Source organism: Oreochromis aureus, linkage group 20, assembly GCF_013358895.1.
Source record: "Oreochromis aureus strain Israel breed Guangdong linkage group 20, ZZ_aureus, whole genome shotgun sequence".
Classification (NCBI taxonomy): Eukaryota; Metazoa; Chordata; class Actinopteri; order Cichliformes; family Cichlidae; genus Oreochromis; species Oreochromis aureus.
In genome coordinates, this window is record NC_052961.1 from 19,836,071 (window position 1) to 19,978,515 (window position 142,445).

Below are 142,445 nucleotides of genomic sequence, written 5' to 3' on the forward strand. Positions count from 1 at the left end.
GCCTTGCTGGATTTTCTTTTTCCTGTTTTTTTGTGGACATGGCTTTCAGATGCTGTTCATCTACTTTAGGCTTCCCACTTCCAGTTTCCAAATTTTTTAATTTATTTTTTTGAGATATACAGAGATAAGTTTTTGGTTAATAGCTCTTTGTGAATCACCTTGTTGGTGAAAATACTATTCTGTGTCTGTCAAACTCTGTTATCATTGGCATTTTTGTAAATTCAGATAAAGAAACGGGAACAGATTACGTGTTTCTGTGACACGCTTCTGGTAACAACGTGCTGAAAGACTAATGGCTCTGTGCTAAGTTGTTAGCTGAATAAACACAATTCTGTTTCATCCCTTGTGTTAAGTGCTTTTTTATGCTTGCTTAAACCAATATTAAGTGGATTAACAAACAAACAAACAAACAAAACAGAACCGTTCCTCCGGTTAGGTAAGAGGACTGGACTGAAATCGAGACAAGAAAGTCTGGTTCCTTGGGAGGAAAATATATAGAAATGAGGGATGACTCAAGTCTCCGGCACACTACTGCACAATGTAAATGAATTTTGGGGATGGAATTAGCAGAAGGTATAGCATCATGTTTGACCTTTGACCTGCTTGTCAGCAGCCAGGAAGTTCCACCCTTCGCAGTCTATTGTCCACTTTCACACAGCATCGCCTCAACTTCACTGGTACTCTGTTTATTTTTATTTTGTATTTTTTATGAGCTGCATCCCAGCCACGTCAGGCATGCTTAATCTTAGCCATAACATGCTAAGGTACACGTCTCACATCCCTATATGTGGCACACCTGAATTAAACATGAAAACATGACACGAACTGATGTATTAAATACAAAACCAGAGTTACAATACAGTGTGTGCAGCTGCACTAGAATGCACCACCCTGCGCTTCCTGCACTGATAACACAGTGACAGACAGTGGTGGGCAGTGAAAACGGGTGTGTGAGAGAAGGGGGAGTCGGTTAGGTGTCAGTTCCTTGACTTTCCTTGCCCTCACCCCCCTCGGAAACCCTTCTAATGGCCTCCATCTGAGGAAGTGGATCCTGCAGAATGTCTAATCAGCTCTATGAGACAAAACTAACACTTGAAAAGTCAAAGCTGGCGTTGTTTAAAAAATGCTACTTCTGTTTTACTGAATCTTAATTTCAAACCCTTGCTGCATTCTGAGATGTCGGCTATTCGTCGAGTATGACCCAAATTCACAGTGCACCTGTAAGTGCAAAGGCACTCAGTGTGACCACCAGCTCAGGTGCAAGCGCAGCCGTCTGTTTGGAAGAAACAAAGCAGGGTAGCCTAACCCAAGCAGGAAAGATCTCGTTTTCTGTGCTGTGGCTTTGCAGGAAACTGAACCATTCACCCAGTCATGTACTCCCATCCTGAAATGGGGGAGTAAAATGCTAAGAGCCAGAAGGAGGCAGGGGGAGGCTGGAGGATGGGGGCACCAAAATAAAAACTAATAATAATGACCTTTTTTTTTCTCTTCCATCTCCAGCCCACAGATGTTTGCTTCCTTCCTTTCCCTTTCATGTCAGATGGAAATCTTTTTTTCTTGTATAGCTTTGAAGAGAAACACTGATGTGAGTAATTGTAGATATGAAAGTGTTTGTTACTTTTTTTGATTGAGTTATTCCCTGCATTTGTTACAAAGGCTGATATCTCTCATCTGTGTTGCCTAAGCCAGACTTGAACCTTTCTCCATGTTTATCATAAGGATAGGAACATGCAGCTTCGCCTTACCACCCCTCCCTACAACATCCTGGGATCATCTAGAAACTTCCCCCAGCGAGAGTGCATTTCCATGGTCAGTGTGGAGCTCAGTGACCTGAGCTCCATCACTGTGCAAAATGAAATGTTTAGAGTACAATAAGCCACTTTATAAATAAGTCTTTTTTTCCTTCTTCTTCTTTTTTAAAAATTATTACCTTCAGTTACAACAAACCATCAAGACATATACTATTTGAAACATTCAGTAAGGACAGGCCACCACTCCTCTGTTTCCCTGAAACAGCCACAGTGCAGAAACAGGCCTGATGTATTAGGTTCAGGAAGCCAGAGATAGGACAGTGACATGCACTTTGACCTTTAATCTGCCATTAATTTAAGCTTCCCTCTGCGATTACAGATGTCCCACCCTTGAGACACGGTGATTACTTTCTTTTCTGCTCCCACTTTGGGCATTATCAGACACATTTTTATAATTCTCCCCGCTATTGTTCTAGGGTGGATAAAAATAATAAATTGATGATAGGGCCAGCGGGTGTTTCCACCAAAGAGGTCTTGGGTGCGCTTGGTTCAGGAGGGTCAGGCTAGTTCCCCAAACACAGGAAGGCAGCACTGTAAGTCATAGTCTGTGGGTGTCAAGGCTGGACACTTGTGCTCCATCTTTAGGTCCTCACCTTCAACTCTTGTCTATTTATAACAGAAGCATGAGTGTGCTGTGGGAGGGATGAGCAAACAGAGGCAAGGACATGTTGGCTCAAAGCAACTCAACTGACAAGAAACTTTGGAAATTTAAGCTACTGTAAAAGCTCCATATGAATCCTAAATTTTGTGTTTTTAAAGGGTATTTATAATGAACAATTTGTCTTAAACAAAACAAAACAAACAAACAAAAAACTGAAATAGATCTGTGTATTATCTTTGTTGCAACTTTTTAGTTTTTTATGTCTAAACTTTCAGTATTTTGATAAGGGGGTGGGGTTCACGGTGTTAACATAAGTGGCCAAATGATGTGTCCTTTATATGGATGGATGGATGGAGGCGTGTGCTGTCGCGGTGGGAGCGAGCAGAGGAAGGGAGGGCAATCTTGTCCGGACGCTAATAAGAACCAATGGCTGGCGCAAGGTGGCCAGGAGCGCTGAAACGCGACAAAAGACGGTGGACGAAGGAGAGAAGGAAGAAAAAAAAAAGTGTCGGTAGAGGCATTATTGGATGGACAGCAGGGATGAGAGATTCATTGGAGCGTCCAGAAAAACCCCAGAGTCAGGCGGCTATCGGGCTTTAGGTGTGCGTCAGTTTGTGTGTCCAGTCCAGGAGACGGTGTGGGGGAGAGAGAGAGAGACACAGAGGGGGAGAGAGAGAAGCGGTAAGTGAGCAGAAATCCACCAAAACACCTGCGTCAAGACAGGCACCTCTGGAGGATATCTAAAGATGACTCTCAGATCACAGGAGACGTAGTTCCCGCTGATACGCACTGAAATCTTCAAAGAGCCTTTGTATTTCCACATTTTCAGTGACCTAACACATGCCAGACTTCAGCCAATCAGATCGCGCCGTCACCAAAACAGTGAAGCACTTGCTTTGTATTTTAAAACTTTTTTTAAATTAAGGAGAAACACCGGGATATGAAGTAACCTACGTGCCCCGGAACTTTATTAGTCTCTGGGCTAAAATAAATAAATAAAAATAAATAAATATCACCTCTAATGATCAATGATTTGGAATGGACCAAGATCTGACTCTCATTCACTTGCTGTCACACACCTGGAGCTATCACACCTGGGCTATTGCCGCACACATTGCGAGCCACTGACTTCTGGGAGACCCAACCCTCCTCAATGAAGCAGTTCTGGTGGGCCCACCTGGCACAGCTCACCCTGGTTGCTGTGTGGACTTTTATATGGCTGGTCCAGGGATGCGGACCGGGCCCGCGGTACGGCACCCGTCCCAGGCCCAGAAAGCTCACAGCCATGCGCCTCAAGCAGTTTTTCCCCAACTTATCAGAGAACAACCTGGGGGCCAGTGGAAGAGCAGAGGGCAAGATCGCACGCAATTCTGAGCGTTTCAACGAACTTGTGTCCAATTACAACCCAGACATTGTCTTCAAGGACGAGGAGAACACGGGCGCTGACCGCTTCATGACTAAGGTGAGACTAGTGTCGAGCTGGGTTGCATTTTTTTTACAGTGTGATACAGTGATAACAGTCGTTTTCATTGCTTTCCGTGATCGCTGGTGACTGTTGTGCAGTAAGTCCAATAAATGCCCAAAGATGCAGCACCAGATTGACTCAGTGAGGTGATGCACGGACTGACTTCCCTTTTCTGGATAGTCTCGTGTTTGGATGGTTGATCAGCTACATTTCCCTAAACGGACAAACTGCTGTTTGCACCTTCAAAACAAATCATATAATCCCAGTCATTATCTACCTGCACTTGCCAGTCTGTTAATAGATAAAAATGCTCAGCACGGCCTGTGTAAGCTTTAACCAAACCTTACCTCACTTTTTTTTTTAAAGATAAGAAGATAAGGATGTAATTTAACACTACCCTTAAGTGGCTGAGTTTTTCTACAGGAACATTTCCTTTTAATCTTTAACCAAAGTCTTTGTTATTTGAAATAACACACTTCCCATGACAGGTTCTCAGTGTGCCCAGCAGAAGAAAAATCCAGGCAGGGCACTTAAATTCCTGATTGATTTCTAAGGATAGGTAGCCAAATTTACAGTGTCTTGAGAAGACAGTCCACGTCCTCAAAGATTTAAGATCTGGGCCGCTTTAAAGAACTTTCAAACTACCCATTTGGAATGCCACACTTCTGAACGTGAACACAAGCTCCATTCACACTCAGATACTCCACGGTTTTGGATACTATCGTCTTGTGTGATTGTTTAGGATATTAATCTGTGTTCCTTCTCCTCCCGTAGGGTTTGTATGTGAGGGAAATCTGTGGTTGTATACGTGTGCCCTCCTGATACCAGTTTGAATGTGTGTGTATGTGTGCATGTGCCCCCTTTTTTTGCCCAGATGTGAAAGACGTTCTTTGTGCGTCATTTGGAGACTCAGAGGGGTCGCCTATACAAAATTCCCTCCTACTGAAGTAATGGCACCGTCGGAAAAGCGACTATTGTAGTTGTGACAATGAAATGCCTCTCTTCAATGGCATTGCGAGATAAATGTACCCAGTTTGTTTTCTGTCCTTCTCTCTTTTTCTCACTCTTGCTGTCACATTCCCAAGTCCGTGCCCATACATTCTTCCCCTCTGCCCTCTCTTTTTAGTCCCAACCTCAGGCCTCTGCTACGGCGCTTTCTTCTTTCCCAACTTCAGCTCCCATCGTTTGCTGTCACTTCCTCCTTCGCTGTTGATCCATTATGTATTCGAAATGAGCTTTACTGCCATAATTATAGGTTTCAAAACCTGCCACAGCAAAAGTCACAAGCCAGCGCCGTTCAGTAGCTGCATGAGTGTATCACCTCGGATGCTGACGTCATTATTTTTCAGCCTGCTATTTTGCGACAATGCTGACACAGTCTGTAACATTATGGCCCACGGGGGTGTTAGGAGTCACTGTGCACATATTTGATCACATGTCTCAGGGGTGAAACTGAGAAACTCAAGTCTGGAACAATCTGGAAAGGCAGAGAATGGCCTTGATTATTCTGTCACCCTGTTGAAAAGGCCAAGGAATGTGCCAAACTGGCTACAGTAGGGTTTGTTCTTGTACTCTGATTGTTTGAGCAAGGTTGAAATGGCCTTTAGCAGAGGAGAGGAGGAACTGTGTGATGATGCCAACTGACAAACAATCATAACCTGGGAGCTGGAGACAGAGCTGAAATACTGGAATCGTTTTCTGCTGAGGCGCACTGAAATCAGTCTACGCACTTAGGTGTAAAAACCACATTTTTCTTTTTCTGCCTACTGTTAGAGAGTGGTAATATTCATAAGTTTCTGTCTCTTGAACATCTCTTGTGTGCTGATGAGACTGAGTGACTTGTTTTTGGAAAATTAGGAAAAACAACACTGAGTCAAGTCAAGGTTTTTCTTCTGTGTTGCAATTTGTTGTAGGCTGAGATGGGTGCTCATGCTGATAAATTTGTGAATATATTTGCAAGTTTACTGAAGTGCTCCAAAATCAATATCTGCCCTCTTTCTTATTCTGCCCCGTAGCGATGTAAGGAGTGCTTGAACAGGCTGGCTATTGCAGTGATGAACCAGTGGCCAGGGATACGCTTGCGTGTGACAGAGGCCTGGGATGAAGATGGTAACCATCCTCCTGGCTCTCTGCACTATGAAGGCCGGGCTGTGGATATAACCACGTCTGACAGAAGACCTGAAAAGTACGGTCTCCTGGCCCAGCTCGCTGTGGAAGCAGGCTTCGACTGGGTCCACTATGAGTCCAAACATCGTGTCCACTGCTCAGTAAAAGCTGGTAAGTTTAAGAAGGTAGCTGCCATTAAAAGCCGTGCTTGTATTGTTAAATTACTTTACTTCAGTGTGAAATGTATCAGGATATTTAAGTTTATTAAAAAAAAGGGAACACAATTTGTGTTTACTCATTTTGGCTTTGTCTGCTGATCCTTCTGCAGATCATTCTCTTGCTGTGGAAAAAGGTGGCTGTTTCCCAGGCTGGGCCCAGGTAACTGTGGCTGGAGGGATGCAGAAGAGCCTGTCGTCACTCACTCCTGGGGACAGAGTCATGGCCCTATCTGGGACAGGCCAAGTCGTGTATAGCCAAGTCCTCTTGTTTCTCCATCGGGATCAACAAAGCTGGTCTGCTTTTCTGTCTCTGGAGACAGAACATGGACATAGATTGGCCCTTACTCCGAATCACTTGGTCTTTTTAGACCCGCACTGCAGACAAGAAAACAGTAAGTACCAGCCTCAGTTTGCAAGCAGGGTCAGACAAGGAGACTGTGTTCTCATACATACAGCAGAGCAGCAAGTGCATGCATCCCAAATCATCTCAGTTTCACTAACGGAAAGCGTGGGAGTGTATGCACCCTTGACAGACGCTGGAACTTTGTTTGTTGATGGCGTGCTGGCATCCAGCTATGCGCTGGTGGAGGACCACAGGCTCGCGCACTGGGCTTTTGGACCCCTGCGACTTCTCTTCTCATTCAAGCAGCTACTTTGGGGAGAAACAGCAGAAGAGCAGCAGGATACTGACATTCAAAAAAGTTGCACTAAGACTCCAATGCATGTTAGCACTTTGCCTACAAAGGACAAGGCAGGTGTGTATGTGAACAAACAAGTCAACGTGAGTGATGCCCTGAGGATAGAAAGTAGAGAGAAGCACTCCTTGCAGCAGGAGACATCAGAGGTGCACTGGTATGCTAGACTACTCTACAGTTTTGGGTGCGTTCTTTTAGACTCCGAGTCATTTCATCCTTAAGAACCAAAATCTTTGCACACCTAATAAGTGCCATAGCCTACTGCTACGTTTATACAATATGCTAACACTTCCCATTTATTCCTTAAAGGATTGAAAAACACTGGAAATGCTTGCTAGCTTTTACCCCCTATTTTTGTATAATAATCTGCCATAATGTTATACATGCTAACAAATGTATAAGAAACTGAACATAATGAGACACTTTGAGCAAGTTAATATAAAAATGGTAATACCAAAACTGTATCATATTTTTGGTTTGGTTTGGTTTTTTGTATGTATTTTATTTCAGCTATATATGTTAAAAAATACAATAAATAAAAAAAAATGAAATATATATATATATATATATATATATATGTATATATATATATATATTCTAATGAGACAGGAATGAAATCCCTGAAGAATAGAATCTTTATTTTTGTACTTTCTGAATCATAATATATATATAAATATAAATGTTTCATTTTATTATAATATCTACTACATGTGCTGTATGCCCTTGCTTGTTTTCATGTCATAAATCAAATTAAAATTGTACTTTTATGAAACGGCAGGCTACCTTTTCTTTTTAGCTGTGGTGTAGATTGTTTTTGCATGTTAGGTTAATTGAAATTTTTACTTATTAAACAAAAATTAGTTGCTCAGTGTGGAGGGGGAAAAGGGATATGACAAGGAAATGATAGATTCCAGCACTTACAGTCGAGTTAATGTATGTTGTGTAACCCTGTGTGGAAACCCAGGTTAATGAAAAGCCCAGAGTACTTAATATTCCGCCACAGTGTGCAAACACTCTGACTTTATCTCAGTCACAGATCTCTGCTTTTCGAAGCCCACTTTAGGGTTTTGTTTTGTTTTTTATCATCAGGTTTTTTAAAAAATCGTATCGGCATTGCATCATTTTGTTTCACCCTTATCTGCTAATTGTTGCACATTACTTATGCCACTTTCTATTCTGTTACATCCCGCTTGCGCATCCCACCCAAAAATCTAGTCTAGCCTATAAAGTACAATGTGACTTCCTACAAAGACAATAAACATTACTAGTAAACATCTAATTTTTACTGGTTTCAAGTAAACAAATGTTTTAAAGGTTCATAAAAAAGTGTAAGGCTCTGTTGAGGACTAGTCTGAGGTTATACACCCCCCTTGTGGAGGAACTGATATCATCCCACTGAGTTGTATTTGGTACCATCTAAATTAATAAATAGCAAACACTCCTGATCCTCTCTTTAATTTAGCAGGCCTCAATTTGATTCAGAACATTTATTGTAGAGTATTATGAGTTAAAATGTTCATAATAACCTATCAAATAGGAGGACTTTATGCTGTTTTTCCAGCAGACAATATGACAAGGAGAGAGCTCCATACCAGAGTAACAGGAATCTGAAATCAAAACCAGCTCAATATTAATAAGTCAAACCACAAAACAGGTGAAACTCTATGCGATAAAAGTAACTTGAGCTGTTTATTTGAACCATCATCATTACTGTTATATCAGAATATATTCTCATTTTCCAGTTCTGTTGTAAACATCTGTGAAGGTATTCCAGGGGATTATCCTTGAGATACAGGAGGCAGATGGTGGAGAGCATCCGCTTCACCTACCGCCCAATAGGAGAGTCCCGGTGCCCTAATACCACCCTCCCTGTGCATCTATCAGCCAATCAGCAACTATCTTCCAGCCAGTCTCAGCCGCCCCAAAATCTAATCCAATTTTACTAAAGCTGAATGGGGAGTTAACTAATCCTGTCAGGGGGACCAGTAATAACCTATTTTCAAAATGGAAACATGCACTCCCCACAGTCGTGCACTGAAAGAGTCAAACAGAAGTTGAATGAATATTACCATTTGTAAAAGAAACAAGTGTCAGTGAGGACTTTTCATGGCTACAAAATCTAGCGAAGGACATTTTTTGCCAACATTCCTTCCATTTTTTTAATTAGCAAAAGTATTTTTATTTTCGTCAATGCAAATAGCTCTTGTCGACCATGGTAAAAATGGCTTTATTATAGCATACCACAATAATTAGGTGTGTTATGATGACTCCTAAAGAACAATGATAAACTGTAATGTTTTTACAAAGAAACAAAAAAACCCACCAACTCTTATTGGAGTAAAAGGTCACACTCAGAAGACCATTCCTTATTTATATGTGTTCACTCAGCGTAAAATAATTTCAGCAGCCTAATCTAAACCCCGAGGTGTATATATGCCTCTCCACATATGAAATTAATGCATAAATTTACCAGTGCAGGGTCAACTGTGCATCCACCCCCTGCACCAGGTGCATAATGCAATATGTATGATTGTCTTTATTTGTAGATAAGGACCATTAAGAACTCAGATCACTCACATTCACTTCACAATTGTGGAATTATTTTTATTCTTTTTAAAAAAGTTACTTTCAGATGCTTCCTTATTTACAAGGGGTCACCACAGCACATACCTCTAGGTATGATTCCATCACCCCTGTTCTAGCCAACTTACATTGGCTTCCTATCAAATATCGAATCGATTTTAAAATCTTATTGTTTACTTATAGAATCCTAAATAATATGGCAGCTGATTACTTAGCGGATCTCCTCTGTCTGTATAGCCCTAAGACATCACTAAGATCATCGGGTCGACTGCTCTTAGTGCAACCTAGGTCTCGGCTGAAGACCAGAGAAGACCGTGCCTTTGCCATTTCCGCACCCAAATTATGGAATAATCTTCCTCTTGACATTCGTGCATCAGATTCTATTCAGTCTTTTAAATTACGTCTAAAAGCGTACTTGTTTAACCTGGCATTTAAGGCTAATTAGTGTGATTTTCATCTGGCTCTGCATTTATATTATGTAATTATTTTATATCTGTAATTTATATTTTATATTGGGATTTTATCTGTATCATGGTTTTACTTAAAAGCACTTTGGTGTACTTTGGTCTTTAAATGTGCAATACAAATAAATTTGATATGATATGATGATATGATGTGGCAGAGTTTTTACTCCAAATGCCCTTCCCGATGCAGGGATTTCTGTCCTCGGCTACTTAAAAATGTAGAGGTACAAGCAAGGTTCCTACTGTACCTGTAACAGTTGGGCGTTCTGCTCTAAGGCAGAATAAGAGTTAAACAGTAGATGATTAAACCTATGACCTTCTAGTAATCGGACCCACTGCTACCCAACCTAATTTTCTGTAGGTTCGCTGGATCATCTCAATGACTCTCGACCTTTACTTTGTGTTTATACAGCCTCAGGCCCCTGGTGTTTCAGCATGGGCTCAAGAAAGTGTGACACAAGTAGGTCAATGTCTTGATTTAATTAGAGCTACACATATATAATCTTCACAGTTAAAAAATCCCCCAAAATGACAACTTTTTGACAACTTTATAAATAAAAGCTTCCTGCAAACAACGCTTTACTGTCATGCAAGGTTTATCAGATTTTCTTGTAACTTGCCATCAGTCAGTCAGTGTCACAGCAGTTCTCAGGACAGCTTTCTTGAACCTATATTTTCCCGGGTTATCTATACCACTAGTTTTCTCACAGTGATAAGGCAAAGATAAAGAAAGAAAACCACTTTACCCACTGACAGGAACTGGGGTTTGGTCACCTTCCCTGACATTACCATTGCACTTTTTAATCCTATCTGCAAATCAAATTTAAAGTTGCATTACAATGGTAAATATTTTAATGGAAAGGTCATACACTCAATGTGAATGATCAGATAAGAGATTTAAAATGTCTGCTTAAAGGCTGGGCATTTTAACACAATAAATGATTGTTATTCATCCTGGGTTTTTTTGTTTGTTTTTTCTTCTTCCTTGTTTGATTCATCCTTCCTTGAAAGACATTTATCTTGCAGGCACATTGCAAAACAAAACAATGGTGCAACAAATTGCACGATTACACGATTTCAAAACGCGCAACATTACATGACCCGCTAAAAATTTATTTATTTATTTTTTAGATAATCGATTACGACCCATCGGTTTCAGAAGCACCGGGCAATGGCCATCAGAAAAACAGAGGCGGAAAAAATTAATCGTTAAACATAATGAACACATTTGTTAAACCAATTACAAAAATAAATTTGCACCACGACAAATTTAACCTAATTGAACCCACACAGATCGCGGCCCATCATTTAAACAAGCAAACCATTCATCAGCAGGCATATGCACAGCAGCTGTATTCTTACAATCATAACAGTCTAATGAAAAATGGCCTCCCTGGATCCGAAAATCAAAATGACCTAATATCTAATATCCACCATATTTCACTGGTCAGCGCTCACCAGATTAAAATCTTATGTGGTAAAAACTATTAGCCTCGCACAAGGATGTTCGCCGATTTACTCAAGGTTTAAAAAGTTTAGTAGAAACTAGTAGCAAATATAATTTCTGCCTCTTGGTTTGCATGAATTAATTTTTTGACGTAGTTGTTATTAGCTGGCACGGCTAGCAGCAGTTAGCCACTTGGCAGAACAGCCGTTTGAGGACGCGAAGTGAAGAAGAGATGCTAGTGACCCACACAAGGGTACCCATGCAAAGTTGACTCGCAAATTTAGGTAGATGAAAAGTCTGCGGTCGACTGACACCAGACACCAAAAAATGTACTTTTGGTTGCTTGTCAACAAAGTTCGGCGCTGTAATTTTCGCATACACTGTTGTGGTGGAAACTTGCAATAGCTTTTCACGACCTCGCGAGCGAGATTCCAGAGCAGAGCAAAAGCTAGCTGATGTTAGCCGTCCCAGCTAAAACCCAGAAGCAAGGAAAAGTAGTTAGTTTCGATTCGCTGTATGAAGCCGGGGAATCTTTACTAGACTTGTCTCTGTGGCTAACAGTTCCCCGGTAGCGTACGACCACATTCGACACAAAAGCTCAAGTTGCCTGTTAGCTAATGGCATTATCCATCTAGCTAGCAGCATCGCTCAGCCTGCCTTCCGCCGACGTGCACTTCCCCCCACTCTGACTCCAGCCGGCTAGCCGTAGCGTTAGTCCGGTACATAAAATGAAGCGACCATCAGCATTTTGGGACGCTGCGTGGCTCTGTGGATTTTGCTGATACATGAGGAGACGATATTGTTTTTGTGAGGTGAGCTGCTTTGATTATGGCTCCTTTAAACCTGTTACCTAAAGACACGCCAACCCTGACCTTAGACCGGGTGTTAGCTCTACAGTCGGTAGTGTTTAGCTGTTAGCTTCGAGTGGATGGGGGCTGTGTAGTTGCTGGAAAACTAGCAATGTTACCTGGGAGCTAACTTTAGGTTGAAATATGTTGCACATCGACTGTTTCCGCGCCATTATACGCAGTGTAGCAGTTGAACATTTTTAAAGGTATGTCCATGTTTGAAGGATTTTGTGTATTTTATGTAGTTTTGTCTCTTTCCAAGACTTTGCAGCTACGTCACTGTTGGTAGTTTTTAGCTTTTCCGTTTCAGCCTGCCGCCAGTGACATGGACATGGCAATTTTCTGGACAGAACCAACCCTTTGAAGTCGATGTTTACATTGAGAAATAGTGCTTAGCGCTGCAGTTGTTCAATTGTAAAATATCAGTAGCTTTTCTGTTATTATTTACAGTGACTGCAACAAATCGTTGTCGCTATTTGTAAAGAGTATAAACTGAAAGCAAACAGCTCTACCCTTAAAGTTAATTTGTAACGTTAACACTTTTAACGTCAACTTCGCTAGCCAGGATGTTAAGACGTTAAAGCACTCGTCGTGTTATTACTTTTGCTTTGCGTGTTATTAACTGTATTATTGAGATAAAACATATATGGTATCCACATGAACTGAGATATGAGGCCAGTTAGATTTGGAAGATCTAGTTTGTTGTCAAGAAGAGAGCGCGTTTCTGGTGCCATCGAGTGTGTTTAATACGGACATGCAACGTTAACGTTTCATTTCGTGCAGTAGCTCAGTTGCATTTTCCAGCTAGCAGCGTCTGTGTAATCTGCTAATGATGCACCACCAGGCAATATGATAGTACTTTTAATCGCGTTGAAATTGTTTGGGAGTCTTTCGTTTTTTGTTCCCACTAATAGGAAAGACATGCAAAACAACCCTGGGTAATTTTGACAAGGATTGAAATACTTTTGATACTTTGTGCTGTATTAAATGCGTTAAATTCGGCTTGTAATAACTGATGCTTTTGTGCATGAACCACCAGAAAAGCCCAATCGTCCTCGGGCTGGGATCCGCTTCCAGCTGCCCCAGTGAAAACGAAAAGGAAACATTACGAAATGTGTATGACAGCGTTAAGCCACAGGAAGGCTTTTTCCTCAAGTATGATGGCACAATTTTGATTTTGTAACTCCTGAAAAAACGCTCTTCTGTGTTTGATTTGTACTTTAAAGCCATCGTCCCGTTATTTACCAGCATCGCACTGATGTCGATTGTGCGGGTGTCTTTTTCGGTTTCGCGATCATACTTATAAATCCTAGCGAAGCTGTAATATAGCAAAAACATAAGGGCTGTAATGCGAATTGAAGTTGTCCGACCTCGTTTAAAATGCCTGTTAAGAGCTTTAAACGTTACACTCATGTGAATGCGTCCTTTGATTAGCTATGTGGGTAAAATATGGTGAGGCCCTCGTTGTTTGTTTTACAGTATTTTTGTTAATGGCGTGAACCTCGCAGCGGAACTATGATGCTAGCGACGAGGTTCTGCACGAAAGGAGCCCCGCTGCAACAGGAAGCTCCACACACGGAAGTTGTATGTTCTTTGTGTATCCCGATTTATGGTTGTTTTATTTAGCAAAACACCATTTTAGTTTTAACATTTCGCGCTTTTCCACCAAAACTGCTTGACCGATTTGGATTATGAATTGCTGGGTAATAACTTGAGTTGTTAAAACGTTGTGGGATTGATCGTGCTCTTATAACCTTAACGCTGTTTTCACGAGTTTGCGAAAAAAGCTCGATTGTACTGGGATAAATACAAGGAAATTATCTTAAAAAAAAGAGGGGGGGAAAGAAACAGCAGGCATTATTTATTAGTTGTGTTGTTGGCTTTTATGTAAAAGTGGGTTTGGATGCGTAGAGTGTGCATTTTGTGGTTAAGATGGCTTTTTATGTTTAATATGTTGGATTATGAACATTTGGGGTTTTCTGTCTCAGCAATTGAGAAACTGGAGATCACTTTACTGTTCAGTTTTGTATAGGAGAAAATAAGGAAAATCTTTCAGGTTTTGTTTCATTTTTATTTTCTCTACATTATGTGATGATGATGACATTAGCATTTTAAAATACTATGCCCATTTTAATATTTTTCTTTTTTTAAATTTACAGTATTGTGGAATTACCATAATAATTAGTATGACAATGATTTGCAAACTGGTGCTAGTTTACATTTTTAAATTGCAGATCTCTGTCAGGGAGGTCAAAATCAGTACGGGGGATGGACGAGCAGAAATCAAACTGCGAAGAGAATGACTCTGAACCAACAGGTAATGTTTTCTTTGCTTCCCGTACTCTCTTCTGCACCTTTATAAAGATAATGGTGTGCTTTTGCCTTGTAAGCTGTGGCTACCATTGTGAATAAGGGAGCAGGTGAAAGTAGCTATTTGTGTGTTTCATGCAATTATTCCTAAGATTTAAAAAAAAAAAAAATGCGTTAAACATGTTTTTTCCTTTTGTCTAGCTGATGACAATGCCACTGCAAAGCAGCTTGTCTCTTCTGACGGGGAGTCTAAGGCCATTCCTGCTGCGGAGGAGTCGAGTGCTAATGCAGCCTCTTCTAGCACATCTGTGTAAGCCCTTTGTTATATAATAAAACCTACTGTGCTTCTTGCTTTATCCAAAGAAGGTGCTTTCAACAATTTCTCACCTGTGTACAGAGAGAGCGTTCGAGCCTGTGCGCTTTGTAACTGTGTGGAGCGGAGTCTGCATGGACAGCGGGAACTGAGGCACTTTGGACCATTTTCTGAGCGGCCAACCCTCCAGCCATCAGCTTCCCCACTGCCACAGCCTGGAAATGATGACCTGTCTTCCATTGGATTTCCTGATTCGCCTTGTCTGACAGCACTCCTTGATGACTCAGGTTAAAGTCAAAACAAATATATATGTGTGTGTGTGTGTACATATATGTAAATACTATATTTAATTTGTGTTAGAGCTATTTGAAACATATTAGGTTCTATCTACTAGAGCACACTGATGTAGAACAGAGGTTTGGTTAGATATTTTACTAATGTTGGGCTTTATTATAAACAGGAGGATGTTGGGTTCATCACTGGTGTGCAGTGTGGTCAGAGGGAGTAAAGCAGACAGAGGATGAAGAGTTGGAGAACGTGGATAAAGCTGTTATCTCAGGGACACAGCGGGTAAGTGTAGTTTGATTAACCTGGATTATATGTACTCGATGAAAATATAAAAACAAACTTGATACCCGTGGTTTGCTTCAGAATTGCGAATACTGCAAAAGGCTGGGTGCAACCATTCGATGCCATGCTGAGGGCTGTTTGCGGTTCTACCACTTTCCCTGCTCAGCAGCCAGTGGATCTTTCCAGTCTATGAAACAGCTGGTCCTCCTCTGTCCAGAGCACATAGATAAGGCAGAGGAGTTGGGTAAGTGAAACAGAAACCTTTGTCAGAATTGTAATGACTTTCTTACACAGTGTCAGACTAGGACTTTACACACATATGATGTCCTGCTGCCAATCAAACAGCAAAAAAGTAGAAAAGCAACATATTGTTTGGCTTGGATATCTGTTATGCTCCATGTATATCTGGCTCATCATCTGTGGATTGGGAGTTTAACAAGACTTAAAGAGCTCTTTATTGTTTAAAATGTCAGCTATCTGTATAACTTAAAAGTAGACAAAAAGAAATTAACTTGTCTTTCTTAAAAAGCTGAAACCTTGCTAAAATTTAAACAAAATATGAGAGTTAAGTGCTCGTTTCCTACCTTGTTGAGTCTCATGATAATTTAAGGTGAACTGAAAATATTTTTATTAAACCTATTCATATGGGGTGTTTGTTTGTTTGTTTTATGCAGCTGGTGAAGAGTCTTGGTGTGCAGTATGTGACTCAGCAGGCGAGCTCACAGATTTGCTCTTCTGCACGGGTTGTGGTCTCCACTACCATGCAGCCTGTCTGGAGATCGGAGCCACACCTATCCAGAGGGCAGGATGGCAGTGTCCAGAGTGTAAAGTGTGCCAGACTTGCAGGTGAGTCTAACAGTCTCGCATCGTTCCTTTTTTTCTCAGATGTGTGTCCTGTTTTACTTTGGTTTTTTTGTGACTGATTATTTAATGATTCTATTTGCATTGATTAAATCTCCCTTTTCCACCTATTATTACTTTTTCTTAGACAACCAGGGGAAGACTCCAAAATGTTGGTATGTGATGCTTGTGATAAGGGATACCACACCTTCTGTCTCCAGCCAGCCATGGATTCTCTTCCATCTGACCCATGGAAATGCAGAGTAAATCTTTTTTTGTTTTTGTTTTTGTTTTTGTTTTTGTTTTTTTGAACCTCTATCCAAAAAGATTTCCGTATATTGAAACTGGACATTTAAAAGGGACATTCACTTATTTAATAAAACATATTCGTACCTTATTTTATCCAAATTGTTTCTGTTTAAAAAGACATTGGTAGAAGTTTTTTTTTTGTTGTATATTGTTTTTTTTGTTTTTTTTTTCCCTGTCTGCTTTTTTTTTTTTTTGGTAATTTTGCTCTATAATCTTTATTCTATTAGAGGTGTCGTGTATGTATGGTGTGTGGAGTCCGTGGACTAGTGCTGCCAGGCTCAGCCCAGTGGTTTGATAACTACGCCGTGTGTGAGGGATGCCAGCATCACCGCAGTTCTATATGTTGTGTGTGCAGCAAAGCTGCCAACCCGTCTGTTGCTTTGCGGTGTTGCAGCATGTGCCACAGGTTAGTTTAAAATACTACACAGTTTGTGTGGATGTGTGACCATGTCAGTGTTACGATCATATAAAAAAAAAAAAAAATCTTAATAATCTTTTGTCTCAGATGGGTTCACAGCGAGTGTAGTTCAGCGGGGGAACCCCCAAAAGCTGAGATCATTTGCCTGCTTTGTAAGGAGGGTCAGCAGCAGCCAGTTGCTGAACCATACACAGCAGACACTCAGACCATAACGTCCCTTAAGGAAACTGAAGGAGACATTAAATTGGTGGAAATGCCAGTCCAAATGGATACAGTCTTATCAGAAGTGACACCAGGACAGAAACGCACATTAGAAATGGGACAGGCAAAAGATGAGGCTGATAAAGAGACAACTATGGACTTTGGTAAGTCATTCATTACTGTACACTACATTAGACCAAACTTAAAAGAAATGCCTGTGATTTGCATATGGCTGTCAGAGCATTTTTTTTTTTTTTTTTTTTTTTTTTTTTTGGTGTGTGTGTCAGCAATGTTTTTATTTAGTTTAATTATTTTTCATCTTAGGGATGGAGTTTGCAGCTGTTCAGGCAACAAACACTGTGGAGAGAACAATGAAGGGAGAGCCACCCTTACCAACAGAAGCTTTTGGTTCTGAGGGACCAGCTCCTCTGCTTGAGTCTACAGGTAAACCAAGGTCACATGATAGATGTACTATATATGAAAATAAACACCAAGCAGAACTTGATTTTTTTTTCCAATGTGCTTTGTATCTTATAATGGATGTAAAAATGACAGTGCTGATAATCACACATTCCTTCATTTCAAATAGGCTGTGCAACAACAGAGCAGAGGGGCTCTTGTCCACCCGCTGCTGAAGACGGAGCCAAAGAGGCACAGAGTCAAGTGGCAGCTTCCCAGGGTCCCACAGCAGAGACACAGTTTAACAACAGCTGTAAAGTAGAACCAACACCAGTGTCACAGCAAGGCCCTGAAAGCATGGAGGTGGATGAGGAGAAGCAAGAGGCTCCTCCCTCAGTTAAACAAGAACTATCACAAGAGTTATTGAAGAGTGCATCTGGTGACATCTGTATAGAACCGTTCTGTAACGATCCCCAGAAGTTACCAGCTTCCACAGTCTCTGTGGTTAAAACGGAGCCTTTGTCTATGGATGAAAAGCAGGAACGAAGTCCATGCCATGACTTCCAGTTGCTTTCTAATCGTTCTTTATCAATAGACACACAAGAGTCCCTCTCTGCAGCTGACATAGAGGGGAGGTTATTACCTCACTCTGAGGAGGAGGAGGACGAGGAGGATGAGGATGATGACCAAATGAAAGGACACAGTGAGGACATCAAGAGAAAACTACAAGAGGTTAAGCCGGAGTTGTTGCTGGATGAAATGTCAAATATGAGCCATGGTGATGAGAGCAGCAGTGGCTTTCTAGGCTCTCCAGGAGAACCCGACCCTCAGCTTTCCATGGAGCTTGGCCTTGTACCTTCCAGCCGCTCGCACACTGACAACTTGCTCACTGAGACCGATGACTCTCTTCCCTTTGAACCTCTCAGAAGTGACAGAGAAAAGGCCAAACGCAGAGGGTCCCCAGGCCGCTCAAGGGTCAAACAGGTGAGGTCACAATGTACTAGTTGATATATATTTTTTGATAGCTGGCACTAATTTAAGTCTTTGTTTTTATTATGTCATTGTTATAACGTGACTTGACATTGAAAAGGCTGTTTCTATGAATTGCAGGGACGAAGCAGTAGTTTCCCTGGAAAGCGTAGACCTCGAGGTGGTGGTGGTGGTGGTGGTGGTGGAGGAGGGAGAGGGCGTGGTGGGAGGTCACGCCTTAAAGCTATGGCCTCCTGCATCGACGCCTTTTTGGTGAGTTGCACTTTTTGAGCATGTTTTTGTTTTTTTAAATGTTGTTTAACTTTTTAATATTTTAGTAATATGTAGTTCTTATAATTTTCATAAATTTGCTTGAAATAAAATACTTCTGCAAAATTACTACACTGTTACAGCTAAGCATGACCTCAGACACTGGACTGAGTAAGGAGGAAGACGAAGAAGAAGATGACACCATGCAGAACACAGTTGTTCTTTTTTCAAACACCGATAAATTTGTTCTGTTACAGGTAAAGCTGCTTTGACGTTTTCACTTACCCTGTGTGGATTTGCTGTGCTAAGCACTGCAGTTGACATTTCTGTATGACTGCAAATTTACTTATTGTTCTTAATTTTTCTCTTTTGTTTTCTCTCTTGTATTTTTAGGACATGTGTGTCGTCTGTGGCAGTTTTGGAAAGGGTGTAGAGGGGCAGTTGCTGGCTTGCGCTCAGTGTGCTCAGTGTTACCATCCTTATTGTGTTAACAGCAAAGTAAGAACAATGCTAAACTTATGATGGATTATGTTTTCATTGTTTTGTTTTGAAAATCCAGATTAAATTTGATGTCTTCTGCAGATCACCAAGACGATGCTTCGTAAGGGCTGGCGTTGTTTGGAATGTATTGTGTGTGAAGTGTGTGGAAAGGCTTCAGACCCGTCTCGTCTGCTGCTGTGTGACGACTGTGATGTCAGCTATCACACCTACTGCTTGGATCCTCCCCTGCACACTGTACCCAAGGGTGGTTGGAAGTGCAAATGGTAAAAAGAGAGAGAAATAATAAAAAAAACAAGAAACTTAAGTGCACAAAGCTTTGTTCATCCATGTAGCTTTGAATTGGGTCAAATGGAAATGAATATATCCAAATTTGCATATTATGTAAAACACTGGTGGCTCAGCCTTCATTTGCAATTCAGAGGCCCATCCCTCCGGCTCTTGCTTCTGTAGCAACAGAAAATTTGTTACACCAATCACATTGGTATCAGTAGTTTTATTTTTTTAATCTTGCATATTAGCTGGAAAAATGTTATAAAGCACTACACTACATCTGTATCTCTGTCCAGGTGTGTGTGCTGTGTGCAGTGTGGTTCCAACTCACCAGGTTTCCACTGCGAGTGGCAGAACAACTACACACACTGCGGGCCTTGCGCCAGCCTCGTCACCTGCCCGGTATGCCGGGAGAATTTCATGGAGGAGGAGCTCTTGCTGCAGTGTCAGTACTGCGATCGGTGGGTGCTGATTATTGGAACTACACACAAACGCACAAAATAACCAGAAAATGAAAGCGAGGAAGGCATTACTTATGTATTTTTCATATCATAAATTATTCCATATCATCTTTGATTTGTTGAAAAGTGCACATAGCTAGGTTTTTATGTGTGCCTATGCAGATGGGTCCATGCCGTCTGTGAGAGTCTGTACACAGAGGATGAGGTGGAACAGGCTTCTGATGAGGGCTTTGCTTGCACATCTTGCACCCCATATGTTCCAAAACCTGTGGGTAAGTCTCAGATTGACAGTGTCTAGGTCTTCAGAAATATAATTAAGATATTGTGGGGGGGTTTTTGTTTCTTTTGTTTTTGTTTTTCCTTTTTTTGACTCGTTGTTTCATTGGTGACACAGTTTTCTTTTTCTCCCTACTTTTTGCCCTTTGGTCACAGTAGTAGAGTCAGCCATTATGGCTTCAATAAAGATAAAAGAGCCAGGTAAGAAGATGTAGTTCCTTATGTTAGTTAATTATTCCAAGTACATTTTCTGAGTCTGTGCCCTTTATTTTTACTTAAATTTGTAATTGTCACTTTTTAGAGCCCCAGTTCTACCGTTTGGAGGGTGTTTGGCTTACAGAGTCAGGCATGTCCCTGCTTCGTAGCATCTCCATGTCTCCTCTGCACAAGAGACGGCAGCGTCGCTCCCGTCTTGGCACTATGTGCTCTGAAGGAGGTCCTGATGGAATGGATCTAAGAGAGGTTGAAGGAGAAGGGGATGAGGGAAAAGGTTTGGACAATTTCCACTCATTCATTTGTCTCTAAAGAGTTTTCAGGATTATTTTGTGCCTTTTACAATAAATAAATGTTCCTCTATATAACCAGGCTGTGGGGAACCCATGGACTGTGAATCAAAAATGGACCAACCTGGGAGCCCTGAGAGAGATGGTGGTACTGAGCGGGATGCAGGTGCTGACGGTGACTGTGAGGGTCTTAAAGGGGGAGCAGAGGAGACAGATGACAGCAAGAAAAGAAAGCGAAAACCTTACAGGCCTGGTATGCAATCATGAATGTGGCTGTATAAAGGCATTTACAGTATCTACATAGACATATCATCATATCCAAAATAATTAAAACATATGTTTCCTTTAATTATGTTAGGAATTGGAGGTTTTATGGTGCGACAAAGGAAGTGTCACACACGGATGAAGAAAGAATTTTTTGCCCAGTTGGCTGGAGAGACCATGTTGGATGGACAGCCAATTGAGCGAACTATTGAAGAAGGTTTGTGACAACAATAGCTTGCTATGGAACATAGGAGCTTGTTCACCTTCTTACTGATCTAAGGCTGCATTTAGACAGATATAAACCACTGACATCAAACCAAGTCCTTGTTTACTTAATTAAAGCCACAATGCTGAAGTGAATGAGGTGGTAAAGTAGAGGAATCAAGCAAAAAAATAATCAGGGTGATTCAATAGAAAATCGTGATCAGGACTTAATTTGTGACAAAATGCTTTAAAATCTGACATGATGCAGAAACTACATGCCCCCACCTTCACACACTTAGACATTTTTAATGTTCAACTCCCTTGGAACATCCTCATCTCTGCTTAACTTGTAGAGGTGTGATTCAATGTATTTTATGCAAATAACTTAAACCTAAGAAAACTGAATGTTATTATTATATTTTTAGGGCCCCACCCTGACACAGACAACATTATGGATCCTAAACCAGTGGAGGGAGAGGAACAGGCCAAGAAACGTCGGGGTCGGAAGAGGAGCAAACTCGAGGATATGTTTCCAGCTTATCTCCAGGTTTCTTGTCTCTCTATGTGCCATGTTTTAAAAGTGAAAATAAAGATATGCACTGATTTGATGTATATATTGTAAACATCTGTAATTCCCGGCAGGAGGCATTCTTTGGAAAGACACTGATAGACTTGAGTAAGAAGGCAGTGATGATACCTCCAGGGCAGAGGGCAGGTTCATGCCCCATCAGACCTACTTTACCAGCACCAACCAAGAGTACTACCCCAGACAGTAAGAACATTAACTTGATATTATGGGTTATTTGGTATAGAATGTGGGATGCTGGTTAGGAAAAAAAGTCACTGCAGGATATGTAACTTTTTGTTTCTTTCATTAGCTGATGCCGGGGATCGTGTGGTGGACATTAATTGTCCTCTCAAGCAAGAGGGGGGTGAAGCCCCCCAGGCTCAGGGAGACGGTGCAGGTAAGTATCTATATGGGAAGTGAAGTTAATAGACCTTTTTAACATGCAGTTCCAGGTTGTTTTAAAGTTTTACACCTTTTAGGGATTCCTACACCATCCTCATCGCAGACAAACCAGGTGTCAACTGATCCTCATGATTCTGATGCAGAAAAAAGTGAAGGTAATTTCCTGAGGAGGGCACAATGCTATATAGCATTTAAGAATGACTTGTAATATCATTTATTCCTTCCTTCCATGCTGTTGTACTTGTGTGATAGGTCTTCCACAGGGGGTGGAGAGTCAGGACTCTGAGCAGTTCTTCAGGAAGGTTCTGGGAGTGTCGGATGGTTCCTCCTTGGGAGGCATGAAGCCCATCTTGGAGGGCAATAAGGGAGAACTCAGTCGTAGTGCTTTGCCACAGAGAGCTCTCCCCTCAGGTGAGAACAAGGGTTTCCTACAGATGTTCATATAATTCAAACCGCAGCTATTATTACCTGTTGTATGATTCCTGAATTATTAAAAGCATGATTGAAATACTGTTGTATTTTAATTCAATTACCGGAATTGCAGGGTCCCTGCCCTCAGCTGGAATGATGGATGCCTTTCCTGGAATTTCTCAGTCACCGTTCTTCGACATGCGGTAGGCTCATTAGTGCATTTTATTTCACAGCATCTCAGTTATGTAGTTAATACTCATATAAAAGCAGAAGCTTAATTCCCAATGATTTATAATTTTTTTCCCTGCATGTGGCCTTTTCATTTGACCAAAAAACAAACCCTCTAACTTATTATATGGTGTACAGGGACAGAGGAGGGCTGTTCAGTCCAGATGGCAGTGAGGAGAGCCCTTGGGCAACTCCCTCTACCCCAGCAACTCCTTCCTCCCCACCAACCCCCACAGAGGGAGAGGGTGATGGTCTGTCCTATAACCAGCGTAGTCTGCAGCGCTGGGAGAAGGATGAGGAGCTTGGAGAGCTCTCAACTATTTCCCCTGTTCTTTATGCCAATACAAACTTCCCAACTCTCAAACAGGACTACCCAGGTTAGTGTAGAAGAAACCTATTTTATCAAAGTCATGATTTTTAAGTTTATGTCACAGTTGTAACGTAAGTGTTAAATATTTCTCTCATCACAGATTGGGCTAGTCGCTGCAAGCAGATCATGAAAATCTGGAGGAAGGTCCCAGCTGCTGACAAGGTTCCATATCTGGTAGGTTCTCTGTTTTCTGTTTTTGCTTTGTTTAATACATTATTCTTTCACATTATCATTTGTTTGGTGTAATTCTCTTTTTAACACATTTCTAAATTTGCAGTTGGTCATATACTAGGTCCTCCTTTTAAAAAAAAAAAAAAAAAAGAAAAAAAAAAAAGAAAAAAAAAATTATTCATTGTGTTTTTTAGTCTCTTTTTATAAGAGTTCATGCTTGGACTTGTGTGCGCCTATATGTATGTGCAGAAAATGACTTTTTCTCTCTCTCCCTCTCTCTCTCTTTCTTTGCAGCAAAAGGCCAAAGATAACCGAGCAGCTCAGAGGATAAACAAGGCACAGAAGGTGAGTTAAAAGTAGATTTCTTTTCTTTTAAGTTTAGCAAGTGACTTCATTAGATTTATGGTGTGTGTGGTTAATGTTCCTTTGGTGCTCTTTTTACCTTTTCACAGCAGGCAGAGAGTCAAGTCTGCAGGCCAGTAAAAACGGAGCAACCACGTGCAAAGGGAGAACGGCCAAGTTTACACCTCCAGATTCCACCACCTTCAGGCTCAACATCAATCTCTTCTCAACCCAGCTCTGCAGACAGCTCATTTCCCTTGCCTCCCGATTCAGGATCATCTTCTGTCTTTTTCTCAGATGGACCTGTCAAAACTCCATTATCAGCTGAAATCCGGACCGATCCTTTGGCTAAGCTTCCACCTCAGTCACCCCATTCTCACTCACACCCAAACACACCTTTCTCTAATGCTGGGGCCAGCCCCTTACAGGCCCCTTCCTCAGGTTATTCTGCTTCCGGCCCGCAGGGCCCTCCTCAGGGACGGCCAGCCAGTCTTGGCCCTTTTGACATGCAACCAGGAACTCCTGGAACCCCCAGACGGGCTCAGCAGGTTGACCCCTACTTCAGATCACAGCTGCAGCAGCAACAGGGTCTTCTTCCACAATCCCAGCAAGGCTCTCAGGAGTCCCTAGGGCCTCCAGAAAGTCCTCATTCAAGAGGTCCTGGGCTCGGGGAGTCGACCATTTTTTCACCATCCCACAATACCCACTATGGAGATCCCTTCAGAACCCAGCAAGGAATGGGAAGGCCAGAATATGGTTCTTCACCGTCACCGTCTGCATTGGCTTCCTCTCCTGCAAGCACAGGGCAGTACAGGACTGATATGAGTGCACCCTCTCCACGTTCCTCTGCAGTTGGCAGACATGAGCTGTCCACCGGCTCCCCTGCTGGAATGCTAGAGTCTGGAGATGGTTTGTTCAAGGCACCTTTAACACCACGAATGCACCAAGGGGAGAGTGGGGCACTTCATCCTGGAGCTTCACCTAGCCATGTTGCTGAAGGCTTCAGGCAGTCTCCCTCTCACTCTGATCCCCATATTCATCTTCCACTAACTACCAGACCGCAGTCAGGTGATAATTGTTCTCTTGGACCCCAGAGACACTCTGTAGCTCAACAGGAGCAATGTCCTAGAGTACCCTCCAGCCCACAGTCCCAGGGCAGCTGCCAGTCTCCCCACACTCCTGGTGGCATGTCCAATGATGGTTACTCTGTCCAGTCTCCTGCTACTCCTCGTTTCCAATCTCCAGACCCTTGTTCTCGGCCACCTTCAAGGCCACAATCTAGAGACCCTTTTGCAGCAGTCCATAAGCCACCTCGCACTTCCTCTATTGGCCCAGAGGGAACTGGAAGTTACAAAACATCCCCTCATCCTAACCAGCCACCTCCAGCCCATCCTACTAATACATCTATAGGGGATCCCCTCTCTGGAAAGCCATCAGCTCCCCCTACTTTCAGCCGCAGCCCGAGCACGGGAGGCTTTCAAATAACTCAACAGCAGACTCAGATGGTGCAGCAACCACAGCCACAAACTCAGCCGGCTTTGTCAGCAGACAGCCTTACCTCGCGAGTGCCACCTTCCTCTGCATCTCAAGAAATACCAGCTGTCCACACTTCAGACATGTCAAGTCAGCCATCTTTGCCAGTAACTCAAGAAATTTCTGACATTTCAGCAGTACAGGACCCTTCAGTAGTAGGACTCAGCCCTGCTGATCTGGAAAAGCACAGACCGGTATCAGAATATTTGCCTTTGAGCAGGCATTGAGTGCACTTCTGCATGCTTTTGTTTTTTCTTAGCTGATCAAAGCTTCTTGTGTTTTATAGCGCCAAAGACTGAGGGAATTTGTGATCAGACAACAAATGCACAGACAAGAGAAGGAGGCAGCTGCTGCTGCTGGCAGTGCATCCCCTGGATGGTCTGGGGGAGGGATGGGAGCCTTTCAGCAGGATAAAACTCACAGAGCACCACCACCTTATCCACAGGTAAGGATCCTGTGATTGAATAACATTACATTACCAATGTGAAATCTTGCAGGCATTTTTACCTGGGAATCTGGAAGATGTCGGGGTTTTTTTTTTTTTTTTGTTTGTTTGTTTTTTGTTTGTTTTTTTAGTTTTCTGATTTTCATACAGACATTATGAAAAAAGTTATATTTGATTTATTTTTCATTTTTTTAATAACTAATGAGTCAAGGGACAATGGTACAATTATTACTTCTTTTAGGAGCGTATTGCTGCTGCCGCTTCAAGTGCTCAGGCTTCTGTGTCGGGGAAGATGCCCACAGATGATAAGCTCATTCGCCCACCACATGCAGGAAACCCTGCCGTTGTTGATCCAATTCGGTAAGCATTTAAATAATGAGGTACTTGGATTGAATAAACCAAATTGGTCTAAACTGAACCAAATTCAGGCATAAATCTTTTGGCCCTGAAGATACAATTGGTGTCTTAAATTAGTCCAACTCCCTTTCGTTGTTTTTGTCTTTCTTCAGGCTACCAGGACCTTCCAGACCACAGGGTATGTTTACCCGTCCACCATTCCCTCCTCAGTGGCAGGGCCAGGCCCCAAGGAGGTTCCCTCAGCCTGGCATGGAAACTGTGGGCATAAGGCACAATCTTAACCCTGCTGTCAATATCCAAGGTATGGAAGGCATGGGTAATACTCATGCCATGATGCCAGGGCACGGAGGTGAATCCATGCAGCCAGTGAGTCAAGGTCCGCCACCACAGTTCATTGAGTTGAGACATAATTCACAAAGGCCACCCCTGCGACACCAGTTTATACCCCGTGGACCCCAGCCCAGGCCACGTCTCTTTGTCCCAGAGCAAGAGATGTCAACACCTTATGTTCAGCAACTTCCTATAGCTCAAGTTGGTGGGATTCAGACAGAGGGGTTACAACAGGGTGGACTGTCAGTTTTACTGCCTCAGCAGTCCTCAGGGTCTGTTGGACAACAGACCCACATGCAACCTCAAAATGCTACTTCGGCCCAAAACACTCCCAGTACTGAGCAGCATCGGCTTTCACAACCAGCTATAGTCACAGAGCCCCAGCCTGCAGCTGTAGAAAATGCAGAGGAACTGCCAGAACCTGATCTTGATGGGCTAGGCGATGCTCCAGGAGATGGAGGAGTAGAAGATGAGGATGATTTGGCTCTTGACCTGGACCCTGACAAAGGAGATGATGACTTGGGAAACCTGGACAACCTCGAAACCAATGATCCACATCTTGATGACTTACTCAACAGTGATGAGTTTGACCTGCTGGCTTACACTGATCCTGAACTGAACCAAGGAGACCCTAAAGATGTCTTCTCAGATCAGCTGCGGCTGGTAGAAGCTGAAAGTGAAGGTCCTTCAGCTTCATCTGGTTCTGCACATGTTAAAGTGGAAGACAAAGCCAAGGTGGAGCCAGAGCAGAAGGCTCTGACAAAAGTCCCTTCTACTGCACTAGAGTCTGCTGCTCAACTAACCCCCTCTTCACAAACCGCTGATGCCTCTAAAGTTAAAGTAGAAGACAGAGGTTTGACGCCTCAGCTGCAAACAGGACAGACTATGGTGAAAGCTGAAATGGGAGAAGCGGTATCCATGCCTCTTGGTGTGACCGCACCAACAACAAAGACTTCACAAAGTGAGAGCCAGTCTGCCTCACTCAGTTCTGTTCGATTAGGGGGACTTCCATATCCCTTGCCAGCTGCTCCACATGGAGATCTGGGTGATGATCCCTTAGGACTACCTGATGTAGGGGAGCAGCACTCTCCTGCTGTAGATCTGGCAAAGGTAGAGAGCTCATTAGATGGTGAACTGCCTCTTCTAATACAAGATCTCCTGGAGCATGAAAAGAAAGAACAACAGAAACAGCAACAGCTCAGTTCCCTTCAACAAGGAGGCATGCCACAACAGTTTCCAGGCATTCCAAATCCACATCCGAATCAACATTCATCTGGGCAAATAATGTTACCACACCACCATCGTCCACCACCCCAAGGTATGATGAATCAGCCAGGGATGGTACCCCGTGCTTCACACATGTTGCAGCAGCAAAGGCTTATGGGACCTGGAATGGTACCGCCAACTCACATGATGGCCCAGCAGCAAACCATGATGAGGACGGGGCAACCAGGGATCCAGGCTGGGATCCAGGCTGGGATGCAGGCTGGGATGCAGGCTGGGATGCAGGCGGGGATGCAGCCGGGGATGCAGCCGGGGATGCAGCCGGGGATGCAGCCGGGGATGCAGCCTGGGATGCAGCCTGGGATGCAGCCTGGGATGCAGCCGGGGATGCAGCCGGGGATGCAGCCGGGGATGCAGCCGGGGATGCAGCCAGGACTTGGCCATCAATCACAGCAGCAGCCAGCAGTAAAACAGTCAACTCTGACCAACAGCTTCTTCCCAGATAAAGGTAAGCTTCATGTCTTGTCATGGTCACAACTTCTTTTGTTTTTCCATACATTCACTAATTTCTCCTATTATTGCAGATTTGGACAAATTTGCTACAGATAACATGGATCCCATTGCCAAGGCGAAGATGGTTGCCCTTCAGGGTATTAAGAGAGTGTTGGCACAGGATCCAATGGTTGTTCCCACTGGCATTAACAGGTATTTCTAATAATGTTTTTTTTATAAATGTTTTTGACGTTGTTAAACTGCTGCCAGATAGTAGAGCATGTGTTGATTCTGATCATCTTCAGATCTAGTTTTTGTTGTTGGTTCAAGCTCTTGTAAGCTGATAAACATAAAACTAGCATCCCTAACACCACTGTTCACAAGGTTAACTGCTCAGCAACCACTTATTTGCAGTAGTTATGTGTCAGAGACATGCCTGCAATGGTGACTTCAGTGTTAAAGACTGCTATTAGAGGATCAACTGTACCATTAGCACAGCTGTTTGCTGAGGCCCATGTTAAGTATTTTTAAAAGTGGATGTCACTCAGCACTGTTCTGCTTTCTCTTCAGGCAACAAGTTTCTTCTCTGCTTGCTCAGAGGCTGGCTTCTGCCCCAGCCACAGATCCAAATCAACTTGCATCTGGACCTGCAAAGGTATGTTGGTTTACTTTTAAAAAGTGATTGATGATTTAATTTGTAAAATTGATGATAGTTGAGTCATTTAAATGCCACGTTTTTCTGTTTAGGAGGGAGAGACAAGTGATCCACCCCAGTCAAGACCTAACCCTCCTCAGTTTGTGCAAGGAATAATCAGTATGTTTGACCAATACTGCCTTTTGAGCTGAATTGAGTCTTTTTTTGTTTTTGTTTTTGTTAAGACTTTCTTTTTTTATTGCATTCTCCATACATTTGTGGATAGCTAAGGGTGGTTTGTGATTTCTTTTCTACAGATGATGCTGAACAGCACCAATACGAAGAATGGCTTCTTCATACCCAGCAGTTACTCCAAATGCAACTGAAATTTTTGGAAGAACAGATAGGAGTTCATCGCAAATCACGCAAAGCACTGTGTGCGAAGCAACGCACTGCTAAGAAAGCTGGCAGGGAGTTTGCTGAGGCAGATGCAGAGAAACTTAAGTTGGTCACAGAAGAGCAGAGTAAAATTCAGAAGCAGCTTGACCAGGTGTGTAGATGTTCAATGTTCTGAAAACAATTTTTGTATTGCACAAAAAAGGCTTCTGGCACATTTGATATACAAATATACATGATATACAGATTTCCTCATAAATATTCTGTTTTAGGTGCGCAAGCAACAGAAGGAGCACACAAATCTAATTGCAGAGTACAGAAGCAAGCAACAGCAGCATCAACAACAGCAGCAGCAGCATCAACAGCAGCAGCAAGGCTCTGGTGTTATAACCCAAGGTCATTCTGCACAGGGGGGGGCCTCTCACATGTTTCCCAAAATGCCTGGTCAGATGATGATGGGCCAGCAGGGGGCACCAGTAATGGGGCAGCATCCTGGCATGATACCCCAAGGTGGGATGCCTGTCAGAATGCCCCAAGGTCAGCCCTTTATTGGAGGAGCCCAGCCACAGCTTTCTGGGGCTCTTGGAGCCAGTGGTGCCAGGGTCCCAGGTCCTCCTGGGCCTTCAGGAGGATTTTTCCCTCAGGGGCCTGGAGTGCAAGGTGCAGACCCTAGGCTTCTTCAAGAAAGACAACTTCAGCATAGGATGCAGATGGCAAAGTTCCAGCAACAGCAGCTGATGGGCCAGCAACCAGTGTCACTCCCAAATCAACAATCTAGTTTAATCAATCAGTCGCAGGCTGGTATGATGGGGAACCAACTTATGGCGCAACAACAGGTGAACACTCAGCAGGGTATGCTAGCTAATCAGCAGAACCTGGTCCAGGTTGCACAAGGAATGGTTGGAGGCCAGACTGTGGCTCCATCACAGAATCTTGTGGGCGGCCAGTCTATTAACCATTCTCAAGGCATGGTATCAACTCAGGCAGGAATAATTGGTAACCAACAAGTTGCATTGTCACAGCAGCAGAGGCCTCAGCTGATGATGGGACAGCAGGGTATGGTTGGCGCTCAAGGTCACCCTGGCCTGAGGGGGCCCCATGCCCAGTTGACTCCTCAACAACAGAACATTCTGGCCCAACGCATGCTTGCATCTCAGCAAAATATTACAAAGAATTTAGCCCACCTTCAGCAGCAGCAACTGACACAACAAAGACAACCAGCACAGTTGATTAACCAGTCTGGCCAAGAGCAAGGTCTTTCCCAACCCTCTACCCCACAAATGGGTTCCTCTCCTTCAGCAGGAAGTAACACACCCCAGCCCCAGGGATCTACAGAGAGCCAAAACTCAGGACCCAAAGAAGGTGGTATCCTCAGCCCTGATTCAAGAACCCCACCACAGCAGAGTGGACCCTCTACTCCCAACCAGATCCAACTAGGCTCTGCAAATGATCATCAAACTGACCTGGGACGACAGCACCAGAATCAGGTTTATGTAGGCCAGCAGCAACAATCAAATCCCCAGTCTGTACATGAGAAACAGTTGGGTTTGGTCGGAAACCAGCAAACTGGTATGCAGCAACTGCAGCAACAACTTCCAGTCACTGTCCAGAGGCAAGGTTCCCTCACCACTGACAAGCCCAGTTTGATGACTATTAAAGAGGAAGGAAAAACATCTGATTTCTTACATCAGCAGCAGAAAACTCTTCAAAATGCCACACAGCAGCCACAGGACACCACCATGCCACAACAGATCACAGTACACAACCATCCAGGGCAGCAACAACCTGCTATGATGGGTCTTAGTTCACAACAGCAGGCCATCATGGCCCAACAGCAGAAACAGCAGGTTTTAATGGGTATGATGAGAGCTCAGCAGCAAGGAATGATGGGACAGAGACCTGGTGTTCCTCCTGGACAGATCCGCGCCCCTATCAACATCCAGGCCATTATTGCTCAGAATCCTCAGCTCCGCAGTCTCCCCCCCAACCAACAGATACAGCACATCCAAGCCATGATTGCACAAAGGCAACAAGGACAAATGCTGCGGATGCCAATAGGTCAGGGCCAACAAAATCAGTTGAGGCCTCAGCTCTCACAGATGGGACAGCAAATGATTGGGATGGAAGGCCATCAAATGTCACATGGAGCCATGGGGAATCCAGGAGCAGTGGGAAATCAACAACATCCAGGTATGCCAGGCCAACAACCTGGTGTTGCTCCTCAGATACAGCAAGGAATGATGGTCTCTGGGCAGCAGCTCCAAGTGGGAGAGATGATGCAGCAACATATGAGAGGACAGGTGCCACATTCCCCAATGGACCAGGGCCCAATGGTGAGGCCAGCATCTCCACGTCAGCCATTGGCCAACTCCCCTGGGGATTCTCAACGGCACACTTTTAATCAAGCTATGGGGATTCGTCCACCCACTCCCAACCAGAACCAACAGCAAGCACTAATGGCAGGCCGTGTGCAGGGCTCTCCATCACATGCATATTCTCCAAGAACTCCCTTTGGCATGAGCCCAGTCCACCCAGTCTCACCCCATTCATCTCATGTCTCCTCGCCTTCTATAGCTGACAGCAGGGCTGGGAGGGGCAGTCCCTATAGCCAAGTCAAGGCTTCTCCACTCAGGTCACCCGGGGCTAAGAGTCCACTTGATTGTCCAGGACCTAAAGCAGACACTCAGTCACCAGGCGGTGGTGGTCTGGCTGCTTCAGTGACTTCCAATGGGCCACAGAAAGGTACAAATGCTCAGCGTCAGTTGCAGCAGGGTACAGAAGACAAACAAGAGGAGCTATGCAAGATGACAATACAGAATATTAAACAGGAACCAAGGGAGGTCCAATGTGACAGTGCGGCTGAAGCTCCTACTGGGACTATAAAGCATGAAGCAACCGGGGAGATGGTTAACGCTGGGAACAACACTACCTTTATTAATGCTGGAAATGCTGCTGTGACTCAAAGCCCTAGATCTGAGACTGGACAGCAGTTGCTGCAGAAACTCCTAAGAACTAAGAATATTCAGCTTGGTGCTCAGAGGCCTTGTGAAGGCATCCACAGTGAGATCAATGGTCACATCAACAGTAAACTGGCAATGCTTGAGCAAAAGCTTCAAGGGACTCCACGAAACATGGAGGTATGTTTTCCTAAAGTGCATTCATTCTCTTTACCCTGATCCCAAAAGGTTGATTCTGTTTATCTGGACGTAGTGTTTTCAATGGGAGAAATGTTTCGTCACTCAACCTTTTGGGATTTACTTACCTGGATGATTGAGCATGCATCAAGACTCTTTACCCTGATGTTATATTTGGGGAAAATCTCAGTTTTATTTTTTTGACCTTTTACAGGATCTGCAATCAATAACAAAAAGGCCTCCTGTGCAAAAGCCAAAGCGCACTAATAAGGCAGCTGGAGATCGAGGGCCTAATGCACGTAAGAAAAACAAGAAGGAAGAAGTTGGAAAAAGTGCTGAAGCCTTGATAAAACAACTCAAACAGGTACAAAAATGTCAAAATACATTTCCCCCTAATGATATTTTGCCACTGATGATCTGAAGAGTGATTCTTTTTCCTTTTCTTGGCTAATGGATTTTTACTCGTAGGGCCTCTCTCTGCTGCCCTTGATGGAGCCGTCAATCACTGCCAGTGTGGGTCTTTTTGCACCTTTCGGAAGCAGTCCAGCCAATGGAAAAGCCCAGCTAAAAGGCTCATTTGGAAATGCAGTGTTAGACAATATCCCAGACTACTACTCTCAGTTACTCACTAAGGTAAAACTAAGCTGCCAGTGCACCACCAACATTTTGATTAAGGCATAATGGTAATTTCGGAGCAAAGTCTTTAAGAACATATTGTTTGTGCATTCACAGAGCAACCTCAGCAACCCCCCAACACCCCCATCTTCCTTGCCACCTACTCCTCCACCATCAGTACAGCACAAACTGCTGAATGGAGTAACAGCTGGGGAGGAACTAGCTGAGAGACAGAAAAACAGAGAGCCTGCTGAAGAGCCGATGGGTAAATTTATTGTTAATTATTAATCCACAGTTATGCAGTAATTGCATTCTAAATGCATTGTATTATAATGCTGCATTTTTTTTCCTTCTTAAGATTCTGTGACAGAGGAGGTAAAGAGTGTAGACATTCTAGCAGCTCTTCCCACACCACCACATAACCAGAATGAGGATATCAGGTACACAAGGACAACTGTGCATAGTTATCAGTCCATAGCATAGATATATTTTCATAAAGAGGCTATAAATGTGTGAAATATCTTTTAACAGGATGGAAAGTGACGATGAGGATGCTCCAGAAAGCATAATTCCAGCATCATCCCCTGAGAGTAATGTAGGAGATGAAACGCCACGTTTTCCTCATCTGCGGGAGCCTAAAGAGGAGGAGACAGACAGGGCAATATCCCCTATCATACCCCTCATACCTCGCACTGCCATCCCAGGTATTATACTCAGTATGTCACATCCTACGGTCTGCTGAGGTAGCAATGCTGCTGCTCTGTATGGGGAAATTAAATTCTGAGTTAGTTTGTTTTATATGATTGCATGGATACATAGGTCATAGGGAAACCTGCTTGGAATTTATACAATTGTCTAATTTTTTTTTTTTTTAATGTTAAATCTGTTTGCGTCTTGAAATGCAGACAAATGTTGAATTTACACATTTGCTTACAGCATTCACAGAAAATAAACAATTCGAAGCTCCTGACGGCAAGGTAGATTCAGCGTCCAACCACTGGGATAAGAGCAAAAGCAATGAGGTGTCTGTAACGTTCACGTTGTCATCTGCTGCAGCCAAGGTACTAAGCTATCATAATCTTATATCGTCTTTAAAACCTTTTATGTCCGAAACTATTGATGCAATCTAAACTTCTGCTAATATTTTCCAGAAACTAAATCACGTGATGATGGCCATGGCCCAGCTTCTTAACATTAGGATGCCAGGTACTTATGAGGTCACTATCCCTCCCCAAAACCCTGACATGTCTGGAGGAGATGGGCCTGGGAAAGGACCTGGCCAATCAGGTACACACTAAAATAAATAAATTGAGGGTTTAGCTTTTTTAGAATTCTGCTTCTTCTTTTTTTTTTGTTGTTCTTGTTGTTTTTTTGGTGTGTGTGGAGTGTGAGTTTCTTTTTAGCTAAAAGCAAAAGGGTGCGAGTCTGTCAAGACATTCAACATTTTGCCTCAAAGTGACTTGTCATATTGCTAATGCATATTGCTAATGTAAAATGTCTGTTCAGTAGTCTTTCATTAATCCCATCTCATGATTGTAGTTTGAGCATGTTAGTTGAGCAAATTTGGTGTTTAAATGTTTTGGGGTTTTTTTTTTTGTTTGTTTGTTTTTTTTAAATTGTGGTAGAGTGACTATACCATGTATCCATGTTATGTTTTACAGGGGTTCTGTCTACAAAGGATGGTGCATCACCTAGTCAGGATGAGTGGCTAAGGCAATTTGATGTGTCTCTACCTGGCTGTACACTGAAGAAACAAGTTGACATTCTGGCACTTATTAAACAGGTTGGTCCCTAAAGGTCTCCTATTGCCTCATTTAATCTTTTTTATTACATGTGTTGGAAGCGTTACATCTCCTGCGTGCATTTTGCTCTCAGGAATTTGTAGAGACTGAAGAAAAACCAGTTCAGCACTGCTACACAACCAATGTAAATGATTTGGATGTGCGCCACCTTCCTATTATACCAGTGGAGGAGTCGCCACCCCCATCACCGTCTCCTCCTCATCCTCCTCCATCTCTGCCAGTTACAACTAGTGATGCTGAACCTTCCAAAAAATCAACTTCCTCATCACAGTCTCCCTCCAGTCCGGCCAATGTCCAAACAACAGCTGAGCCTGAACAGGATGTTGATCCTCCTCTTGATGCTGCTCAATCAACTGAAGTCACGGAGCCTGAAGTTGCTGCTCCAGAGTCATGCGCAGACGCAGCAGCTGCCTCTACAGTTTCTGATCCTGCTGCTCCTCCTGAAGATCATCTGAGCACTGTTGTCAAGGAGGAGGAGGAGGACTTGGTCACTGATCCAGCTCAACCTCCTAAAGATTCTCCCACCCCCATGGAGTCTTCCCCTAAAGCTGTCAAGCAACGCAGGCCTCTCTCACCTGATGAGGAGGTGGTGCATTCAAAAGTGAAGAAATGGAAGGGGATTCGCTGGAAGCGTCTTCAGATTGTTATCTCGATTCGGAAGGGTGGCTCTAAGAAAGAAAACAGCCGTGAGGTGTCTGAACTGATGGAACGGCTGCGCATTACTCTTCGACCAGAAAAGCTGCCTCGGGATAAACGCAAGTGCTGCTTCTGCCACGAGGAAGGCGATGGTGCCACAGATGGGCCCGCTCGTTTGCTTAACATTGATGTGGACCTGTGGGTGCACTTAAATTGCGCTCTGTGGTCCACAGAGGTGTACGAGACGCAGGGGGGCGCCCTAATCAACGTGGAGGTAGCCCTGCGTCGCGGATTGAGGACTCTTTGTGCGTACTGCCAGAAAACTGGTGCCACAAACAGCTGCAACAGACTGCGCTGCCCGAATGTCTACCACTTTGCCTGTGCCATCCGGGCACGCTGCATGTTCTTTAAGGATAAGACCATGTTGTGCACCCAGCATAAACTGAAGGGGCCCAGTGACGATGAACTCAGCACATTTGCGGTCCTACGCCGCGTCTACATCGAGCGTGACGAGGTGAAACAGATAGCCAGCATCTTGCAGCGAGGAGACCGTATCCACCTCTTCCGTGTCGGAAGTCTCATCTTTCACGCTATTGGCCAGTTGCTGCCCTCCCAGATGGCCAACTTCCACTCGGCTACTGCAATCTTCCCCGTTGGCTACGAGGCCACACGCATCTACTGGAGCACACGCGTACCCAACAAGCGATGCCGCTATCGCTGCCGCATCAGTGAAGATGATGGCCGCCCCCTGTTTGAAGTGCGTGTTCTGGAGCATGGGATGGAGGATTTACAGTACCGTGACCCTACTCCAGAAGGTAAAACAAAAGTGCTTTCTGATTTTTGTGCTTTATTCTCCCCTTGTTATGTTTCTTAACTTTAAAGAACAGAGTTGAATTTGCTGTTTTTGTCTTTAGGGATCTGGGAGCGGGTTGTTCAGCAGGTGGCTAAACTTCGTGAAGAATCATCCATGTTGAAACTGTTCACTGAACACATCAAAGGGGAGGAGATGTATGGCCTTACAATTCATGCTGTCATGAGAATCACTGAGTCGGTAAGAATCCCGAGCACTTTCTTTCCCTTCTTATTTTGTCTTCATCTCCCATGTTCGCTGATTTAATTTGCGGTTGGATAACAGTTTCAGACTGTAATAAAATAAAACAAAGCATTACAGACTTCACAAAATATCTGCTATATCTTGTATTAACTGAACTCAATGTGACCAGAAATGATAAACTTTATAGCCATTATAAGTCCATTATGGTGATCATTGATTGGTATGACTTGTTGTGTTTTAGTTGCCCGGAGTGGAGAACTGCCAGAATTACCAATTTAGATACGGCCGGCACCCTCTGATGGAGCTCCCACTCATGATTAATCCCACTGGCTGTGCTCGCTCAGAGCCCAAGGTCCCCACACACTGCAAGAGGTAAAGCATTATTTTAGCAAGAAGCTGCACACTCAACACGTTCTGACGTATCCGTTAATCCGTGCAGCCATGTGAATCACGTTGAAGAGGCTTGTTGACTAAATGTTAAAATTTTTGCGGAGTTGACCAACATTAGCAAATTCCAGACAGAATATGTTGACTGGTGAGGTAATACACATTAAAAAATGAAATGCTTTAAAACATCTATGTAATGCAGGTAACTTGCTTCAAAACAACTTCAAACCTGTAAAATTCTAAGCATTCAGACTTTCATTTTGCGTTCTTTTTAGGCCTCATACTCTTAACAGCACCAGTGTGTCCAAGGCCTACCAGAGTACCTTCACTGGAGAGCTCAACACACCATACAGCAAGCAGTTTGTCCACTCCAAATCCTCCCAGTACCGGCGCTTAAAGACTGAGTGGAAGAACAACGTGTACTTGGCACGTTCCCGCATTCAGGGCCTGGGGCTGTATGCTGCAAAGGATTTGGAGAAGCATACGATGGTTATTGAGTACATTGGTACCGTCATACGCAACGAAGTGGCCAATCGCCGGGAGAAGATCTATGAAGCGCAGGTACTCAAACTTAAACAGCTGATGGAGAATGGGTGGTACAGAAACTTTGTTAGCTGTGCTGCTCACCTTTCTACAACTGTAGGACAGGTCTGACCTTTTTTTCTTTTCCTCTTGCTCTTTTGCCGTAGAACCGAGGGATCTACATGTTCCGTATCAACAACGAGCAAGTGATCGATGCAACTTTAACAGGTGGCCCAGCCCGGTAAGTGTGTGTTTGTGCATGGCTGCCTTGTTTTAAATCCTTATTTTATTTTTTTTCTTCCCCCAAATTGATTTTATTTTCCCCCATTTCCCTTCTCCTTACTAGCTATGTCAACCATTCCTGTGCGCCCAACTGTGTTGCTGAGGTTGTAACGTTTGACAAAGAAGACAAGATTATCATCATCTCCAGCCGAAGGATTCCTAAAGGAGAGGAGGTGCAGTGTGATAAATAAACAGCCTTCATTGTACTACTACTATATCTGCAGCCTTTAACTGTCTCTCTCCTAATTCCAGCTGACGTACGACTACCAGTTTGATTTTGAGGACGATCAGCACAAGATCCCTTGCCACTGCGGAGCCTGGAATTGCCGAAAATGGATGAACTAACCAGAAAGCAGAACGATGGAAAACTCCCTCTCGCTGGTACCAGAACACTCCTGCGCCAAAGCCTATGAAAATCCTACATCGCCAGTGCATAAGCTGTTCATAAAGATATGGAGGAAGGCTGGCCTCCGCTATTAAAAGACTAAAGTGTTACCTGTAGCCAAAGGTTTGAAGAGCATTAATCAATAAAAGCAGCCGACCACCATTCATCAGCAGAAGCTTGATGGTGGGACTAACTTTCGTGTTTGGAGTAGTCGAATCACCCTTTCCTCAGCCAAATCCCTCCTCTTCCCCATCCCCCACTTCAAACCCTCCCAACTTTTCTGGTCTCAATAAGCTTACAGTGGCTGGAAAATGATCCTCACCATCTACCAAAACATTCTGACCCTCTGATATCAGTACTTGTAGTGCAGAGCTCATCTGGAGCTTCGACAAAAAAAAGCCATTAAAAATGTTAAGAATGAACTAAGGACACTTTTTTTTTTTTTTATAATTTTTTTTTTTTTTAATGTTTTAAGTCGGACCTATTTCCTGTCCCGCCTGACCACACCTCCCCCCCTTACCTCCCAGACAAGGCACTTTCCCATCAATGACTCATAACGACAACATGGATATTGGCTAGCTAGACAATCTTGATGTGGCTCTGTGTGAGAACTACATGTGATCGATGGAGAGAGAAAAAAGAAAAGAGGAGAAAAAAGTAAGTTAATATAAAAATTTAAGATACTATTGATCTGTGGCTTCAGTCGCACCAGATGTTCTGACTGTGTGGAGTCCCATGGTGGGTTAGTTGGACCCAGTCTACCTCACTGATTTAGCGAGAAGTGACTGCTTTGTATAAAAACTGTTAACTGCTACTGTGGAAATACTCCGGGGGGTTGGGGAGGGGGCGCGACGGTGATTTTTGGGGGTGGGAGGGTTGTTTTTATGGGCTTAGCCTTCTCGGACAAGCAGGGAATCTTAAGCAGCAGGTTTGCTCTATCTACTCTATGCTGATGATGATTTACAATAATGAGCCAACATAATTATTATTCATGAATTATTTATACAGATGAACTATATGACAGTTTTGATAAGATATTGCATTAAAGTCACAATCAGAAGCTTAGTGGGTGTTCTGTATGCCACCAAATCATCCTGGATATTGATGTAGCTTTTGCTTTTGTGTTCTTATTTATGCATCTCAAAAAAATCCTGCTATTAGCTGTGTGAAAGCACAATAACATCCACATTTATTTTTTCTGAGTTGCTTAAGACAGTAAGAGTTTGAGTGAATGGCTCAAGGATCACGCAGGTTCAAAATTAACCAAGTACCCATTAGCTGGTTGTTTCACACATGAAAGTTCCACTTGTTTGGGAAAAAAAGGAGCCAGCAGATGCATGACTACTGTCCCCATTCAGTGCTTCTTTTTTTTTTTTTTTTTTTAATTCTTTTTTTGTTTGTTTTCTACTCCCCAACAAGTCAACCTTAAACTTTAATCATGCCTCTTCCTCTCTGTATTATTTAATGGACTGTTGTTAAACTTTTACTGTAGTAAGTCTTCCTCCGCCTGAGTACAGCCTGCAGTGTTTCTACTTCCCCCGTAGTGTGCTTTTTCTAGTGCTGGTACTGTCTCCTCGAGGCTGAACTGATGGCAGGGAAAGACTTATTGGAAAAAAGGGCATTTGTTTTCATTTCTGTGTAAGAATAACGAGAAAAAAAAAGTCTTTAAAGGGAGCTTTACTAAAACTCCACCTTCCCATACTACTTTGGTTCCTCCTTCCCTTAACCTAAGACCTCACATGATTTTAAAAATGCAAAGTTGTAAAAACTGTAAATATACTATATGCATTGAGGGAGGGGGGGACAACAGCTCTTTATCCAGCCCCTTTGTAATCAAAGTCAAAAGTGTAGAAAAATAAAATTGGAAAAAAAAAAAATCAACCACTGGATATCATTTTAACAAAGATAAAGCTGTACATAAATATAAATATATGTAAAATGGCAAACTAATATCTTTATGTATATGAACCAGAGTGTTTTGCATTTACTTGTTTTTTCTATTAGTGTTTTTTGCTATAAGCTTTCAGGTGAGTTTGTTAAAAATAGATGTGAGGAAAATGTCCGGGATTCTCTATTCGGACGACGAGAAGCCGAGGTGATCATGGGGCTGTTTGGATTCACGTGGAGAGTCGTTAATTAGACATGGAAAAATCACTTCTTGCATAAAGCAGTACAATGGTGCATAGCATTTGTATTTATGTAATATTGTTAATGTTTATTTTTTTTCTTTTTATTTATGCTACTGCTTGATTTACCAAAACCTCCCCCTTTAATCGGTCAAAATTGGATTCATATAGTCTTGAAAGGACAAATCTTGAATTCCCTAGAATATTGTTAGTGTTTTGCTTTTTCCTTGTTTTTTTTTTTTTTTTCCTTTAATATCTTCCCTATAGAAGTGAATGTGTTGGTTAACATTGTGAAATGGTTACTTGGCCTGATGTATGTTATGATGTAATAATCAAAGTTAATCCCATACTTAACCTGGTAATGAATTGCACTCTCGTAGTATAACAGAAACTTTCTCTGAAGTGGTAGATATTGATCAAGTATCTGAAGCAGTGATATATATATACATATATAAATATATATATATATCTATATTTTTTGGTATGTTTCTATTCCAAGGGAAGAACACGAGACATTATGCCGCTCACTGGATTTCCGCCTGAATAATTTTTAACTTCTCTGAAACTTAATTTAAGTTCTCTGCATATCTTATAATTTAATAAAGGTTGCTCATAATTTGATTTTTTTTTTTTTTTCTTTTTAACCTCACGTACTTTAAAATAAAACTTAAAAAAAAGATGTTGCATCTGTACAGCAGAGATACTTTTAGGGAATATGAATAAATATAATGATCATTTTTATTGTATGTGGCATGTTTTATATGGATATTATTTTGAATTGTACATATTTTTTCCAGGACGCCAGAGGTTGCATCTCTTTATATACTGGTTTTCCACTTCCTTTCCCCTTCATCTTATTTCTTTGTCTGCTTTTGTTTCTTGTAAAGGAAAAATAAAATGCATTTTAAATATGTGCTCATTTTCTATTATCAGCACATGACCACAAAGCTTTATACTTGGGTGAGTCGGTGGTTATATGAACAGTTTTTACTCGTGGTGGTCATACTGGTCAGTAAAGGGATGCCTTACTATTCTATGCATGAAGCAAGAAAATCCACTAGATTATTCTGGGAAAACATAGGATGCCAAAAAGCAGAGTAAGAGCACTCCCATCATGTTTATAATTCTTAAATTGGTTATTTGTAGAATGGTGTGATTTTTAGATGTGAAGTTCCAAACAAAAACCTCTAAAATAAAGATGTTTTATTGCCTAAAAATCTAAATTATATTTGCATACAGGCCAACAGAAAGTAACTAAACAAGTTGTGTCATTCTCCTTGTCAGTGGAATAAGGTCTATGAGGGAAAACCTTGGTCAGGGTGCTTTTAGCTGGTAGGATTGAAACAGTGAATTAAATAACTGGGTTCCTGGAACCAGTATATGCAGAAGTGCATCTCTGAAAGCACAGCAGATGGGCTACAGCAGCAGCAGACCACACTGGGTGTCGCTCCTGTCAGCTAAGGAAAGGAAACCGAAGCTACAATCAGCTTAGCAAAACTGGAAAATCATTGCCCAGTCTGATAAGTCATCATTTCAGCAACATTCAGGATTGAAGGGTCAGAATTTGGTGAAACACCTGCCACGTATGGATGTATGTCACAAAGTCTTAATGAACTAGCAAATGTAGATATGTCGTTTTTGGTAATGCTGTATGACTAAGGGCGTAGTGGTATTAAATTATAATTACATGCACATACTTAAAAGCTAAGTACACTACAATAAAGGGGGTAGCAAGTCAAGTATAATTATTTATTTGTAGAAACCTAAGAGTATAAAACAACAAACAAACAAAAATCCAACATGCACATCCAGTGTTTTTATTTTGAAATAAAAACACTGGCAGGGGCCAGCGGTACCCTTCAGCCTCCTACTAGATACATCTATGGTACCAATTTTTTTAAAAAAATTTAAAAAAAAATCCTACGTCGCATTGTTCACAAGTTATCACAGTCACAAGCTTTTCAAAAAAAGTTTACCTCTGACCCTTGATCTTGAGATTGAGTTCAATGAGATTTGAACTCCGAGATTTTTAATAGGTCCACTTGTGGTGTCAATTTCGAAGTCACAGGTGACTTCCTACTCGAGCTATCGCATTCACAAGATTTTCAGAGAACTTGACCTCTGACCTTGAGGTCAAAGTCACCAATGTTCAAACTTGTCCCAGATTTTCAGTAGAGAAACTGATGATCATAGACGTGAAACTGTTATGTCGCTTCGTTCTGGAGTTTTAGCATTCACAAATCTGGGTGTCCACTTCACCTGCCCGTCTGGCAGGGTGACGACAATATCCCATCAACTTTTTATGGCTGTGGGAGAAAAATGCAAGTCACTCCATAATACGCGCCCCCCCACCCCAAAAAATATAAATTTATAATGTAAGATGGGTAAATATTGCTTTTCTTTAAAACTACCAGAAATTAAAATACTAATCATTTACTCCATGCAGTACTTATTACTTAAGCACTACTTAAATTTACTTCCACTGTAATTGTTACCTATGAAAACCTGACATGTTACCAGTTATTGTAGTGCACCCAACTCTAATTATATTTACATACAAATACTTAAATTGTAATTTACAATTCCCCATCAGTGTATTTTGTCTTTAGTCACAAGCCATATTTTAAAATATTATCTTCTTTATGAAGAAAAAAAACAAAACAAAAAAAAAGACAAAAGAGAAAACCAAACATCTTAAATGAGCACTGGCCAAGTCACAGATAAGAAAAAGAGGATTTTATTGTATATCATCTATATACACCTTTGAACTAATTCTGAAAAGATCTGCACAATATTATTTTTTTATTACCTATGAACAGGATGTCTGATGGTCATATACCCATGGCAACAAACCAAACATGGACAGGAGTGTTTTGACAATTTTGGTTCAACTGACAGCAGTCTCCCACTTCCCCTCACTTCTCCTTTATTCACTTCCCTCTGCCCGCTGAACTTCTACCCATGTTAACAGTAGCAGCAACATTTCTGGGGTACACAGCCAACGACCCAAACAGAAAAAAAACAAAACAAAAAAAAACAAAACAACAAAAAGCACACAGGAAATGGGGGGGGGAAAAAACATGTCTTAAGTTCATCTACCTCAGTGCAGAGGACCCAGTGTTTGAGACAGCATGCAAAAAATGGATACCAACATGACACATGGATTCTGGATCAAGTGATGGCGTAACTAACGTTAACTAATCGCCCTTGTGGACATAACAGTGCAGAGCCCGATGGTGACAAATGTCAGTGTAATACTTTCATAGTCTCGTCTGGAGACAGACTCACAAAGGCAGACGTAGAATGAAAACATGCAGTTTCTCTTTACAGCATGTCAGTCTTTGACGGTAAAACTCCCAACTACATTCTACATCTAACCGTATGTTCCCTGTGCGCGAACTGTCACCAATCGTCTGGGTTTCTGAATAAACAGCCGGTGGCAGTATCAGAATAGTAAGGTTTACAAGAAGCTCCTAAGTATTCCAGTGTCATTGAGAAAGATGTCACCCCAGAAGACGTATGTAGAAACAGACCTGCATTACTGGGCTCTTGAAAGAGCTCAACAAGCAATTGCAATAGTTGTGTTTATATAGATTTAAGGAAAAAAAAAAAAAAAAAAGGAAGTTGCAGCAAAATGGCTTGGGATCAGTAGTACCACCAATTTACCATGAGAGGAGCAAGTGAAATACAAATTCCAGCAGATATCGCAATCCTTTCCTCGGACAGTCAGAAACCATAGACGGATCGAACAGACGCATGAAAGTACCATCCAATTAAAATCACTGTTCAAATGTCACACTGGAGCTTGTGGCATAAAAAGAAAATAATAAAACAAAATGCATGTTGTATATACAAATCATATGTACCCATCATCAGTAGTGTCTAATGTTAAAGCCAGAAGAAAAACACCAATCATGATCTTTTACACAAAAAATATATATATTTAAAAAAGAAAAGATTTTTTTCATTGCCTTTTCATACGCCTCTTATTTGCACCGTGTGTTACTACGTCTTCACCCGTCACCGCCGGAGGGTTATGGCTGCATTCATTTTTTCAAACAGCATCCTTACTTTAAAAAAAAAAAAAAAAAAAAAAAACAAACAAACAAAAACAAAAAAAGAAGAATTAGAAAAAATTTAATTAAAAAAAAAATGAATGCAATAACCCACGACTCTGAAGACTTGGACTGAACTACGACATTTAATTTTGTGGTTTGTCACATCTCATCTCACAGTGTTCATCATTATGTAGTAAAAACTATGAACAAATAAATTAAAAATAAAACCATCCCAAGAAAAAAAAAATTAAAATAAAATTCAACATTATCCCTGCCACATTTCAAACTAAACACCAGGACTGGACCGCATCTGCTATGTGACACCTGCCTGGTCTCACACATGATGAGGAAGCTACAGTTGAGTGCAACTAATTTGTGTTTGAAGAATATTCAAGTGAGGGACTAAAACGAGAAGAAAAAAAGCACAATCCAGCTGTTCATGCTTAATTACCACATGTCCAATAACTGATTTTCTCTAATGAACTACAGCCTACACCAGTAGACGTTGTAGTGTCTTGGGAACATGCTAGTAGTCCAGACACCTTTTTCACACACTCACACTCACACTCACACACACACACACACACACGACTATAAAAACAGTGCTTCAGCCTCTTTCCCCTCCTTACAGCGACAGAATATGATGTTGTATGGCCAACACAATGGAAAGTTATGTGTAATCGTTCCTAAACTTGAAGCCCACAACATGCCCGACTCTTCTGGACGACTTTAGTCCGTTGTTGGACAATTTCAGAGAGGTTAAAAAAAAAAAAAACAAACAAAAAAAAAAAAACAAAAAAAAAAAAACTGACGATCAAAAACAGAAAATTCCTCTCACTGTACAAGAGTTCTACTTCCTGCCATGGGAAACGAAAAAAAGAAAGGTTGAGTGTGATGATATTAACAGTGGTAGTGCTGTAGTGTTGTGGCCCATGGAGAAGGGAGTCAGAGGGAAGGAGGAAGAGACGTGAGGAGCTAAAGGGAGAGAAAAGTCAGGAAGAGGAGGAGGAGGGGTGATTCTCAGTAGTTTTGGCTAAAAAGGTGAGGTAGGCCTTGTCACAACTTGGAGTGTGGCTTTAAAACTGGCAGGGTTTTCATTTGCAGTCTGTCTTTAGTGTTTCTTTCCTATGGGAGTGTTGTCTGGTTGTGCGTCTCCAGAGCGTCTTTCCGCCGCCTGTGCGCTCACATCTTCACGTCCTCCTCCACGCTGAGCTGAGACAGAGTCTTCTTGATGCGCAGAGCTGTCAGTCTGGCTGCTCCGTTGGCATACCAGCACTCCCTCATGATCTTCCCCATCACGCGCAGTGACTGTGCAGCAAAAGGACAAAAGTGTTACAACATGACTTATAGCCACAGACATTTGAATGAATCACAAAACGTGATCTGCACTTTTCAAACCAGCCTCTGTGTGTGAGAAAAATCAACCCGTCAGTGTTTAAGGTATACTTTAAGAGAGACCTGTGCACCTACATCAGGGACATTAAATGTTGATTACTGAGCCTTGCACTAAGGCGATAACAGACTGTTGGACTGGCTCAATTATTTTGGGTATTATTTTAGTCTCAGACATCACACGATTGTTCATGAAGTTGTTTTTACATGGGATCTCCTTGAACTTTAAATATAATTAAAATGAAAAGCAAGAGAAAGAAAAAGAAAAAGAGCTGACAGAACAAGTTGCCTATGTGGAAAAGCAAAACCTGGAAACCTGGGCTTATAGTGAGGGCACCACTGCTAAGAATAGGGGTACACTTTATGTAAAACGATGATATATATATATATATTTTTTTTAAGTGAAAATAAATCCAAAAATGAACTGATTTATCCCAGTTTTGCTTTATTTGCTGGTAGCCAGCTCAGGGACATCATGAACCCAAAAATTTTAACAATGGACGACTGAGTAGATAAAACTATTTTAATCCTCCCCCACAACACTGACTCAGAAGTTGGCAGTCTACCTTTGTACTTGTAGACCAGAACATCTTGTACTGCCAAACTAATACGGCCCAACTGGTTCCATATACTGCCATTGGACATATTTTTAGAAACCACCAGTGCAGCTGTTCATATACATGGTGTGAAATACCTCATAGCTCTGCCACCAATTGGGCACATTGGGCCTCAGTTTCTGGTCACACACCACCTTCCTCATCTCTTCTATGGACGGGTCAGAGGGCACAAGGTCATAGTAGGGTAGCTGGTACTCCTCGTGGATACCTGTAGTACATGACAGAGAAGCATTTTCAGTCTCAGATTTCATGTTTCTGTTGATTTGACCAATTGTATCATATTTATTTATTTTGTGCTCTGACCTCCTGTGTTGCAGCGACGCGCAATCTCCCAATACACCAGGCCTAGTGCGTAAATGTCAGCGCACTTGAAGGAGTCAAAGTGTTTCATGTTTATGGTTTCATCCAGGACTTCTGGAGCCATATACCTGAGGGTGGACACACATGGCACGAACAACAACTTTAGCACCACTAATAGAAACTGAAGTAAGATAACAGCCTGCCAACAAGTCTCAAACTTGCACACTTTGTAATGCCCACTAGGGGGCGATACCTATGGCTGCAAAAAAAAGATTTCTGGTCCTCAGTATATGAGAAAAAACAGCCCTCACGCTTCACCGCAGTAAACACTGTCCTGATCACTTTCTGCCCGCAGTGACTCGTTTCTGGTCATCTTGAATTTTTGTAATATGCCAAGTTGTTGGCCAATGAGCATGCAGTTTCACAGTTAGCTCTCCCCCTCCTCACTAATTGAGGATGCAGTTTAAGATCACCAAGACAGCCATGGAGAAAACTCACATCTTAAGGCTTTAAAACAGGACTTGAGAAACCACTGTGTGGTCATTGTAGCTACTGCCATCTTTTACACTCTACATCACAGTACATCTATCTCACTCAAAGTTCTACCATGGTGCAGAGTATAACAGGGTATTACATCCAAGAGTGACTAGAATTATGAAAAAGTCTAAAATCCAGCTTTTCAAAGTTTTTACTTTCTGATATTCAAAGTTTTAGAAGAAAAAAAAAAAAGAAAGAAAGTTGTCAGATGTATTGTTTAAGGCCTCAGGGATGACCTGTAAAATCCCCTGCGTGCTTTATCTACTTGAGTGCTGATAAGTATGGAAACATTTACCTCTTAGTGCCCACGCGCTGGTTCGGTGCTATATCGATCGTGTCTGTGATAGACTCATGGCGGACTGCCAGACCAAGGTCAGCTATAGCACACGTGCCGTTCTTCTTAACCAGAATATTTTTGGACTTGAGGTCACGGTGAGCAATGCCAGGTTTACCTGCACGAGAACCAACACAACAGCATTACACTTGCATCAAGAACATGATAGATTAGATAGATAGATTAGATAGATAGATAGATAGATTAGATAGATAGATTAGATAGAATAGATATGTCATATCCACTCTACAAACATGAAAGTCCATCCCACCCTGAGTGCCTAGGATCTCCATGTGCAGGTGTGCCAAGCCGCTGGCAGCTGATAGCGCCAATTTGATCATCCCCTCAATGGTGACAGAGTAGCGATTCAGGTAGTCAAAAAGTGAGCCATGCTCATGATAGTCTGACACCAGCCAGAGTTGAGTCCAAGTGCCATTGTCTGAAAGGGAGCAAATTAATAACGTCAATCAAACAATCTACTCTACTTAAACAGCAGCGAGCTTGTAAAACACTTTATTTTGAAAAGGCCTAAACTTTTACTGTTGAGGGTTGTTTAAAGCAGTCTTCTTGTATTGTTCGTTTTATTTTAACAAAAGTCAAATCTGAACAATTCCAGTCTTCCTCACCTTTATTGTCTGCTGCGATAAATCCTAGGATATTTTCATGCCGTAACATGATTGTCTGGTAGATTTCAGCCTCTCTGAACCAGGAGCGCTCCTCTCTGGATGAGAAGATTTTCACTGCTACATCGCCTCCCCTCCACTTCCCGCGCCACACCTCCCCAAAGCGACCTTTTCCTATTATTTCCTGCAGCACAATAGTCCTGGCCACAGTCCGCTGCACAAACAGGGGCAAACCTGCAGAGGGGGCAACAGACAGGCAACAAATAAACAAGAGTTCCCTGATAAGTATCCTCACGCTGTTATGGTGAATGTTACTCATTTGGGCATACTGATATATCTAAGGACATATGGAAGCTACTGCTCTTGCATACTGACCAGAGCCTGATCCAGAGGTGGACATGTCATAGATTAGGTCCTGGAGCGTCTTATCCTTGGCCAAGTATAGATGGTCACAGGAGGGATCTTCTACCTCCAGTCTTTGTCTGTGGCTATAGGCCCTCTGGTGATACTGGAACAGGAACACCCCGACCATCAGCAACACACAGAGCAGGAACACGGGCCCTGCAATCACTGCCACCAGCTCCACTGGCCCCCAGTTGCTCACTTGGGTTGACCATTCCCCCCCTTTGGTTGGGACTAAGAAGACAAAACAAAAGAAATGGGTTAAAAAAATAAAAAAATAAACAGTAACAATTGAACTGAAACAGCTCTTAAGTATTTAATGAGGTCTCACCTGGGACTTTCAGGTCAATACTGTTGCAGTAATCTACATAGCAGCAGTGAGTATTGAAGAAGCCTTCAGCACTCAAACAGTAGAACGGTTGCCCAGGGGGAACCAGGCTGTCCTGGTTGATGCAGACACGTACGTGTTCCTCCTTCCCACTGACATAGTAAGTTGAAGCCATGCAGGCACCGTCTGTCTCGCACTCATAGCCCGTCTTCTCACAGTTTGTGCAGTTGCAACGTAAAGCTGAGAGAGAGAAAAAGAAAAGAAGTTTATCACCATGAGGTTAGAGAGAGTCCTCTAGTTCACTTCTCCATTGTGCCCAGCAGGGGGCAAGCATACACCACTGTTTCAATACAAAATGTAATGAGTGTCCCTTTCAATTGTGGGCATATTATGACGTGCAGACACAGATCCTTAGTGTTCAGCAGAAGCAGCCAGACGGCCCTGGCGGCCCTGAAATCAGATCCTTCACTGCAGATGAACCCAGACACACAGGGTGGAGACAGTCCTGCCCAGTGGGACAGACAAAGTGAAACTCAACAAGGGGAGAGGGCTCCTGCCAAATCCCCAATGCAGCATTCTGCTCCATTCCTCTCCTGTCTTTTTCACATCGACACTGAGAGCCGCCACTGTTTCAGCTAATGAGACCAGAGTTTTATTAAACACAGCACACTTCTGTGCAGGAACCTATTAAAAGGTGACACACTGGAACTCCTGCCGCTGTCAATAATAAAACTATGGTGGTCCATATACACGCAAACAAATGAGGTCAGTGCCTGCCACATCTAAAACAGAACCAGTACTGGTTGAGCAATCCAGAGAGCAAGAAACTGAAAACTGATTAGATTTGGAGTGAAATGTAATTTCGAGTCATACCACACATGCTTCTCATTTAGAGCAAGGCCAGCACATTAAGTTTCTTCTAAGGTTTACTCCTACCACAGCGCACAGCAGGGCATGGCATAGTTAGTTGGTTGTAGGAATGTGGAGCCGTTTTTATTTTTGGTTGTTCGTTTTACACAGGAAAACCCAAAATGAAAAACTTACTGTAAACACTACCGTGGGTGAGGCCAGACAAAGGCTGGACCACTTGAGACTAATCACTGTGGAATTAACAAAGACAAGACCACTATACCCAAAAACAACACAGGAGGAGACACAAAGAGAAGAGGAATTTCAATCCGTATTCTTCTTCAAAAAGAGGCTCAACATTGGTTGGACAGCTGACAATGCCTAGCCTAGAGGAAAGAAAGACTTTGAGAGTGGCAAAATTTCACTAATCCTCTGTGTCTTATACTAAAGGGCTTCTTTGACCAGATGAGCTCAGTGATCTTCTCTTTTTGAACCAACGAAGAGGTCGGCCAAAAGGTGTCAGCAGATTCCAGCAAATTAACCAAGTACCAACTACCAGAGTAGTTGCTTAATATGGCTTGGATATATTTAAAAAAAAAATAAAAAATTCAATGACTGATATACTTATTGCAACATCTGCATGTAACATCCAAGTGGCCTAAACCACAAACCGTGGTGTCATAGGAGTGGTTTCTACTTCGCTGAACTCTTCAAGGTTGATTTCTGCGTGGGAGCATTTTTCGCATGTAGCGTGTATGCTGATGTGTCTATGCTTGTTCACTAAGTGCTAACTGGAAATGTGGAACACTTGAAGCTGAGTTTCAGTAATATTTCACATCTGGTTAGTGTTTGTGTGTGTGCTTGCGTGTATGTCTTGTTCTTGAGGAGGTGAGTGGGAAAGTGACAGGAACTCAATGCTGAGTGTGTCCAAATTTCACTCAAGTTCGCATGCAGATGGAATTTCCTGCAGATTACGCAGAGGTAAAGTTGCCTGGGCCTGATAAAAAGAGAAAAACAAACCCTGTGCCACATCAGGCTAATGCGTGGCAAATAGTTTAACAAAATAAAACCGATGACAGGAGTCGTGGCAGTAGGTTTAAATGCAGGACGACACATTACTTCCATCAACATTCAGACAACCTGAAACACCTCTTTCCACCAGGATCATCTCTCCATCACGTCTGCCGTTTATGGCTTTTCAGTAAAGCATATCAAATTTTTACCAAGTGAATCCAGACAAGAGCCTTTTTCATCAATACATTCTCAAAAGCAAGAGCAGCATTTAAAAGGAAATACACACAGCACATTTTAAGACAAAGCGCCTCCTCACCACACTTAGGATTGTAAACCAGACCGAATCCCCTCACAAAACTCAAATTGAAGGCTATGAAAGTTTTTTTCATGACAAACATATTGCACCAATACACGATAATGAGCTAACAGGAGTGATCTGACAAGAACACGGTGATCTGAAATGAACAGGCACATTCATCACTGGAGAGTCTGTGTGGTAAGACAGATGGCACACAGACACACAGACAGAAGCTCAGGAAGGAAACCAAACATGGCTGAAAACACACACATTTGCTTCTCAACTCTACCATGGATGGTTTGCGGCCTACCAAGAGTTTGGTTTGTGGGAAGTCCTCCCTTTCATTTAGGGCTACCTTATGACTATACCGTGTGTAGCCCGCTTCCACACTGAGAAGCAAATACATTGTGGGTGTTCAGCACAGCGAAAACATGAGAGGATATTTATTATTAACTTGATGGTGATTGATTCACAAATTTAGATCAAATGATCTGATGTTTCATTACTGACTAATGCTTTTATCTAAATGAAAACATCCTGTAAGTTGAATGCACTGTGACTACAATGTATAACATTTATGCAATCACCAAACAGGCTTAGGCGATATAAAAATCTGTCAACCAGCCATAAGCGGTTCTACTGGTGACTGTGTAATATTTATCAATATATGCATGATGAAAAAACAAAAACAAACAAACAAAAAAACCCAAATAAAAGTCATAAGCAGAAAGCCCTAGATGAAGCAATTAGGTGGGGGACATTTCTCTCACATCCTCTTAATAATGAACAAGCTGCTGGGAAAAATCACGCGTCACTAAACCATACGGGCACACGTACAGTTTTTGATTTAGTTTTCAAATATAATTAATACCAACTGGACAACAAACACTAAAACACACTCAAATGTCACCTCTACTTTCTGAAAAACTAAAAGAGGGACACGAATGTGCAAAATATGGGCCGACTCAACTCATTAGTACAAGCTTTGAAACCTGCTTTACAGGTTCTTTATCTGCCAAGTTAGATCCTCATGGAGGCAGATCACGAAAATAGCATAGTAAAAAATGGCCTTCAAATTCACTCCAAAAGAACAAACTGCTCAAGAATTCAGCCAACACTCACCTGCCAATATATTCATCTAACTGCTAAATCATAGCCCCAAACAAAACTTTGCAAAAGATGGCACGAGGTAGCGGTTAAAAAAACAAACAACAACAACAACAACCACCACCAAAAAAACCCATCCAAAAAAATGAGATGAACATCATGCAATATGGAGTTCTGCTACTTAACTAATTCAAACAAAAAAACATTTATCCAAATGCTGCGTTGTTTACACAGTGCATATCTGCATATCTCAATGGAATCAGAGAAAAAGTGTTACAAAGCCAGACTTGCAGGAATATTACCAAGCCTAAATACACTTGGATCTGAGGAAAAGGCCGTGTGTGTGAAGTTTGAGTGAACTCTGCTCTTGTATCCACATAATTGGTGGTCTTTACACTGGTCCTTTGTGTGGAGATTAAGGCGACATGAGGAGGGATTGGACTGGCCCTACATGAACAAAGACTGGAGTGGGGGGAGTGCACTTTTGCGTGGGGGGATGGGTGGCATACAGGGGACAGCAGAGTGGGGTTACCAGTAACAACCCCGATGTTTGGGGGAGCTGCTCTGGGCCAGACAGTATGGGGGTTGGTCCCCATTTGGGAAGGACAATACAGAGGGGGAGGGGGCAAACAGGGCTCACAGGGCCCCCCAGCTGCGATTGAGGTCTGCCCAAGTGACCAGCTGCGACTGTCATTAAAACCCAGTCTAGACTTTAACTTATGGGAGGGAGCAGGAAAGGGAACACATGACAAAAACAGGGAGAGCAGAGCCTAAAAGCAATCCCTTTGAGCCGTTAGCACGGAGTTCCAATCATTCCGTTCGTGTTGAGACAGGAAATGGAGAACACAGTCAGGAAAACATTATTAAAACATTGTTGCCATAAACAGTGTTGCCTTAATTTGGCGGTCCTATGAACCTAACAAAATAACACACAGAACAGCCCTATTCCACACAACTTCACCCATAAACCACGATGTTCAGCAGCATTCAGCAGATGCCTGCGCCGTTCAGACCGACTTGGTGGAAACAACGCTGTCAAAACACGAGTGAAGTTCTGTGTACGATAACATAAAGACACTGGAAAATACTGTAAATGTGCTTGGCATAGGGCGGCAGGTTACACAAACACTGTGGGTTTCTGGGGGCTCAGACAGACAGTCAGCACGTGTGCGTGTATGGGGAGGGGAGAACCATTACCAAAATGCACTGGCTGAAATTAGATCCATACAGATACCAGACTGAGAGCTGATCAAGACAAGCAGACGCCACCAGACAGTGTGAGTGCAACACACATACACAGGCTAACATACACATGCACACACCACAACTGTGTCCTAATCAATGCTAGGGGAAGGAGGAAAGTCATTACCTTTGTCTGCATCTCAGGGTCAGATTACTGATCTGATTCTAAAGTAAAGTCTCTGGGGCCGAGGCTGCTTCTACCATCTCTACCAACCACCAGCCTGAGGCTACATCCCTTCCTGTCTTGTCTGTTGTTCTGGTCAGGTTCAAAAGCACACGAGTGTGAGCACAGGTTCACTTTGGATTTGTTGCAGACACTTGTGCTCAGATTCTCAAACTGATTTCTAAAATATATTATGGTAATATGAGTCAGTGCCATTTGAAGCTGCTTGTAACCCATCCTGGATGTTTGCAGAAGTGTAGGTTTTTTTCCTCTTCGGTTACAATTATTTGTTAAACACAAACACTGTTTTCTTACAGACCAACAACTCTGAAAACTGGCACCAAATACACTACAGACACTTACACATTTTTTGTTTGCTTGTGTTTAGCCTTGATGTCAAATTCTTCCTGTTAAAAAGGGAGTTTTTCCTGTCCCACCATTGCCACGTGTCTGATCATAAAGGGCAGTTTCATTGTCCAAGCTCCCCCCCCCCCCCCCCGGGGGGATTTTTGTAGGGTTTCACCTTAAAATATTAAGCACTTTGAGGTAAACTGTTGTTGTGATCTGGTGTTACATAAATAAAACTGAAGTGACGCACTGAAAACTAAAGCTAATTTATTTCCAAAACTCCTTGATTCTGCTGTAATTTGTATTTTCATTGCATAAATATCTGAGAAGAATGATCAGAATGACAATATATACATAGCACAATACATACATAGAAATTTCACATATGGCAAGAAACAACAAAAAAATGATTTTTTTAGTTATGTCACTCTTTTCATTGTGAAAAAATACAGATTAAGTTATTCTGCAGATAATCCTTAAGCTAATAATATTGTGAAACCAAAATAAAAACAGCCCAGACAAAATGCAGCATTGATCCGAGAACACCACAAGGATTTGGCATAAATCCAGTAGTTACCTTTAATGCTCAAAAAAGCAACTACTTTGCATATTCACACACTTACTCATAACAAATTTTGGCTCCGTTTAAGCTACCAACACTATCTGAGCCCAGGAAAGAAAATAGGGTTAAATGGTATTTGAAGAGCTAGTCAGATAAGGCACTCTCACTGGATTCCCAAAGCAAAAGTCTTACCAACAGCCCTACCCTGGATCACACCAATCAAAGTAAATCATTGTCACGGAAGTATTAGAGAAAACTTGACAAGTAGACTGCATACCTTCTAGCAGAAAATTACAAGGCAGCGCAGGTCTGATCTAAATTCCAACAGCAGTCAGAAAAAACAAAAAAAGAAAAACAAATCAAACACGTCTACAAAGAGACATGCAATGGAGGAAGGTGTCAAGTTTAGCTCTATAGACATAAATTAACGTAACTATCAAGTCTGTGGACAAATCACAGCTCTTATGTCTGTGTACGCTTAAGATATGCCACAGAAACAAATGGAGGTTCATGAGCAATATGCAAAAACTCTGTAAACAAAGACTAGTACTTTAGAGTACATTGAAGAGAAGAGGACAGCCAAGAAGTTGGCTGGCTCTAAAGTGATAGTAATTTCTTGCGGTCTAGCATCAGTAATGGAGGAGCCGGGTCAGTCCGGGGCTATGCCGTCTGCTGTAGCAATTAGGGCTCTCTGCCTCCGGGCCAACGGAGGTCATTAACAACACTGGTCATTATGGAAGGAAAACTAGACCACCCCGGACCTGACCTGACCCAGAATGGCTCAGTGACACATTATGGAAATTGTTACTAAACACAAATTGCGAAGGAGGTTGTGTCTGAGCCAGGAAGCAACCAGAAATTTTATACAGAGGATGTGATCCAACTTCATTTGATCACGATATAGCTGCAGGGATCTGGCAGACAAAACAACTATCGAGAACAGGTTTAAACAACTGCTACAGATTGAGGGAGAAGAAACCCCCCCTTCAAAACACCCAATAACAAAACAAAAAACACTTTCGACTTTTCAAACTCAACCCTACTGGAAATCCAAATGTCACTCTCCCCTCGCCTGTCCACACCGTCTTCATTGTACGGCACCTTAGAACCCATAAAGTTTCAACCTCTCTGTATATTCTCCTGGCTCTAATCTAATGGGCAGGTATACGCATGTTCCAAACTGACTAGCTCACACTGCCACCACCTGAACTCTTTCACATCAAATTTGACATTAAAAGAGCACCTGCACCTTTTACCCCTGTACAGTGAGTGCCCTGTTCAAACTGAAAGGAAGGCATGTTTTAGTTTCAAGCCACAACCACCTTTCAGACACAATGTTTTCCATTAATCTGAATGCACCTGAACAGGTCTACCTTACATCTTAATGAGCACTATGGCCTTTTTCCAAAAAAAAGGAGCAGACCGACAACACTCTACTATCAAATTCTGAAACCTATATACACTTGCATAAATGCATAGGCATGCGTGCAATTACAATGTGTTGATGTAAGCCATGGTGAATCATGCCATTGCCTGCTGTGCATCTCAGTTGCTCATAATGAGAAGGGGGAAAAAAATCCTTCTGAATACACTCATGTTCGGTCACTATGTTGCAGACAGAAAACTCTGATCTAATGCATTCTGTTATTCACACATAGGCCACTAATGTTCATTTATTTATTTAACACATTCAATGTGTTAAATAAATGATGGAAAGAACATTATCTGCTCTATTTGCCTCCTATTGGATATCATACATCAGATGGTATACCTCACTTGATTTACGATAATGAAATCTCACACGTATTGCAAATAGATAATGTGCTTCTATCCATCAATGCTGTATGTGTAAAATAAAGAAACATTAATAAGCCATGTTTGAAATGACAGAAAGCAGTCATTTTAACAGATGAAGACAGCTGGGTTATGCATGAGTGAAGAGTGGAAAAGGAGCACATCAGGAAACGACAATACTCTGGCAGGCCTGGTGATAGTATGTTGAAGGGCTTCTAAAGGTGAGTTCAGAGGTCAAGAGATAGCGGGAGCTCATCTATCCAAAGGCCTTCCTCTAACCTAGAGATAAAAAAAACAACCCAAACTAAAGCTTTCTTCACCACACTGTTAGAAGTAAGTGAATGAAAGCAGAAACGGGGCGACCACAGACAACAAAGTACAGATTAAATTCTGACAAAGCAGCAGGCTTTTATATAAGCGAGATGGAGAATGTAGAGAGAAGGGAGGGACGCGCCCTACCTAGCGGCACTGTGGTTGACAGTGCCCATATCACATTGCTACTTTGTTCAATTCACCCAGTCTGACTGCGTCACGCAGACATGTAATGCCCATAACACCAGTGACTCCTAATCCTCGTGAAGTCAACAACACGTGACAGATTCAAACCTGTGAGTAAAGCATATTCTCACAAAAACATACTCGCGCAGGCCTGGAATCTGCTCCAGCGAAGCAGCTTTCAGGTTTGTCTGGTTTCAGCCTGTGCGTGGTGTAATCCATTACATAGTGTGAAAGCGGCTCATGATAGACTCGTGGGCCCCCTTGCATGACAGACCCTGCCAGATGGACAGACCCATTATCACTGTGTGTGTCTGCACCAGTCACAGACCCACCCCCAACTCTCCCCCTCACACATCTCTGTTAATGTTGGTGTAACCCAGGCAAACAAACTGGCCACTCAGGTGTGACAATTTTCCCAGCATGCCTTGTTGAACTGATCAACCTTAGTGTACTGCGCCCTTATCTAAACTAGTGGGGGAGGAACAGTTTTTATGATTCTCGGAAGGATGACTCAATTGTTTAGCACAGTACACTTTAATGGATAACAAATGAAGCCAAGATATTTTTTTCCCCCCGGCACACGGATCATTTTAATAATAAGTGTATTCAGTGAGTGGCAAGTTGAAACAAAGGTACAAAACTCAAAGGAAGAGAAAAGAGTTTTTCATAAAACAAGACATGCTTGTGTCTAACCTACTAAAGCATAATGAAAGTGAAGGGACGTTTGGAGCAAACTTAAAGTTGAGTAGATGCGCTGAGGGGCCAAACGCTCTGTGCTTTGGCTGAATATTTGGTGATATACTGTGTATGCTGTTACATATATTGATATATTATGATGTGGTGCTGTTGTGTGAAGCTGGGCATCAGCTGCTCCAGCAGATGGGGAGGAATCGGACTGAAGAAGGACCATAACTGGCGCCTCAAAAGACCCCACTTGCCACATTTCCATCACAATGAACCCAGACTTCAACTCTGACTTCTGTCTGGGATGGCTGAATGTACGGCTGCTGTCGCCCTATGCCAGCATTCACTTTCTGCTGTGCAGGAAGGAAAGGGGGGGTGGGGGTCCACTAAGCACCCTTTTCACTCCTTACAAATGGAAAGCGATGGCAGAGCTGCCAGTGTTTACCCTCAGAAAACACATTTCATGCACAAAGTAGGTTAGGCCTTCATTCAGAGGCTCCTTTCTGCTCCTTCCAGCGTGGAAACCAGTCCTCACAACATGTGACGAAACTGTAACTGACCACATTACGCAAATTCAACCAGCCAGCTATCATTATACGATGTCCCCAAGCAAAATAGCGATAAGCAGTCACAAGCCAAAAAGACACTGTTTTGTAAATAAGTTAGCATAACAGACACACAAGAGATTAACCTGAGCATCAACAGCACCATGTAGACTATTATTCCTTGCTTGGGGCGTTCATACCGAATAATAAAATCGTATTTATATCAGTTTCGTATCCATTTAATAACACAGATTTATCAACATTATTTAACTTTAGCTAGCAGACGTTAGCTGGCGCTTCGGAACAGACAGCCCCACCATGTTGTTGTTGTTGTGGTGGTGGTTGTTGGTTTCGCTACTCGTGTTCAACAACAGCTCAATTGAATTTGTCAGCGGATAAAAGCCAAAAATCTCGATAAATCATCAAACACGGCACGGCAGCCGGTTCGACCAAACAGCAGCCGTGGTTTTGAGGTCGACGCTAGCAAGACACGGCTAGCCAAATCCGCGATAGAGAGCGCCATGACGATTAGCGACAACAGGCGATGCCCAGTCCAGGAAAACACATCGAGACAAAAGCCGGAGAGGTGCTCGGATGAAACTTACCATTACCGACGGCCACCAGCCCGAGCAGGGCCAGCAGCGTTGGGGCAATTTGTTTTAGAGCCATTTCTTCATAACTCCCATCTCTCCCGCGATGAAATGCGTCGTAAGTGTGTCGTTATCAACACGACCAGACCTGAAACACAACCACAGTCCAACCGCACACCACCACCGCCAGATACTAGCCAGCCTGCCAGCCAGCCGAGTGACGTGTTTAAAGGGGTGTGTACGTGCGAGTTTAAAGGGGAGGGCTGAGGGCTGCACGTCCCCTTCTGCCCCTGAGGTCAAGGCTGTGTGTGGTAAATAAAGTGGTGGGCGAATTGCCTTCTTCCAGTTTCACATCATCTAAAGAGCAGGAGTGATCTGTGTGTGTTATTTATAATAAATTAAAAGTGCTTTTGGAAATTAGATGCCTGGATAATATTCTAAAGATTGATTTTAAAATGATCTTGGATATATTAAGTCAAATCTTCACTATCCAGTAATGGCTGATTGCAGTTGTTTTTCATGATTATATATAATACCAGAAAAGAGCCTTGTGAGCTCAGTTCATAGCTAACATTGTGCATTTGATGGTTTATATACTAAAAATGTATGCCTACGCTCAGGTGCTGCTTTCACTGAAATCAATCTGTTTTCTTTCTGTGAATTTACAGTTTTTTATGTCTCAGTTCACTTTTTCATAGGTTTATATATTTATTTTCAAGCAAGTTTTTTTTATTGAGCTCTGTGTATTATGTAACATGAAAGAAAACAACAAGTGAACAAATAAACATTGCCAGTTACACTCAACTGGCAATGTTTATCATTTCTGAAAATGAAAAATATTGTTTGTGTGTATATGTGTGAAATGTGACTACATGTGTTGCCACAACTGGCTTTAATGTGTGTAAACAAAGTGCATCTAGGGATCTATAATTTATTTATTTATTTTTATGCATGTGTTTCAGCTGCAGGATGAATAAATCTTCAGCAAATATGCTGTGCTGATTGTGTTTATTACTCATAGCTGTGCTTTTGGTGAACAAAAATCTATTTAAGGATCTAACTGGGTCAAACTGCTTTTCATTAGAATTATTGCTCAACACTTAAATTCATCAGGTAAAACAAACATGAAACAAAATAACACCTTTTTCATGTTGATTGTTTAAAAACACTTACAATTTTGACATGAAGTCACAACTGTTAACACAATGTTCTGTCAAAATCTAATGCTGTGAAGTCACCAAGCTTCTTCATAGTCTACATTCAAAGTAGAAACGGTGGTCTAATGGAAACGGACCAGGAAACCAGTGTGAGTGACAAAACCTTTATCTTATCATGGATTGTGATTTGGATGCAGAACTTGAAATCGCAGGCCGCATGAGAGGAGATGATTCTAGGCCTCCCTGCATTCGACTGGAATTAGATTAGTAATACTCTGCTGCGCTCAGATGTTTATCCACCCATATTCAGTGATTGATTCATTATCAGACAAATCCCTCACTGATATTACAGCCATGGGGAACAACATCTGACAAATGTATACTTGTTTGCTGTTCCCTGATCAAAGCGCAAGAGGTAAATCTGGTTTAAATCTGCATAAGAGACCATTTTATTGCTTTATTTATTTATTCTTTTTTACTTGATCTCAAATCACATCTAAGCCACTGTATCAGATTTTGAGAGAGAGTTACATCCGCTTGCAATTTCTAGTCCAAAAGTGTAAAATAATCGTGCATCCAAAGATAGCACAAGGTGTTTTGGTCCAGCTCTATTCAGGATTTTTGTCTCTCCTCAGGGACCAAACCTGTCTATACTAATACATTCATCTCCCTCCAGCTGAGAATGTAGCTCAGGAAGAGGTGAGCCAGGCTGCAACCAGGTGCATTTGGGACTTTATCTGTGCCTGCTTTTATCACCTGTCCTCTTACTAGCGCTCTCACCGATCTATCCCTGAGCCTAATTGTGTCTGCACAGCCTCCTCTGCGGCTTTATATCTGTCCATTATCGGCCCTGTCCAATTTATCTGCACATTTCTTCGGCGGGCATTGTCTGCTGAACAAATCTCTCCTGTCTCTACAGAGCCAGTGGGAATGATCCCACTGTGAAAAGGAATACACAGAGGAGGAAAACACAGGGAGATGTGAGATGGGCTTCTGCACTCACTGACACGCAGCTTGGCCTCTCTGATACTTCAGCAACCCCCTGCAGTGTTAAAAATAACCAGCTCTTCATCTGACTGACCAGACAGACTGGGACTTCGAGGGAGTATTATCTCACTGGCATTTGTTCAACAACTAGGAAGACAGACAACACACGGACGCACGCACACACACAGACATTCACACAGACATAAACAGATAAAGGAAGAGCAAGCATGACAGACACAGAAAGAAAACATTGGAATGCTGATATTACACAAAGGGGGTGAAGCTGAAACTCTTATTTTCACCAGTGACCGGGCAACGTTTTAAAACTGTTGCACAGTTTTAATTCCCATGGGACATTTCTTACCCTCTTTGACATTCTGCTTCAGTGCTTAACTTTCAATATATTTTCTCAGTGTATTTTTTTTTTAAAACAAATGAGAAAAATTTGACACAGTTTGATGAGTCACTGTTTTGGAGGGTTACACTAAAACCTGTTAGTTCATCTTAAGATTGAACTAACATAATTGTTTTGATTTGGGAAAAGGAGGCACTTTTTTTTATATATGTATGTTCCCCCTTTTGTAACAGGATCTATAAATTAGTTTGAAATAGAAGTCCTCACATTGAATATTTGCATAAAGGAAATCCAAAGCAGAGAGAATATTGAGGCAATTATTACTCAACTAAATTATTTGACCCAGAGAAAATGTATTCAAACAATACAATGAAGGTCACATGAGGGCCTTTTAAATGATTAAATGTAGCTCCTACAAATTGTAGAGAGGCTCTCTACTTATCTGATGAAGCATTTTTTTCATATTAATTTTAAGATAGTACACTGCAGATAAAATAAAACAATCAAACAAACAAAACACTACACAAATCTCCCATGTAAGGAATATGGATTCTTGTTTGTCTGTTATCTGATGACCTCTTCTGGTCAATGTGAGAATTGCAGTAAAAGGTGCTTAAAAACACGTAAAGGAGAAATATTTCCAAAATATAATTCTTTATTTAGGATATCCATTATTACATGTATGTGAATTCCTTTACTGATCATAGTGGTTGTGATGGTACATTTTAGGCTTACAAAAATGTATGGAAAAAGGTTTTTCTTGTTTTTTTAAAAGCAACATTAACGTAGTCTCATTGCTGAATAGTAGAAAACAATATCTCTCCTGAAACATATTTACAATATGGTTGCAAAAGAAGACATCAAATTCAATTCTGTTACATAAAAATGTATTTACAACTAAATATCTCACTGCTTTTATGTGCAGATAATAAATGCTTAGTTTAGTTAAGTTAAACATACTTACAGGACAGGTAATGTACTTACATATTTCCTGTCTTTTATCTGTGGTTTTAAGGCGCATTGGTCATTTTTGGGAAAATCCACATTACACCTAAGAGGATGATTTTCCATTCTGTCACAACAATGAGAGAGTTAGACAATGAGTGCAAAACTATGTTAACTGTTTTGTGATAATTAAAAATACCTGGCCTAAACCTTAGCTAACTGAAGGAAATAAATATAAATGTAGCCCCCTCATTTATAGAGGTATTAAGAATCATGGTGGATGAATGTTTGCATATGCAAAAAATATAACATTCTGTACAAGAGGCTCTAGATGCTTCTACACAAGGTCATATGGTTTTAATATGATACAGATACCGAGTGAGTGATTAGATCAAAAATATGGTAATGATATGCACTTCATTTGTTGGAATGTGGTGCAAAATCCCTTCTGGCGTTTTCAATCCGGTTTCCTCGTTTCAGTCTAGAAATCCTGCTTCAGTTTTTCAATGCTGAAGTCGTCGTGATCCAGTTTGGAGAGAGTCTTCCTTATTCGCAAGGCTGTGAGGCGGGCTGTTGGGTTCTGGTACCAGCACTCCTTCATGATCTTCACGATGGCTGACAATATCTTAAAAAGACAGAAAAAATATAAAACACCACATTTCCAAAATGTAATTGTACTTTTGCGTTCATTTTTATGTCTACTCGTGTGTGTCTGTTTATGCCACATAGCCTACTGGGTGAGAATGGAGCCTGTTGTGCAGACTGGGCCTCTGCTGGTCCACACACACCACCTTTTTCATCTCCTCAAAGCTGGGATCTGAGGGCACCAGGTCAAAGAAGGGTGGACGGTAATCTTCCACAATGCCTAAAAAAACCCAGAGTTAAACAGTGGATCACTTGTTCCTCTCTAGTCATTTAGTGGGGTGGTCAAGCAAAATAAGATGTCAGAATTATCAAATTAAAAGCCCAGTGAGTGAAACCACTTGTTGTGAGGGTTATCTCTTCATACATCTGTGGAACACAAATGTCTTTTCATATAAAGCCTGAAAGAGCACACTCGGAGACTCAGATAGGCTGCGGTGGGAGTTTTGTAAAGCATGTCTCGCTAAACAAGAGAACGGGGAGAGATATGAACTCCCTGGTGACTACATTGGGATGGAAATCTGGAAGTCATGCACACACACACACACACACACACACACACACACACACACACACACACACACACACACACACACACACACACACGCACAGTCATTGGTGCATGGCTGTGTGCTTGCATATAAAAATTGCATGCACGGGCATCTGGACTATGTACAAGTGAGTGCTGACACCAGATAAGACTGTTTATAATTACTGTAGTGCTAATCATGAGAGAGGATAGCAGAGGCAGACACAGACTAGAAAAACACTGGCCTGCTGAGAGACATGGGACTGGCTGCTGGTTCTATATACTCTACAAAAGCAGACAGACGTGTGACAAAGAACTTGTTTTTAACATGCTCGGTTGTGTGATGGATTAGCTTCATAACAAATTTGTGGATATATACCGACATTTGCTTCCTGAGGTTTAATCTAAGACCAGATTTTCTGCTAATGGATGGAAAGGCTTAACATTAAAAGTAGATCACTGTTAACCTACCATTGACAACAGTCCTGCGGGAAATTTCCCAGAAGACCAGCCCGAGAGCCCAGATGTCAGTTTGCTTATAGGACTCAAAAACATCCACACGGATAGTTTCATCCAGCACCTCAGGGGCCATGTAGCGCTTGGTCCCCACGCGAGGGTTGTTGCCCACATCGAGGTAGTCATGGGACTGAGAGTGTATCACTGCTAAACCTGAGGAACGAACAAACACAGCAAAAGCTTTCAATTTTTAGTACAATACACACTACCAAATTAATCTTTAAAGAGCTCTTTCTCTAACCACATTGCTTTAAACTGTTAGCAGATGTTGGGAATATCCTTGCAAACCTTACCGAGATCAGCGATGCAGCACTGTCCGTTGCGCTTTACCAGAATATTTCGGCTTTTCAGGTCTCGGTGGGCAATAGCTGGTTTTTCCTGGGAGCTAACAATCTCAGTGTGCAGGTGGACCAGGCCACAAGCCACAGACAGACACATCCTCAAGCAGCTCTCTGGGTCCAAGCTGCTGTACTGCAAGAAATCGTAGAGAGACCCGAGCTCATGATAGTGGGTGATGAGCCACAGCTGGGTACTGGAATTCTTGGATGTCATGTCGGAGGCTATGAAACCTAAAAAGCAAAAGCAAACAGAGAAAATGTTGCTGTTTGAATGTTTTTTCTTTAAGGTGCAATTTCTTTTCTTTGGAGGTGAAGGACTGGTGTCATACCGAGTATGTTGTCGTGTCGCAGCTGTACAGTATTGTAGATTTCTGTCTCTCTAAACCAGGAGTGCTCATCTCTAGAGGAGAAAATCTTGACGGCGACACTTTCCCCCATCCACGTTCCCCTCCAAACCTCTCCGTACCTGCCTTTGCCTACGAACACAGTGACATAATTCATTGCAAATAAATAGAATAGAATAAAATAGAACAAAGTTTATTTTGAATGTGCAAATATAAAGAAAATTAAAAGAAAGAAAAACTTCTCAACACACACTCAAACGTAAAGACATCAAGCTGTCATGAATATCTCTATATCCCATACAATTTTCATGCCCGACCACATTTCCAGAATATAATTTTACTTGTGTGTTCAAAAAAAGGAAGAGAAATGAGACTGACCGACACACTCAACAAGTGAGATTTGCCTGGCCATAGTTCTCTGGACAAGATACGGAAGCCCTGTCCCACTCCCTGATGTACAAAACTCATCATAGATATTCTGGTGAGAGAAAAGAAGACAGTCAAGCATTTAAAATCCACATGTAACAACTAAAAGATAGGAAAGTTTTTCCTGTATTCTGTCAGCCGTCAGCCGTCTCTTACGCCATATGTGGGGTCATCTCCCCTGGGGACTTTGAGTATTTTGACATCATGGCCTTCAACATCTTGTAGTCTGCGGGCTGCACGTCGGAAGCGCAGGAGTAGTATCAGGCCAAAGACACAGGCAGTAACAAATAAGAACAGCAGGAACAGGGGGATCCACAGCTCTAGGCGACCAGGTTCTGGGGGTGTTGGTGTCGACTCCTCATCTGGAAACACAGAAGAAGTCAGGAACATACACACATATAGATACAAAGAAACTGAAAAGATTTCTTAATACTCATGAGATAAAATTCAAGTGGCATGACATTGATATCGCTATGCTCTTACTGACCACAAGGGGGAACCAGCTGCTATCTAAAGGGAAACTAAAGTAATATATAGTACAAAACAGTGCTAGATGTTAACTGAACTGTGGAGATGAGCCAGAGGCCCAACTGAAATAAGACAAAAGCATGGTTTACAGGGGCACACTAGCTCTTGCTTTCTTGGATGATGTGATGTTCCAGTATTGAAAAGGAAGGGCTTTAGGTACTGACTTATGCTTGGAGGCACTGTAATGACGGCGTTGCACTTGTCCTTTCTGCAGCACTGCGTAAAGTAGCCAGGGAAGGAGGAGTAGCACTGCACTTTGGTGTTCTCACTGAAACAGCCCAACTCCTCATGTCCGTCTTCCCTCCAGGTATAAAAACAATAATCTCCCATGCACGTTTCATTTTTACATGTGCCTTTGTCATTTTTGCAAGAACACAGCAGATTCCCATCATCTGTGGTGTCTGGAAAATACATGAAATCAGCACTGAAACAAGTTGGAAGACAGAGGTCATGTAATAACACAAATTACGTCCAGTAAAACAAAGCCAAAAACACACGAAATTCAAGTATTCCATCTTTGTTTTGAAAGAAAATGTAAAAATTCTAAACTCTACTTCCTCAAATATAATTAAGTATATTAAATAAATAAACAGATACTTTTTATATTTTAAATCATCATATTTTTGAACTATGATACTAAAAAGAACTCAGTGGATGGATACGGTAACATATAACTTTAAATGTTAAAGTATAGCGTGTGTGCACGAAAAGCCACAAAACCTGCAACACCTTTTGCTATAATTGTGTTATAAAAAACCCAAAAGAAGCAGAACTCTGCAGAAACCATAAATAGTTTACGGTGCTGTAAACATTTTTGGAAGCTAAGAGGAAGACAGACTGTGATATAGCTCCGCCAGCCCTGCAGTTTGCATTTGACTATCTTCACCAGGCACTCGTTTATTCTGCCATTTCACGTCTGACAGGTATTACACAGCCTTCTTGTCTCGACTTGCTTTCTGGAAACAACTACTTATGTTTATGACAACCAGCAGACTGAACCATCCAGTCTATGTGCAGGCTGCAGAAGCAAAACAATACCTATGAGGCGCATTCTCAGTGGGTTCTGCAGTGCAATCAGACCCTTCACATTAGTCTAATCTGATTTAGTGTCAGGACCAAAAATACTCTGTAATGCACCTTTAATTGAATGAAACAAAGGGAATATCCTTGCAGTAGTGAAAATTATTTTCTACATCCGACCGCCAACTCACCTCCATGGATGGCAGACGTCCACAAAATAACTCCAGCTATCAACCCTGTGAGCACAGCAGAGCTTCCCATCTCTGAAAAAGCAGGGAAACCAAAATATTACCAAAAATATTATCAGGTAATGTAATTACATAATGAAAAAAACAATTAGTGATGTTTAATTATTAGGAACTGTCTCAAAATCCAAAGGTTTAGGTAAAAAAAAAAAAAGTCAGTTGGGTAATTTATATTTTGAATTCCGCTTAAAATTTGCATACAGTTACTGAACAGCGGCTGAACAGGGGCTAAAGCTCAGACTCTGAGGAGGAAGCAATGAGGTAAAAAAAACAGTCAGAGGGCCCAGCCTGTCTGCCTGTGTTGTAATTGCATTGGGTGGGAAAAGGGGTCTTAGGGGAAGCAGGCTGTTCAGAGTGTTTGTGTATGTGTGCTCAGATTATGCGTTGCCCTGTGCTACCCAGGCTCCAAGCCCGCCGACTCCAAGACTACCCCTGTCGCAGAGTAAATGTTGATGGCTATGCTTCCTGCTATTGAGTGGCCCCACCCGGCTGGCCGGCGAGACTCGGGTCTGCTCATTGTTTAGAGCTGCACTGCTGAGAGTCACGCAATAAGAAGGCATCACATAAAAGCCAGCCTCTCTTGCTCCTCGGACCTCTAAAGTTGATAGCAAGGATGAACTTAAACCTGTTAGATTAAACTATTAAAAGTTGCAAAATATGTGAATTTTAATTTAGAACTCTAGAAACATAGTGGGAAATGTTGGAGCAGTGGCATGTTTAGCTCTATGCCATATCATCTCCTCTTTTAACAACATGATGTAAGTGTTTTGTTACCGAGGAAACCGATGGCTATGTTTTCAGCAAATCAGCAGTTTGAGGTCTCCTTTCATAATGTGCTAAACATTTTCAGTGGGTGACAGAATCGAAGTGCAGTCAGGCCACTTCATTACCTGGACTCTTTTACTACAGTGCCATGCTTCAGTTTGTCATAGTATATATTTATCCAAAATTGGTATGTTGTATATTAAGGTTACAGATGTTCAGGTATGTATATTAACAGACAGCATACCATCATGGATGCTTAGGTTTGAACTTTCTAATTAGCCAATCACATGGCAGCAACTCAGTGCATTTAGGCACATAGTCAAGATGGTCAAGATGACCTGCTGAAGTTCTAGTCAAACATCAGAATGGATGGGGAAGAAAGGTGATTTAAGTGGTTCGAGCGTGACACAGTTGTTGGTGCCTGACTGGCTGATCTAAGCATTTCAGATGCATCTCTAGTGTTTACAGAGAGTGGTCCAAGAAAAGAGAAAATATGGACCCCGTATCTGGGCAAAAATGTCTTCTTGATGCCAGAGGTCAGACAAGAATAGACAGACTGTTTGAAGCCGACAAGACGCAACTGTAACTCAAATAACCACTCGCTACAATCAGTTATGCAAAAGAGCATCTCTGAATGGACAACACACTGGTTTGAAGCAGATGGGCAACAGCAGCAGAGGACCACACCAGGTAAAAATTGGACAACAGGATAGCGTGCCATGTCACAAAGCTCAGATCATCTCACAGTTACCAGATCTCAATGAAGGGGAGTACCTCTGGGATGTTGTGATTTCCATCTTGGACGTGCAACAAACAATTCCCCAGCAACTGAGTGATGCTATTATGTCAATATGGGCCAGAATCTGTGAGCAGTGCTTTCAGCACCTTGTTGAATCATTGCTACACAAGGCTTAAAACAGTTCAGAAGGCAAAAGGGAGTCCAATCCGATACTAACAATCAGTAACTTGTTAGTATGGCTGGTGAGTGTAATTTTTAAATAAACAGAAGATTTAAAAGGTTTCTAACCCAACTGAGATGCAGCAGATAACAGCAGTCACTCATTCACTATTGTTTGCACGAATAATTCTAATAATCAGGCTAAAAGCTGTTTCTATTTCCCTTCCTTTAATTAATTAGGGATTTACTACTGACTGCTTGCACGTGAGATGTTTATGTAACATGATAAACTGTAGCTTTACCAGGAACCAGCAAAAATCAATTTTCAAACTGCGGCACACTCTGCTGTGACAATTATAAAAGAAAAGCTATCAGATTGAAGTCTCAATGACAAAGCAAGGGTGATTTTGCAGCAGCCACCTCACTCAGCATTAGTTCTGCTCCCTAGGCTCACTTCAAGTCTTTGGTGTTTAATAACAGGCACACAGCTCTCCTTTTTGCAACTTTAAGCTTTCACTGCATCTGCAAATTGTAGCTGCAGAAAAACCTGGGTTGCACACACTTGCACATGCTGGCACACTGTGTAAATTACACAGAAGTTATGCTTTAAAAAAAGGGGTTACAGAAAAGCCTTCTTCGTTTAATATTTAGTATCCTTGTAAAAATACCTATCCGACTGCACATGTCTCATAGCACTTAACCGTTGATCTTTGCACATGTGGCAGCAGAACTTTCACATGTCTGCTAAAAACCACGGATATCCCCTTTTACATTTGGCACATCAAGCCACATATTTCACAGGATGTAGTCACTTTGGTGATTTCATCAAATTGTGTCAAATGTCACTGATTAGAAACCAGATGGGTAAAAAATAAAGATGACTATTTGTATATGCTTGGCTCGCATTTAAGTGCATCTTTCCTTCAATTCTAGGGAAGATCTTCTTTAAAGTTTCCTATACTTATCAAAGTGTCAAATCAAACACGAAACTTATGCTAAGTTATGATATTTCTGTTTCCTATCGGTTAAAAATACCACACTAAAATGATCTTTATACATTCTTTGCATCTACGGTTCAAGCTCAGTGCATGAGAACCCGCTGCACACAGCTCTGGCACACTAAAACCACAAGCTATATTCTACCAAACAGCAAAGCGCATTTCCTGAATCACTCAGACTGAATGTAAACTGTGTTAAATCTGTGGGTCCAGGAGAAGAATAGGATAAACACAACTACTCCTACACAATGTTCTTATTCTCAGTGGACAACTGTTTCTCATTTCTCTGGATATAATTTTACCATCCACTGGATCCTAATATGAGAGTGCAGTAATCATGACCTCAATCGTAGGCAGCCTAACTTTATGCTCCAGCAAACTTCCTCTCTAAGCTCTCTCCCGTTTGTCTCCATTCTGTCCTAAAACTACACAGGGGAAAAGATCCACTGACATCTCTTCCTGTCATCTAGGGAGAGGCAGATCTCTCATTCCATCTCGATAACTGTGTAGTTAAGAGCTGGATTGGGAGGAACAGCAAAGGAGTCTCAAACTTCCTTTCTGCTGGGCCTCGTTTCACCAAAAAAACAAAAAACAAAACCCCAACAAAAACCCCCCAAAACATTTAACTATGACTCAGGAAAGTAACTTTAAGCAGAGTTACTGTAAAAGCTTTTATTCTCAGCTTAAACATCACATTCAGTCATTTTAACGTTTAACCTTTGCGTGTAATCCAGTGATTGTCATCAACTGCCAGTAACCGTGACAGCACTGTGCCTTCTTTTCAAGACAAGCTTGGAAGGATTTATAGCTTACTCAATGCTCCTATAACATGTATACCTACAATAAAAGTTGGTCCGTGAATGGAAAAGACAAATAAAATACTATAGTACCTCACACATACGGTGCACAGAGAGTGGCCTTTGCTTCTCAAGAAGAAGAAGAAGGAAAAAAAAATGCATGAAGATCTTGGTATGAGTGATGGATCCTGAAGAGATCAGCAACAGCACCCACTTGGAAAGAACCAATGTCACTTTTACGATGAGCTGCAGCCAAAAGACACTTCCTGTGTGTGGATGTGTGTAAATCTTTGTAAGCAAATGTCACATTCTGCACACCTCAAAATGAATGAACTTTTCACCTTAAAAGATTTGTTAGAAAAAAAGGTCACAAGGCATATGCCAGCGGTTCAGGAAGTACCCACATCCTTATTTGGGTAAAAATAGCCATGCGTAAACGAATAAACCCTGTTTATGAAAGAAAATCTGTATTTTTAGTAAGTGTGCAAAGATACTATCAGTAAAGCACTCTTTCTTTTTAAGTTTAGGAAGTGGACCAATGTTTTCTATCAATGTTACATTAAAATAAAATTGCAATACTGTGATACAATTAAATGACATAGGTGGTCAGTGAATGCTGTTTTTTAACTACTTCAAATGGGCCTACGAATGAGATGGACGTCTCTCTATACATATTCATATTTATAAGGTGATGATATAAAACATAGGATATGTTAAATCCTTATGTTTAAGATATGAAACAACTACAGAGTGACCACTACCGGAGTTTTAGGACTGACACAGATAATAAAATACCACAACAAGCCACATTTGACACGTAACACACGCAGGGCAGGGAAAAATAAGCCAACCTCTAAAATCAAGTGTACTAGACCACAATTTTTGCTGTGGGCTATTTAAATTGGGCGTAGTAGTTCACTGTGGCTGTCCTGTGCCACTATTAAACAGATTAACTATGATAACAAAAACACGGAGAGTAATAAGAAACAAATAGCACAGTTAAAATCTGCAAAAGCTGTTAATTTTGGCTTCTAGGTCAGGCCATTTGACACCTGTTCACATCTGGAAACACGTGGAGTGATGTAAGCCGCTGTCAAAAGGTAACTTTTAATCCGGTGTTACAGTGCTACAAGCTTCATAATAACAAATCAGTGAACAGAATAAAAACACAACATACCCACAACCATTACCTGTTTTCTGCTCGTGTTGTTTTTGTGTTTTTTAACTTGACAGATGTAAACGCCTCACGTCTCCCATATCAAAGACGGCTCCAAGCGCTTCTCATTGGTCCAAGTTTTGTCAACGATAGGTAGAAGAAAGCTTTAAAACGCCAACAGCTTCATTTCCCCTCCGTTTTCTTGTCGTCTACACGGCCCTAATGCAGATGTTTCCCCTCCGGCTCACAACTCTCATCCTTCGCCGCTTCGATGACGACTAAACGACGTTTCTGAGAAAAGTACGTCCTTTTTTTTCCCTTCACCCCTTCACGGCCCCCTCGAATTAAAGTTGAAAACCGTGAATACACACACTTCTTAAAAGAAAAAAAGGAAAAGGGGTGGCAGCGTGGCAGAAGTGAAAATGAAAAGGCAGCTGGTTGAGTCCTGACAGGGGGACAAGCTGTAACTATCTCATCTCGGCCACATCTGCGCTGATAAACCGAGGGCACAAACCACCGCCGTCTTTTTGGAACCACACTCCTTCCGCTTTCTGACTGCTCCCCACCGAGTCCTCTCCTTACTCACTAAGTAAGAACACTTTGGTTCTTGTCTGCGTTCCTGATTTGAAGCCAAGATTGCAGATTTTTAAATAGTATACAGTTCTGTCCCACCCCTTATTGTCCCACCGCACAGGGTCTGCTCGGCCTGGAATGTGTTCTCATAGCGGTTTTCCTGTTGCTTGCTAAACCTCTCATTTTCCTTTTCCCCTGTGTCTGCGCCGCACCGAAAGGAATGCGCTTCAAAGACCCCTCTATGATACAATAATATTATTGCAAGTGAAGCCAAGAAGAAGCTAGCACTTATTTATCTATTTTATCAGCTGTTAAAAATCACAATTCTGCTTTTGTATGAGTTCAGGGTTTATCCTAAACTTGAGATCCCGTTTAAACTGTTCTCAATACATTTCATGGAATAGATTTGGGTCTGGTATGTCTGTTTTCTTGCAACAACCAAGTCAAAAAACCTTGTTCAAAAATGCAAATATCAGCTCAGGCACTTCTGCTGAGCAGTCTGTGAATACTCAATATTTAATGTATGATTTCTTGTCCACCTGGTGGCAGCACAAACAAGCTGTCACTACAGACATAGAAAGTTTTCAAGTTATGCTACTGTCCTTTACTGCAACCAGCGTATACATCTATCTTTGAAATATGTAATTTTAATTACATTTCAGGTTCATTTATATAGCATCAAAGCTACTGTCACCCTAAGCTTTATATTGTAAGGTAAAGGCCATACAACAGTTAGCAACAGCGCCCTATGAGCAAGCACTTGGCGAAAGTGAGAAGGAAAAACTGCTTTTTAACAGGATCGAGAAGGGGCGGCCATCTGCCATGACTGGTTGTGGGTGTGGGAATAGAGAAGAAAGCAGAGGGAGGATTCAGGGTCATGGCGATCCAGCCTTGTTAAAAATTAACGTTTTAAGCCTAATCTTAAAAGTAGAAATGGTGTCTGTCGCCTGAATCCATACTGGGAGTCGGTCCTACGGTAACTAGGACTGAAAACGAAAGAGCTCTATTGGGACAATATGATACTATGATATGATAAAATGCATTACTCTGTTTTGGTCTCTGCTAATTTCTGATAGAATTATGTGCTCTTTAGCTACTAAAACATGGTTTGTAATGTACACAGTAAAATTCACTGAGTAAATTTTACTCAAATTGAATAAAATTCTACTCTAAGAAAGACAGTATTTGGTCCCAGTCTAAATGGAGTAAAATTTACTCTTATGGCAGAGTTATACTTTCAGAGTTAAATATACTCTACTTAGTGCAAATATTTTACTCTATATGATGATAATTTACTCAGTTTATTATAAAAATAAAAACAACTCCACCATAATTTCATTCTAAATAGAACAGAATTTTACTCAAAATAGAATTATTAATAGAAGAAAAAATAACTTTTTTTTCACTCACTATGTAATTGTATTACAATCATTCACTGCAAGGTTTTAAAGGTACAATAAATAAATCAGAAAAATATATTTTTATTTTAACAGCCACCTTTATTGTTCAGAGGAAACAGTGTGGTACAATATAAAAACTGGAATCACCACGACTGTATGACACCTGTAAATCAAATGCTTTACAACAGAAAAGCTCTTTGGCATAAATTACACGAGGTCCATCTCTTTTACACAGAACTTGAAAATCATTGAAATGCTCATTGAGACACACTGTTTGCAGTGCAAAAGTAATCAATAACCTCTCATCCTTCACAACATTGTAGACCTTGTGAAAAACTGGCATTTCAAAATGGACTTTTATACAAACAACTAAATCTGCACGATAAATATTTCCATGGTGTTTTGCCCATCTAACATTTAACACCTTGGTGTTGATTGGTACCTAAAGAGTCTCTGCCATCTCACAGCCCCAGTCCAATGCATTTCAAGAAAGCATGTTACCTGGTCCAGTGGTCAGTCTTTTGGGGTTTAAATGTCTGCCAACTGAAAGCAATAGGACTTTGATGTTTTGTTGCCAACGTTTTAGTTACGTTTTTGAAACTTTTCAATTGTTTTTTTAAAGAAGCTGTGCTTTGCTTCATTGCGTATGCACCAGCTATGCAAAAGTGGTCCTGTTTTAAGTATACGTGTGCGATAATGCATCATGAAGTGATGCTTTGGTAGCAGCTTCTTGTGTGAAACAAACTTTTGGATAACCTGTGGTGTTTGGCGATCAGGTGTTTCAAGAAAATAGTGATACCTTTTGATAACACTGCTGAAAATACAATATTCACTACTTGAAACAACAGCAGTAGCAAATACCAGTGCTGATCGTTTGGACAAACTAAGTCTCCAAAGATGAGTGGTAGATGCCGATGTAAACACCAGGACTGGATGGCATTTAACCCCAAGTTATTTGAGTCCTCTCCCAACTTCACTGTAGGTGGTTTGTTGTTTTGTTCCATGTAGCCATAATTAAAGCTCTTAATTCTCGTGTCCACTTCCTTTGATGTTGTATACTGATCTATTGCATGTAACATAATCAGTTTCATTTTATATTGTGCGACTCCCTCCAAGATATCGTGCATAATATCAACAGAGAAATGTTCACATGTATTGAAGTACTGCAATGAGTTTAGAATGCAAGACTGTTTAACACCCATCGCATTAGGAAGTCAGGGATTTGCCTCCATTTTTTGGCAATGTTCAGTATGAAGTGCTTGAGTTCGCATGATTATCTTGGGTGAATCCTCTGTAAACTCTGTCTGAAAGTCCTCCTTCTCAGCAAGACAAAGGTGGCAACAATATCTGCTACTAAATGACTCTAGAAAAGCAAACAGACAGTGAAGACCAAAGTAGTAGTAATGGAATTTCCTCTGTTTTATTGCTCCAACTCTGGCGGCCAATCAAAATGATTACAATCCAAAATGAGTGAAAATGACTCTTTTAGAGGAAAATAATGTTAACTCTGGAAAAATTACTCTCTCCATTTTCCTGTGTGCTGTCACCTCACAGCATGAATCCATCAACTGGCTGAGGCCTCTCTGTGTGACCTTTGCATGTTCTCCTTGTGCCTGCATGGATTACCCTTGATTCCTACTACAGTCCAAAGACAGGTTAGTTTCACTGAGGAGTTTAAACTCCTCAGTGATGAGTAAATGTTTTCTTGCATGGTTTCTCTGTGTTAGCTCTGTGTTACACTGTTGGCTTGTCCAGGGTGAATCGCCAACGCTTGTATTTGTGATAGGCCCTGACCCCAACATGGATAAACAGTTTAAAAAAGCAAGACTTTATGAAACTGGCCCATTGTTTTGGCAAGAAAAGAATGCAAAGTGAAAATATGAACATGCTTGATTTTATTATCATTTTCACTTGTAATTACCACATTGTAATGTTTTTCAGAGAACAATGGCTAGCAAACCTAGCTCGAGATTGAGAGATATGGTGAAAAACACGATTTGACAATGAACAACTAGAGCAGACTGGCAGACTGTGGACAAACTCATTGCTTTCGGGGTTGTTTGGACAATGTTTGGACAATGGGGCACCTTGTTCGCGTGAGGGTTGAGGGTTAACAGACATGTTGAACTCTGCATATGCATCTTTCTGCGTCATGCAAGGCAAACTTTAAGTAGCAATGAGCAAAACAAATTGTTAATGGAAGGTGACCTTATGACATATGTTTCCTTTAAGAAATATATCCTGCTTCTCTGGATGTCTAATGGATGAGGTGGGAATTACTGTGTGGGTTACGTGTCCACTCAAGCTGGGTATAGCATATTTGTGGTCAGCAGTGTCTTAAGTGGCAAATACATGGCTGCCAGAGAGGCTGCGCTGTGTGACATTACTTCATTCAACAGCGCCTGAGAGAGATGTCTTCATGTCTGTAATATGAATTCCCCTCCTGGTTCTCAGGCCTCGTAATCTCTCCTTTTTGGCTTATGGCAGCAGACACAGCTGGAAGCTCTCACATCAGCTGTCATGTAGAAGAGAGCAAATTGTTCTTTTTGAATTCAGCAGTTATATTTTCTTTCCCACTAATCTCTGAGATTTGAAGAGCTTGTTTCCTCTGGGATTTTCTTAAAGAGTCTCTGTTTTTGGAATAATCTAGAGTACAGGAAGTGTGAGTTGATTTAAAAAAAACAAACAAATTGTTGATAAAGGAATGACCTTTTTGACTTGCTCATTTATATCTTTGAACAGCCAATAACTTAGCCGGAGACAGCATGGTGCACACAACATGTAAGCTAATATGTTGCGTTAACTTTGGTCATAGTTGCCTTCACAGTGTGGTACTGCATTCTGAGAGTTTTACTGCTGAACAATCCAAACACCCTGATCCAGTTTATGTGTATAAAGATGTGTGTTTACTGCTTGAGTCTGCACAGACATGGCGAGAGTCTTGTTCTTTCAGTGAACTCTAGAGAGGTACTTATTTTAAGCCTGACCTCAAGTTCCCCTCTGAGGTGGGGAAGTTAGCCACAAACATGACAATGTTCTGCTCATGACCTTAAATACAAATTTTGTTTTTCTGTTTAGCTGTTAGTTCATTGCTGGCTCATTAATCTTCAAAATCAGTCATATAAAACACAATCAGTTTGTTAGGCATAAGATAAGATTGATTTTATGTTATCACCCATGAAAGCTAATTGTTGTGTAACGATATTGCACAGCGGATTAAAAGATTACGGGTCAGAGTTCAAAAGTCATGCAGTGCCACTGCAGCGAGTGCATCATGGGCTTGCTTAAGAAGATCTAGTTAACTTCATTGTGAAAGAGTGATCATGTTACGTGCCAGACACGGGGCTCGTCAGTCACATGCAGATCAGGCAGGGAAATGTTACCCTGCCAGTGAGTCGCTTCTATATTTTTCATGAAACAAAACTGCAAGAAGGTGAACGTACCCGTATAAAAGAATTGTTACGAAGGTAACCTTGGGTTCTTTTCCTGTTCAGGTACTATTCAGGTACACCAAATCACCATTATTCCCAGAATTAAATCCCAGTTTGCTTATGGTTCTGGTTGGGAACAAGCTGGCTGCTGACCTGAGGTCAGTTCTAACTCTGTCTACAGTCAAAAACAAACTTAAAACCTTTTTATTCTCACAGGATTATATTTAATTCCTATTTTATTAAGGCATAGTAGATCAGGTTAATTTAAAAATATTTTACGTTAAACATATTGAGTCTCTATGTTTTTAATAATCAACATTACTACAGCAAGTGTGATATGATTTTAACACAGACCCTTTTCACAGTTTTTTGAAAGCAAATTGATGATAAAGAGAGGACATTTTTGACTTGCTCATTAATACCGTTGAATAGTAGGCACAATAGGCTTACATATGTGTTTATCTTTTACGTAAAACACATATAGTTAAAGTGTAATCAAATCACTGTATAAATTAAATTGCCATTGCCAAATGGTCACTATGTGACGACACCAAACACTAATATTTTGTCAGTAATAAAGACCAACACAGAAACCTTTGCAAAGGTCAGTCAGTTTATTCCAAACTTACACATACACACAAGCACACACACACAGACATGCGGACACAGTTTCAGTTTTACAGACTTTATAAAGATGTTGAAGACCTGAGCTTTTTGCATCTCTTGTTTTGACTTTAAATGACCCCAGAAATGATTGCCTAAATTTTCACCACAATGTATCTAATTATATATAGTTTGTAGAGAACACGATTAAACATATTTAGCTGTATTTGGGATATTTATTGCAGTTAAATGCGAGATTTATTATTTATTATTGTAGTTAGTTTATCTATAAAGAGAATAATTTAAAAAATCCCAAAATTAAGCTATAGTCCACAAGAGGTTTCTGTTCCTGAATATGCAGTTTGTTATCCTGAAAATAATATGGAATATATTTCCCTGAATAGCAACAGTACTCGTTTTCAAATAATAATCCATGAAACAAACAATATGAAGCAGCAGGCTGAAGATTTCTATTTGCATGCCACTGAGCATTTTTTTTCCAGTATGAAAGAAGATGCTTCAGAGATGGCTCTGTTCCTTTTATAGTATCACACACACATCATTTGCATGACACAGCAAAACAGTTTGGAGATTTCTGATGAAGTTTAAAATACAAAGGCATCTGGTAGATGCTACATGATTCATAGATGGCTCTCAGCAAACACAGAAAAGAGCAAAAGAATCACGGAAAAGATGGCAAATTAAAGGAAAAACCTGAACCCTTAGTCCTTGCAGTTACATTTTGCTGGCATGGCTTGGGGTTACTTGTCTCTGTACGCATTTGATACTTTTGGAATCTGCAAGGTTGCAATGACTGCTTTGATTTATTATCAGGGAGAGTCCTTGCAGATGTTCACATATGCCTCCAGTATACCCTTTTCGGAGACATTAATAGTGTATTAAACCTCCACTCAGGGGAGGTTGTGCTTTAGTACGTGCTGGGTCCTTGTCATGGCTCACTGAGACGCTTAATGGAACTGAACCATGGATATCACACTTGTGCTTTCCATACTGCATAAACTAAAAAAAATGTCTGTAGTCAGTTTGTTGTTATATAGCTACTGCACAAGCTGTGCATTCTTCCTCCAAGCAGAATAGGAGATAAAATATTAAGAGCAGTTACTTGTTCATGGTTTCTGCAGCTGCCATGCACAAGTCTGTAAGGGAGTATATTTCAGGTCTAAGAGGCAAGGTGGGATAGAAATCAATACAAAGTGTTCCGAGTCATCATAATTATTCCATGATGGAGCATTTCTCTCCTTGTCCAGGATGACAGTCCTTTAAACTATAGAGGACAAGGGGTCAGTAAATATGCCATGACCTTAGCAGGGATTAGAACTCAATCAAGTTGAACAGCTTTCTGAAAGTGTTGAACATTCACCATCAAGCAGGACACCTTTTCTGATTTTTTCCTTTAATTTGTAGCCTAAGTACTTTTTATGCCCATTTTTTTTTTTTTTTTTTTTTTTTTGCCTTTCACGGTCTTTGATTAAATGTGACTTTAATACATTTCCTGAAGGCATCTGATCACATACAGTTTATGTACACTGTTGGCTATGGGCTATTTGGTTATATTGCAGTTAAATACCACAATGGCACGCTACTGAGAAGTTGCTCATGAGATGAAGATGGGTAAAATCCTTTTATAGAGAAAAATAACATGACTGCAGGTGTGTGGAGTCAGTGTACTCGCGTCCTCAAAAAACCAATCCACCCTTTCAGACAGGAAACCAGTAAACCACAGTCTCTGGAAAACCAATTTCTGTTTGGTTAGCATAATTTTTCAGCTTGTACAAAGATGCTGAAAAATACATCACAAGTAAAAAATGCCCAGCCAGTGCAGTTTCCAGATCAAGGTTCACCCATGTGTTTCACTTGTCAGCTGCTCACTTCAGAATAGTTTTGCTAAAAACAAAAAAAGGGCGTTTTCACTTCATGAACGTTTGGACCCCTTCGATTTTTTCTGTTCCTCTTTTTCCTTTTCTTGCTGTTTCTTCTCTCTCTTTTTTTCCTCCTTGGCTTCCTTGTACTTCCAGACAGGAGGTTCCAGGTAACCCTTTTGCCTTTTCTTCTTTTTCTCCTTCTTTGGAGTGCGCTCCCCAGATTTTGTAACTTCAATTTTGGGAATGCAGCCTGAGGGGAAGATGCTGTTTCTGTGTGCCATGCTGCGGGGCATGAAGCTTTTCATGCCACCTGTTGGTGAGCTTTGCCTGCGCTCTGAGTCTTGGCAGCAAGAGGTCAGTGATACAGAGGTTGCTGACACAGGTGAAGCTGAGGTGATGGAGCCATTACTGTGAGACACTGTGCTTTCCTCCAATTCCTTGCTGCTGTGCTTGTTAAGCAGTTCCGGTACAGCGAATCGTCGCTTGCCAATCTCTGGGGGACTGGTGGGACAGAGTGGACGGCAACCAGTAGCTATCAAGGGGCTGTGGATGCCTGTAGTCATCCGCACCATGTGGTCCATGACCCCATTGTCTTGGGGGTCATGTGGGAAGCTGAAACTAAGGCTGTCTTTTAAGCGCTGCCTCAGCTTCTGACCTGCTGTTTTGGCTGCAGTGGCCTTTGCCACCAGTAGCTTTAGCTCAGGCCACTCAGGAATGTAGCTTTCACAGAACTGTTCTGCAATAGGACGAGTTTGCAGGCGACGCAGTCTATTCAGAGTCTCAAACCTTCCTGTCCTAAGGGCCCAGTCCTTTAGGCCTTTCCCATGGACGAGATCGACTGCATTGACATCTGCACCTGCACGCCGAGAAGGAGAGAAAACAATAGAAATGTTGAGTGGGAGGAAATCAGCTGCCGTCAACTCAGTGTAACAACACCACCATGTGGTGACTTTTGGAGCACAGGTTATTAGGTAGATGGCAAGCATCAGTATGGTGAGATGGGACAAAAACTGTTGGGAATACATTATTTTAACTGAATGATTATTATTTTTTTTTAAGTTTTACACCTTTTCATATTATATTATAGTAATTAAGTAATAGAAAAACAATGAAATAACAAAAAACTCTGGTGTTTTTCTGCTATTTACACATTTATTTTTTACAATATAAACCCAAAGAGTCATGCTGAGAGATTTCTTTCTTTACTACAGCAGCATTTCTTCATCATGTAGAAAGACTGATATGTGCAGTTGAAATTGCACTTCCTTTTCCTATGTGAAGATATCTCATGGCTTAAGCGTATAGTTAAACTTCTTTACACTGACAGAGGGTATACTAGAAAAGTAAACTATAAATAAAGCTGAATTAACTGACGTGATCCGGCCCACTTGAGATCAAACTGGCTGTATGTGGCCCACAGTGTACACAGTTTGACATCCCAGGTTTAACCTATTATTGGTAGAAGACGCTTAGTCATGTCTACTCAGGAGACTTTGGAAGTCTACTTGGCAAATAATCAAGGCTTTAACTGACCAAATATACACACAGATATTTTTGTTGCACACTATGAATACAGATGGATTATAGATTAATGTCTGACATCATTAAACTTTAAATAGAATGTGGACTGAATTATTACAGAGCTTTCTTAAATGTGTCCCTGCACAGTTTATACAGGACTAATCCCTGTAGTCCAGAAAAAAAACAGATTAGTTCACAGATCGGATGTCCTGCTTTGCCCTGTATATTACATATATAGGACATTAATAGATTCGTTATACCTATAAGAGTTTAACTGTAATCACACCAAACCAAATCCTATACATTTGAGGTGTACATCCCGACTCTCCGTGTGGGCTTGACATTCGGTCACAGGTGGGGGACATGATTAGAAAATTTGATGTAGAAAGACATCTAGACGTACCATGCATTAGCAATGCAGACACACACTCTTCTCTGCCTTGTAGGCCTGCCTTGATGAGAGCTGTGAACCCACGGGGGTCCCTGATCTCAGTGTCCACACAAGGGTAGTAGTTAAGGATATAGTTCAGGATGGTGATGAAGCCTGGATTGACAAGATTATGTTATGTTATTATTCTTTGATTAGCTTAGACTTGATGTTGAGGTCATCTGATGTCTTCAGATGTACCTGCTTGGGCGGCAATCATGACAGCAGTGTTGCCATCATTATCTTGGTGGTTGATGTCTATTAATGGGCATGTGTGAAGCAAGGCGACGATGTCCACAAAACCCTTGGACACAGCCAGCATCAGCCCATTCTGAGGGGAAGAAGATATAAATAAATAGGCCTATTATAGATGCTGAGGTTACCTTTATTGATTGATTGATTTTTTTTATTTCATTGTCACAGTACCTGTGTGGAAAAAAATGAGAAGTGAAATTTATCTCACCCTGCCATTGATGTCTAGCTCCATGGCCTCATCTTTTGTGACTCCTCTCTCCATGATGCTGCGCAGGGATGCAGCGTCATTCTTGGCACAGGCCTCGTACAGTGTTTTAGCCGGCTCTGTTGATTTTCCGTCCCTTTCATAGATGGGAAGCACTGAGTCATCTGAAAGCACACTGCCCGAGTCAGAGTCATCCAGGAGGATCTCTGAGTCGTCAGATGGGCCACTGCCCAGGTGTGGGTCATCATTTGCAGTAGCCATTGGAACCCCCGCTGACTCTGGTCACACCTGGGTGTCAGGCCTGCAGCAGAGACCCCTTATCTTAAACAGAAGAATGTAAATGTTGTTATCACGGACATGAAATGAACACAGTTAACTATTTTCTGTAGCCACATATATAGGTTCAGATTGAGTAGACTGGTTGTTGTTGTAGTTAAAGGGGGATAAAATTTTTTGAAAAAACAATACATACGAGCAGCTTACAGTTCATTTGCAGTAACGTTACCTGCTTTGCCATTGTCTGTCCGAAACCTTCGACAGATGTGCGAAGACACTGAAAGCGCTTTTCCGGGTGTACACACATTATGTATGCACACAAAACTGCGTGCACATAAATTGAAATGTACTGATGTCTATAATTCTTTTTTTCTTTGCAAAAGCCAAAGGACTAGTCTCGTTTTGGAAGGTGTCAGATCTCTTCCCCTCCTTAGACAAGTTCACGTGTGATTGTGAGACGAGCAACACAAACTGGCAGCTTTTAAAGTTAGCATTTTAAATAGATTCGGTGACCTGAAAAGGCCTTGTTTAAAAGGCATGAGGCCTAAAGAGGATGAAGAGCTTTACCTCAGCCCTCCTGTCAAAGTAAGTCTCTGATTTGCAACATAGGTAACCTCCCTGTGTAACATGCTTTGTTGCCAGTTGATTTTTCACTGGCACCACACAACAGAGAAAGACAGTAATTACTTATCACCCTGAAAGCAGTCTCATGTAAATGTTGTGAAGGTACAAATCTACACATAAATAACAGCAACTATAAAACAAGAAATACTGCATAGCAGAGGCAGCTCAGTCTGCACAGTAAAGTGAAAGAAGGCATAGGGACACTCAACTGGGATGAGAAAGGCCATATGGTACTGGAAGCAATGGGAGGCCAGTCTAGTGACAGCATCTGTCATGGTGTCTTAACACTGTTATACTGCTCTTCCATACGTCAGCACACTGGGATGTCCTGTAGTGTACAGTTTGTATCTAATGTGTAAGTATACTTTCAAGCCACTGAAGACACTATTTCTCAAGACTCAGAAATATGATAGTGTCAGCTAGTTCTAATTCTCTATATTCTAAAGAGTGGAAATGAAAGAAGAGCCGGCTGTGGTCCTGCATGCACCACAAAACTCACCCATTTTTTCAGCAAATTAGTTTTGCACCGACTGTCAGTCACAGTAATTAGAAGTTATTCAAATTAGTTATCTTTTTAATAAGCTCTTGTTAACGTCCATAAATCCCTTAATCCCACGAGCAAATGCTTGTATTTCAGCACTCAGTCATGCACAGTTCCCACACAAGTCTTTTCTCTCTCTTCCTCATTCTGCACAAACATAAAATGCCCTAACTTTAGTGTTGACGTGTGGGCCACTGTGTCCTCCACTTCCTGTTGAGCAACACCTTGCAATCTGGCCAGACATCTTCCTCTGAATTTGAAATGTTTGTCTTTTAACGGTGAATAAAGAAGAAAAAAAAGAAAATGTTCATACAAAACTAAAGCAAAAACAACAAATGTCAGAACAAATAATACTAAGAATAATAACACAGCTCTCACCTGAAAACAGTCCGGCCATGAGTTAGTCCTCTTCTTTTTTCTTTTTTTTTTTTTCCTTTGGTTTCTTACTTCCTCTTGACAGTTAAACCATCCTGGATTTCCACTCTTCTCGCTGACGCTTAGCAGAACCTGGTTAAGGCTAAGTTTCCCAAAACTGACTGCAGCTCCAGCTTTTCCCCTCCCTCCATTTCTACTAGTGCCCAGTAAGGTTGCCTCATCAGCCAGGTCCCAACATAGACTCTGCTGTCCTAAGTCAGCCAACGTGCTCTCTTCCTCTCATCCTGATTACAGAAGATTTAAGGATTAAGAGAAGGAAACAGACAGCGGCCAACCTTGCTCCCCTTATAGTCTTTTGAGTTGGTCTGCTTTCTCTTTCTTCTCTCTTTTACTTCTCTCTGATCTCTCAGAATCTGCCCATCTGCAGCTTTCTGCTGCCCGTCTGTTGTGTCAGGGCAAACCCCTCTAACTGTCCAAAAAAAGTCTTGTGACTGAATCATAGAAGCTGTTGCTCCCAAATCTGCTATCTGCTGCAGAGGACCCCCTGCCTGAATAATTCCAGTGAGTCTGCCTAATGCAAGGCAGAGTCTTGGGTCTGTTTTGGAATGGAAATCCATCTGCTGGGGACAACAAACTAACATTTATGGGGCACAAACAATGGCACACAAGATGAAGTTATTGTGCATTGGCACAGATGCTGGTTAGTGTAAGCACCTGGTTTGAAAACGCTCAGTCCTTACATTATGAAGCATGAACAGTTAATACACACTACATTTTGTTCAGGGGGAAGTGCTGCATAAGTTATATTTCATTACTCACAAAGTTCATCTGTAGGTATTTAATTATCATATTAACATGATTATTTAAGCCTGATATTATAACGGAAATAAATTAGGTTAACTTTTTAGCATTGTTGGTTTAGTAATGTCCCGTTTGAACTGTGCCCACAGCCTTTCTGCTCAGAGTGTCGAATCTCATATGTGGACGGGAATATCCTGTTAACAGGTGTATTCACAGCATCAGTGTTACAGTCACGTGGGTCCAAATGTGCATGTAAACAGATTAACCCTTATATTGAATTAGAGTAGGGCCAAGCCTTCACTTCAAGCATATGATTGTTGGCCTGTGTTATGTAACAGCACCTCTTGTTTAGAGGGGTTGCTGACTGCCCTCTTCTGATGAAACTTGGAAATGGACAGCCTGGACATGGGTGCAGTACTAACAAGGCATACAGACAATTTAGGCTTAGTTTAAACAAATTATAATCACTAAATGCTCCTGCATTATTAAAGATCAACATTATTTCAAGTAGCAGATATCTATCGTTGCAGAGCCCAGTCATAACTGAGTAAAGCTGTTATAATAAAGGTTCATTCAAAAGCTGCTTGATCCTGAGAATTATAGATGGTTATCTGCTCTCAAGAGTTAACAAACAGAGGCACGTTGATAACAGCCAGCTGAAGCTGACACACCTCCAACAACATAATCCCAAGAAATCCCATCAAATGTCCCACAAACATTTCCTTATCTGAAGACACCTCTTTGGCTTTAAAGCATCACATTGGACCTATAGTATCACAGTAACCTTAACCGTCACTGAAAAGGTTCTATGTTTAGACACAAGACCCTGAGGTAGGTCTCCTTTTCTCCCTACTGATATGAAACACAGGAAGAGTAGAAAAGGGCATGCCTGTGGGGGAAAGATTATAGCTTCTGGGAGCAAAACAGAAATAAAATTGACAGGAAATAATACAGAGGAAAAGGAAGTCTGTTTGGCATGACAGGGTGGGGTAGTGATTGAGTGTGTCCTTTGGATGTTTTCCTTTATCCTTTCAGATCTACAAAAAAAGGCCAGTCTAGTTTACCAGATGAGGGCAGCATAGCACATTTAGCAACCTTTTCTAAGTCATTTTCTCAAAGAAAATCAGTTGTGAATGTGATTTATGAGTTGCCAATTGTGAATGAGATTTAGAAGTTTAAGTACATTTTGTTCTGATTCCCACCTCTTGATAGTACTCAGACTTTCCTTTTAGGGTCAGGGTTATTTTCTTTCTATTCTGCACATTCCTGACAGAGTCATTTACTCATCACTGTGAAAGGCAGCCCAATTCCTCCCCAGACACCACATTACCCAGCACAAATCAGCGGTGGAGCAAAAGAACTTGGAAAGAGGCTTGGGACGAAGTGGACTAAGTTTAGCCAGCTTAGTGACTGATTCTAACAACAGCAATGTGCTTAGCTAATATTAGACTGTTGGCAGTCTGTGGAGGACTGTGCATCTGCTATATTAATTCCATTTATGCGCTAAAGACAGAACCACCTCTAATGCTACTTGCCTTAAAGCACATAAAATCCTCCAGCATCCAGGAAAATAGCTAAACGTATTTTAAACATATATTTAGATCATGTTATTACAAATGGGAAGATGAAGTGTGGTGGAGTTGCTTTAATTTAAGAATAAGTAAATACATTGTGCATCAAAAGAGATGATTTGTTCAGGGAAGTGGATTCAGACAAGAAATGAAGCTTCATATGGACGGCATCATGGTTGGGAATAGTTACGGAAATAGAGAAAAATAAAAGTGTGAAAATATTATATATATCCCCTGTCTTTGGAATTATATATATATTGAAAAAGATGTTTTAATGAAATCAAAAGAACAAATATATGTTTGATGGACACATCTGGGCGTGTAGTATAATATGCTTGGTATTTAGACTGCCTTTTTAATGTGATGGTGTAATTTCTTACTTACGTGATATAGAAAAGCATCTATGTGATGGGGCAATAGGTGGGGTACACCCTGGACAGTTGAGAAGTCAGTTGCGAGACTAACTCAGAGAGACAGACTGTTAGGATGCCTGGGTCGTTGACCCAGGGCTTTTGAGTTTATTATATTATTTATCATTTCTAGTCTTTGGGTTTCTTAGAGTTCTGTCTTATGGTTTATGTGTCTGTGTTCTATAGTTGCTCTGTCTCCCCTGTCGGCTGTATCCCTTGTTAAGTTTATGCCTCTGTGTTATGTTTCCTGTTTTACTTTGAAAGTCCGTGTTTCATGTTAGTGTATCTGGTTTTGCTTTCTTTGTCTCGTTAGCCCTGATTTGCCCCAGCTGTGTTTCCCTCCTGTTGCCCATTCCCTGATTGCTCCCTCTATGTATTTAAGCCCTGTGTTTCAGTTTGTCATTGTCGTGATCTACTCTTATCTACCCTCACTCATGCTGTGTGTTTTGTTTTCCGGCCTGTGTTAATGTTTGTACTTTGGAAGTTTCGTTACCCTTTTTTGAGTTCAGCATTAAAGCTGTTTTGAGTTCACCTTTTTGCCTCCGAGCGTCTGCACTATGGGTCCACCATTCCTGCCTGCACACAGCCAACCTTAACACAGACCACCATTTACACTCATATTCACTATAGAATACCAGTTTATGAAAATGCTAAAAAATGGTTATATGTATCAGTTTTCAATATTAGAGTCTGTTATTAAATAAAAAGTCATTGCCAGGCAACTGTGGCTTAGCCCTAAGCAGTTGCTGATGTGTTCATAGTCGGTGAGGGAAAGGAAAACTTTCAGAGATGTTTTTTTATGTGTTCTTTACACAGCCTGTTAGTTTCCTTGAGTTTCTCACACACATTCCTAAAATTTACTCAACTAAGCCCCAATGGTGATGATGTACTCGTGCAATAAAAAATACCAGCATGGCACATAAACCAAACCAGAATGTCAGTGACATAATAGCTCATCCGGCTCACGATCCATCACAGTTCGTGGCTAATTCCCGGTGAAACAACAAATATGACCTTGACCTTGAGCACAGTTTGAGTGAACAGCCATTAGGTGATCATTGTGTGTTGTGTAAGTTTGAGAAGTACTTTAGGAGGAGGAGTGATTCTTGTGAATTATGGGCAAATGGGCAGATGAACAGATACTGGATGCCGGGCTATGGCCCAAGTTTTTCAGTTCAATGGCCAGATGAGCTAAAAATTAGGGGAAAAAATGCAAGCAGAATGTCATAAATGTAATAAAAATGAATAAAAGTTTGAAAAATCTCCAGTTTGAAAAATCCTTCTTCTGTAATTTTTCTGGATATGTGCCATTTTATATTTCACTGGGATTAATGCGACCATTCCTCTGTAAGTCACGTTAATATATATAATCATCAAACTTCCTGTTTTCACACACACACACACACACACACACACACACACACACACACACACACACACACACACACACACACACACACACACACACACACACAAATACTAAATCCACTTATCAATGCTAAATATTTAGGTGCCAAATGCATCCTCGATGTCACAAATTTATGAAATAACAAATTAAGTAGACTTATGACCCTTAAAAATAAATGAACATTAAAACAAAACCTAAAAATAATATTATGAAAACATTGCTGCCCAGGCACATTTTAACATCTCACAGCTGTCCACAAAAAACTTTAGACAGACGGTTTGTGTTTAGATGTTGTTCTATTATATTGTTTACATCTAAAAATATAATAGAAAAAACCTGTTCTGGTAACTTTCAGTGTGAGACAGACACAATGTTTTTAATATAGTTCACAACCAGGTTAGGTATGAGCCATGTTGGGCAATTTATAGCAAACAATTGTCCAACCTGTTGTTGGTGTAACATGTCAAGTCTAACCAAACAACAGGGTAAGTCATGGCTGTGAGAGTCAGCCAACATGTAATACACCAGCGATCTGAGATGAAAGGAGGTAAACAAGGATCAGTGTTTGCTAGCTCATTCTGCTGGAACACATTCTTAGTGTATTTGTATTGTGTAATTTTGTGTATTACAGAATGCAATAAGAACATACTGCAGGGATTAATGGGTTTCTCTAACTTTAATCTGAATTATGCATTCAAAATAGAGGAATTCATTAAACATTAAAAAATGTACACTAAAATGAGGGGAAGACATTAGAGATGTCTTCCCCTCATGCAACCTTTATGCTGGGAAAACCTTGGTCACCTTTGGCCTTGACTATATATGACAAAAACAGGAACACAAGCAGCACTTTGGCTTAGGAAAGCTTAAAAACTCTGAGACATGGATGTTACCTGATATAAAATGGTACTGGCTGAGACAGGTGTACAATGGTTTATGGACATTAGCAATAAAAAAAGAGTCAGGGTCTAGGTAGATTTCCAGGTGATTAAAAGGTACCTATCTGTTTCATCAGATTAAACTGACACCTAAACCAAGAATTATTCTTTAAATGAGTAGCTGCTATTTTCAGGTTTGGTTATACAACTTTTGAGAATTTGTGCTTGAGCAGAAAAAAAGTGGAAAAAAGATAAGAACATTAAGAATATAATGATTTTTATCCAGGCAAGCAGTCTTTAGGACTTTTTACTTTTCAGATAACTTTCGGTCTGTCTGCATTTAGTAGCATAAAATCAAGATCCAGTTTCAAATAGTTGTTTCATTGACCAAGCTTTAAACAGAGGTGTACAAGTCAGCATTACGTTACTGTTTGGCTCCTGACCTGCTACATGAATCAATCAAACAATCCTAGCTGACAAAGGCTGGTGTCGATGCCTCTGCACATAGCTGAACAGATACCTTTCTATGCTATCAGTGCTATCTTAGGGAGAATCCACACATACACATTAGGCATTGCTCTTAATGAGGTTACATCATCTGCTGATTAACTAAATTATGGATGCATTGCTTTACTTTGCTTGTTCTGTTTGCACTACAATGTTGAGACACCACCCAATCAAAATGTGCCAATACTGCTACTAGCCAATCAGATAGGTTATTAATCAGTTGTTAAAAATATATTTAAAGAGCAGGGGCATTGCTTTTGCAGCTTGAGAAATCCAAATAAAGGAAAACATCTATATGAAAAAAGTTTAGCTTAGCTCATGTTAAGTAATCAAAACTCCGTTAGCTCGCCATGTGAGTGATTAGTTATTGTTGCTATAACAAACTGGCCAAGATACTCCTCAAAGTGTTAAGCACTGAAGCAAAACATATGTATCCTCCCAGCTGCCTACAGTTGCTGCATATCTTTGAGCCGCTTTGCAACCCACTTCCACCCTAGCTCCTCTTTGTCATACTGTGTTTGATTTATTCAGTCTGATAGAAATATCAATATCAATCATGCGCATTATTAGTGACACTTGCTCTTTTCTGCATCAGTGGTTTCTCCCTGCCAAACCACCATAAATACAGTATTTCATTTGGAAATGTTATTCCTCGTTTGACAAAATGAACTCTGACCTAAATAACACTAGCTTACATGCTAGCACAGTGAACTTGATATTCTTTGTTGCAGTAATGTAAGTCAGGTTCTAAAAATTAAATATAGATCGCTAGAAGCACAGGGATTACAATACGTGTGTTTTTCTTGGAGGAACACAACGACTGCTGCAGTGAAAATCTAAGAATGATAGACACTAAAGATAGAATTGCATGACATTTGAACCTGAAAGTTTGATTAAGTATGCTAGTGTTCTAAAATAAAAGTTAAGAATTTGAAAGACAGACACACCTCTTTATGACAATGTCTCTCTACTTGGTCAGCAGTGTCAAAATGTAAATAATGTTGCAAGTCTTCTGATTTTAATAGCTTAAATAATGAGTATCTAAGCAGTTGAATAAATAAAGTAAGATAAATGTGGAAATGGCGACAGTGTCTCAAATAGTTGAGCTTCGTGGACTGTGTTTTCATGCCTTATTTGGAGCTGCCCCACCGCTCAAGGGTTCGCACGGTCTATGTGTCACTGCCTTGGGCTTGAGACTTGGGCAAAAATCAAGAGAGTGTGGAGTCTTACAGGAGTTCAATGAAAGATCAGATTGAGATACTTTGAGCTTAAGAAAAACTACAGGTGCTAACCAAGGAAACAAGGAAAGACAGAAGAGAAACAATGATGGAAGGGGTGAGGTTTTGGGGAGGGGGAGGTGATTTTGTATAGCCAATGAAGAACAAGAAAGGAGGATTTCAGGGAGGGTGGTGTGCTCAGCCACTGCGCTCCATTTCAGCATTCAGAAAACATTGAAGAAGGCCAACTTCACACTGTCAAACCTCATGATTTAGAAGAACCACAAAGAAGAAGACTGTGGACTTTACAAAAAACTCAGAAGGAGGCTGAAGAAGAAGAAAAATCTGTCTGTTTTTCAGGTTCCTGACAAAACAGTGCAGACTATCAGAGAAGTAAGCTGCACAGACACTTGCAGCCAGCTCACCTGTGCGTCCTGGACGTGCTGAGGCTCCTGTCCAAGTGCACGCTCCCGGACAGACACGAGCCCTCCTCCTGCTCCTCCTTGATCTATTCTTGTGCATGAGGTTTCCTGTGTGTCATGGTAGAAAGAGGTGGGCTCGGCTCCAAACTGCAGCACAGTGCACAGTGAAGGGGCAGAAAACAAGAGCACAGGACAGACACGGGACACGAAGAAGCAAAGATTGCATCAGAATCAGAGACCAAGGTTGTAGAGTTTTTGTGTGGTGTTCAGGAGAATGAAAGCTCTGCAGAAGAATCAGGGACGCACTGACCAGATGTTAGGAGCCATGGCTGATGTGCTTACTTCCGTGGCCATGCCCAATCAACAGTGGGTGAGTTGTGACTGCTGCCCAGCTGGCTCACTTGAAATCTGTTTGGATATGTACTGTCTGTTTATATGAAAGAATAATGCCTTAAATTCAAACTGATCGCAATAGGCACACATGGAGGTGTTTTTCAGGGTTCGTAGAGCGCAACATATTCACAAACCCACATTGTACATGCCAAGTTTTTGTTGTTGTTTTTTTGTTGCTTTGTTGTTCATCGCTGTAACCTTTTCATCAACCTAAAACGATCAAGATAGAGTGGAGAGGGAGAGGAGAGAGTGAGGGGTATGGAAAGGTTGCAAGTCTCCGTTCAGTGCTTTGGAGGAATCTTGGATGTTTCAGTGGAACAGGAAGCTCGGTAGTGTTGATTAAAACATCGAACCATAAACAAAGTCATGCAGGTCTAATGCCTCATTGCAGCTCTGCAAATGTATGTTCCTCCCCCCCTTCTCTTTTTTTTCTCTGCCTGTCCTCTCTTCTGTAGGACAAATTCTGATGTGACAGAAAGAAAAAAGAAAAAAGAAGAAGTTGGAGGGTACCACAATGACCAGTGAATTCCCTTTTGAAGCTCTGTTTCTCTTAAAAAAAATGTTTATCTTGATAGATTATTTCCTTTCCGGCAGATATAGGACATAGCCATAACAGTGAATCTAATCTCCCTCCATCCCTGGACTTAAAGACAGTTTCAAACTTCTTTCTGAGAAACGGTTCTCATCCAAGCTCTGTGGCAAAACTAGGGCCTCATTTCCATCACATTCTTGTTCAGTGTGTAATGGAGAAAAGGATGAAAAAGATGCAGGAAACTGTGGAAAAAAAAAAAAATCAGCCACTGGGATAATGTTCTGTGGTTATGTGACCATAAGTACTCTATACAATCTTGCAATCACTTCCTCCTTGAGTGCAGGGCTCCACTGCTGACAAAAGCATCTCTCTGTGTATAGCTCTCAGAAGGAGGTGAGGTAGACCTCCCATCATGCGAGGAGGAAAAGAGGCCTGTCCAGGGCCAGTGGGAGCCAGAGGGGCTGGACTGGGAGCAGCGGGCCTCTACTACAGAAAACTCAGACCAGAGTGAAAGAACAGGTAAGACCTGAAAGTGCTGCACCGAGTGACCCTAGACCTGCAGTGCTATCCAAACACTGCAGGTCTCACCAAACCAGTCAGAGCTTAGAGGCTCACCGAAACGCAAACTTCCAGACCCGGCTATGAAACGTCTCAGATTTCTGTGAAGTAACGTTTAAGAAACCTTCCTCGTGCACTCCTCAGTCTTTTTTTTAATGATATGGTTCATGTGAGCCACTAGCTACCGCCTGTGTTTTTGCTCTCAGCTCACCCTGTTCTTGAATGTTAGCCACATGCGAATCAAAACAGGCCTGGGTCCCATCTGCCATATCTGATGGTGGTCATTAGGCAGTAATAACTTCAGGAAAAGTATCAGATTGGAGTCACCTGAATGTTGGTGGTTTGCTCTTATTAAACTCCACCCTCTATATCCTCTATTAGCACTGATAACCTTAAATTGCTTTGCTGTAATGTACCATATATGAGTTCGTGAGACAGAAAAAGACTTCTTGTGTGCATGCATATACACAAGCAATACTTTCCAGATGGGGCAAGAAAACATGCTCCACTGCCTGCCCTCCCCTTCTGCCCCATCACTGTTGGTTGAACTTATTTTGATTTTTCTGTGAAAGGCTTGCGTGCGTTGCCATTTTACTTGAGTGGAATGGAACAAAAGGAGCTTTGTTGCTGGATCTGGGTTTGGGTTAGAGGGAGTGTGTGTGTATATATTGGAGGTTTGGTGGTGTGTACCATGTGGCCGGACCACTAACTGTTGTGCAGAGCAGTATATGGCTTACAGAAGGGGTGTGAGTGAGGCCAGAGGAAGCTGTCAGCGATGCTTATCTGTAATGGTCTTACTCAGACAGGGAATGCTATTGAAGTCGATGCAGCCAGAAATTATTTTTGGTCGGAGCTCAGAATAGCGGAGCGAAAAAAAAAAAAAAAAGTAAAGAAATGCATTATTCAGGGCCATGTAGAATGATGATGACCGAAAAGGAGATTGTTTATTTCAGCTCCAGACAAGCTCGATTGTTTTTGCGCAGCCCAATTTCCTCTAGATGGAAAATTGGATGGAAAATCAATGAAACACAAGGCAAAAACATCTGAACCAAAACGCCAGACAGACTTTGTCTTAGCCCAGAGAAGGTTTGGCAACACACTTTGTCACTTATTTGAAACATTACATTTCCCTATTTGAAAATAATTATACTCGGCTGTAACATGTAAATGAACAAATGTAATTTTCTCACATTGTGATTTTCGATATCACACTGAATGCTGCTTTATTTTATTTCATTAAGTTGGGGCAGCTTAAGGACCTTGTTATTTTGAGGTCTTACCGCAGTAACTTTCTACTTACCTAATATCTATTTTTGTCTGTGTCAGTTATTTTTTGCTCAGAGCTGGCAGTACAGAGCCCATGAAACCACCAAGCCTTACCTTTTTATGGCCTTGACACAAAGCCACATTCATTACTAATAATTTCCTTAAACTGCAGTTTAGCAAACTTGGTGACCTAGATGATAAATACTAATTTTACTTAAGATAAACAGTTTTGTATTATCGTTAAAAACATCAGAAATGTTCAATCTTTATTTATCAGTCGAGAAAAATTAATCAGGTAATTCATCAACATTATCACTTTGAAAGGGTGCTATATAATTCGATTTTTATCATCAAGATTTTCCATAATTTCTGACCTTCTAAATGTAGGACAGAGGAAAGACGATAGGCCCTTGCTTTCTTCAAAGACATGGTTCGTTGGCCCATAAGGGCCATCTGTTATGTGTTAGAAACGAGATGCCTGCTAGTGGCTTCCCAGGAATCACAGGCCAGTGCCAGCATCCACAAATTCAGATTCCCCCTTTTTTTATACAATTCTTAAACATTCCTGTTTTTCTCATTTCCGTGAATCTAGTGACTTTCTGTTTTTCCCTCATTTCCCCTCGTCGTGTTTGTTTTATCACCAATTCAAAGCTATATTTGAGTTTACATTTTTTAAATTTTATTTTGAAACAAGGCAGTGTCCACAGCATTGTTCTTTTAACCCTGACCTCTCCTTCAGAGCTAGATGTTAGGATTTTGACCTGTACACCTGTCTGTCTGATGAAAAGGGGGCTTCTATAAAGTCAGCTTTACTGCTTTACTTCCCTTTATTTAACACCATAACTCTGAAACAGAAGGGAAGATTGCTTCTTATTCATACTCAAAGATCAAACCATGTAAAGCAATCATGATGTTAATGGTTTAAAGTGCAACTTGGCTGATTAACTATAATCAGATTTTCCTTTCACAGATGTGTAATTCACATCTTTACTCTTGCCAGATAAATAAAATTAGATAAATATTTCCTTTTTTAAAAACACTGATTTCTGATGGATAGCTGTAAGTCTGTCCATGTACTCTGGGTTTTATAGTTTTGTCCTTTTTTGAGGTAAGATGCACAAAACTTCACTGAACCAGTAATACAAAGTGCTAAATTTTACCTATCAATGTTCATCATCAGTGTTGAGGAAGAGCAAGTTTTTCAATTGAATTGTGCTATCTACTGAATAACTGAAACAATGAAACACAAGAATTCCTAATGTGTAAAACCAGAGACCAAAACAAAAGAATGGAGAGAAATTCTTTTTTTTTTTAGAGGGATAGTCATCTTAGTTTAGCATGGTGCACCTCACTGGTTCTCAAATTAAACCATTCATATTTTTTCATAAGTTATTATCAGGAGAAATGTGCAGAAAATCCATGGTTTTGTCCATATCTGGTTTTGAGAGAGGCTGGGAGAGTGTGCCATTCAAGGAGTGCTGATCCCCAAGGACCTTGGAACTGAACTGTGTGCATATGACCTTAAATGGGCAGAGATCGAGATCAACCTGAAGCTGCATCATATTGTATAGAGCTCAGAGATATGGAGACATCTATTTCTTGAATTGAACTAAATATGTTTTGGCCACTTGGGGGCAGTGGAAAAAAATGTGAACACAGCAGTGACATACAGTATGTTTTTTTTTTTTACAGTATTTTGGTGATTTTTAAGTGACCCCAAACTGAATAAGTGCATAAGTTGGATATATTTAAAGATTTATATTTTAATATTAGGATATAGAAGTATTTCATTCAGGCTGAACTCATACTGTAGCAGAGGCACCTTTTGATATTTTTTTTCCAGCAGATAATCCCTTGGGTTTGCATTTGTTTAATTAACTTTTTATCCTTTGGGGGGCGTTTTAGATCATACTTAAGCCCTGAACTCAGTCACCAGCAGTCTCAGTGGTAGCATGCTGCTTTTAGAGCAAGGTTTACACTTCAGCTCCAAGGAGATAAAGGCAGACAGCGATGCTGTGGGTCAGGTGAAGATGTGGAAAACTCCAGCTGAAAGCTCCATAGTTTGCTGGAAAAATAAGAGCTGGATGGGAAAGGGAGTATATGTTTGTGTAAAGGCAGATCTTTTTCTGTATGCTTCTGATTGTGGTATGTGAATATTGTGAGACATGGACCTCCTGTCTGTGCAGTCTAGTGCAGAACTGCTGCCTGAGAGCAGCTCTGCTCGGTGAGGTACAACAATGGGAGGTACTGAGTGGTACTAGTGGTGAAGTGCACACACACACATGCATGTACAGACAGACAGAGGCACACCCGTCTGCCTCCCCGGTGTGTGCTAGCAGTGTGTAGTTTAGTCTAATTGGACAAAAACAGCAGCTCTCTGCAGGGCAGACGAGTTAAGAACAGGACAGTTACTTCACAACTTCTGCTCCATGACGCGACTTCAGCCAAAACAGCCCCTCATAGCGGCTTGTCCAAAATGCCAGTTTCCCTTAATTGGCACTCAGAAATAGCGAGAGCTTAGAAATAGGGAGGAAAAAATAGAGAGGAAGTAAAGGAGAAAAGGGGAAGGAGAAAGAGGTATAAAAGTGAAATGCAGTGAGCATATTTTGGCAGGATTTTAGCAGAGTGATGGGGTGAAGAAAGACTAATATCAGTGGGGGGTTGGGGAACACACTGTGAATAAGCAACTGCGTATCTACTGAACTGAGACTTGCTGTACCTATTAGCATGCATGTTTATATCACATGAATTTTCTGTATTTTGCTGTTATTTCTGTAATTTATTGCCGCACATTATGAATGTTTTTACTTCAGCAGGGCGTACAGTGTTTGCAATATATGCATCCCAAGAGTGGCACATGAAATGAGCAGGAAATGTTGTGTATGAGCTGATTTACAACACATTCATAAATCACACTTGATATTCCACTTTGAGCACACACTCTGAAATGCGGCTCACTCTCTCTTTCAGTGGAAACATAATACTCTCTTCCCCGTTTGGCTGCCTGGCTCTACATAAAAATGTCATACCCATCTATTTGCTAGTGTGCTTATCTGCAAACGAGTCCAGTCCAGCGTGAATGTAAATGTATAGATTTCATTCATTCTTACAGGTCTCTTCCTCTGAATCTGAGCAAGCATACGTGTGCAGAGGAGTCTTCTGTGTGTGTGTGTTTGCGTGTCTGTATGTGGGGAGTAGGAGAAAGAAGTGAGTGAGCAGAGAGGAGAGATAAAAGGAGAGAGATGAATGTGTGTTAATGCATGCCTCACCTCACATCCCCCCTCTACTCCCTTCAAGCCGAAGGAGGAACATTTTTTCCATATTTCTGTTAACGTTCAAAGCTTTGTGCATTGTCTGCTGGTCTGGTTTTGATGCTCATTTATTACACTCCATTATTGCAAGAAGGACATTGCCAGTGTTAAATGTCAGGGCTGATGCACAGAAATAGATGTTAGTAAAAAAACAAAACGAAACATAGCACTCAGTATGCCAAGTACATGTCAGATCTGGTCATTTAGTGTCTAATAATAGTCCAAACATTTGTTATAACACTGTAAATGAAAACATTTTTTCCTATTTGTCGTGCTTTGAAGCGGCACCACTGAGAGAACGCCTGCAATCAACCTTACGCAACAAGTACAAAAGCACCCCCTCCCCCCTGCTGTGGGACTTGTAGACTCATAATCTGGCAGCTTCTAGCTTAAGAGCATATTAAAAGATTCTCTCATATTCATTAAGTTTGAATGTGTCTCCAGAGCGGTGTATTTCGTCTTTGCTCTATAGCTGTTTTTTGGTTAATTGATAGTGCAGGCAGTATTTGTTCAGTTTGTAACACAGTTTGCTCTCGTCTTTCTTTGCCGTCTTTGTTTTATCTTGTTTCTCTTAAGCCTTCAGTTCTGCTGTCAAATCGACTGTTTCTCAACCCATTTTGAGTTGTGCTCCTTCGCTCACACGGTGTTTGGCAGCCATATCAGCATCAGACAAATGGAGACGTTCAGCAGTGCCTTTCAAGAATCCTCTAGTGAATTGCCCTTTCAATCACAGTTGCTTAAAACATCCATTATAAGCAAAGAAACCGAGAGAGGGGGGAAGGCTGTGATGGGGAGAGAGAAAGGAAAGCTGTGACCTGTCTGTATCTTTACAGATATGTGGTGAACCGCTGTGCTGCCTGAGCCTGGGAATTGATAATGCATAAGTCTGTCTCCAGTCCAGAATTTTATTTTCTATCTGCTTTAGATCCCTCTTCATGTACAGAGTGCTGAAATGCTGCATAGGCTAATGCACTGGTTTGTAGTACTCTGTTTGTATGGCTAATGGGTGAGGCAGCCAAGCTTCTCTGTTTACTCTGACGACAGAAACATCCTGACAGGAGTGTGCCACCACCCTGCCACTGGAGAGAAAGATGATGGAGACACAGTTCTGCCAGCTGTTGAAGTGCCTGACGGTGCACCTCGGTGATGCATGCACTTGTATGCGCCTGCATGGTGGTTCAGTGCCAGCTGATACTCAGCCTTCTCTTGTTTCCATTGATGCCCAAGAGAGGAAGCTGAGTGGGTGCTGTGATGCTGCCTGTCTTTGTTGCGGTAATCAGGTGGTGATTTCCACACAGTTGGACTGTAGCCTGTGAAAGGATGTGCCCAGGAAAATTGAGATGGGCTCGCACGCTGAGTCATATGCTTAGCAGCTTCAGGCCTGAGAAAGGCTGTTTGTTGATCAAATAGTAATTGTGCCTCAAAATATGTGGCATGTCTTGAAACAAGTTTTATTTTCTTTCCCGCGCTGGTTATATCTCGAGTTGGATGCACTTGCTTTACTTACTGAGATTTCAACAGCCTCTAGTTTCACATGAATGGATAATGAGCCATAGTCCAGATGTTAATTGACTTTAATGTGCTTTGATGTAAAGTACACATCTAAATATCGCATGCTTTGTGTACGGCGCTTTGTTAGTAATTACCCATACTCTGTAGCTTTCAGGTTGATCAGATTGACTTAGAAAGAAAGGGAAACAATTCTACAGTGTTCCTCCTTTAATATGCACACTCACGGCTAGTGCTACACACAAATGCCCAAATGTGCTCCATGCTCGATCCGATTTAGTCACAGACACACATTTACCCAAAGACACATTTGCTCGTGCTGTATCGCACAAAGATGTTGGTCAAAGATTGCAGCTGCTGCTGAAGATTTCTGGGTAAAAGCACTGCTGAGTGAAACAAAAAATTCTAAAAATGTCACTCATCAGGTAAATGCACGTGTCGGTGTATTAGTTTGATCACTTTAATTAGCATATTTTATTATCCTAGTTGATCCCTTTGGTGATTAAGTCTAAATATACTCATTTGCCACTTTATTAGGTCTAAGCTGTAGGTCTCGTACTACGTTGGACTCACTTTTTTCTTCAGAATTGCCTTAAGTCTTCGTATCATAGATTCAAAAAGTTAGCATTCTTCTGATTTGTCAGCTGCACATTCAAGATGTAAATCACTGAGCTTTGTGACGTGACACGTTATCCTGCTGGATGCAGCCACAGTCAAGGTCATTATCATCAGCAATATTGATGTAGGCTGTGGCTTCTAAATGATGTTCAGTTGGTACTAAGGGGAACAAAGTATGACAAAAAAACCCATCCCCCACAGCATCACTCCACCTGCAGTAGCCTGAACCATTGATACAAAGCAGTATCCAGAGCAGTGCTTTCATGTTGTGCATGCCAGATTTTGTCTCCTACCATCTGAATGTTGCAGGAAAATTTGAGACTCATCAGGCCAGATACCAGTTTTCCAATCTTCTGTTGTGCAATTTTGGCAAGCCAGTCTGAATTGTAGCCTCAGTTTTGTGCTCTTGGCTGTCAGGACTGGCCCTCTGTGTGGTCCTCTGCTGCTCTTCTGTATTTACTGTTGCCGTTCTATTAGCTTGAAGCAGTCTGGCCATTCTCCTCTGACCTCTGGCTTCAAACGCATTATGGCCCAGAGAACTGCTGCTCACTTTTTCTTTTTTGGGCGATTCTCTTTAAACACTCGAGATGGTTATAAACAAACATCCCAGCAGATCAGCCGTTTCAGAAATACTCAGGCCAGCCTGTCTAAGTATTTCTGATGCTAAGTTTGAACCTCAGGACGTTATCTTGATCACGTCTACATGCCTAAATACACTGAGCTGCTGCCATTTGATTGGCTGATTAGATATTTGAGGTTGAACAGGTATACCTAACAAAGTGGGTGTGTATCACAAGATGAAGTTACACTATATGGTGATAACATGGTTTACACTATATTACAATGCAAAGCCCAAATCCCTTACGGTGGACATGCAGTATAGTACAACTTTGTCGCTGATACAAAACTGCTCTTTAGTCCATGAGCTTCTTTGGTTAGACTGTCCCACTGTGTACTTCAGGACAGGAAATTATCAGCCCAAATGATTGATGGTACACACACACACGCGCGCACACACACACCAAGAATGCCAACATTGTGAAATATGAGACCGCCTTTTCCCTCCATGGAAACACACTTTGCGAGCTCTGTGATCATAAATGAGCACAGAAGTCAATATTGGAGCTGTCCCAGCCAGAAAAGCCCACTCTAAGCCACAAGCCCACAAAGAAACATTCCTAAACTGTCAGAAAGAGTCTGATACTGGCTGGACAATGCATGACACCTTCAGCATAATAAGCCATTCTGCTGTAAATAGCACTGTATATCACTGCAGACCTGGGTGTTACTATTTCAACAGCCAGCTCTGAGCAGGCACAAGAGAGCGTGTCATTTCATCTGATCTCGGAGTTGGCTATGTGAGAGCCCCTTTAAGCATTACTTATGCTAAAATGAGACTCAACCATGTAGAAAAGAGGATAACAGACAAGATGGGGGGCAGCAGACGAGAGAGGAAACAGAAGGGAGCAGAGGAAAAAAACAGCTGAGAGGAGGGAAGAGAGAAAACTATGGGAGTGGGAAAGCTATCCTGGAATAGCCAGCTACAGACTCCACCCTTCTCACCCCTCCCCTTACTCTCTCTCTTTCCCTTGCAATCGCTCCCCCCCCCCCTCTCTCTCTGAAGCAGTCTCCCAGTGTGTCATTTGACCAGGCAGTTCACAGAGGCGAGAGCTCAGCACCAAAAAGAAAGCAGAGGGAAAAAAGAGAGACAGAGACAGAAGGAGCACGTTCAGCGTAACGATAAGCTTGCTGGAATGTTTCTCTCACTGTTTATCACCAGATGCAAAGCCCTGTGAGTGCGGATTTCTTTTTGGCTTACTGCTTTTGGGGACTCTTACACTTGGTTTCTTGGATATGGGTTTTAACTCTGCGTGCAGTCAGCTGAAGAGGAGGATCAACTGACACCTTTTTGGGGGATTTACACTTTTTGAGGAGTAAACCTCTACTTGTGTGAGGGTGACGGAGAGAGACCAAGAAGAGAGAAGGAAAGGAGAGACAGAAATAGGGAGAGAGAGATAGAGAGATAGAGAGAGAAAGAGTGCCCGGGCCATGCCCACCTCAGCTCATGGTTCAACAGCATGAAAGGGGGCCACCATCACCATCGCCACCACCGAGGCTGTGGCTGCCAACACTTGTTCCGTAAAGTCCTGGCCAAGTGTGGCTGCTGCTATGCACGAGTCAGAGGTCAGTGTCACACACAAATGCACATACATACAGAACGCCTAAAGAAATTTGATCTTTAATAAGATTATCTGACTTTCCTGGCTTTGAGGTTGGAATTGTGCTTTAAAAACTGCTTTTGTGATCCCGTTTGTTGTGTATGTGCACGCGCGTGTGTGTGTGCAGTTTCTCTTGATCATGCCCCTGCTCCTCATCTCCTTCTCCAATACATTATCTTAGATGTCCACCCATGTCTCTCTTATCTCGTCTCCCTTTTCTGCGAGCATATGTGAACCATTTAAATGTAAGCCTCAGCCCCCTGCCCTGATCCCTGCACCTCCAGCTAAAGCAACAGATGTATGTACACATGTACACACAGACACACACACACACACACACACACACACACACACACACACACACACACACACACACACACACACACACACACACACACACACACACACTTCAGAGCAAGTGAAAAAAGTTCTACAGAGGACAGCACAGTGAGGAACCGGAAGGAGGACATGGATCATGCATTCTTCCAGTAAGGATAGAGAAGGAAGAAAGAAGGGGAAAGAGCCTGCGTGTGATTTGGAAGGTGACTGTCCTCATCATGACGAGTTCATGTCACTCAGTTATGTGCGGCACGTGGATGGATGAATCACGCGGGGGGTCGGGGTTAGGGGTGGCTGTGCTACGCTGAAACATTCCTCAACCCAAAACAGTGGGGAGCAGAAGAAAACGGCAACAATCCCCAGCGGCACCCCTGTCATTGTCTTCCCCTCCGACACCGCCGTTTGCAGTAATGACGTGCAACATAAATAGCAGCGGTCCATCAGAGTAGTGTGGTTGAGTTAAAGCAGCAGGTGGCATGATATGTAATAACAACAAAGTCAGATGAGCACGCACAGTCGTCCATAGGCAGCTGTGGCTGTTTGTAGTTTATACAAAACTCAGGACTCGGTGTAACCTTGAGCTTAGAGCAGGAAATAAAAATCTGTCTTAACGTTCCTACCTCTGTTGGTCAGTTTCTTCTCTGTTCGTGTTGCCATCTTGTACACATGCATGACCTCTGCCACTGTGGCTCCAAGGCAAAGTTAAAACAACAGTGGTGTCTAATAGCAGTGTATGATTTCATGCTGTGGTGGCACGCTGTGCGTTTGTTCCCTTTTACAAGCGTACATCAAAGGTGTAAACAGTGGACATACACTTTGAAGTTCAGTACTTAGCGGGGGGGCTTTCATAAAGCATTGTTGAATGCATACCTTAGATTCCTTCAGTTTAATCTCTTATGTAATAGATATTCTCCTTTTCCATCGCCTGCAGCTCCCTTCTGCATCTCTACCATGTTATCATAGCAAATACACACACACTTAGATCAAAATATATAAACATGTGGGGGACTGGAGGAATGAAACATTTCAGGCTATTAAAAGAACTCTCAATAAACCTATAGCAAGAAGATTTTCCTTAAATGTATCTTAGTGTATTGTATTTAAATTTTTATTTTGCAAGCTGAACAAGAGAAATATGAGCACTCTATCCTGTCAGTAAAAGCCATGTGTGCTCTATAAAACCTCGTCACAGAAGAAAGCACATTTTTCATGTTGCGGCTGGCTTTTGTGCTCACATACTGTACTGCTCTCTCCATTTATCTGCACAACAGTTTCTGTGATTAAAACATGGGGTCCAGGGTCAGTTGTAGACTTTCATATTATTGAAATACTGTTTCTCTCTCTCTCTGTCTGTCTATTAAAAACCCCCTGATATTATTCAGTTCTTTCCTTTCTTTATAATTTTATCTCATACATTTGTGAGATATCACATATCTGACTTCAAGCTTCCAACTAATTTGCTGAGTCTTTCCCATTGTTTTTACTATGGCGTCTACAGGACAAATACTGAATAATGCAGACTTTTTTCTGTTCTTCTCCCAAGACATTGTTGTTTCAGGTGAGACATGTCACTGTATCAATTACCATCTATTTGTCTAAAGTATTTTCTTTTGCAAAAAACAGGCCAAAGTGGTGCCTGCACTGTCTTAGCTGAGATAATCAGAGCTGCAGCTTACTATTAGCTCCCACATCCCTAACTCTGATATCAATAGCAACCAAAGAATTTCCTCCTTATTGTCATTTTTTAAAATCATGACAGGCCGTCTTTGCTCTATTGTCTTGGACATAACTGTTTACGATGCATTTCCATCATTCATTGATTCCAAATAAAAAAAAAGCCTGATGACTGACTTAATAGGAAATTATCGTGTGCGGTGTGATTCATTCCCCTACTTAGGCGTAATGGCGCTTACTTGCAGGCCGGGTGATCACATGCACTACGCTATTATGTCACACCATATGTGTTGGTGGATGCCTATCGCTTAGACCAGTATACTCACACTTGACTTTTCAATGGGTAAGCTAAAATAAGTTCAGCTGCTCACAGACTGAATGAGTCACACAGGACAGTCTTCAATTCTGCTTCTGACCCGTTTGCTTGTATGCAGAAAGGGACTGCAGCTGAATCAATGTGGCATCATGCTGGCTACCCTGCCGGACTTTTTTCACATCTTAATCGATATCCAGTGACACGAGTGCAGGGGCAGCAGAGTCCTTATTAAGTTAAGAATGTGTGAATGGGTGTTATTTGCACTGTGTGTGGATTTGTGTTTATCGCAATACCGACGAGCGCTAGAAGGTAGGAAGAGTTGGAGGAAATGTATGACAGAAGAGCTGGGATTATTGATCTGGGCACTACTCATTGAGATGGAGAGGGCAGGAAGATGGACAGGTGGGGAGATGGGTTTAATGAAAGAGAAAGGCATGTATCATTTTAGCTCTGATATCAGCGGTAGTCTGCACAGCGCATTAGCAGATTGGCTGCCAGAGGGCCATTAGTGGGGCCTGCTTCCCAGCAAAGACTGTTGACAAACCATTTGAAAACAGATGGTATGCTTTGTCTTATATTGTCCACGGTGAGCTGAATTCACAGCCCAGAGGGCATAAAAGCAGGTAACGTAATGATTTATCAAATGATTTATCTGAACAGAGAGTTTGAGTTTGAGAAAATATTTTGTAATATGTAAAGGAGAGGTGGAATGGACAAGTGGACAAGCACTGACAAGGCCCTGACAACAAACGTCTGTTCACGCCTTTTTGAGCGAACTTTCAAATCTTGCAATCAGAGGAAGGAATTCACATGCTGTAAAGACTACTGATGATGAAACCATCAATGTTCTCCTCACACAGACACACACACACGCACACACACGCAAAACCCCATTCAGCTATTTTAGTGAGGACTTTCATTGACATGATGGATTCCCTAGCCCCTTACCCTAAACCTAACCATAACCTAATTGTAACCCTGACACTAAAACCACATTTTGAGCCTCAAAAAGGCCTTTAAACTTGTGAGGACCGGTGAGTGTGTCCTCACAAGTGACTGTTGGTTCTCACAAGTATAGTAGAATGCAGATTTCGGTCCTCACAAAGATAGCTAGACAGGAACACACACACACACACACACATGCACACACACACACTGATAATGTTAGGAATTACACCCATGCAATTTGAGCTAACACGTCTTATCTTTTCTGTGGCACAGCCTCCCACACATCTAATGCTATTTGGGATGCACCCTGAAGTAAATCTAGCACACATACGTGCAGGCTGTCAGACACTAAACAAAACAAAGATAAGGACGGAGCAGAGTTAAGATCACACTTAAAGGTAGAAACCGTAATAGGCAGACCATATGGGAAAGAGTACTTTTTGGAATATCCACCTCTTTGGATTTTTAGTGGAATCAGTTTTAGGTCAAGCTACAGTGCACACTGTATTTGTCTTTTTAACCAAACTGTGTTTTTTAAAAGCTGTCTGGAGTCAAAAGATTTCTGAAAAGGCTTCCAGTTTGATTTAGCATTTTATGAATACTCTGAAAGAGTTTTAAGAAATCCATACTAGATTTTCTGGAAATCATCTGAGCTATTAAATGCATGCAAATAAGTTAATTACAGTTTTTGCATGTATTTTCAAGTGCACTCTCGAATAAACTGCAAATGTAGACCTAAATCATATATATATTCTTCCTTATAAAAGGCCTTTATGTGGAAAAAAAACAGAAGAATAAAAATGAAGGGTTTGGGTTTTAGCTTGAAAAAAACTTATTATCTGAGTCTCCTTTCGCTCTCCATATTTTATTTTACACACATTTATAAATGTCTCAGTTATTCAGTGTTTTCTCTTTCAGTGGTGTCTTTTTCATTAACATATTCCCCACCTGCTTTGTTCCACAACTGAGGCAGCAAGCAGCTTTACCTGTGTGTGAGAGGGTAAAGATCACGTGGCAGCAGTCAGGTTACGGCAACAACAACAGCAATAATAATACTGTTTCCATCTATGGATCTGTCTGTGTCTCCATAAGTATGTTTGCCTTTCTGCTGCCGTCACTTATCTCTTTGTATTTCTCTTCTTTAATGTTCCTCCAAAGAAGGAAAAGGGTCTGCGTTGTCTTGCATATGCATCTATATGTGTTCCCTTTGCATCTGAGAGCGTGTCTATTTGTGAGTGTTGGGGGCTGGTGTTGACTCATGCATGCAGTGTGTTAGGACAAGAATCCCCCACAGCAATGACACATACGCTCGCACACACAGACACACATACACACACATATATTTACATGGTTGAACGGCAAAGACAGGGCGAACGAAACCAAAGACAATCATTAAAAAAAGCGAAAACACACCCCAAAACATACACTTATATATGTGTAATTTTAAATTAGTTTCAAACTGAAAAAATGATTAGCATCAAAGGCCTTTGGGGCAAACATGCATCATCTGTATCGCTGCCACAGTTCTGCATTCAGCCGTAGTAAACAGTTGCTGTGCATTCAAGCCATCGAGAAAATAAGAAGCAAAAAATCACAATAATCTCTCACGACAGGCAGCGATTTGAATTTAGCTGCTCCACAATGTTCGGCATCAACACGCAGCTCGTAAAATAGAATAAATCACCGAACATTTATTTTTGTCCCTTCACAGATTAGTCAGAGTGCATGATGTGCTACAGACCCCGAGGTGGTTGGGTTCAGTGTCTTGCTCAAGGACACGCGCTTGCACATTTCATCAGTTTGGTCGCTTTCAGACAAGAACTTGATCCCCACAGCTAACCTGTGACCCCGCAATGTACGAATACATTTTGATACCAAGTTGAGAGTGCTTTTGACAGAAAGCAGCACTGCTGGCAAATGCGTTGGGGGGGACGGGTATTGCTGTGAGCGAACCAATGTGTCTTTTTATGTCTCAGCTAGAGAAACTTCGTTGTCATTAGCTTATAAGGCAGACTTCAGACATTATGGAAAAAGCAACAAAAATAGCTGAAATTGAAGGTATGCTGGACTGCCGTGGCTCAGCTCTGTGTTCAGCACTCTGAGATATTTTTAAACTTTGCACCCCAGCCCACCCTCCACCTCGTCATCTCTTCTTGCCCTCCCACCAAACCCCCAGCCTCCTTCCCAGCCGATCTCCACCATATTGTTTCTCTCTTGCACATGCAAAAGCGAAGACTACCAAGTTCCCCAGCTGGATGAAGAAATCAGCCGGCCTGAATTTGGGCTGAATGTTGCATGATCTGCTGGCTTGGAATGCGAAGACCAAGTGGAGCTTTAAGATCACTCCTGGGGCGTTCTCATTTTCTCTCTCCTCCTGCTTCTCTTCTTCATTTCTTTCCTCTCCCCCAACTCCCTCTCTTTATTAATTATTTTATTATCTATGCCCTCTCTCTTTTAAAACAAACACACATTTATATATGTATAATATATTTTCACCATGTCCCTTTCTTTCACAGTTCATTGTCATTTCCTTTTTGCTCTACTAAACTGCCTTGCCCTGACATATTTGCAAGGCTCCCACAGTCTTTCCTTCCCTTTTTTCTCTTCCTTAGGACTCTGTTTGTAAATGTGCAGAGGAGAAGAATGAGGGAACAAATTATGAAACACAGGAGTGCATTCCATACCTTGTTTAGAAAGAATTCTCCAACAGCGCAGAGGGGGAGAGGAGCGACTTCCCCCTGTGATTCTACCCCCACTTTCAGTCCATATGGCTCTTTTTATACCTGCCTTCTTTCAGGGGGGTGGCTATAATGTTTGCTCTTGCTTTTCTAATACTCAGCTCTTGCTTTCATGGAGTTTTACTCCTTCTTTTTTGTGATCTATCAAAACAGCAGCCGCACTATAAAGAGTTGTGAGCGGTGTGAAAAAAGTTTCAACCTTCGACTCTGTGCATCTTTTCATTTGGCGAGATTGGAACATGCTTGCTGTAAGTCTTAGCAACAGGTTGACTGCAATGATTGCTGGAGTGTCCCCTCTGGCTGTCAGAGTGGAGAGATTTTTTTTTTTTTTTAAATTTTGGCTGCTCTGTTCTGCAGTTCTCTCCAGAGAATACTTAACAGAGGCCTCAGTGAGAAACTTTCCAAAACAGTGCACAAGGCAAAGCAAACAATGGGAAGTGACAATACGGAGAGCAATGTGGTTTTGTGCTGAAGAAGCTTGCTTGAGCTTTGACTGCAGCGCACAGGAGCTGAGCATGTTACTTACCTTGTGTTTAATCAAATTTACTGTTGGAACTGTGGCTAAGTTCCTCGCGGCCTGGGATCAGCTTATAGAGTCATTACTGTTTGGTTCACTTCTAACCTAAATTTTCCATCATGTTTGTCTCTGCACCTCACTAGAGGATAGTTGTGCGAGTTCATGATTTATCAGTTGCACAAGACGCTCTGGGGTATCTTAAAGGGACAGTTCACACCAAAATTTAATATAAATGTTTTCTTTTGCCCATTTTGGCGTCAGTTGACCAGTTACAAGTGTTGGTTGTAGCGATGTCTGTCATCTGTTCAGTATAATGGAAATTATGGTTTCATACGTTTAAAAACTGTCCTGCTTAGTCAATAAAAAATGCACAAACATTGTTTTGAGCACTCTGATGGCTGCTATTTTTTTTACTGAATCATACCTGGGCCATGTCCCTCTGCACAAAGAGGATTGTGTTTGTGACAATGGGACAAGATGTGATTATTGCTGTGATGTTAGCTAGCTGCACACTTTGCAGTTTGGAAAAAGGAAAAATTGTTTCTATATCAAAGCGCTCACAGCAGGGTTGGTGCATTTTATTGTGCTGAATTGCTGCTGATTTTTTCCAAATAATTATTTGTCACTTTAATTTAATTCCATTATAGCTGACAGCAGGCAGTTATGTCAAAACAAGTTTACATCAAAACAATCTGGATGCATGAATAATTCGACAGAATGTAGAAATTATTCATTCAATTTAGAGGTGAACTGTCTCTTTAAGTATTTGTAAATCCCAATGAATTCTGGGCAAAATAGAGTTCTTTTCAAACTAATAAACAAACTTGTATGTTTTTACTAGAGATGGACCGATCCGATATTACGTATCGGTATCGGTCCGATACTGACCTAAATTACTGGATCGGATATCGGCGAAAAATAAAAAATGTAATCCGATCCATTAAGTATCAAAAAAAGCATCTCACAAAACTTGCAACACGGCGTAACTCGGCTCATAACCGTAGCACGTAGGAGCAGTATGCCTCATGTGATAGAGACGCTGTGTGTATTTGTAGCCAGCATTTCATCTCCGAGGAAGTTATCCCAGAGAGAAGTAAAGCAAGTGTGTAAGTTCATCTCTGAATGTTTGTAAAGCATTCCCATGTTAAGCTTAACAACCGATATATTGAGCGACTGCCTCTCTCTCTCCCTCACCTTCCTGCTGCTACTTCAATCGTGAAACTGCTTAACGATCAGCTGATCAGCTTTTCTGTCGCGAGTCCGTCTCTCTTCTTTGTTTTTGGCCCACTTTGCACCAGAAAGAGGAAACCAGCGGCTGAACAACAGCAGCACCTTTAAGCTTGATAAGCTGTTGTTAGAATTTATTTAATATTACTTTGTAGACCAGGATCCTTTTCTACGTAGCTGACGGCTGGTAACTGTGCAGGGGCGGATCTAGCAAAGTGCAGCCAGGGGGCCGATAGGGAATGAACAGGGAAAAGGGGTACAAAGACATACTTTTCTTTCTTATTCTCATTTAAAATATGTAGCTTTTAATAAATAATTATCTGAATCTTACACCCAAAGTTTTAATCTGATGTAAAATGTATAGAAGTCCATTACTATATATAGTAACTCTTAAGTCTATATACCCTAGTAAGCTATAGTACTTTTTCCTTTGGGAAGGTACCGTCTGTGAATTCTGCAATTCTGTTGAAGAAAGAAGTTGAATCTATTTAATTATTCTTGAAAAATAATTTGTTTCTGTGCATTTTTTTCCACCCTGCATCAAATTAAAGTTGATTACATCGATTAAGCATCATGAGGTGGAGGGTGGGTGGTTCCCTATTTTTTTTTTTTTTTTGCTGGGAGTTTGCAACCCTATTAGTTAGGTTGGTTAATATTTCTGCTAAGTACTCTTTAAAATACCAGAATAGGGAGGATGGAGTAGGTTTAAGTTTATTAGATTGATCAGTGTTGCTGAACTATGAAATATTTTGGGTGCAGTGTATTTTTTACATACAGGTATAACAGAATAGCTTTAGTGTTGTTGTTTATTTAAACTTGAGTATGAACTTATACAAAATGCAGCAAGATATTAAAAAAAACAGTTTTATTGATTAAAAAACACAATATCGGATTCATATCGGTATCGGCAGATATCCAAATTTATGATATCGGTATCGGTATCGGACATAAAAAAGTGGTATCGTGCCATCTCTAGTTTTTACTGCGAAATCCACAGCTAAGAAAAGCAAAAGATACAAGCAAATACTTCCATACAGTTTTTGCATTGTTAAATAAGCTTTCCCCCACGTTTCTGCCTTCTACACTGGACTGGAGAAGACAGCAAACCAAAAATTGACCTGTTTCCTTCTTATCGGCCAGTGACACACTGATTGTCAGTCAGGCACCATTGATTGTTACTATAGACACAGCTTTCTGTTCATAGCCTGCAGCTAATACTTAAGGATTAAAGCTGCATTGGTAGACTCAAGAGAAAAACAATTTAAAAACATGTAAAATCATCCTAATGTGTATATAATAACCCCCCAAATCTTTAGAATAAGTTTTTATTTATGTGCAAAATTCACATTGTAGCAGCCAAACTAAGACTACTGTAGCTGTTACTTTAGAAATGCCAAATTTAGAAACATTTGAGTGACTTTAAAGATTTGCTTTTGCCGTAACAATCTAATTACACCAGCTAATAGTTTACATTTTGGCAGTACACTCAACACTTGCACATTTTCTATTGCTTTACTTAATATTAATTATTCAGTTTCGTTAACCTATAGGAAAACTGTCCAACTGATGGATTTGGCACAGGGATTACAGGTGGAACTGTGCCTCGGGTCGCCCTCAAACACTCAAATGGATTTTGCGTATTCATAAGATGCCCTCTTAACAGCCATATGGAGAGCTCTTGCTCAAAATGCAGGATCTGATCGAAAAGAGACAAAAGCTGACAGCTGCAGATGGTTTTCTTGAATTCGGAATAAGCTTTTCAAAAGCATCCTTTGTGCGTGTGGCATTGTCTTACTAATAAGCATAAGCCAGGGAAACATTTGCTGGGTTGTCACTGTATGAATATTGATGCAAATCTACAGTAATTATTGCGCTTTGTGTATATGTGTGTGTGCACGTGCAAGCGTGTGTGTGTCACAGACAGGTATATGTTCACAAGTGTATTGCTATGTACAACATGACTGAGTGCGTGCGCCTACATGTGTAGGTTGATTTCTTGCTGATGGCTAATCTTTTGTGCGGCTGTCCCTCACTCGCTCTCCTTCTGGGTTTAGTTGCTATGGCAATAAGAGTGGGGAGAGGTGGAGAGCTATGGAAAGGAATGAGAATATGTGTCTGGAAAGCACATCAAGTCTGACTGAGAATCACTATGCCAGCACATCTTTAGGTCTCGAGGTCGGAACTGTGCGCCCCATTAGAATGAAAGCTGAGATATTTGTTATTTGTTTTTGCACACAAACCTCGTATGCTTGCTCCAAATACACAACATGTTCTGAACGCTTGGATGCTCAGGATATAATTTTATGAGAGAGCATATCTGAAACAAGAGAAGTTAAACAGTTTTGTGTCAAATCAACAATTCACATTGTTGGCTCAGTTTGTCATAAAGCCATCATGGCTACTTGCAGTGCAGAGCACTGACCTTGTGCACAGCCAGTGACAAACAGCAAGAGCACAGTACTGGAGCTGTCAGGCAGACTGGGGCCAAGAGGAGAGGCTCCACATACCCGCGACCCAGCGTGCATCGCAGCTCTGTCTCCAGCTCTCCTTGGAGGCCTCCTGACTGGCACTGCCATATGAAATCACAATCGCTTTTAATTTGCTCTTTGTTTTCGGCCACCTCAGGCTTAATGGCAGCCTTGTTTACCCTCAAACGCAAGTGCCAGCCATTTGTTCTCTGACTTTTTTTTTTAGAGTGAGTGTGTGTCTGTGAATGCATGTGTGTGACTAGATAATCATAGTGATGACCGACAGTACCCAGGGTGTGTGCTTCCTACTGCTAAAAAGGGTAAAAAGAGTAGTGCTGATCATCACTGTGATTATCCGGGTGCACATGCACACACACACACACACGCACACTGGCACAAGATATACACACAGTTGCACACACACTAAATCAGAGTGCCATGCAGCGCCTGCAAGGTCATTTAAGTATGTTTCCAACCCTCATTTTCCCAAAATGCCTCAAAGCATTTTTCAGTGGACCTCATGTAAAGACTGAACAATCTTATGGTTACTTTGGGAGCATGAGCAGTTGATATATATCCACCTACAGGAAAACATCCATTTCACAGTTTTTTTTAGTTCTTGTTTTGGGAAAAGAAAATTGCGTCTGTGACATTTTAAGCTGCTGCATTCTTCTATTCAACAGAAACAAACAGTTCCTCTTCATTTCTCCATTATTTTTGTAAGAAAAAATTGGCAGATTGAGATTGATAATATAAAATATAAGCAATAAACTGACAGTTAAAATTTGGTCCAGCTTTAACAGCTACAGGGTTAAAGTAATGGAAAAATAAATGTAGCACTAAATACAGTCACATATAATTACTGATAGATTGCATACGAATAATACAAAAAAATAAAAGCATAATGAGTAATTTTACTTTTGGGGTTCCACTGCTACTTTACTAAAGCAAAATAGGCAGTTCTTGCCTTGATCTTCAGCCTCTGGGTCGTGTATTGTACATATAACGTGCACAGGATCATTCATGATAAACAAAGAATGTCTGTTTAAATATTTTCTTCTTCTCTGTCAGATCTCAATCTCATATCTGCTTCTTCTGGAGAACCCCCCCCCCCCTCGAAAGCAAAGTACTGTAGTAATTAGAGACAATTACTTTGACAGTGTATCTATTTAAGGGAAAAAACATGTCTGAACACCCTTAACTAGAGTTGGCTATTGTTTGAGATGCAAAGTAAGGGGAAAATATTGAGAAGCTTATCACGTGTCAAGCTGACAAGGATTTATTTGGTCCATCTCACAACTGTAACTGATCATAAGAAGAAAAAATAGGGAAAAGGTTACAGCTGTCAATAGTTTGGCATCATTCAGAAACAAACCTACGGAGGTGGGGTGTTCATGTGTGTGAAAGATGTGCTCTACAAGAACTGAAATACTGAAAGTATTTATGTGAATTTATAAGATCCGAATCCATTTTTTCTCTTTTTCTGCCTTCAAATTGAAGCTGTGCACTTTGAAAAGCAACATTTATAGCACATTTAGCAGAGGGGATTAGACTTTATTAGTGCTTTTTACTTATGCTACGGTCACACCAGGGGAGCCAGAGGGTGGAGACCAAAATTACTGCAACCATTTACAATAAACTTGTGATCTCCTTGACTTCTAAGACAGTCAGTGATCTTCAAGGGGACTTTGGTGCATCAATTTGGCGATAAAACTGCAATAACATGGAGTCAGTCTTCTATCAGTCTGCTATCAGTTGACAATTGAATGCACATTGGCAATTACAGCTGATGTGTTTGTGATAGAAGGGTAATTAAATGTAGTAAATCAGCGAAAATTGCAAATCTGTTCCATCTGTTGCAAATCTGTTGCTGTCCACATGCACAGACATTCAAATTAACTACTTACACTCAAAGTACAGCTAAAATCTTAAATCTCTCAAACAGAAATGGACATATTCCTCCAAAATGAGTGACATAATTACTGTAGAAAGGTAATTTAACTGCAAAATGACATAAGTGTTCTGCAGCATTGCTTTTTAAATAAGAATATGATCAGAATAAAACCAGTTGGCAACCAGATGAGTCGAGTCCCCTGTTACAAAGAGATGCACAAGCAACAAGATGTTGCCAAATTATCTGCATATATTAAACTGGAAGGAAATTATTTGCAAACTTTCACCAATCTGAGAGTGATTGCAGTCAGTTTGAGTCAGACCACCACTGTTTGCAGACCGTTTGCTTCCCACCAGGCGACCTGTTGCTATGACTACTTGTATTTGGTTGCCGAATATAAAAGAATTCAATGTACTCACCAGGTAAACACCAATATTTCCTATCTGCATTGTCATCTTACTTTAACTCTAGCGTGACTGAGGTTTGGGCTTGTACTATTCAAATCTTTGTTTTCGCTTTCTTACAACAGGAGTTTTTAAACTTTAATGAGTGAGAAGGCTTGAGTTACAAAGTAACTGGGATCTGGAGTTTGGCAATTACCGCATATGCAGGGTGTAATGACTGACAAAGAGTCAGTACATCTGAGCTACTGTCGTTTGAAAATTTGTCCATTCGTAACAGTTCAGTGAAAGCAGGGCAGTAAATCATTTGACTCTGCCCCTTGATTAAATGATTGAATCATGATTTGTGAATATGGGACTTTCCATCTCTGAATACCTGTTGATCCTGGGGTGCTTAGTTAATAAATCTGTGTGAGTGTGAAATGGACCACACTGCAACCTTAATCCCCTGTGTTTGATTCTGTGTATTTGTGGAGGTTTAGTTCCCCAGAGCATAAATGAATAAAGGCAGTGCCAAGAATCTGGCAAGTCTCTCTCTAAGTGGTTCTAGAGGAATGTCTGGAGTTTTCAAGCCCACTAACCGCAAACATGGTTCCAGTCTCTCACTGTACACTGCTAGGAGCTTGCAGACAGTCTCTGTGGTGAGATTGCCGTCACAGCCTCTTCTTTTAAATTGCAAATTAAGATTCAAGTTAAAAGAAAATGCTGGGAGTCTGATTGAAATCTCAGGTGAGATATCCACAACCTTCGCCACTTTAACTGCACTGCTATACTCCCACTGACCTGATTTTCACAGTCAGTGGCAGTAGTAGTGGTTTAGATCTGACTATCAATTAGAACTGTTTCATAATCTCTCATCAGGAGAAGTGTCTGATTTACTCTTTCACATTGTTCCACCGACAAAAGGATTAATGCCAGTGTCGTTTTTTTCAGTTTTGTTTTTCTGGTGACTGGCACCGCTTTGATGCTTTAAACTGATGAAGAATATGCCACAGAGTCTGGCTGTAGGCGCTGATGGCAGGAGACCGACTCTGATGGCTTGTTTGTGTGTCACTTGATGTGTCTAGCACATATTTCCTTCTGTGCTCTGGGAATAACAGTGGTGTGTGCATCCGTGTGTGTGTGCGTGCGCATAAACTAGGTCAATAGGAGGACAGGAAACCACTGTTCACTTGTCTGACTGCAGTGTGTCACTCCAAAGGTTTGACACGAACACACTCATATATGGCACACACAAGAGTTGAGCTGCTGCACATATGTCTTTGTTGCAGTGCCCACAGTTAAAAATCAGCACAGTTCCTGCTTATGTGCACTCAAGTGTATGTCGCTTGTGGCCTCATGGACTTCCTTCCGCTCGTCTCGTCAGTGTTTCCTCCCATACTCTCACTGAACTTCTTAACTTTAATCACACTGGCATCTTTTTTGCCCCTCTCCTGCTTAACCTTTATACAGAATCCCTGCTCTTCCCAGCAGCTCACCCCATAGCCTCTCCTTCTTTCTGTCAACTTTAGACTTTCAGAGGATTCCTGAGGTTGTGGATTCAGTTGCTTAAGCCTTAATACCAAAGAGAAAGATAAGAAAGGAGAATAAAAAAAGATTAAAAACTTTTTAAAAACATTATTCTTTCCTTCTGTAGCGTTGTCTTCTCTGCTAGCTTGTTTTGCATGTCGAACTTGTGCTGCACTCAGCAGCTTCGGGGCAGTGCAGTGGAGGCCATTGCATTAGAGGAGGGAGCTGTGCAGTGTCCTGCTCCCAGTCATTATCTGAAAAACACTGCAGTGCACAGAGATGCAGAGGGTAAGAGTGCGTTAGAGTGCCAAACGTGGTGGTAGAAGGAGGAACTTATCGTAGAGAAAAAGGAGTCAGGGTGAAAAAGAAAGGAAGGGGGGAGGATTGAAGGAAAAGCCAGAAAAAGACGAGTACAATTTATGATTTTAAATGTTTCATTGTAAAAAGCACCTTGGTTAGAACATTTTCCGTCATGTGCTTCAGGTACTTGCCTCATGGTCTTTCAGATCTTTCAGTTTGAACATGAGTGCAGACCGGGTCCTGCTGGTTGATGGAAAGGGTGTCCATTTCCTCTGAGTGGGTGAAATGTAATATAGCAGCTGAGTCTAGGCTGAAGAGCATAAGGTGGAGAGGGCAGTGAGTGAGAGAGAAAGAATCGAGAAGATAAGTATGGTGTTGTGTTAAGAGCTGTTAGCAATGACGCAGGCGGGCACCTATGTGTTGATTGCCACAATTCCCCAGAGCTGTAAGCCACAAGGTGCTAGTATTGAATGGCAGCTCTAAGTCTGTCAAACTCAGCAGGATATTTGACATGTTTGCCACAGTGCTGAGCAGCAGGATGCTTGCCTCTAATGCTGTGTATTGTTACACTGACAGGCTGATGACTCTGGATAACAGGTTGACAGCCTGCACCTGTGTGCCCATCAGGAGAGCCTCTCTGGAAAAAAAAAGTGTATGGGCACCTGCATGTCTGTCTATTTTTTTTATTTGTGGAGTCCAGTAATGCCTAAATTGCCTATATGATCCCGAGAGGCCATGGGATTGACAGGGAACTCCACAATGGAGGGGGCTGTGAATAAGTTTGCTCCATTAAAGCCAACGCTTTTAGCCTGATTTGTTGGCTCAGCAGCACTCACTCCTCAACTAATCAATAAACAGAAGTTAGAGCAGACTTCTTCTGGTGGACGACCACTTAGGGCGTATCCATCTGCATCAATCACCTGAAAACAGGAGAAGAGATTTGCTTTCTCATTTTTCTCTGGTTTTGCATTTCAGACATAAATTAAAGTAAATTTACCCTTGACTCATCCATCCATCCATCCATCCATCCATCCATCCATCCATCCATCCATCCATCTTCTTAACCAACTCGGGGACTTGGGGGCACAGGAGTCTATCCCACCTGGCATAGGAAAACTTATAGAGACAGTGAGTCACATGCGCTGTCCCTGCCTTTGATTCAGTCACATCTAACCTTCATGAGAACAGTGAATCATAAGTTTTCCCTCTCCACATGACTGGACAAGCTGCGCCACATATAGTCATTAGATAATTAAATCAGCTATAAGTGAATTTAACTGTGGTAATAACAAATGGTTCACTGTGAACCACACAAAAAAAGAACAGACGTGAAATTATGTAGTGTTCAGTAATCAATAGACTTATCAGACTGACCTTTGGAAAATTAATCATTCACTATACTGACAGAGTTTGACGACTGCTTAAATTTATCAGCACTCATTAAGCAGCTGAAGATTTCTGCTTCTCAGACGAGTTACTCTTTTTTCCCTTGGCTTAAATTGTAGTTAATTGAACTAAACTGGGTTAGGCTGTGCTTGAGCAAACAAGACATTTGATGAAGTCACCTTAGGTTTAGTAAATAGTGACAGACAGTTGTCTGAAGTTTCGTGCCAAATTATTAATTGCTTAATCTAGAAACCAACTGTGAGTTGAAAAAGAAAAAGTTGCTGCTTAGCTGTACAGATTCTGTAATACCGTGCAAATACTAATAGTGAAAGATGTCTCTCTTAAGTTGCCCTCTTAGATGATGTGGGCTGTCTCTTTTCTGTATTGTGACCGACCAACACTAAGAAAAATCTGGAAGTACTTTGCAACAGATACCCACTTGGCTACAAAGTTACACAGCACAGCAATTTTGGATGAGCCTCCCGCCCCGGCACTCGCTCATCCTCTCAGACAGCAAGTGGGCGAGTGGTGAAAACCTAGCATTAACAAATCACCACAGATCAGGGCAGCTTAATGCAGCCCCTTTTCTCCTGTGCCCTTAACTGTTAATTGTTATAAGCACATAAACAATAGTCAAGTTGCATTAACAAAATCAGCGTGGGTAATCTTTTCTTAGTGGTGCCATTATGGAGATGAATTTCACTGGGCACTATCAGCATGAAGCAAAGCAGGGAAAGAGTGGGATGGATCGTCCCCCCACCCCCCAGTTTCCTCTTTGTAGGTGTATAACAGTATTAACTCTACTTATCTTGCAATGTGTGGGGCGAGCGGAGGTGGGTTTCTCTAAGGAGAAGCTCATCAACTCCCCTTACAGTTGTCTCACTGTTTCTGTGCAAAAGTGTTATTGATGTCTCCGTAATGGCTTGTATAAGGTACAGAGAATACATGATCAGTGGAAGTGCTCAGTTGCCATGGTGACAGATGTAAGGATAGTCATTATAAAACCAGTAAATAATGTACGCTCTGTGCATCGTAAATCTGTACGTGTGACAGAGCTACTGTATCATTCTGATGCAAAGCCTCGAATCGGAGAGCTGCTCTGCCCCGTCTCCAGTCATTTCAAATTGCTTCCAGGCACTGCAGCGGTGTCAGTCTCTTTAGCCTATTTCTTCAGCTGATGCCTCAAGATAGTTAGAAACAATGTTGCTGGTTGTATCTCTGCACTTTGAACTGGAAACGCTGACCTGGCTAAACTTGAGCAGGAAACCTTGGGAAATACAAACCTCTGGGTCTGGCCCTCTGTTAGAGGTCAGAAAAGCTGGGTTGGGAGGGTGCACAATATCACATGTGCTCCCCAGCGTTTTCACATCCTTTCTTCTCTCTGACTGGGGAACCTTCACAGATGGTGGATGCTTTGCTTCTTCCAGATGCAACCATAAATACAATGGCTCTCAGATGCATTTTGATATCCTAATAGTTCCCCGCAGGGTATAGCCATCTTTTTTCTTTAAACTTACCTGTGTTCCTTGTCTTGGTCTGTTCAGATGCTCATTCTGCTAGGCTTAGATCTCCTTATACACTCTATTTACAGACTTTTATATGGATATTTAGGTGGGAATTAGAAAGAACGGTGGACGGGAAAATTGCATGATACATGCTGGGGAAAAAATAGAGGAAATGGTATCTCTATGGTGGAATTACACAATGAGTTAAAGTCATTTTCTTGGTTATCACCTACCATTCACAAGTTTCTTCATTAGCAGAAATACGATCTTATTAGCATGACCTGTTTGCTCTGAGGTTAATGATTTGTCAAACACTGTGAGTTTTGTGCTGTGAGGAGCACAAAGCTCATTATTATTGATCAGTACTGTGGCTGCTATTGAATTTCTCAGACAAAGAAATTGAGTGAATAAAGTTGTGGAAATTCTTAAATCTTTTAACTATGAACACTGAACTAAGCTGAATAATTTAGGCTGGGTTTAAGTTTGCATCTTATTGCTGAGAACTGCCATAAGATACAGACTGTGGCTCAAATAAAGCACTCTGAAATCAGGTCAGTGTTGTCTTCTCATGAACAGATGCACAACATAAACTACAAAGTTAACAGAAACGTTTTCAAAATAGTTACTTAATGGAAAATGATTGTTGGTTTATTGGCCTGTTTTTTTAATAATAACAAGTAATGGAAAATAGTTTTCTCTTGAAAGAGTTTCAAGGTTTAGAGGATTAAGGCGCAAAGATGGATAGGAAATATGTTTAAATTATCACAGAAAAGATGAAACACTCCCGACGCACAGTTTAGAAGAAGAGCTCGGGACTGAGAAAGGCTGGAGGAAGGGCGGTAGGTTGATTGGCCGAGGCAAGATGGGAAAGGAAGACAATAAAGAAAAAACAAACAGTCCCCGGCAAGGAGCTCCCCTTCTAAAAAGGATTAAAGAGGATGTCCGGTCCCAGCTCAACCCCCCAACTCACTTCCCATGTCCTCCTGACATCAGTGTGCAGCAGTCGATCTGCAACTGCTCTTTAGTGTATTTTTGTATCAAATACCGACCCTCATTACCTCTGCTGTCTGCCTTACATCAGAATGTGGTCAAATGATGATGGCATGGACTGGTGCACAGCTCAGCGATGTAAAAAGAAAGAAAGAAAGAAAGAAAGTCTGCTTTGCATAATGAAAACATCTTTTATAGTGTAGTTGCACACCTGCACAGCCGTGTTTGTAGAAAAGAAATTTATATTTCCGCTCTTTATTTTGATTTCTCTCGTTAATCTTTCACTCCTGGTGTGTTGACACGTGTTCTGCCTTCAGTTCTGCATCACCTCGCACATCTGCAGTTAAGCCATGTCTACTAGTCAAGCGAGGGCCGTATCCCTGAAACAAAATGCTCCTTTTGCACATTTGCCGAAGTCCACAGATTCATTGATTAAGTTAAGTCTGTACGTGGAGCCTTTACTCTGCCTCATGACCCATTTAACCCTTATCTATTGATTGTTTTCCTTCACCAGTAACCTTTTGCTTCCCCTGTCTCTTTATGCCTTTTCTTCAGACTCGTATTCGGCAGCAGGCAGTGAGGGCAGCATCTCCACCTCCGTGGCGTCGCTGCCCCCGCAGGCATCAGGCAGCTCGGCCCCCAGCTCCCCGGGCTCCAGGCGCTCTGTGAGCACCCTTAAAAAATGGCTCACAAACCCTGTCCGCAAACTTAGCGCTGGATCCACCGCCAAAGGAGAGCGTCAGGTCCGCAAACTTGAGGGAAAGCCTGCATGTCTTCCATCCCACAGCCAGAACCAAGATATGGGGAGCCTCCCAAGGCCTGTAGAGAGTCTCACCATCTTGCCTGTCACCCACAGAGAACTGGTGAGAAGCATAAATTTTTAATTTTCTTGATCATACGAACTAATCAAACAATGCTTTGCCTGGTGAATTTTGCGGTTCCGTTCTGCACAGTGCACATGAACCGCCTCATAAGTAAACTGAAATTATTACTGCACCGTGTTAACAGTAGGTCTTTGTATAAACTGGTTGTGATGCATTCAAAACTTCATTCTTGGGCAAACACAAATTAGAACCAACATTTTGACCACACTTGTTTACTTTAGGTAGCGCAAGGTTGTCAGTGGAGAAGCAGGTTTGATGTGGAGTTAATCCCTGGAGGAACAAGTACCATGTCAGTTGGCAGTGTCACTGTAAATGACAGCAGCATTGCTGACTCTTCCTGCAGTCTCTCACCCTACCCTGTTCTCTTATGTGTCCTCTTTTTCTTTTTAGAGCCGCCTGTGTCTCTCTGTGCCAGAACACATATGCACGCTACAGATTTTGTTATTCTGACACTGCGAATGTTTGTGTGTGTGTGTGTGTGTATTCCAGGAGTGGAAAGATGGCCTGGCAAGCCCTGAGGACCTGTCACCAGCTACTCTACAGTCACCCAGCTGCATAACTGACTCGCTGATTGGCTGCACGTCACTGCCAAACATCCAGGTCTGCCATCTTAATATGCTGTCAAAATAACACCCAACCCTGTCCTGTTATATCTCATATCACATATGATAAGCATCGCATAGAAATGACACCAAGCAGAACTTTTACGTTGCTAGCTTAAATGCAGTTAGTACTCTTTTGAAAGGAGGCCTGTTTTATATGATCTAGTAGCTGGCCATGAGATTTAAACTATGAAAATAATCCATTACCAATTCATTTTAGCCGACAGTCTCAGAGAGGAGTAGAAATAATATTCTCAGTGAGGATGTAGCCTGGTGGGGAGGTGACATCAGCGCTCTTTGTCTCCATGGCCCTCCAGCCAGAGCTGGAAATGACTAACTCCACTGCTGCTGGAGGAGCTCAACGATGAAGCAACATGAGAACACAAACGCACGTAGGAGGGCTGCTTTTTGTAGCCACATATGCTACATACATATGCAGACATATATATATATATATATATAGATATACAAATGGAGACATAGAGCACACATATGCACAGATGCATATGGAGAAACATTGAATACGGCGCTATCTCAGACCAGATCAATGCCCCAGAGGATCAGAGGGCAGAATCTGAGCGCGGCCAGTGTGATGCATGACTCACATTCAACATGTTGCAGAAGGACATGCCTGGAGATAAATAAGAAACGGCAGATGTGGTGAAAGATGACTTCACTTTTAGAACAAAGAAATGCTTAACAAAGAAGCGAGCCCGTCTTCATTTCTCCATCAAACTGCTCGTGGCAAAGGAGTGTCTTAAGCTGGCTTGTCCCTTTTTGCTGCGAGAGGCTCGCTGGAAAATGGTGTTTGTTTGAACAGCGGGAGTGTTGCATTAACCTGCGGTGCCTGCATCCCATCAACAGGAAACAATAACCATGTCTGAGCATTTAAACACTGTGAAGTGTGTCCTGTTGTTGAATCAAGACCTGGGCACTTAAACTATAATTTCAGCCTCAACAACACTTTGAAAGACAATAGCGGGATTACATCAGAGGGATGAGGTCAGCGCTGTGGTGTTTTTACTGCCAGTGTTTGGTAGGAGAGCGAAAGCTACACACAGGGAGAGAGGTGATGTGAGAGAGATTAAATTATGTAGGTCAGTCATCTCCGATGGTTCCTGTCATCTACACCACCTTCTCCGCCAACGGGCGCAGTGTTAAATGCGCTGCTCGTCTCCCCCACCCTCCTTTTTTAAATAAAACTATAGTGTTTTTGATCAAGCACGGGAAATTTCTTACGATGTCTACGAGGTCTAACAAGCCGCTGTGTTAAAAAACAAGCCGGAACAAATGATCAACAGATCTATTAAATCACTTTTTCCTGAAAAACAGCTTGTACAGTCTCTGATCTTCACCCATAAAAAGTATCAAACAGAAAACTCTTAACTAAAAGAATAAACTTTAAGTCAAACCGGGACAGAAACTGTAAAAAGAATTATGTGGGGCATTTGTTGTGAGCGCTCTTCAAAGCCATCCTTTGCTTTGTGACACCGGCAATATTGCTGTTAAATTAGATTTTTCTCCACTTGAGACGTAATGAAATCACCTAACTCTGTTTGTATCACAGTATCATAACTTTGATGTGCACTTGTGTGCATGAGGATTGCTTTGCCCCATCCCTTATAAAAATAAAAAATTGCTGATGCCACCTCTGCAGTGGGAAATACAGTTTCAAGCACGGGCTGTAATACCTATATTAGAGTTTAAATCATCACATTTTAAGCCACACAGATTCATGTTTCCTTACATGAGAGCCTTTAAATTCACTTTACTACTGGTGATTTGCAGCAGTCTGCGTTCCCAGAGAAGAGTGCAATCAAAAGTTGGTCCACAGCTATGAATACAAAATAGCAAAAGGCAGATATAAAATTAGCAGACAGATATCAAATTATGGATAATTTATTTATTAGATTAAAACACTGCAAAGACAAAATATAGTCAATGCAAATATTCTGTGGTGCAAACCTTTACATGCAAACATCCTTTTATTGTTCTCATATCCAGATAATCACACTTTTAAGATAAAATTCTTCTTTGACTTCTTCACAAAAAACTTGGAGCTTGTATGTTTTTTACACATAGAGAAAAAGAAAAAGGAGTTTTGTAATCACTTCGCTCTCGACTGAACTTACTTGCTTGGAAAGGTTTGGCCTCGACTTATTCTAAAACTGTTGTCAGTTTATTTCGCAGGCTTCTGGCTAGAAAACAAAACTTACAACACAAAGAGAGACAAGGGATTTTTTTCCTGTGGGTTTTGCCACAGCACATCTGGAAATGATCAGGGAGCCAGGGAGACCTGTCAGCTAGGCTGGAGCACTCCTAGCGGGGCAAGACGAGCTGGGGGAGAGAGGGTCTTCGTGGAGCCTCTCTGTCTCTCTTACTTGGCTTTGTCTCTTTCACACGCACCACTGTGACACGACAGGAAGCTCAAAACTTCTTGATGGCAGCAAGTTTATCGAGGAGAAAACAGGTGAACAAGTTGAACTAGACCAGAGAAGAAAAGGAGAGTCTTGTCCCTCTTTCCGTTTGCTTATATGTGTATCAGTCCACCCATGTATTTATTTCTCTTTTGGGCAGCCTTCTGCCAGTCTGAGTGATTAGGTGTGTGTCTAGTGGTTTGTGTATGTGTTTAAGGCGGCGTGGTTCTGCTTGACTGGGACAAGGGGACATTGGGATTTAGGTAAAGACAGATGGCTGCCCCTATAGGTTTCCGGAGTCATGAGAGAGTGAAAAGGCCAACAAGAAGAGACTTAAAAATAGAAGGAGCAACTTTTTAAATAGATACAGTTAGACAGGCATATTGTAGTGAGGTTTAGGGATAAGTGTGCTTATTGTGAGAGAGAATGCTAATATAGACAGACCTAAGGGTTGTCTGCAGATGTTAAGCACGTCTCTGTTGAGTTAGTCATGACTTAAATCTTTGCAGGCCCTCTTTGCGGTGTGCACAATGACTCTATATTTGCGCTAGAACCCCCACAGGAAATTATATCAATTCCAGGAAAAAGCTTGAAAAAGGAGGTCATGTATATACCACATGAACACAATCGATTGGATCACAGTAACCCTGGGTTTATCTCGGGTACAACGTGGCCAATAAGGCAGGAAGTACTAATGTAAAAGCTGCTGGTGCCAAAGTTAAACCAAAGGAGATGCGCTAGGCGTGTTAATATATACTTTGTTTGAATTCCCAATTGGTAAATTCATTTATTAATGTAAACTTCAATAATGTAATGCCACAAAATGCAGGTTTGTTCTAAATGATTATCAGGAACAGCTTTATTTATTATCTTCTACAAGCACAGGGCCGTTTTCTCCCCCTGACTCTTTATCTGTTTTTTTTTTCTATGTGTGTCACCGCATGCATCATTAACAACAACAATCTGAATCAGATCTTTTTATCATTCAATCTCTGTTACTCGTGTCTCTCTGCGCTCCCTTGTCACCCTGGCAACCTGCATCATTACCATTTCTCTCCTGCTCTTTATCTCCCTTTGTTTACTTTATTCCTGGCATGATCCACATTACTGGCACAGGACCTTTGATAAACAGTTTGTCTGCCTGTCTCTTCCTCCTCAGGACACGCAGTCCATCGGTGTTCTGCCAGATGACAGCGAGTCCGTCTTGATGGACGACACCTCCAGCCAATGGTCAGCTGCGGCTGACACCGAGGAGGAGAGGAAGAGTGCCTTAGAGAAAAGCATGTATGTGTTTCAGACGTCACTTAATTTATGCCCGATGGCAATTCGGGCTGTTGTCCATTCTTTAAATAAATGTGTTGTCTCAAACAGCAATATATTTGAGTGCAGCTGCTCTTAGAAAGCGTTAGCCTTTGCAGCTCAGCTTACAGCCGAGATGCAGCTGAGAACGTCTCCTTGCAGAGAGTCATAGGGCGTTGCATGTTGAGTTGATGGTAGAACTAAATAAAAATGTCACTTATTTTGAGTATTTTCCACAAATCACTGTCTGACTTATAAAAGAATATGCAGTGTAATTACTAAGATTAATGGTGCCTTCGTTCCATTCGGCTGCTTTATTTTCAGGTTCATTGCGACACTGCTTTACTTGGACACTTCAAATAACTGAGCCATTGTTAATATGTTTGATGGTCCTTTTCCTGCTATGACAAGATAAATGTCTGTTCACAAGCACCTACAGGGCAGGTCACTGCACCAAAGAAGAGAAAAGTAAAGCTTTTCCTTTTTACTAGTCTAACAATTCAGATTGACTTCTGAAAGAAACGAAAGGAATAGCAATAATACTGAAGACAGACACAGATTTTTAAGACAATTCATATAGTAAGTACTGATAGTTTTAGATTGAAGTTTTTTATAAAAGGTATTTGTGAAATATGTTTTTAGGTGGTAAAACTGTAATGATTTATGTGGATCATCTTACTTATCTGTTGAGCTTTAAACATTACTATTATTACTAGTAATGTTTACTATTACTAGCATTAATTAGTAGTTATCACATGACCAATGCTCCATACTCTGGTCATAACGTGGTATCTCAGCTTTCCTCCTGACAAGAGGTAAAAGTCGATTCACATAAAGAGTGCAAGGCAGTCGCAAGTCATGGGAAACATAAACATAGGTGTTTATGTAAATTTTGCACGTTCAGCTGATCCTCAGTTAATAATTCTGTTAGTTAATTAGATTTATTGGACTTAGAGTGTACGGTCTGAATACTTGCTGTGTTTTCTCTCTAACTTGTACCAAATCACATATTCATTTCCAGGAAACGCCTTATAAACTTGTTATTATTATTTCCATTCTGGAAATATATTAGGAAACTGGGACCTGTAAAATGAAGTGTTTTGCAGGGTGCAGAAAGAATTCAGTGAGATAACCCTAACCGTAATCTTTCCTCATTTATATTTTTATAGGTATGTGCTGAAGGAGCTTATTGAGACTGAGAAGTACTACGTGTCAGACCTGGGGCTCATAGTGGAGGTAAACCACCGAGTCTGCCAGCTAAGAACACACAATCTCCCTAACAAAAAGGAGCACGCTTAGTCATCCACCCAGTCTTTCAAAGCTAGCTCTAAAGCTTAACCATCACAGTTCTGTCACTTTACTCCACACTTTGGTCTGCCTCCATCACACCATCTCCAAACTTAAGCAGATTTTGTGAATTATTAGCGTGAGGAGTGTTATATTGCCAGAGATCCATCTCCTAGTGCTGAAAATAGCTCAAGATATTTTGGTTCAGAAATGAATTCTTGCCATCTGAAGGTTAATTAAAGCTCCATAACAGTGGGTGTGTGATTGCTGCTCTTTGTTATAACAACTTCACTATATTTACTTTGACTATTTTGAGCCAGCTGCAGATTTTTGCAGGACTTAAGAAACAACAGCTGCTTTCTCTCCTTTTTACAGGGCTACATGGCCACAATGAGCACCAAAGGTGTACCGGAGGACATGAAGGGAAAAGACAAAATTGTTTTCGGGAACATTCATCAAATATTTGACTGGCATAAAGAGTAAGTCCCTATTTTTTTTCTCACGGAAGTGAGAGGAGGAAAGTGTGTGAAAAAGATACGCTTGCTCTAACTGCATGCAAAATGAAAGGCAAACAATAAATTGCAGAGTACGTGTTTGTAGCTCAGAGAGGACAAAGGAACAAAAGTGCAGGAGGGAAATCTGACCTTCCGTTTTGTGGATGTGTGTGTGTTTTTCCTCTATGTAGCTACTTCCTGGGAGAGCTGGAGAAGTGTTTGGCAGAGCCAGAGAGGCTGGCTCAGCTCTTCATTAAACATGTGAGTATGGTGTAAAGACACACACACACACACACACACACACACACACATACACACACAGATGCACGTACGCACATAGTGCACGTGTCTAGGTCTACTTTTTGTGCTGTTTGGAGTAAAGGTAAAAAAAAGAGCTACAGAAAACAAAACACAGAGCTCCTGTTTATCCTTTACCATACCTCTTTCCGTCTCTCTCAGCTGCCAACATCTCTCCTTCCTCTTCCCTGTTACTGATACGTCTTAGTCAGGCTGTGTTTTTACAAGCGTGCACATGGCTAACACACACACACACACACACACACACACACACACACACACACACACACACACACACATGACACGCTGTCTGATCTTGCAGTCTGGGCTGGAGGACTAGTCAGGAAACACCAGGGAAAAACAGTCTGAAAAGCAAACAAGAATAAAAGGAAGAATAATAAATTTTAAGCTCAGACTCTTTGATATGAAAGATTTTTTTCCTCCCCTCCCAAAAGCAGGGTCCTCTTTCTTTCACATCTTGACTCAAGAACGATGACACGTGCAAAAAGATTCCCTGTTTAGTATATTGTTCTGCCAGTAGAATAGAGCTAGAGTCACTATAAGGTCACAACACTGCTACAGCAGGAAAAATTAGATTTATGTATATTGGGTAAGTGGTGGCACATGCAGACGAGATAGACATAATGCATAATTTTACCAAGTCGCTTCTTTTTGTGAACGTGATTAACTTAAATGTGTGTCTTTTGCTGTCTCTGACTGTAGCTCTTTAAACAATCCAATAAGGCTCAGCCCTCTGGATAATTAACTTAAAAAGCCTGTGGGGGAATAAAAAAAACTTGTAACTAAATCTAAGCACGGTGTCAAACTGTGAAAACAAGCAGACTGGGAACATGGTCTTAATGAAAAACAGAAAACCCAGGCGGCTTTTAACAAGCTGCGTCACTTGTATACAACACGTGTGCTCACTTGCAAACACGCTGCATACATACAGTGGCTTGCAAAAGTATTCGGCCCCCTTGAACTTTTCCACATTTTGTCACATTACAGCCACAAACATGAATTAATTTTATTGGAATTCCATGTGAAAGACCAACACAAAGTGGTGTACACGTGAGAAGTGGAACGAAAATCATACATGATTCCAAACATTTTTTACAAATAAATAACTGCAAAGTGGGGTGTGCGTAATAATTCAGCCCCCTGAGTCAATACTTTGTAGAACCACCTTTTGCTGCAATTACAGCTGCCAGTCTTTTAGGGTATGTCTCTACCAGCTTTGTACATCTAGAGACTGAAATTCTTGCCCATTCTTCTTTGCAAAACAGCTCCAGCTCAGTCAGATTAGATGGACAGAGTTTGTGAACAGCAGTTTTCAGATCTTGCCACAGATTCTCGATTGGATTTAGATCTGGACTTTGACTGGGCCATTCTAACACATGGATATGTTTTGTTTTAAACCATTCCATTGTTGCCCTGGCTTTATGTTTAGGGTCGTTGTCCTGCTGGAAGGTGAACCTCCGCCCCAGTCTCAAGTCTTTTGCAGACTCCAAGAGGTTTTCTTCCAAGATTGCCCTGTATTTGGCTCCATCCATCTTCCCATCAACTCTGACCAGCTTCCCTGTCCCTGCTGAAGAGAAGCACCCCCAGAGCATGATGCTGCCACCACCATATTTGACAGTGGGGATGGTGTGTTCAGACTGATGTGCAGTGTTAGTTTTCCGCCACACATAGCGTTTTGCATTTTGGCCAAAAAGTTCCATTTTGGTCTCATCTGACCAGAGCACCTTCTTCCACATGTTTGCTGTGTCCCCCACATGGCTTGTGGCAAACTGCAAACGGGACTTCTTATGGTTTTCTGTTAACAATGGCTTTCTTCTTGCCACTCTTCCATAAAGGCCAACTTTGTGCAGTGCACGACTAATAGTTGTCCTATGGACAGATTCCCCCACCTGAGCTGTAGATCTCTAAATCCAATCGAGAATCTGTGGCAAGATCTGAAAACTGCTGTTCACAGACGCTGTCCATCTAATCTGACTGAGCTGGAGCTGTTTTGCAAAGAAGAATGGGCAAGAATTTCAGTCTCTAGATGTGCAAAGCTGGTAGAGACAAACCCTAAAAGACTGGAAGCTGTAATTGTAGCAAAAGGTGGTTCTACAAAGTATTGACTCAGGGGGCTGAATAATTACGCACACCCCACTTTGCAGTTATTTATTTGTAAAAAATGTTTGGAATCATGTGTGATTTCCGTTCCACTTCTCACGTGTGCACCACTTTGTATTGGTCTTTCATGTGGAATTCCAATAAAATTAATTCATGTTTGTGGCTGTAATGTGACAAAATGTGGAAAAGTTCAAGGGGGCCGAATACTTTTGCAAGCCACTGTAGACACACATGAACATGTGACCGTCGTGTGTCAGCAGTCGCTGTCTGCAGTGTTACATGATGTCCACTGAGGTGTAGCAGCTCGCTGTTCTCTAGGTTACAGAGCCATGTCTGTTGCTAGGTGTACTCCCATATTGGCAGCCTTTAAAAGGCTCTGGTTACACAGAGGGTAACCTGGGTAAATTATACATAACCTGATGCTCATCTACATATAACTCCATTAGGCCTCTCAGGTCTGCCACATCTGCACTTCCATGCCAATTAGTCACACAAGAGTAGGCACTACCAGACAGAGCCGGCTTCAAAGGCCCAGTCTTAGACGAATCATTATTGCTCTGCTCCCTTTCATCCCAAAGAGCAACCAGAGACCCGCACATTGATTGCTCATGTTTGTACTCACTTTCATGGGCATTTTCATTTACTTGTAATGCTCCTTAAGATCTGTATTTCTCATAGTGAGTCTTTTTTTTTTTCTTTTACCATGTGGCTAACATTTTGTAACAAAATGCTCAGTGAAATGATTTTATAATGTGGCTCGCATTGCAGGAGAGGCGCCTGCATATGTATGTTGTGTACTGTCAGAACAAGCCCAAGTCAGAACACATCGTCTCAGAATATATCGAGACTTACTTTGAGGTGAGTGAATTTCAACGTCTGACTCTGTGCAGTTTTTCTGTTTAGCCTAACCATCTTCAAGATGCTGTTTATATTTCTGTTCTGTTTATGTGCACCACTGTGTACGTGCGACTTTGTTTTGTGAGTTGCCGTTTATTATTATTCAAATTGACAGCAAGAATAAGACAAATGGGTATTAGTTGCAAACCCTGTGCTTTATGGTCATAGAGGAATTATACTGGCCAACAGCTGCCGTGTTTTGTGCTGTCACGTTGATAAAATGTTGCGTCCGTTTCCGCTGTTAGGAGCTCCGGCAGCAGCTGGGCCAGAGGCTGCAGCTCAACGACCTGCTCATCAAACCCGTCCAGAGGATCATGAAGTATCAGCTTCTGCTCAAGGTAAAAAGCATGTCACTGCTGTACTGTTAGCCAAACACCAGCTCTGTGTCTGCTATGAGGTTACAAACATACAAGTAGAAAAACCACAACACTTACATGCAAACCTCTGTGCAGAAATGCTGATCACACACAGTGTATTGTCTGGTCAGGGTACGATTAAGCAAGAGAGAAACAGGCTCTTTATTATAAAATTTAAACAACAGTGTGTAAAAGTCCTTGAGTCATGGTTCCTTGTCATAAGCAAGCATGGTGGTCATAAATACTACCTCTCGTTACTCTGGGTAGTAAACCTGGAATGCTCTGGTGACCGTGCTGTGTTTATTTCAACAGGACTTCCTAAAGTATTACACCAAAGCTGGGATGGACACGGAGGAGCTGGAGGTGGGTTTTACTCTTTGCGTTTTAAATGGATAGATACATTTATTTGTCCATGTGGGGAAATTCGCTTGCAGCAAATTGTGGCTGACATTTGTATACACCATATAAAAACAATGACATCAGCATAAGCCATAAGCACACAATATGCAAACACTTTCACTGTCCTTGCATCTTAGGGATGACTTTAGCCACATCAATTTAGCCTCCTATGTGTTGCCCATGTTTAGAAATTTGATGGCTTGAGGAATAAAAAATTTGACCTGTTTTAGTGAATATGAGGGAACAATAGTGTCGTGCAGATTGTAATAGTTTAAAGAAGGAGCCAAGTGGATGCCTCACATCACTCACATAATTATTTACTTTATTCCATACTTGATCCCTGTAAATACTTTCTAAGCTTGCTAATCCAATTCCTAGCAACTTACTAGCTGTTGTTACTATGCTTCTAATCGCCTTTTTCCCCTTTTAAACAGAAAGCAGTAGAAGTGATGTGTTTTGTGCCAAAACGTTGCAATGACATGATGAATGTGGGCAGACTACAAGGTTTTGAGGTATGTCTCTGGATGTTTGGATCATCTTTCCTCCAAACATTTGCCTTGGAATAATTTGTGTTCAGCTCATGAAAACCACAGTCTAACTACTTTCCCCGTTTTTTTTGTTTTGTTTTAACTTCATACTGGTACCAGGGTAAGATCACAGCCCAGGGCAAGCTTCTCCAGCAGGACACCTTCACTGTTATAGAGCAGGACAGTGGCTTCCTGTCTCGTGCCAAGGAAAGACGCGTCTTCCTGTTTGAGCAGTTGGTCATCTTTAGTGAGCCGATAGACAGGAAGAAAGGCTTCTCACTCCCTGGATACATATTTAAAAACAGCATCAAGGTGAGTGCCTACTAAGCCTTAATAAACTCAAATGAGCCACACAGGATGTTTTTATGAACTGTATGTACTAATAAAAAGAAAAGAGAAAGTTCAACTCACTCCCAGGTTAGAAGTTACATAACAGAACCAAAACACACTCATTCCTGCCTGGCTTACATAATTCTGTCTTGTGGACTTTTTAGAGGCATGCGTGTGTTACCAAAACATTTAACAAGCAGTCTAATCATATATGTATGTTTCAGGTGAGCTGCCTGGGGGTGGAGCCCAGTGTGGAAAGCGATGATGCGCGCTTTGTGCTGACGTCACGCAATCCCGATGGAAGTGTGGTGCGCTTCCAGATGCAGGCCTCCTCCCCAGAGATAGGAAGGGCCTGGGTCAATGATGTGGTTCAGATCTTGGAAAGCCAGCGCAACTTCCTTAATGGTAAGTGCCAGCCGAGTGAAGACGACTCACAACAACAGTCACCTCAAGCTGTGGTGATGTGAAACAATGCCTTATGAGCAAGCACTCAACCAGGCTCAGTGAGGGGCAGTGGGGGTGATGGCAAAGAAAGAGATAGCACCGGGAGACAGTAAAAAAACACAGACTAAGGGGAAGAGATGATAAAAATTCAATGACATCCTGCAGTGGTATATAAACACATGGGGAGTAATTTATGGATATCTCACATCTATAAGTCATATTTTAGCTTGGAGTTTAGAGCATTTTTCATTTATTGTCTATGCGACAAGCTGACAAGACTGTGTAGTCTTTATATTCCCAGCACACCTAGAAGAAAAAAGAAGGTTAGAAAATGTTAAATTATTATTATTATTAAAGTTGCAAGATTGCATGAAGTTAGCATAAAGCATGGCATATGTAAATATATTGACCAACTTTTTCACGGTTTTGGCTTTGCATGAAAAAAATTGAAAAAATTGAAAGACTGTCATTCTGGATTTTTGTAGTGTTGTGTCAGAGCTTTAAATTTAATTTGTATTTTTATGATCATAACTGTAAAGTTGTAAGGATTTGGTATCATCTACTGTGTTTTTAATGCAACACTGACATGAAGAACACATTAACTTTCTTTATGTAGCATTTATTATCAACAAAACTTAATGTTAGTTATTGCTTTTTAAAAGCACTTGTATTTATTAAGGATCTTTTGGTAGTACTAAGCACCCTGTATGGGTTCCCCTGTATAACCAGGTTATGATTACAATATAATGCTGTGATGTTGTAATAATATGAAAATATGTCTTATCATAGATGTCTTCATTTCCTCAACAAATACATACTTAAGTCCTCTGGATGCATTGTTTTATAAAAGCAGCGTTTCATAAGACCTGCCTCTGTTATTTCTCTCTCAGCCTTACAGTCGCCTATTGAGTACCAGCGGCGGGAGAGCAAGTCTAATAGCCTGGGCCGCAGTATGAGGCCCCCTCTGTCTGCTGCCAGTGCCCTGCGGCCTCACTCCTCTGCCTCCATTGACCGTCATAAGCTGCCCTCCCTTCACTCTCACAACACCTCCCTTCCCGCGCTCTACCTGCCAAGCCAAGGCCAGAGCCAAGGATCCAATGAGACCTACTCGCTGAGGGATGTAAGTCACTTGTGTTTCTTTCATCTCTGCATACAGTGACACTGTCCAGCAGTAACTGCTTACTCAAACTCAATCCTTCTGTTCATGAGACACTGCATGGCCTATTTATCTCTTAAGCTTTTACGGCTTCTGGACTGGAATCTTGCAACAAATAAAATATTAATAAACAACAGCAAATGGTATTGTGTGCATGCACTCCTGTACTTAGAGACTTATCTGTTCTTACCTGCTTCTGCAGCCCACTGTGGTCCAGCCATGCCCTGCTGACTCCCACACTGTTTCTCCATCACATGTCCGACTTGGCTTAACTGATCAGCCAAACTGTCAAGCTGTGTCAAATGGGCTGTACACCCCAACCACACAAAGTGTACAGGTAGTGTATACGTATGCACAAATCTGTCTGTGGGGTTGGTTCGATGGTACACATGTAATTACTTCACACAAAAAGTTACAATTAATTAATAACAAAAAAGCGTCACAAAGCTCTACGGTGGGATATAAGGTCTAATTAACGTTACACTGATTTCCTTAAAGGCATTTACCATTAAAATGGTAACTATTTTTTCAGACACACTGTAGAGACATTGTTGAGTCATACAAAGAGTTATTTCCCCCCCTGTTGGATGGTAAAGGAATTATTAAAACTGAACACTTTTGAAGGAAACCCGATTACAACAGCTTCACAGTAAGAATTCGGGTCTCACTGTCCTGGAAGCTTGGAATTTTATTAAAAAATAGGAGCATCCTGTTATTGGGATTCCGTGCATTACCATTAGCAGAGTTTCCCTCTGTCATCACTTGGCTCGTGTCCGTAGAGGGACTGTGCTGACAGGTCAGAAGTTGTTGTTCTCTGCCTCGCTCTCTGTTTACTCAGGCTGGACAGACTTGGCACACAACAAACAGGAAGTAGGCAGAGACAGAATTCAGCAAAAGGAAGTCAGAAAAAGATGCCTATCAAACGCAGATAATCGTTTCCTATACTTGTGCTGGGGAACATACAGAAGATGGGTGGGCCAGTGCATTTTTCAGGCTGAGGCTGTAAAAGAAAAGTGCTGGGGTAGAAAGGTGTATCGTGTTCTTTTTGATATGAAAATTAAAATGGGGTATATCTTTGTGATGAACGTCCCCTCTCTCCCCAGCAGAGAGCAGGAGAGGGCTGCCGCAGGGGTCAGGCTTCAGATGCTGGAAACCAGGCTCCATTGTCGGGTCCATCAGCCGGACGACGTCCCAGCAACCTGGCCCAGCTAGCTGAGGACGACCTTTGAACTTTGATGCCGTGTGCGTCGTCGGTCAGGAGGACGGCAGCTAAGGCCATAGCTGGGAAGACAAGAATCGACTATTTGTTTATGCCAGACTGTACCTTACCTGGTTCAGTCAATGAAGATCAATGAAGGACCCTGATGAATATATGAAGGAACTATGGGCTGCAACTATGATAAATGACTTTGCTCCTTTTTAGAGAGCCATTTAAAGGGAGGTGACTTAGCCTTGATCACCTTCAGTGTACATGAACAGCACCCAGTGGGATGTCACTGGACTCATAGTTACAAAATACTCCGTGGACACTTACTGTTGTGACAGTTTCTGCTTTTTACCATTTTTGAGAGTTTATATTCTCTCTTTGAAAGGGCAAGGGGAATTTGTTTGATGATTCCATTCCTAAATGGGGAAGTCACTGGAGTTACGTGTGTGCCTGAATGTATGTTTATGAAATTATGTGTGGATGTGTTTGTGTGTGTGAGAGTGTGGAAGGAGTGGCTCTGGCTCCTCTTGTACTCTGTTAAACTTCCTTGAAGATCTTTTTTGTTTTCTCATGCCCCATTGCGAAGACAAACACAGTTACATTTTTACGTTTTATTTTCATTTCCCTGCTGACAACTGAGTTTGCTGTTTGTGTCAACAAGAAGAGGAAAGACAGAACGTGCCACAAGTACTTTACTCGCTCAAATTTCATCTGCAAGTAAAAGAACTTTCTTTCTTGCCGCCATGTTGAGAGCACCTCTTTGCTCTGTTATTCTGTTTGACCGGCCTCCCTTTGATCCGGACAAAAAGGCATGAGGAAGCCCCCTGGAGGCTCTCTGTGGGTATGACGTCACTTCAGAATACTTTTTACTCTTTGGGCAACTCCAGAGGAGTTGCGAGATATGCATTAAGGGGCCTGCTGTGCTGACCCAAAGTTCTGCATGCAACATCTTTACATACATCTTCCTTTCTTTACAAGCCAAATTGGGTTGCTTGTGATTTTTGGGGACAGGGGTCCTTAAAACAGCGCATTAGTTTAAACTAATATGAATTGTTTCATCAGTCCACTTTTGTCATGTTAAAAGCCGTGCACCATTTCTATAAACTCTGTTAGCTTTTGGCCACATGGACTAAATACTGTACAGTGCATACCATAAATTATACATTTTCACTTGTACCACGAAGAATGACCAAGGTATGCCAAAAAATGTCACCGTTCCAGATGGTCCCATTGAAAATGACATGTTGTTGCATAAACAGAGCGATGCTGACAAATTTGCATGCTCCCACCTCCTCAACAGTGCCAAACACAACTGCAGCTCAGCTTGCCGCTACTCTTACCGCCAGTCGTTGATATTTGTGTTTCTATCTGGACGGTGTCAAAAAGAAGAGGAGAGCGGAGTAGGTCTGTTCTTCTTTGTGGCCAATAGAGGTCCCCACAAGGCTTCCATTCTCAGTTGAGTTGAATCATACAGCTGCACCAAAGATCAATAGGCCTCATGCTTCCTGCTAACAGTGAAGCTGCTTACTAATCAATCGGTCCAAAAGGCAACACTAAATTACCTTAAGTAAACTGAAAGATGGGGCATTAGATGACTTGAACCATCTCATAAAATGCATCTGCAGTTAATGTGAAGTGGTGAGGTTATTCATGGGAATTACTGATCAGGCAGTTTTGCATGTAACACAAAGGAATACCACTACAGAGAACCAAAAGCAAGGACATAAAACCAAGAGAGGGTTTGTTAATGACATGTTTGACTGAGTAGAAACAGTTGTATCATATGAATTAAAAAGTGTCTTTGAAACAGAGTGCAGTGTTTGTGTTTTTCTTTGTACTTGAGACTTATTTACTTTAAAATACATAACCATCTATACAGAGTATTTGAACAAGTATTTGACCTCCATGTCAGGTAAGTAAATTTAAAGGAAATTCACTCGATGGGCTCTGCAGTCTGCGCTGAATTCTCTTAAATTCTTATTTGATTAAGATTAAACTTTCAAATTTGCTGTGGAGGTCCTCAGACTCCACCGCAGGACCTCTGACAAAGACAAAGCATTTTGCTTGCTTTTGCATCCCAGCTGGAGAAAGTTCAAACAGGATTAAAAACAAAGGGAAGAAACCCCTGGATGAGCAGACATCTGGTTGGCTGGCCTTTGAATAAAGCCCCATTCTGGGCAGTAAAGCGAGGCCGATCGTAACGTGGCTGTGATATATGGAGGCTTGTGGCGGAGTAGGGGGGAAGGGGGTATTAACTTTCACAAGGGTGCAAAATCAAAGGGAGTTCCTGCCGCCGCTGAGGGGGTCTCAACAACAGGGGTCCTATTCACAGGGAATTCCTCTCCAGTGCCCTCTGTTGCATCTGTTGACTCAATTTTCTCCATTGAGAGGATGAAAACACTCATTAAAAGCCACATGACTGTGAACTTGATTGCAGCGAGCGAGACAAACAGCTCCATCAATGGGATGAGTATTTACTTTGAGGTGTGAAAATCTTTGAACAGCCACCATGTTAGGTCTTCTTTATGAGCATCTTCCCCCCACACACCAACAGCACAATGAGCAGCACTTGTATTCTGAAAGCAGTAAAATATCATTTAAATAAAAGATTAGCTCAGTGGGTGCTTCAGATTGCCCTCAGAAATTCACACATTTGCTGAATGAGCTGCTAGGAAGTTTAAAACTGTGAGTGACCCCAACTCTCTTTTTACTTCACTTTTTTGCAGGTGTAAAAAGGAGAACATTGCGAGAAACAGTTTTAAGGACAATGTTTATTCAAATTTACATGCTGCCATAATACAAATAAAACTGTTCATGATATTTATACACAATTTACAGAGAACTTAAAAATTTAACATGTTTGCTAATCTGCAGCAATGAACATTACTGCTTCAGAGCAGATACGTATGCGGCTCGGAGACACTCATGTCTATATTTTTTTTAAAAAAAGATTCTTACCTTGCAATAGACAAATTAGCATGTTTTGGAATAAAATTCTAACGATCGACAGTAACACAGGCATTCATCCATTCGTTCGAGGGAGCAGAAATCAGAGCTGTACTAAGGCATACATTTATTTAGGAACATATTAGGAAAGCCTTTTGAAATGTTTTTCATGTCTTGCAAATTCATCACATGAAAAAAATATTTACATCACAAAATTAAAAATAACAAAAAACTAACTCTGATCAAATTTAAATTAATTTTAAAATGTGAAAGGGATATAATTAAGTTAACTCTAGGCGAGAACCGTTTGTGTGGCTTGAAGAAAGGTACACTGAATGCAGCAAAAACTCTCACAATATCGCTTAGAAAGGCTTCAAGTTTTCTTTAAAGGTGCGTGGCTCCAAACAGCACATAATTATGTAACTCAAAATGATCACTAAATATACTTTATGGTAGTATTTGAAGTCCAAAGCAGAGCTTTGACAACAGAATATATTCAGGGAGCTTGACGCTTACCCTCTAGTGCAAACCTATGGCAGTGAGTGTGAGTCACACAGTCTTGTCTCTGATTGAAGAACCACAGCGATTATTCTCTCTTAATGTTGGTGAGCAGCGGGTCCGTGCTCTGTGAAGGCTGTCCAGATCGGCTCTTCCTCGTCTGGTGGGTCTTCACGTGTTTGGAGAGGTGGTCACTCCTCATGAATCTCTTGCCGCACTGCTGGCATCCAAAGCGCTTCTCCCCGGTGTGCGTGCGGAGATGCCGCTGTAGCTCATCCGAACGGGTGAAGCTTTTACCACAGAAGAGCCAGTTACAGATGAAGGGTCTCTCCCCGGCATGCCAGCGCAGATGAGCCTTCAGGTGTGAGGTCTTCTTGTACACTTTGCCACACTCTGGGATGTGGCAGATGTGCAGTCTCTTCTTCCCGAACTCCAACCCTCCACCATTTGCCTGGCAGTTGGGGCATTTGCAGCGGCGGCAGCGGCGCGTGGAGCTCAGCAGACCTTTGGAGGTGCCCTGGAGAAGGGCAGCTATTTGGGGCTGATGCCCCAAAACCAGCTGTCTGCCCAGGGAGAAGGGGTGGTTAGAAGGAGTAGCGTTGGTTTGGGGTAGGCTCCACCATTGCTGCCCTTCTTCCACATGGCCTCCGGACAAATGATGCCTACCTGATGAATTTGGGAGGAAGGTGGGGAAGTTTTGTCCCACATTGTTATGCTGAGGATAATAGTGGCTGTTGGTCTGTGGCTGTGAGGACAGCACTTTAACAGGGGAGAGTTCAAAGGAGTAGGATGATGGTGGTTCAGCTGGAGGGGTAAGAGGCAGCTCATGGTGGTGATGATGGGGGTGATGGTGATGATGATGGTGACCCAGGCCGGACTGCATGTGTCCAGGGAACTGCATCTTGGGCACCGTGAAGGTCATCTGATGTGTGCTGAGGGCTGTGCTGGGTGGCATGTCGTTGCTCCAGAGCTGAAACATTCCAGATGTTGAGCTGACGGTGCCCTCGTAGGGGAACTGAGAACCCTCTGAGCCCATTGTGCTCCCCACCTGCCAGGCCTGGCTGCAGGTGGTGGCCAGAAAGGAGAGGGCGTTGGGTGCCCCCTCTGGAGAGGAGCTGGGCGTCCGGTCCTGTGTAATAATATACAAAAACACATCAGGTTTCCTGTCCCACTCGATGATCTTCAAGGTCAACAAAAGTTTAAACTGATAAAAAATAAACATTAAATTTTCAATTTTTTCAATCAAGCAAATTGAAAATTAAACTTTGAAGTTAAAAAAAGTTTACATCAAAAAAATATATGCAAACTATTTTAGTTCCCTCCCCTCGTTTCCTGCTAGTTTCAGTTGTCATAAAATTATTTTACCATCCGAGAAGCTAAATACTCTTACAAGTTGCGGACACTCGCGCTCTCACAACAGAGAAAAGGGGGAGCAAACAAACGCATCCGCCTTAAACCAAAATAAAATAAAGAAGAATCTAACAAACCTGTAAAAATGTGTGCAAAAAGTTGTCGGTCCGTTGTATCGTCAGCGCAGCCATCTGTCCTCGCGCTGCTTCTCCAAGCACCTGCAACACAAACTGCGCCGAGAGGCACCGACGCACCGGCTCTAAACCACAGCTGGTCGCGTAGAAGAAAAATATGCTCACAGTCTTGGATGACTCCGACGCTTTGGCAGCAAACACTGGGAGGTTCATTCACATTCACTCCACTAGGTAAATGTTTTCAGAGTGCTAGCAGTCCAGGTGGTTATTTTAAAACAGCCGAAGGTGCTTGCCCTTTAGAGAACTTAGGGGCAGAGAGGCGCGGAGTAAATCCTGGCGATCATCTCAAAGGCGCCGGAGCTGCATCTTCTCTTTATAGTGAGAAAAGATCCTCTCAACGGGGTCTTCAGTATGATGCAGGCGAGCCCGTCAATAGAGAGGAGATGTGAGGGAAGAAGGAGGGGGGCTTGTTAGGTGAAGGGGTGGGCTACTCATAATTTCACTCAATTTCAACCAAACGCTGACCCCAACAACTGACTCCTCCCTCAATTGTTCTGAGACAAAAAAAAAAAAAAAAAAAAAAAAAGACTCGAGGAATGATTTTAAAAAGGCTCCTGTAAAATCTGTGTTTTAAAAAAGCACTTATTTGAGCTGACATCGTGTGTTTGAGATCCACTTCAATAATTCAAAATAAGCATACGCAACTGTTACCCTACACGGTAAGAGAAAAAAACTAAGTTGCTGTTATGTGTTTCAGCAACTTTCACTGAATGCATTTAGGACTAAATTTTGCACAAGAACAAAATGCTTAGTCTGGTAAAAGATCTAAGATAAACAGAGCCAGCTAAGTAGAAAAGAAAAAAAAACCTCTCTCACTCTGGGAGTATTTGCATGCTGATTTAACTCCATTGTGGGAAGTCAAGTAAAGATAGAAAGCGGGTGGATTTTTATTTTTGGCAACCATTACTGATGCAGTGTTAAATGAAAAGGTGGGCAAACTATGATCTCCAGTCAACAAACAGAAGCAAAAACAATCATACACTTACAGGACAGCATTAAAACAAAGTGCACCACTTAAGGAAACAATGCACAATGAATATAAGCCTTTTTCTTACTTGAATCGATTGACTGGACATTTTAGAGGATGTTAATTTTCTCCTAACAAACTTGTAACTCAACACAACAGCAGGCACAATCTTGGCCGACGTGAGGCTCCCAACTTTAAAGAAAGTTCCGTAATTGATAAAACTCAATCAAAGGCTCCGAGTTCTCACTGGTAGGTGACATGTCAAATAGGCTGCCCTGTGTGACATCTCACATTTCAGGGTTCAAGTAGAGGCCGCCTCAGATCTGCTCCATTAAATGCAGATTGAATCTTAATCTTATTCTGTAAGTCTGTTCACCATTACAATGTTAAGAGTTTAAATCCAGGCTGGGAACCTGTTTCTCATGTAAATTCCTTGTTCCTCACTTATCTGCTCCTCACTGTTTCACAGGCTGTGATCCTTAAATAAACACACCCCACAGTGAAGCCATCTGAATTGAGAAACAAAAATATATCTGCTTTATAAATACATTTAAACATAAGTGCAAAGTTCCTTTCATTCCTCTTAGTCGGTAAGTGAATTAGCAGGTTTTTAAAAATACATGGAAGGCGGTGATCTTAATCACCTAACTGTACCATTTGGTTATGGGACTTTTTTTTTTTTTTAAGTTACTGGTGTGAAAGCCAAACGGAGAGCACAGATTATGTAGCCTCCTTAACATCCAAAAAAGATGTGACATGCAGACTTACATCACACCTATAGTTTTTATTTTGAAATGTGTTTTTATGTGACGAAAAAGGATAAAGATGCCAGTGCTGCTGTCCTAAAAGATTTATTGATTATAAAAATGTTTTTCAGTGCTTTTCAGCATGCAAATCAATGCAGCAGTTAGATTAAAACAACATGGATTTGTTTTTTTGATAATTAATTACTTGTGCATGAGGTAGTAGATATAATGTAGTCACATGCAGCCTTGCTAGGTAAAAAAAACCAAACTCTCTAACTCCAAATAAAAGGCTGAAAGAAAAGAGCAGGGAATCAAAAGAGAGAGGAGGACATGAAAATAGGAATGTATCTTGGAGGCAGAGGTATACTATGTCTCTGGTTTATTACAGAGCAGAAGTTGTTAATTACCCTGATTCTTATTTCCTGTCCCCTCTCCCCCACGCCACCCCACCCCACCCCCACTGTACTGCCTCCCAGATGAGTGTCTTTGAAGTGCAAAGTACTCTCTCCTCACTTTGAACTGTGAAAACAATGCTCATGTGGTGGTGCTTACCTTCCCCATGTTACCTCATTTAAATAGACCTGGATACGGCTTCCACAGTATTCAAGGGAAAACTAATTTCCAGAGAAAGAGGTCCCTGTGTTCATTAAACAGCTGGTGAGATTGCTGGTAATCAGGCGCGCTCCGTCATACATCGCACGCTGCTTCTGACTGGGTGGCTACCAGCAACTTCAAAACTGACACAGACACTTTAAATCCCGGCAAGATGATGCAGATGTTCTCATGCACCTATTTCCAGTCAAAAAACACGTCCAAGAAAAACAAAGTAATAGATTTTAAACTCTACAGGGATGCTCGTGATAGTTTAGTATTTTTTAAAATCTCACAGTCTTGGAGGAGTTTTTCAGTTCTTTTGCCCATTGCAGAACACAAATGGTGCTGTTTTTGTTTTCAGACATAATCTTAGCCTGTGTGGAATATGCAAGTGGGTATTCAAGCTGTTTATCATGCCTGGGGGGCATTTTAAAAGCCTCAGATCACTAAATTGTCCCAGCTGTCTTGACCATCTGCACTGTAAAAGGGCAGCCACAGAGGAAGGCAGCCTTTGTACTGGTGGCTATGTCAGAAAGCCAGTTTTACAACACAGGCCTGCTTCAATGGCCCTCGTGTGACAAATGTGGCCTAATGGATGAGACAGACAGCATGCAGAAGCCTGCAGCTAACTTTAGTGCTTCACTCTTTAACCATTCAGGAAGACAAGACGGGACACGATGGGTCATAATTACCGTGACAGTCAGTTTCTTTAGGATGAAGAGCAGCGCTTACAGATGGAGTTTACAGTGCAATCAATTGATACCTCATTCAGGAGTCAGTTCTTCTTCATACTCAGTTAGAAACGTGTGTGATGTTGGAGTGGGAGGCACAGAGGGAGATACTGAACAAAGACTGATGTTTACTCTGCAAGGTATTAAAAAAAATTCTTTTCTGCAGTTTCAGGGACACCATATGTCAGATTTCTACTACAGCCGGACCATTTCTACAGCTAAGCGTTGAATACCGTGGAGCCCAAAAACTTTAGATTCTTTCCAATTGGCACAGTCGGTAATTGGAACTGGTCTTAAACCTTAAAGCTTTTAATATCTTTCTCTAGCTTTCAAATTCCTTTCTTTTAGAGCATGATGGGAAAAAAACTGATGAAAGTGTTTCATTTTCTTTTTCTTATCGTATTTAGTTATTTAATAAATATGATGTTTTGGTGTGGAAGCGTACTTAAATCCCACAAAACACATCCACATTATTTATTTATTCATTTTTCCCTGTAAGCACAGTAGGTTTGATTGCATGAAGAGATTTATCTTAAAGAGCTCTACTCACAAGTGTCTTCATTTAGCTTTTTAGTTTGCTAATGGAATAAATAATAAATTCTAACAAGCTTAATCAGAATTGGATTAAAACATAATTCCCAGACTTAGAATTGGTACTCGGGA

The 142,445-nt window shown here is 41.6% G+C and overlaps 7 protein-coding genes across 13 annotated transcripts; 3 read left to right on the forward strand and 4 right to left on the reverse strand.

Annotated features, from left to right (window-relative positions):
- The first annotated feature begins 2,766 nt into the window (after positions 1–2,766).
- On the forward strand, positions 2,767–7,633 carry dhh (desert hedgehog signaling molecule). Its single transcript, XM_031746951.2, has 3 exons — positions 2,767–3,874; positions 5,893–6,154; positions 6,312–7,633. The coding sequence occupies exons 1-3, from the start codon at positions 3,566–3,568 to the stop codon at positions 7,115–7,117; spliced, it is 1,377 nt and encodes a 458-aa protein (XP_031602811.1). The 5' UTR covers positions 2,767–3,565; the 3' UTR covers positions 7,118–7,633.
- A 2,947-nt stretch (positions 7,634–10,580) lies between these two features.
- kmt2d (lysine (K)-specific methyltransferase 2D) lies at positions 10,581–41,073 on the forward strand. 3 transcript variants are annotated; one of them, XM_039604625.1, is made up of 55 exons: positions 10,581–12,202; positions 14,473–14,555; positions 14,750–14,858; positions 14,946–15,148; positions 15,322–15,431; positions 15,513–15,675; positions 16,106–16,277; positions 16,420–16,534; positions 16,808–16,986; positions 17,086–17,363; positions 17,524–17,643; positions 17,789–18,582; positions 18,709–18,840; positions 18,981–19,094; positions 19,231–19,335; positions 19,420–19,601; positions 19,905–20,069; positions 20,232–20,341; positions 20,502–20,546; positions 20,647–20,835; positions 20,931–21,101; positions 21,207–21,329; positions 21,742–21,863; positions 21,959–22,088; positions 22,195–22,281; positions 22,364–22,441; positions 22,539–22,697; positions 22,831–22,900; positions 23,064–23,302; positions 23,396–23,469; positions 23,761–23,811; positions 23,919–25,535; positions 25,628–25,786; positions 26,028–26,146; positions 26,296–28,205; positions 28,282–28,402; positions 28,760–28,844; positions 28,937–29,003; positions 29,141–29,373; positions 29,492–32,356; positions 32,568–32,717; positions 32,822–32,986; positions 33,086–33,233; positions 33,327–33,408; positions 33,500–33,672; positions 33,905–34,029; positions 34,120–34,255; positions 34,630–34,751; positions 34,844–36,221; positions 36,321–36,457; positions 36,702–36,832; positions 37,123–37,408; positions 37,537–37,610; positions 37,716–37,824; positions 37,904–41,073. In XM_039604625.1, exons 2-55 carry the CDS (start codon positions 14,507–14,509, stop codon positions 37,994–37,996), a joined length of 15,123 nt encoding a protein of 5,040 aa, XP_039460559.1. In that variant the 5' UTR covers positions 10,581–12,202; positions 14,473–14,506; the 3' UTR covers positions 37,997–41,073. The 3 variants fall into 3 exon arrangements, with proteins under 3 accessions (XP_039460559.1, XP_039460561.1, XP_039460560.1); XM_039604627.1 differs by having other exon boundaries at positions 20,505–20,546; XM_039604626.1 differs by lacking the exon at positions 10,581–12,202 and adding an exon at positions 13,883–13,941.
- A 1,805-nt stretch (positions 41,074–42,878) lies between these two features.
- On the reverse strand, positions 42,879–58,652 carry acvr1ba (activin A receptor type 1Ba). The gene is made up of 9 exons (XM_031746878.2): positions 58,463–58,652; positions 48,757–48,993; positions 48,399–48,659; positions 48,027–48,257; positions 47,672–47,839; positions 47,362–47,518; positions 46,533–46,657; positions 46,307–46,437; positions 42,879–45,528 (listed from the first exon to the last, which is right to left on the reverse strand). Exons 1-9 carry the CDS (start codon positions 58,524–58,526, stop codon positions 45,403–45,405), a joined length of 1,500 nt encoding a protein of 499 aa, XP_031602738.1. The 5' UTR covers positions 58,527–58,652; the 3' UTR covers positions 42,879–45,402.
- Positions 58,653–61,583: 2,931 nt separating this feature from the next.
- Positions 61,584–71,779, reverse strand: acvrl1 (activin A receptor like type 1). Its single transcript, XM_031746871.2, has 10 exons — positions 71,128–71,779; positions 66,426–66,497; positions 65,379–65,615; positions 64,843–65,048; positions 64,639–64,738; positions 64,246–64,392; positions 63,872–64,147; positions 63,534–63,731; positions 62,626–62,756; positions 61,584–62,516 (listed from the first exon to the last, which is right to left on the reverse strand). Exons 2-10 carry the CDS (start codon positions 66,493–66,495, stop codon positions 62,373–62,375), a joined length of 1,509 nt encoding a protein of 502 aa, XP_031602731.1. The 5' UTR covers positions 66,496–66,497; positions 71,128–71,779; the 3' UTR covers positions 61,584–62,372.
- A 5,336-nt stretch (positions 71,780–77,115) lies between these two features.
- ankrd33aa (ankyrin repeat domain 33Aa) lies at positions 77,116–83,703 on the reverse strand. Its single transcript, XM_039604117.1, has 5 exons — positions 83,211–83,703; positions 81,395–81,712; positions 81,133–81,262; positions 80,908–81,048; positions 77,116–79,839 (listed from the first exon to the last, which is right to left on the reverse strand). The coding sequence occupies exons 2-5, from the start codon at positions 81,650–81,652 to the stop codon at positions 79,034–79,036; spliced, it is 1,335 nt and encodes a 444-aa protein (XP_039460051.1). The 5' UTR covers positions 81,653–81,712; positions 83,211–83,703; the 3' UTR covers positions 77,116–79,033.
- A 6,853-nt stretch (positions 83,704–90,556) lies between these two features.
- On the forward strand, positions 90,557–135,567 carry arhgef25a (Rho guanine nucleotide exchange factor (GEF) 25a). 5 transcript variants are annotated; one of them, XM_039604113.1, is made up of 17 exons: positions 90,560–90,791; positions 91,727–91,865; positions 119,595–119,902; positions 120,413–120,523; positions 124,102–124,226; positions 125,411–125,477; positions 125,904–126,007; positions 126,214–126,283; positions 129,209–129,298; positions 129,583–129,675; positions 130,006–130,056; positions 130,527–130,604; positions 130,740–130,931; positions 131,174–131,354; positions 132,284–132,513; positions 132,752–132,886; positions 133,653–135,567. In XM_039604113.1, exons 1-17 carry the CDS (start codon positions 90,696–90,698, stop codon positions 133,776–133,778), a joined length of 2,196 nt encoding a protein of 731 aa, XP_039460047.1. In that variant the 5' UTR covers positions 90,560–90,695; the 3' UTR covers positions 133,779–135,567. The 5 variants fall into 5 exon arrangements, with proteins under 5 accessions (XP_039460049.1, XP_039460050.1, XP_039460047.1 ...); XM_039604114.1 differs by having other exon boundaries at positions 90,561–90,791; positions 133,656–135,567; XM_039604115.1 differs by lacking the exon at positions 132,752–132,886 and having other exon boundaries at positions 90,557–90,791.
- A 951-nt stretch (positions 135,568–136,518) lies between these two features.
- Positions 136,519–139,101, reverse strand: sp5l (Sp5 transcription factor-like). Its single transcript, XM_031746814.2, has 2 exons — positions 138,688–139,101; positions 136,519–138,329 (listed from the first exon to the last, which is right to left on the reverse strand). The coding sequence occupies exons 1-2, from the start codon at positions 138,895–138,897 to the stop codon at positions 137,289–137,291; spliced, it is 1,251 nt and encodes a 416-aa protein (XP_031602674.2). The 5' UTR covers positions 138,898–139,101; the 3' UTR covers positions 136,519–137,288.
- Positions 139,102–142,445: the final 3,344 nt, after the last annotated feature.

Bases quoted from the DNA above. Each gene is read 5' to 3' on its own strand.
- arhgef25a (XM_039604113.1), top strand. From the start codon at position 90,696: ATGAAAGCTCTGCAGAAGAATCAGGGACGCACTGACCAGATGTTAGGA. The intron at 125,478-125,903 runs GTAAACCACCGA...TCCTTTTTACAG, and splicing joins ACCTGGGGCTCATAGTGGAG to GGCTACATGGCCACAATGAG. The intron at 126,284-129,208 runs GTGAGTATGGTG...CTCGCATTGCAG, and splicing joins CTCAGCTCTTCATTAAACAT to GAGAGGCGCCTGCATATGTA.
- kmt2d (XM_039604625.1), top strand. From the start codon at position 14,507: ATGGACGAGCAGAAATCAAACTGCGAAGAGAATGACTCTGAACCAACA. The intron at 21,864-21,958 runs GTTTCTTGTCTC...AATTCCCGGCAG, and splicing joins TGTTTCCAGCTTATCTCCAG to GAGGCATTCTTTGGAAAGAC. The intron at 32,987-33,085 runs GTAAAACTAAGC...GTGCATTCACAG, and splicing joins ACTCTCAGTTACTCACTAAG to AGCAACCTCAGCAACCCCCC.
- acvr1ba (XM_031746878.2), bottom strand. From the start codon at position 58,526: ATGGCTCTAAAACAAATTGCCCCAACGCTGCTGGCCCTGCTCGGGCTG. The intron at 48,660-48,756 runs GTGAGACCTCAT...TTGTCTTCTTAG, and splicing joins TATTGACCTGAAAGTCCCAG to TCCCAACCAAAGGGGGGGAA. The intron at 46,658-47,361 runs GTAAATGTTTCC...GTCCACCCTCAG, and splicing joins CAGCGCGTGGGCACTAAGAG to GTATATGGCTCCAGAAGTCC.
- dhh (XM_031746951.2), top strand. From the start codon at position 3,566: ATGAAGCAGTTCTGGTGGGCCCACCTGGCACAGCTCACCCTGGTTGCT. The intron at 3,875-5,892 runs GTGAGACTAGTG...TCTGCCCCGTAG, and splicing joins CTGACCGCTTCATGACTAAG to CGATGTAAGGAGTGCTTGAA. The intron at 6,155-6,311 runs GTAAGTTTAAGA...ATCCTTCTGCAG, and splicing joins CCACTGCTCAGTAAAAGCTG to ATCATTCTCTTGCTGTGGAA.
- ankrd33aa (XM_039604117.1), bottom strand. From the start codon at position 81,652: ATGGCTACTGCAAATGATGACCCACACCTGGGCAGTGGCCCATCTGAC. The intron at 81,049-81,132 runs GTACATCTGAAG...TTGTCAATCCAG, and splicing joins CATGATTGCCGCCCAAGCAG to GCTTCATCACCATCCTGAAC. The intron at 79,840-80,907 runs GTACGTCTAGAT...CTCGGCGTGCAG, and splicing joins GTCTGCATTGCTAATGCATG to GTGCAGATGTCAATGCAGTC.
- acvrl1 (XM_031746871.2), bottom strand. From the start codon at position 66,495: ATGGGAAGCTCTGCTGTGCTCACAGGGTTGATAGCTGGAGTTATTTTG. The intron at 64,739-64,842 runs GTAAGAGACGGC...TTCTCTCACCAG, and splicing joins GAGATGACCCCACATATGGC to AATATCTATGATGAGTTTTG. The intron at 64,393-64,638 runs GTCAGTCTCATT...CTGTGTTCGTAG, and splicing joins CTCACTTGTTGAGTGTGTCG to GCAAAGGCAGGTACGGAGAG.
- sp5l (XM_031746814.2), bottom strand. From the start codon at position 138,897: ATGAACCTCCCAGTGTTTGCTGCCAAAGCGTCGGAGTCATCCAAGACT. The intron at 138,330-138,687 runs GTTTGTTAGATT...ATTATTACACAG, and splicing joins TTTTGCACACATTTTTACAG to GACCGGACGCCCAGCTCCTC.